The sequence below is a fragment of the Lepisma saccharinum genome, unplaced genomic scaffold (genome assembly GCF_977018435.1).
Source record: "Lepisma saccharinum unplaced genomic scaffold, izLepSacc3.1 HAP1_SCAFFOLD_273, whole genome shotgun sequence".
NCBI lineage: Eukaryota > Metazoa > Arthropoda > Insecta > Zygentoma > Lepismatidae > Lepisma > Lepisma saccharinum.
In genome coordinates, this window is record NW_028143027.1 from 161,080 (window position 1) to 305,258 (window position 144,179).

Sequence of the window (144,179 nt, forward strand, 5' to 3'; positions counted from 1 at the left end):
CTGGATTATTTAGGTTTCAACTACGTTACATAAACCTCTTCCGGGGCAGATATCAATTCTTTTTGCCAGTTGATTCACGTTCGAATTTCACTCTAGCCATCCGTGTTGATTTTTTTCTCTTTTCTTTATCAATTTGCTCAGTCATGGTCGTTTTCGAGATTAGTCCAATGTTGCAGAAATGCAAAGTGAAAAATAATCAGTCAATCTTTTATTATACTGTAAATAAAAAACCTTTGAATAAGGTGTAGATTTATAATTCTTGGAATCCTATGTTACGTGTATGGCTAGCGCAGATGTTATTATCGATTTTCGACAATAATGATCTCCTTGGGGGTTTGGTGGAAAGAAGGGTGTAGTAGGCCAAGTTCCCACTGCACTCACTGCTTGGTGCAGGTAGGGGGCCCAGACTCTGCGTGATGCGAGAGTCGGAGTGGGTGATATACGTAACATTTTAGGTTTCCCTGGATTATGTAGGTTTCAACTACGTTACATAAACCTCTTCCGGAGCAGATATCTATTCTTTTTGCCAGTTGATTCACGTTCGATTATCACCCTAGTCATCAGTGGTTTTTTTTTATCAAATTGTTCAGGGATGTTCGTCTTCGAGATTAGTCCAATGATGCAGAAATGCGAAGTGAAAAATAACCAGTCAATCTTTTATTATTCTGTAAAAAAAAACCTTTGAATAAGGTGTAGATTTAGAATTCTTGGAAGCCTACGTGACGTGTATGGCTAGCGCAGATGTTATTATCGATTTTCGACAATAATGACCTCCTTGGGGGTTTGGTGAAAGGAAGGGTGTAGTAGGCCATGTTCCCACTGCACTCACTGCTTGGTGCAGGTAGTGGGCCCAGACTCTGCGAGATGCGAGAGTCGGAGTGGGTGATATACGTAACATTTTAGGTTTCCCTGGATTATTTAGGTTTCAACTACGTGACATAAACCTCTTCCGGAGCAGGTATCTGTTCTTTTTGCCAGTTGATCGACGTACGAATTTCACTCCAGTCATCCGTGTTGATTTTTTCTCTGTTCTTTATGAATTTACTCATTGATGGTCGTTTTCGATATTAGTCCAATGTTGCAGAAATGCGAAGTGAAAAATAATCAGTCAATCTTTTATTATACTGTAAAAAAAAAACCTTTGAATAAGGTGTACATTTATAATTCTTGGAAGCCTATGTTACGTGTATGGCTAGCGCAGATGTTATTATCGATTTTTGACAATAATGACCACCTTGGGGGTTTGGTGAAAGGAAGGGTGTAGTAGGCCACGTTCCCACTGCACTCACTGCTTGGTGCAGGTAGGGGCCCAGACTCTGCGTGATGCGAGAGTCGGAGTGTTTGATATACGTAACAATTTAGGTTTTCCTGGATTATGTAGGTTTCAACTACGTTACATAAACCTCTTCCGGAGCAGATATCTATTCTTTTTGCCAGTTGATTCACGTTCGAATTTCTCTCTAGTCATCCGTGTTGATTTTTGTCTCTTTTCTTTATCAATTTGCTCAGTGATGGTCGTTTTCGATATTAGTTCAATGTTGCAGAAATGCCAAGTGAAAAATAATCAGTCAATCCTTTATTATACTGTAAAAAAAAACCTTTGAATAAGGTGTAGATTTAGAATTCTTGGAAGCCTATGTTACGTGTATGGCTAGCGCAGATGTTATTATCGATTTTCGACAATAATGACCTCCTTTTGAGTTTGGTGAAAAGAAGGGTGCAGTAGGTCGAGCTCCCACTGCACTCACTGCTTGGTGCAGGTAAGGGGCCCAGACTCTGCGTGATGCGAGAGTCGGAGTGGGTGATATACGTAACATTTTAGGTTTCCCTGGATTATGTAGGTTACAATTTCGTTACATAAACTTCTTCCGGAGCAGATATAAATTTCTTGTGCCAGTAGTTTCACATTCGAATTTCAGTCTAGTCATCAGCGTTTTTTTTTCTTTATCAATTTGTTCAGGGATGTTCGTCTTCGAGATTAGTCCAATGTTGCAGAAATGCGAAGTGAAAAATAACCAGTCAATCTTTTATTATACTGTAAAAAAAACCTTTGAATAAGGTGTAGATTTAGAATTCTTGGAAGCCTATGTTACGTGTATGGCTAGCGCAGATGTTATTATCGATTTTCGACAATAATGACCTCCTTTTGAGTTTGGTGAAAAGAAGGGTGCAGTAGGTCGAGCTCCCACTGCACTCACTGCTTGGTGCAGGTAGGGGGCCCAGACTCTGCGTGATGCGAGAGTCGGAGTGGGTGATATACGTAACATTTTAGGTTTCCCTGGATTATGTAGGTTACAATTGCGTTACATAAACTTCTTCCAGAGCAGATATAAATTTCATGTGCCAGTAGTTTCACATTCGAATTTCAGTCTAGTCATCAGCGTTTTTTTTTCTTTATCAATTTGTTCAGGGATGTTCGTCTTCGAGATTAGTCCAATGTTGCAGAAATGCGAAGTGAAAAATAACCAGTCAATCTTTTATTATACTGTAAAAAAAACCTTTGAATAAGGTGTAGATTTAGAATTCTTGGAAGCCTATGTTACGTGTATGGCTAGCGCAGATGTTATTATCGATTTTCGACAATAATGACCTCCTTGGGGGTTTGGTGAAAGGAGGGTGTAGTAGGCGATGTTCCCACTGCACTCACTGCTTTGTGCAGGTAGGGGGCCCAGACTCTGCGTGATGCGAGAGTCGGAGTGGGTGATATACGTAACATTTTAGGTTTCCCTGGATTATTTAGGTTTCAACTACGTTACATAAACCTCTTCCGGGGCAGATATCAAATCTCTTTGCCAGTTGATTCACGTTCGAATTTCACTCTAGCCATCCGTGTTGATTTTTTTCTCTTTTCTTTATCAATTTGCTCAGTCATGGTCGTTTTCGAGATTAGTCCAATGTTGCAGAAATGCAAAGTGAAAAATAATCAGTCAATCTTTTATTATACTGTAAATAAAAAACCTTTGAATAAGGTGTAGATTTATAATTCTTGGAATCCTATGTTACGTGTATGGCTAGCGCAGATGTTATTATCGATTTTCGACAATAATGATCTCCTTGGGGGTTTGGTGGAAAGAAGGGTGTAGTAGGCCAAGTTCCCACTGCACTCACTGCTTGGTGCAGGTAGGGGGCCCAGACTCTGCGTGATGCGAGAGTCGGAGTGGGTGATATACGTAACATTTTAGGTTTCCCTGGATTATGTATGTTTCAACTACGTTACATAAACCTCTTCCGGAGCAGATATCTATTCTTTTTGCCAGTTGATTCACGTTCGATTATCACCCTAGTCATCAGTGGTTTTTTTTTTTATCAAATTGTTCAGGGATGTTCGTCTTCGAGATTAGTCCAATGATGCAGAAATGCGAAGTGAAAAATAACCAGTCAATCTTTTATTATTCTGTAAAAAAAAAACCTTTGAATAAGGTGTAGATTTAGAATTCTTGGAAGCCTACGTGACGTGTATGGCTAGCGCAGATGTTATTATCGATTTTCGACAATAATGACCTCCTTGGGTGTTTGGTGAAAGGAAGGGTGTAGTAGGCCATGTTCCCACTGCACTCACTGCTTGGTGCAGGTAGTGGGCCCAGACTCTGCGAGATGCGAGAGTCGGAGTGGGTGATATACGTAACATTTTAGGTTTCCCTGGATTATTTAGGTTTCAACTACGTGACATAAACCTCTTCCGGAGCAGGTATCTGTTCTTTTTGCCAGTTGATCGACGTACGAATTTCACTCCAGTCATCCGTGTTGATTTTTTCTCTGTTCTTTATGAATTTACTCATTGATGGTCGTTTTCGATATTAGTCCAATGTTGCAGAAATGCGAAGTGAAAAATAATCAGTCAATCTTTTATTATACTGTAAAAAAAAAACCTTTGAATAAGGTGTACATTTATAATTCTTGGAAGCCTATGTTACGTGTATGGCTAGCGCAGATGTTATTATCGATTTTTGACAATAATGACCACCTTGGGGGTTTGGTGAAAGGAAGGGTGTAGTAGGCCACGTTCCCACTGCACTCACTGCTTGGTGCAGGTAGGGGCCCAGACTCTGCGTGATGCGAGAATCGGAGTGTTTGATATACGTAACAATTTAGGTTTTCCTGGATTATGTAGGTTTCAACTACGTTACATAAACCTCTTCCGGAGCAGATATCTATTCTTTTTGCCAGTTGATTCACGTTCGAATTTCTCTCTAGTCATCCGTGTTGATTTTTGTCTCTTTTCTTTATCAATTTGCTCAGTGATGGTCGTTTTCGATATTAGTTCAATGTTGCAGAAATGCCAAGTGAAAAATAATCAGTCAATCCTTTATTATACTGTAAAAAAAAACCTTTGAATAAGGTGTAGATTTAGAATTCTTGGAAGCCTATGTTACGTGTATGGCTAGCGCAGATGTTATTATCGATTTTCGACAATAATGACCTCCTTTTGAGTTTGGTGAAAAGAAGGGTGCAGTAGGTCGAGCTCCCACTGCACTCACTGCTTGGTGCAGGTAAGGGGCCCAGACTCTGCGTGATGCGAGAGTCGGAGTGGGTGATATACGTAACATTTTAGGTTTCCCTGGATTATGTAGGTTACAATTTCGTTACATAAACTTCTTCCGGAGCAGATATAAATTTCTTGTGCCAGTAGTTTCACATTCGAATTTCAGTCTAGTCATCAGCGGTTTTTTTTTCTTTATCAATTTGTTCAGGGATGTTCGTCTTCGAGATTAGTCCAATGTTGCAGAAATGCGAAGTGAAAAATAACCAGTCAATCTTTTATTATACTGTAAAAAAAACCTTTGAATAAGGTGTAGATTTAGAATTCTTGGAAGCCTATGTTACGTGTATGGCTAGCGCAGATGTTATTATCGATTTTCGACAATAATGACCTCCTTTTGAGTTTGGTGAAAAGAAGGGTGCAGTAGGTCGAGCTCCCACTGCACTCACTGCTTGGTGCAGGTAGGGGGCCCAGACTCTGCGTGATGCGAGAGTCGGAGTGGGTGATATACGTAACATTTTAGGTTTCCCTGGATTATGTAGGTTACAATTGCGTTACATAAACTTCTTCCGGAGCAGATATAAATTTCATGTGCCAGTAGTTTCACATTCGAATTTCAGTCTAGTCATCAGCGTTTTTTTTTCCTTTATCAATTTGTTCAGGGATGTTCGTCTTCGAGATTAGTCCAATGTTGCAGAAATGCGAAGTGAAAAATAACCAGTCAATCTTTTATTATACTGTAAAAAAAACCTTTGAATAAGGTGTAGATTTAGAATTCTTGGAAGCCTATGTTACGTGTATGGCTAGCGCAGATGTTATTATCGATTTTCGACAATAATGACCTCCTTGGGGGTTTGGTGAAAGGAGGGTGTAGTAGGCGATGTTCCCACTGCACTCACTGCTTGGTGCAGGTAGGGGGCCCAGACTCTGCGTGATGCGAGAGTCGGAGTGGGTGATATACGTAACATTTTAGGTTTCCCTGGATTATTTAGGTTTCAACTACGTTACATAAACTTCTTCCGGGGCAGATATCAATTCTTTTTGCCAGTTGATTCACGTTCGAATTTCACTCTAGCCATCCGTGTTGATTTTTTTCTCTTTTCTTTATCAATTTGCTCAGTCATGGTCGTTTTCGAGATTAGTCCAATGTTGCAGAAATGCAAAGTGAAAAATAATCAGTCAATCTTTTATTATACTGTAAATAAAAAACCTTTGAATAAGGTGTAGATTTATAATTCTTGGAATCCTATGTTACGTGTATGGCTAGCGCAGATGTTATTATCGATTTTCGACAATAATGATCTCCTTGGGGGTTTGGTGGAAAGAAGGGTGTAGTAGGCCAAGTTCCCACTGCACTCACTGCTTGGTGCAGGTAGGGGGCCCAGACTCTGCGTGATGCGAGAGTCGGAGTGGGTGATATACGTAACATTTTAGGTTTCCCTGGATTATGTAGGTTTCAACTACGTTACATAAACCTCTTCCGGAGCAGATATCTATTCTTTTTGCCAGTTGATTCACGTTCGATTATCACCCTAGTCATCAGTGGTTTTTTTTTTATCAAATTGTTCAGGGATGTTCGTCTTCGAGATTAGTCCAATGATGCAGAAATGCGAAGTGAAAAATAACCAGTCAATCTTTTATTATTCTGTAAAAAAAAACCTTTGAATAAGGTGTAGATTTAGAATTCTTGGAAGCCTACGTGACGTGTATGGCTAGCGCAGATGTTATTATCGATTTTCGACAATAATGACCTCCTTGGGGGTTTGGTGAAAGGAAGGGTGTAGTAGGCCATGTTCCCACTGCACTCACTGCTTGGTGCAGGTAGTGGGCCCAGACTCTGCGAGATGCGAGAGTCGGAGTGGCTGATATACGTAACATTTTAGGTTTCCCTGGATTATTTAGGTTTCAACTACGTGACATAAACCTCTTCCGGAGCAGGTATCTGTTCTTTTTGCCAGTTGATCGACGTACGAATTTCACTCCAGTCATCCGTGTTGATTTTTTCTCTGTTCTTTATGAATTTACTCATTGATGGTCGTTTTCGATATTAGTCCAATGTTGCAGAAATGCGAAGTGAAAAATAATCAGTCAATCTTTTATTATACTGTAAAAAAAAAACCTTTGAATAAGGTGTACATTTATAATTCTTGGAAGCCTATGTTACGTGTATGGCTAGCGTAGATGTTATTATCGATTTTCGACAATAATGACCACCTTGGGGGTTTGGTGAAAGGAAGGGTGTAGTAGGCCACGTTCCCACTGCACTCACTGCTTGGTGCAGGTAGGGGCCCAGACTCTGCGTGATGCGAGAGTCGGAGTGTTTGATATACGTAACAATTTAGGTTTTCCTGGATTATGTAGGTTTCAACTACGTTACATAAACCTCTTCCGGAGCAGATATCTATTCTTTTTGCCAGTTGATTCACGTTCGAATTTCTCTCTAGTCATCCGTGTTGATTTTTGTCTCTTTTCTTTATCAATTTGCTCAGTGATGGTCGTTTTCGATATTAGTTCAATGTTGCAGAAATGCCAAGTGAAAAATAATCAGTCAATCCTTTATTATACTGTAAAAAAAAACCTTTGAATAAGGTGTAGATTTAGAATTCTTGGAAGCCTATGTTACGTGTATGGCTAGCGCAGATGTTATTATCGATTTTCGACAATAATGACCTCCTTTTGAGTTTGGTGAAAAGAAGGGTGCAGTAGGTCGAGCGCCCACTGCACTCACTGCTTGGTGCAGGTAAGGGGCCCAGACTCTGCGTGATGCGAGAGTTGGAGTGGGTGATATACGTAACATTTTAGGTTTCCCTGGATTATGTAGGTTACAATTTCGTTACATAAACTTCTTCCGGAGCAGATATAAATTTCTTGTGCCAGTAGTTTCACATTCGAATTTCAGTCTAGTCATCAGCGTTTTTTTTTTCTTTATCAATTTGTTCAGGGATGTTCGTCTTCGAGATTAGTCCAATGTTGCAGAAATGCGAAGTGAAAAATAACCAGTCAATCTTTTATTATACTGTAAAAAAAACCTTTGAATAAGGTGTAGATTTAGAATTCTTGGAAGCCTATGTTACGTGTATGGCCAGCGCAGATGTTATTATCGATTTTCGACAATAATGACCTCCTTTTGAGTTTGGTGAAAAGAAGGGTGCAGTAGGTCGAGCTCCCACTGCACTCACTGCTTGGTGCAGGTAGGGGGCCCAGACTCTGCGTGATGCGAGAGTCGGAGTGGGTGATATACGTAACATTTTAGGTTTCCCTGGATTATGTAGGTTACAATTGCGTTACATACACTTCTTCCGGAGCAGATATAAATTTCATGTGCCAGTAGTTTCACATTCGAATTTCAGTCTAGTCATCAGCGTTTTTTTTTTCTTTATCAATTTGTTCAGGGATGTTCGTCTTCGAGATTAGTCCAATGTTGCAGAAATGCGAAGTGAAAAATAACCAGTCAATCTTTTATTATACTGTAAAAAAAACCTTTGAATAAGGTGTAGATTTAGAATTCTTGGAAGCCTATGTTACGTGTATGGCTAGCGCAGATGTTATTATCGATTTTCGACAATAATGACCTCCTTGGGGGTTTGGTGAAAGGAGGGTGTAGTAGGCGATGTTCCCACTGCACTCACTGCTTGGTGCAGGTAGGGGGCCCAGACTCTGCGTGATGCGAGAGTCGGAGTGGGTGATATACGTAACATTTTAGGTTTCCCTGGATTATTTAGGTTTCAACTACGTTACATAAACTTCTTCCGGGGCAGATATCAATTCTTTTTGCCAGTTGATTCACGTTCGAATTTCACTCTAGCCATCCGTGTTGATTTTTTTCTCTTTTCTTTATCAATTTGCTCAGTCATGGTCGTTTTCGAGATTAGTCCAATGTTGCAGAAATGCAAAGTGAAAAATAATCAGTAAATCTTTTATTATACTGTAAATAAAAAACCTTTGAATAAGGTGTAGATTTATAATTCTTGGAATCCTATGTTACGTGTATGGCTAGCGCAGATGTTATTATCGATTTTCGACAATAATGACCTCCTTGGGGGTTTGGTTAAAAGAAGGGTGTAGTAGGCCAAGTTCCCACTGCACTCACTGCTTGGTGCATGTAGGGGGCCCAGACTCTGCGTGATGCGAGAGTCGGAGTGGGTGATATACGTAACATTTTAGGTTTCCCTGGATTATGTAGGTTACAATTGCGTTACATACACTTCTTCCGTAGCAGATATAAATTCCTTGTGCCAGTTGTTTCACATTCGAATTTCAGTCTAGTCATCAGCGTTTTTTTTTCTTTATCAATTTGTTCTGGGATGTTCGTCTTCGAGATTAGTCCAATGATGCAGAAATGCAAAGTGAAAAATAATCAGTCAATCTTTTATTATACTGTAAATAAAAAACCTTTGAATAAGGTGTAGATTTAGAATTCTTGGAAGCTATGTTACGTGTATGGCTAGCGCAGATGTTACTATCGATTTTCGACATTAATTTCCTTCTTGGGGTTTGGTGTAAGGAAGGGTGTAGTAGGTCATGTTCCCCCTGCACTCACAGCTTGGTGCAGGTAGGGGGCCCTGACTCTGCGTCATGCGAGAGTCGGAGTGGGTGATATACGTAACATTTTAGGTTTCCCTGGATTATGTAGGTTTCAACTACGTTACATAAACCTCTTCCGGAGCAGATATCTATTCTTTTTGCCAGTTGATTCACGTTCGATTATCACCCTAGTCATCAGTGGTTTTTTTTTTTATCAAATTGTTCAGGGATGTTCGTCTTCGAGATTAGTCCAATGATGCAGAAATGCGAAGTGAAAATAAACACGTCAATCTTTTATTTTTCTTTAAAAAAAGAGCCCTTGAAAAACGCGTAGATTTAAAATTCTTGGATGCGTATGTTACATGTATGGCTAGCCTAGATGTTATTATCGATTTTCGACATTAATTTCCTTCTTGGGGGTTTGGTGTAAGGAAGGGTGTAGTAGGCCATGTTCCCACTGCACTCACAGCTTGGTGCAGGTTGGGGGCCGAGACTCTGCGTGATGCGAGAGTCGGAGTGGGTGATATACGTAACATTTTAGGTTTCCCTGTATTATGTAGGTTACAATTTCGTTACATAAACTTCTTCCGGAGCAGATATAAATTCCTTGTGCCAGTTGTTTCACATTCGAATTTTAGTCTAGTCATCAGCGTTTTTTTCTTTATCAATTTGTTCAGGGATGTTCGTCTTCGAGATTAGTCCAATGATGCAGAAATGCGAAGTGAAAAATAACCAGTCAATCTTTTATTATTCTGTAAAAAAAAAACCTTTGAATAAGGTGTAGATTTAGAATTCTTGGAAGCCTACGTGACGTGTATGGCTAGCGCAGATGTTATTATCGATTTTCGACAATAATGACCTCCTTGGGGGTTTGGTGAAAGGAAGGGTGTAGTAGGCCATGTTCCCACTGCACTCACTGCTTGGTGCAGGTAGTGGGCCCAGACTCTGCGAGATGCGAGAGTCGGAGTGGGTGATATACGTAACATTTTAGGTTTCCCTGGATTATTTAGGTTTCAACTACGTTACATAAACCTCTTCCGGAGCAGGTATCTGTTCTTTTTGCCAGTTGATCGACGTACGAATTTCACTCCAGTCATCCGTGTTGATTTTTTCTCTGTTCTTTATGAATTTACTCATTGATGGTCGTTTTCGATATTAGTCCAATGTTGCAGAAATGCGAAGTGAAAAATAATCAGTCAATCTTTTATTATACTGTAAAAAAAAAACCTTTGAATAAGGTGTAGATTTATAATTCTTGGAAGCCTATGTTACGTGTATGGCTAGCGCAGATGTTATTATCGATTTTTGACAATAATGACCACCTTGGGGGTTTGGTGAAAGGAAGGGTGTAGTAGGCCACGTTCCCACTGCACTCACTGCTTGGTGCAGGTAGGGGCCCAGACTCTGCGTGATGCGAGAGTCGGAGTGTTTGATATACGTAACAATTTAGGTTTTCCTGGATTATGTAGGTTTCAACTACGTTACATAAACCTCTTCCGGAGCAGATATCTATTATTTTTGCCAGTTGATTCACGTTCGAATTTCTCTCTAGTCATCCGTGTTGATTTTTGTCTCTTTTCTTTATCAATTTGCTCAGTGATGGTCGTTTTCGATATTAGTTCAATGTTGCAGAAATGCCAAGTGAAAAATAATCAGTCAATCTTTTATTATACTGTAAAAAAAAACCTTTGAATAAGGTGTAGATTTAGAATTCTTGGAAGCCTATGTTACGTGTATGGCTAGCGCGGATGTTATTATCGATTTTCGACAATTATGACCTCCTTTTGAGTTTGGTGAAAAGAAGGGTGCAGTAGGTCGAGCTCCCACTGCACTCACTGCTTGGTGCAGGTAGGGGGCCCAGACTCTGCGTGATGCGAGAGTCGGAGTGGGTGATATACGTAACATTTTAGGTTTCCCTGGATTATGTAGGTTACAATTTCGTTACATAAACTTCTTCCGGAGCAGATATAAATTTCTTGTGCCAGTAGTTTCACATTCGAATTTCAGTCTAGTCATCAGCGTTTTTTTTTTCTTTATCAATTTGTTCAGGGATGTTCGTCTTCGAGATTAGTCCAATGTTGCAGAAATGCGAAGTGAAAAATAACCAGTCAATCTTTTATTATACTGTAAAAAAAACCTTTGAATAAGGTGTAGATTTAGAATTCTTGGAAGCCTATGTTACGTGTATGGCTAGCGCAGATGTTATTATCGATTTTCGACAATAATGACCTCCTTGGGGGTTTGGTGAAAGGAGGGTGCAGTAGGCCATGTTCCCACTGCACTCACTGCTTGGTGCAGGTAGGGGGCCCAGACTCTGCGTGATGCGAGAGTTGGAGTTTGTGATATACGTAACATTTTAGGTTTCCCTGGATTATTTAGGTTTCAACTACGTTACATAAGCCTCTTCCGGGGCAGATATCAATTCTTTTTGCCAGTTGATTCACGTTCGAATTTCACTCTAGCCATCCGTGTTGATTTTTTTCTCTTTTCTTTATCAATTTGCTCAGTCATGGTCGTTTTCGAGATTAGTCCAATGTTGCAGAAATGCAAAGTGAAAAATAATCAGTAAATCTTTTATTATACTGTAAATAAAAAACCTTTGAATAAGGTGTAGATTTATAATTCTTGGAATCCTATGTTACGTGTATGGCTAGCGCAGATGTTATTATCGATTTTCGACAATAATGACCTCCTTTGGGTTTGGTGATAGGAAGGGTGTAGTAGGCCAAGTTCCCACTGCACTCACTGCTTGTTGCAGGTAGGGGGCCCAGACTCTGCGTGATGCGAGAGTCGGAGTGGGTGATATACGTAACATTTTAGGTTTCCCTGGGTTATGTAGGTTACAATTGCGTTACATACACTTCTTCCGGAGCAGATATAAATTCCTTGTGCCAGTTGTTTCACGTTCGAATTTCCATCTAATCATCCGCCTTGATTTTTTTCTCTCTTGTTTATCAATTTGTTTAGTGATGTTCATTTTCGAGATTAGTCCAATGTTGCAGAAATGCAAAGTGAAAAATAATCAGTCAATCTTTTAGTATACTGTAAAAAAAACCTTTGAATAAGAAACCAATAAGTTGCTGACCAAGGCAGTTTATTAAGGTAAAAACACTTAACACGTAACGTTTCGACCCTGTATCAGGGTCTTCCTCAGACGAAGAACTAAATTCCTTTGTAGAAATCTTCCTAGATAAGGACTGTCAACTTGATTTGTTGTTGTGTGGCTTGTGACACTGCTATGTGTATGTAATCTTTCTGTGTGTAGTTTATTTCATCATTTTAGTTTAGTTCTTCGTCTGAGGAAGACCCTGATACAGGGTCGAAACGTTACGTGTTAAGTGTTTTTACCTTAATAAACTGCCTTGGTCAGCAACTTATTGGTTTCAATATGGAAACAAGGCTTAATTATATTACTTTGAATAAGGTGTAGATTTAGAATTCTTGGAAGCCTATGTTACGTGTATGGCTAGCGCAGATGTTATTATCGATTTTCGACAATAATGACCTCCTTGGGGGTTTGGTGAAAGGAAGGGTGTAGTAGGCTATGTTCCCACTGCACTCGCTGCTTGGTGCAGGTAGGGGGCCCAGACTCTGCGTGATGCGAGAGTCGGAGTGGGTGATATACGTAACATTTTAGGTTTCCCTGGATTATGTAGGTTACAATTTCGTTACATAAACTTCTTCCGTAGCAGATATAAATTCCTTGTGCAAGTTGTTTCACATTCGAATTTCAGTCTAGTCATCAGCGTTTTCTTTTCTTTATCAATTTGTTCAGGGATGTTCGTCTTCGAGATTAGTCCAATGATGCAGAAATGCGAAGTGAAAAATAACCAGTCAATCTTTTATTATACTGTAAAAAAAACCTTTGAATAAGGCGTAGATTTAGAATTCTTGGAAGCCTATGTTACGTGTATGGCTAGCGCAGATGTTATTATCGATTTTCGACAATAATGACCTCCTTGGGGGTTTGGTGAAAGGAAGGGTGTAGTAGGCGATGTTCCCATTGCACTCACTGCTTGGTGCAGGTAGGGGGCCCATGTACTGCGTGATGCGAGAGTCGGAGTGGGTGATATACGTAACATTTAGGTTTCCCTGGATTATGTACGTTACAATTTCGGTACATAAACTTCTTCCGAAGCAGATATAAATTCCTTGTGCAAGTTGTTTCACGTTCGAATTTCACTCTAGCCATCCGTGTTGATTTATTCTCTTTTCTTTATCAATTTGCTCAGTCATGGTCGTTTTCGATATTAGTCCAATGTTGCAGAAATGCCAAGTGAAAATTAATCAGTCAATCTTTTATTATACTGTAAAAAAAAACCTTTGAATAAGGTGTAGATTTATAATTCTTGGAATCCTATGTTACGTGTATGGCTAGCGCAGATGTTATTATCGATTATCGACAATAATGACCTCCTTGGGGGTTTGGTGAAAGGAAGGATGTAGTAGGCCATGTTCCCCCTGCACTCAATGCTTGGTGCAGGTAGGGGGCCCAGACTCTGCGTGATGCGAGAGTCGGAGTGGGTGATATACGTAACATTTTAGGTTTCGCTGGATTATGTAGGTTACAATTGCGTTACATACACTTCTTCCGGAGCAGATATAAATTCCTTGTGCCAGTTGTTTCACGTTCGAATTTCCATCTAATCATCCGCCTTGATTTTTTTCTCTCTTGTTTATCAATTTGTTTAGTGATGTTCATTTTCGAGATTAGTCCAATGTTGCAGAAATGCAAAGTGAAAAATAATCAGTCAATCTTTTAGTATACTGTAAAAAAAACCTTTGAATAAGGTGTAGATTTAGAATTCTTGGAAGCCTATGTTACGTGTATGGCTAGCGCAGATGTTATTATCGATTTTCGACAATAATGGCCTCCTTGGGGGTTTGGTGAAAGGAAGGGTGTAGTAGGCCATGTTCCCACTGCACTCGCTGCTTGGTGCAGGTAGGGGGCCCAGACTCTGCGTGATGCGAGAGTCGGAGTGGGTGATATACGTAACATTTTAGGTTTCCCTGGATTATGTAGGTTACAATTTCGTTACATAAAGTTCTTCCGTAGCAGATATAAATTCCTTGTGCCAGTTGTTTCACATTCGAATTTCAGTCTAGTCATCAGCGTTTTTTTTTCTTTATCAATTTGTTCAGGGATGTTCGTCTTCGAGATTAGTCCAATGATGCAGAAATGCAAAGTGAAAAATAATCAGTCAATCTTTTATTATACTGTAAATAAAAAACCTTTGAATAAGGTGTAGATTTAGAATTCTTGGAAGCTATGTTACGTGTATGGCTAGCGCAGATGTTACTATCGATTTTCGACATTAATTTCCTTCTTGGGGTTTGGTGTAAGGAAGGGTGTAGTAGGTCATGTTCCCCCTGCACTCACAGCTTGGTGCTAGTAGGGGGCCCTGACTCTGCGTCATGCGAGAGTCGGAGTGGGTGATATACGTAACATTTTAGGTTTCCCTGGATTATGTAGGTTTCAACTACGTTACATAAACCTCTTCCGGAGCAGATATCTATTCTTTTTGCCAGTTGATTCACGTTCGATTATCACCCTAGTCATCAGTGGGTTTTTTTTATCAAATTGTTCAGGGATGTTCGTCTTCGAGATTAGTCCAATGATGAAGAAATGCGAAGTGAAAATAAAGACGTCAATCTTTTATTTTTCTTTAAAAAAAGAGCCCTTGAAAAACGCGTAGATTTAAAATTCTTGGATGCGTATGTTACCTGTATGGCTAGCCTAGATGTTATTATCGATTTTCGACATTAATTTCCTTCTTGGGGGTTTGGTGTAAGGAAGGGTGTAGTAGGCCATGTTCCCACTGCACTCACAGCTTGGTGCAGGTTGGGGGCCGAGACTCTGCGTGATGCGAGAGTCGGAGTGGGTGATATACGTAACATTTTAGGTTTCCCTGGATTATGTAGGTTACAATTTCGTTACATAAACTTCTTCCGGAGCAGATATAAATTTCTTGTGCCAGTAGTTTCACATTCGAATTTCAGTCTAGTCATCAGCGTTTTTTTTCTTTATCAATTTGTTCAGGGATGTTCGTCTTCGAGATTAGTCCAATGTTGCAGAAATGCGAAGTGAAAAATAACCAGTCAATCTTTTATTATACTGTAAAAAAAACCTTTGAATAAGGTGTAGATTTAGAATTCTTGGAAGCCTATGTTACGTGTATGGCTAGCGCAGATGTTATCGATTTTCGACAATAATGACCTCCTTTTGAGTTTGGTGAAAAGAAGGGTGCAGTAGGTCGAGCTCCCACTGCACTCACTGCTTGGTGCAGGTAGGGGGCCCAGACTCTGCGTGATGCGAGAGTCGGAGTGGGTGATATACGTAACATTTTAGGTTTCCCTGGATTATGTAGGTTACAATTGCGTTACATAAACTTCTTCCGGAGCAGATATAAATTTCATGTGCCAGTAGTTTCACATTCGAATTTCAGTCTAGTCATCAGCGTTTTTTTTTTCTTTATCAATTTGTTCAGGGATGTTCGTCTTCGAGATTAGTCCAATGTTGCAGAAATGCGAAGTGAAAAATAACCAGTCAATCTTTTATTATACTGTAAAAAAAACCTTTGAATAAGGTGTAGATTTAGAATTCTTGGAAGCCTATGTTACGTGTATGGCTAGCGCAGATGTTATTATCGATTTTCGACAATAATGACCTCCTTGGGGGTTTGGTGAAAGGAGGGTGTAGTAGGCGATGTTCCCACTGCACTCACTGCTTGGTGCAGGTAGGGGGCCCAGACTCTGCGTGATGCGAGAGTCGGAGTGGGTGATATACGTAACATTTTAGGTTTCCCTGGATTATTTAGGTTTCAACTACGTTACATAAACCTCTTCCGGGGCAGATATCAATTCTTTTTGCCAGTTGATTCACGTTCGAATTTCACTCTAGCCATCCGTGTTGATTTTTTTCTCTTTTCTTTATCAATTTGCTCAGTCATGGTCGTTTTCGAGATTAGTCCAATGTTGCAGAAATGCAAAGTGAAAAATAATCAGTCAATCTTTTATTATACTGTAAATAAAAAACCTTTGAATAAGGTGTAGATTTATAATTCTTGGAATCCTATGTTACGTGTATGGCTAGCGCAGATGTTATTATCGATTTTCGACAATAATGATCTCCTTGGGGGTTTGGTGGAAAGAAGGGTGTAGTAGGCCAAGTTCCCACTGCACTCACTGCTTGGTGCAGGTAGGGGGCCCAGACTCTGCGTGATGCGAGAGTCGGAGTGGGTGATATACGTAACATTTTAGGTTTCCCTGGATTATGTAGGTTTCAACTACGTTACATAAACCTCTTCCGGAGCAGATATCTATTCTTTTTGCCAGTTGATTCACGTTCGATTATCACCCTAGTCATCAGTGGTTTTTTTTTTATCAAATTGTTCAGGGATGTTCGTCTTCGAGATTAGACCAATGATGCAGAAATGCGAAGTGAAAAATAACCAGTCAATCTTTTATTATTCTGTAAAAAAAAACCTTTGAATAAGGTGTAGATTTAGAATTCTTGGAAGCCTACGTGACGTGTATGGCTAGCGCAGATGTTATTATCGATTTTCGACAATAATGACCTCCTTGGGGGTTTGGTGAAAGGAAGGGTGTAGTAGGCCATGTTCCCACTGCACTCACTGCTTGGTGCAGGTAGTGGGCCCAGACTCTGCGAGATGCGAGAGTCGGAGTGGCTGATATACGTAACATTTTAGGTTTCCCTGGATTATTTAGGTTTCAACTACGTGACATAAACCTCTTCCGGAGCAGGTATCTGTTCTTTTTGCCAGTTGATCGACGTACGAATTTCACTCCAGTCATCCGTGTTGATTTTTTCTCTGTTCTTTATGAATTTACTCATTGATGGTCGTTTTCGATATTAGTCCAATGTTGCAGAAATGCGAAGTGAAAAATAATCAGTCAATCTTTTATTATACTGTAAAAAAAAAACCTTTGAATAAGGTGTACATTTATAATTCTTGGAAGCCTATGTTACGTGTATGGCTAGCGTAGATGTTATTATCGATTTTTGACAATAATGACCACCTTGGGGGTTTGGTGAAAGGAAGGGTGTAGTAGGCCACGTTCCCACTGCACTCACTGCTTGGTGCAGGTAGGGGCCCAGACTCTGCGTGATGCGAGAGTCGGAGTGTTTGATATACGTAACAATTTAGGTTTTCCTGGATTATGTAGGTTTCAACTACGTTACATAAACCTCTTCCGGAGCAGATATCTATTCTTTTTGCCAGTTGATTCACGTTCGAATTTCTCTCTAGTCATCCGTGTTGATTTTTGTCTCTTTTCTTTATCAATTTGCTCAGTGATGGTCGTTTTCGATATTAGTTCAATGTTGCAGAAATGCCAAGTGAAAAATAATCAGTCAATCCTTTATTATACTGTAAAAAAAAACCTTTGAATAAGGTGTAGATTTATAATTCTTGGAATCCTATGTTACGTGTATGGCTAGCGCAGATGTTATTATCGATTTTCGACAATAATGACCTCCTTGGGGGTTTGGTGAAAGGAAGGATGTAGTAGGCCATGTTCCCCCTGCACTCAATGCTTGGTGCAGGTAGGGGGCCCAGACTCTGCGTGATGCGAGAGTCGGAGTGGGTGATATACGTAACATTTTAGGTTTCGCTGGATTATGTAGGTTACAATTGCGTTACATACACTTCTTCCGGAGCAGATATAAATTCCTTGTGCCAGTTGTTTCACGTTCGAATTTCCATCTAATCATCCGCCTTGATTTTTTTCTCTCTTGTTTATCAATTTGTTTAGTGATGTTCATTTTCGAGATTAGTCCAATGTTGCAGAAATGCAAAGTGAAAAATAATCAGTCAATCTTTTAGTATACTGTAAAAAAAACCTTTGAATAAGGTGTAGATTTAGAATTCTTGGAAGCCTATGTTACGTGTATGGCTAGCGCAGATGTTATTATCGATTTTCGACAATAATGGCCTCCTTGGGGGTTTGGTGAAAGGAAGGGTGTAGTAGGCCATGTTCCCACTGCACTCGCTGCTTGGTGCAGGTAGGGGGCCCAGACTCTGCGTGATGCGAGAGTCGGAGTGGGTGATATACGTAACATTTTAGGTTTCCCTGGATTATGTAGGTTACAATTTCGTTACATAAAGTTCTTCCGTAGCAGATATAAATTCCTTGTGCCAGTTGTTTCACATTCGAATTTCAGTCTAGTCATCAGCGTTTTTTTTTCTTTATCAATTTGTTCAGGGATGTTCGTCTTCGAGATTAGTCCAATGATGCAGAAATGCAAAGTGAAAAATAATCAGTCAATCTTTTATTATACTGTAAATAAAAAACCTTTGAATAAGGTGTAGATTTAGAATTCTTGGAAGCTATGTTACGTGTATGGCTAGCGCAGATGTTACTATCGATTTTCGACATTAATTTCCTTCTTGGGGTTTGGTGTAAGGAAGGGTGTAGTAGGTCATGTTCCCCCTGCACTCACAGCTTGGTGCTAGTAGGGGGCCCTGACTCTGCGTCATGCGAGAGTCGGAGTGGGTGATATACGTAACATTTTAGGTTTCCCTGGATTATGTAGGTTTCAACTACGTTACATAAACCTCTTCCGGAGCAGATATCTATTCTTTTTGCCAGTTGATTCACGTTCGATTATCACCCTAGTCATCAGTGGGTTTTTTTTATCAAATTGTTCAGGGATGTTCGTCTTCGAGATTAGTCCAATGATGAAGAAATGCGAAGTGAAAATAAAGACGTCAATCTTTTATTTTTCTTTAAAAAAAGAGCCCTTGAAAAACGCGTAGATTTAAAATTCTTGGATGCGTATGTTACCTGTATGGCTAGCCTAGATGTTATTATCGATTTTCGACATTAATTTCCTTCTTGGGGGTTTGGTGTAAGGAAGGGTGTAGTAGGCCATGTTCCCACTGCACTCACAGCTTGGTGCAGGTTGGGGGCCGAGACTCTGCGTGATGCGAGAGTCGGAGTGGGTGATATACGTAACATTTTAGGTTTCCCTGGATTATGTAGGTTACAATTTCGTTACATAAACTTCTTCCGGAGCAGATATAAATTTCTTGTGCCAGTAGTTTCACATTCGAATTTCAGTCTAGTCATCAGCGTTTTTTTTTCTTTATCAATTTGTTCAGGGATGTTCGTCTTCGAGATTAGTCCAATGTTGCAGAAATGCGAAGTGAAAAATAACCAGTCAATCTTTTATTATACTGTAAAAAAAACCTTTGAATAAGGTGTAGATTTAGAATTCTTGGAAGCCTATGTTACGTGTATGGCTAGCGCAGATGTTATCGATTTTCGACAATAATGACCTCCTTTTGAGTTTGGTGAAAAGAAGGGTGCAGTAGGTCGAGCTCCCACTGCACTCACTGCTTGGTGCAGGTAGGGGGCCCAGACTCTGCGTGATGCGAGAGTCGGAGTGGGTGATATACGTAACATTTTAGGTTTCCCTGGATTATGTAGGTTACAATTGCGTTACATAAACTTCTTCCGGAGCAGATATAAATTTCATGTGCCAGTAGTTTCACATTCGAATTTCAGTCTAGTCATCAGCGTTTTTTTTTTCTTTATCAATTTGTTCAGGGATGTTCGTCTTCGAGATTAGTCCAATGTTGCAGAAATGCGAAGTGAAAAATAACCAGTCAATCTTTTATTATACTGTAAAAAAAACCTTTGAATAAGGTGTAGATTTAGAATTCTTGGAAGCCTATGTTACGTGTATGGCTAGCGCAGATGTTATTATCGATTTTCGACAATAATGACCTCCTTGGGGGTTTGGTGAAAGGAGGGTGTAGTAGGCGATGTTCCCACTGCACTCACTGCTTGGTGCAGGTAGGGGGCCCAGACTCTGCGTGATGCGAGAGTCGGAGTGGGTGATATACGTAACATTTTAGGTTTCCCTGGATTATTTAGGTTTCAACTACGTTACATAAACCTCTTCCGGGGCAGATATCAATTCTTTTTGCCAGTTGATTCACGTTCGAATTTCACTCTAGCCATCCGTGTTGATTTTTTTCTCTTTTCTTTATCAATTTGCTCAGTCATGGTCGTTTTCGAGATTAGTCCAATGTTGCAGAAATGCAAAGTGAAAAATAATCAGTCAATCTTTTATTATACTGTAAATAAAAAACCTTTGAATAAGGTGTAGATTTATAATTCTTGGAATCCTATGTTACGTGTATGGCTAGCGCAGATGTTATTATCGATTTTCGACAATAATGATCTCCTTGGGGGTTTGGTGGAAAGAAGGGTGTAGTAGGCCAAGTTCCCACTGCACTCACTGCTTGGTGCAGGTAGGGGGCCCAGACTCTGCGTGATGCGAGAGTCGGAGTGGGTGATATACGTAACATTTTAGGTTTCCCTGGATTATGTAGGTTTCAACTACGTTACATAAACCTCTTCCGGAGCAGATATCTATTCTTTTTGCCAGTTGATTCACGTTCGATTATCACCCTAGTCATCAGTGGTTTTTTTTTTATCAAATTGTTCAGGGATGTTCGTCTTCGAGATTAGACCAATGATGCAGAAATGCGAAGTGAAAAATAACCAGTCAATCTTTTATTATTCTGTAAAAAAAAACCTTTGAATAAGGTGTAGATTTAGAATTCTTGGAAGCCTACGTGACGTGTATGGCTAGCGCAGATGTTATTATCGATTTTCGACAATAATGACCTCCTTGGGGGTTTGGTGAAAGGAAGGGTGTAGTAGGCCATGTTCCCACTGCACTCACTGCTTGGTGCAGGTAGTGGGCCCAGACTCTGCGAGATGCGAGAGTCGGAGTGGCTGATATACGTAACATTTTAGGTTTCCCTGGATTATTTAGGTTTCAACTACGTGACATAAACCTCTTCCGGAGCAGGTATCTGTTATTTTTGCCAGTTGATCGACGTACGAATTTCACTCCAGTCATCCGTGTTGATTTTTTCTCTGTTCTTTATGAATTTACTCATTGATGGTCGTTTTCGATATTAGTCCAATGTTGCAGAAATGCGAAGTGAAAAATAATCAGTCAATCTTTTATTATACTGTAAAAAAAAAACCTTTGAATAAGGTGTACATTTATAATTCTTGGAAGCCTATGTTACGTGTATGGCTAGCGTAGATGTTATTATCGATTTTTGACAATAATGACCACCTTGGGGGTTTGGTGAAAGGAAGGGTGTAGTAGGCCACGTTCCCACTGCACTCACTGCTTGGTGCAGGTAGGGGCCCAGACTCTGCGTGATGCGAGAGTCGGAGTGTTTGATATACGTAACAATTTAGGTTTTCCTGGATTATGTAGGTTTCAACTACGTTACATAAACCTCTTCCGGAGCAGATATCTATTCTTTTTGCCAGTTGATTCACGTTCGAATTTCTCTCTAGTCATCCGTGTTGATTTTTGTCTCTTTTCTTTATCAATTTGCTCAGTGATGGTCGTTTTCGATATTAGTTCAATGTTGCAGAAATGCCAAGTGAAAAATAATCAGTCAATCCTTTATTATACTGTAAAAAAAAACCTTTGAATAAGGTGTAGATTTAGAATTCTTGGAAGCCTATGTTACGTGTATGGCTAGCGCAGATGTTATTATCGATTTTCGACAATAATGACCTCCTTTTGAGTTTGGTGAAAAGAAGGGTGCAGTAGGTCGAGCTCCCACTGCACTCACTGCTTGGTGCAGGTAAGGGGCCCAGACTCTGCGTGATGCGAGAGTTGGAGTGGGTGATATACGTAACATTTTAGGTTTCCCTGGATTATGTAGGTTACAATTTCGTTACATAAACTTCTTCCGGAGCAGATATAAATTTCTTGTGCCAGTAGTTTCACATTCGAATTTCAGTCTAGTCATCAGCGTTTTTTTTTCTTTATCAATTTGTTCAGGGATGTTCGTCTTCGAGATTAGTCCAATGTTGCAGAAATGCGAAGTGAAAAATAACCAGTCAATCTTTTATTATACTGTAAAAAAAACCTTTGAATAAGGTGTAGATTTAGAATTCTTGGAAGCCTATGTTACGTGTATGGCCAGCGCAGATGTTATTATCGATTTTCGACAATAATGACCTCCTTGGGGGTTTGGTGAAAGGAGGGTGTAGTAGGCGATGTTCCCACTGCACTCACTGCTTGGTGCAGGTAGGGGGCCCAGACTCTGCGTGATGCGAGAGTCGGAGTGGGTGATATACGTAACATTTTAGGTTTCCCTGGATTATTTAGGTTTCAACTACGTTACATAAACTTCTTCCGGGGCAGATATCAATTCTTTTTGCCAGTTGATTCACGTTCGAATTTCACTCTAGCCATCCGTGTTGATTTTTTTCTCTTTTCTTTATCAATTTGCTCAGTCATGGTCGTTTTCGAGATTAGTCCAATGTTGCAGAAATGCAAAGTGAAAAATAATCAGTAAATCTTTTATTATACTGTAAATAAAAAACCTTTGAATAAGGTGTAGATTTATAATTCTTGGAATCCTATGTTACGTGTATGGCTAGCGCAGATGTTATTATCGATTTTCGACAATAATGATCTCCTTGGGGGTTTGGTGGAAAGAAGGGTGTAGTAGGCCAAGTTCCCACTGCACTCACTGCTTGGTGCAGGTAGGGGGCCCAGACTCTGCGTGATGCGAGAGTCGGAGTGGGTGATATACGTAACATTTTAGGTTTCCCTGGATTATGTAGGTTTCAACTACGTTACATAAACCTCTTCCGGAGCAGATATCTATTCTTTTTGCCAGTTGATTCACGTTCGATTATCACCCTAGTCATCAGTGGTTTTTTTTTTATCAAATTGTTCAGGGATGTTCGTCTTCGAGATTAGTCCAATGATGCAGAAATGCGAAGTGAAAAATAACCAGTCAATCTTTTATTATTCTGTAAAAAAAAACCTTTGAATAAGGTGTAGATTTAGAATTCTTGGAAGCCTACGTGACGTGTATGGCTAGCGCAGATGTTATTATCGATTTTCGACAATAATGACCTCCTTGGGGGTTTGGTGAAAGGAAGGGTGTAGTAGGCCATGTTCCCACTGCACTCACTGCTTGGTGCAGGTAGTGGGCCCAGACTCTGCGAGATGCGAGAGTCGGAGTGGCTGATATACGTAACATTTTAGGTTTCCCTGGATTATTTAGGTTTCAACTACGTGACATAAACCTCTTCCGGAGCAGGTATCTGTTCTTTTTGCCAGTTGATCGACGTACGAATTTCACTCCAGTCATCCGTGTTGATTTTTTCTCTGTTCTTTATGAATTTACTCATTGATGGTCGTTTTCGATATTAGTCCAATGTTGCAGAAATGCGAAGTGAAAAATAATCAGTCAATCTTTTATTATACTGTAAAAAAAAAACCTTTGAATAAGGTGTACATTTATAATTCTTGGAAGCCTATGTTACGTGTATGGCTAGCGTAGATGTTATTATCGATTTTTGACAATAATGACCACCTTGGGGGTTTGGTGAAAGGAAGGGTGTAGTAGGCCACGTTCCCACTGCACTCACTGCTTGGTGCAGGTAGGGGCCCAGACTCTGCGTGATGCGAGAGTCGGAGTGTTTGATATACGTAACAATTTAGGTTTTCCTGGATTATGTAGGTTTCAACTACGTTACATAAACCTCTTCCGGAGCAGATATCTATTCTTTTTGCCAGTTGATTCACGTTCGAATTTCTCTCTAGTCATCCGTGTTGATTTTTGTCTCTTTTCTTTATCAATTTGCTCAGTGATGGTCGTTTTCGATATTAGTTCAATGTTGCAGAAATGCCAAGTGAAAAATAATCAGTCAATCCTTTATTATACTGTAAAAAAAAACCTTTGAATAAGGTGTAGATTTAGAATTCTTGGAAGCCTATGTTACGTGTATGGCTAGCGCAGATGTTATTATCGATTTTCGACAATAATGACCTCCTTTTGAGTTTGGTGAAAAGAAGGGTGCAGTAGGTCGAGCGCCCACTGCACTCACTGCTTGGTGCAGGTAAGGGGCCCAGACTCTGCGTGATGCGAGAGTTGGAGTGGGTGATATACGTAACATTTTAGGTTTCCCTGGATTATGTAGGTTACAATTTCGTTACATAAACTTCTTCCGGAGCAGATATAAATTTCTTGTGCCAGTAGTTTCACATTCGAATTTCAGTCTAGTCATCAGCGTTTTTTTTTTCTTTATCAATTTGTTCAGGGATGTTCGTCTTCGAGATTAGTCCAATGTTGCAGAAATGCGAAGTGAAAAATAACCAGTCAATCTTTTATTATACTGTAAAAAAAACCTTTGAATAAGGTGTAGATTTAGAATTCTTGGAAGCCTATGTTACGTGTATGGCCAGCGCAGATGTTATTATCGATTTTCGACAATAATGACCTCCTTTTGAGTTTGGTGAAAAGAAGGGTGCAGTAGGTCGAGCTCCCACTGCACTCACTGCTTGGTGCAGGTAGGGGGCCCAGACTCTGCGTGATGCGAGAGTCGGAGTGGGTGATATACGTAACATTTTAGGTTTCCCTGGATTATGTAGGTTACAATTGCGTTACATACACTTCTTCCGGAGCAGATATAAATTTCATGTGCCAGTAGTTTCACATTCGAATTTCAGTCTAGTCATCAGCGTTTTTTTTTTCTTTATCAATTTGTTCAGGGATGTTCGTCTTCGAGATTAGTCCAATGTTGCAGAAATGCGAAGTGAAAAATAACCAGTCAATCTTTTATTATACTGTAAAAAAAACCTTTGAATAAGGTGTAGATTTAGAATTCTTGGAAGCCTATGTTACGTGTATGGCTAGCGCAGATGTTATTATCGATTTTCGACAATAATGACCTCCTTGGGGGTTTGGTGAAAGGAGGGTGTAGTAGGCGATGTTCCCACTGCACTCACTGCTTGGTGCAGGTAGGGGGCCCAGACTCTGCGTGATGCGAGAGTCGGAGTGGGTGATATACGTAACATTTTAGGTTTCCCTGGATTATTTAGGTTTCAACTACGTTACATAAACTTCTTCCGGGGCAGATATCAATTCTTTTTGCCAGTTGATTCACGTTCGAATTTCACTCTAGCCATCCGTGTTGATTTTTTTCTCTTTTCTTTATCAATTTGCTCAGTCATGGTCGTTTTCGAGATTAGTCCAATGTTGCAGAAATGCAAAGTGAAAAATAATCAGTAAATCTTTTATTATACTGTAAATAAAAAACCTTTGAATAAGGTGTAGATTTATAATTCTTGGAATCCTATGTTACGTGTATGGCTAGCGCAGATGTTATTATCGATTTTCGACAATAATGACCTCCTTGGGGGTTTGGTGAAAAGAAGGGTGTAGTAGGCCAAGTTCCCACTGCACTCACTGCTTGGTGCATGTAGGGGGCCCAGACTCTGCGTGATGCGAGAGTCGGAGTGGGTGATATACGTAACATTTTAGGTTTCCCTGGATTATGTAGGTTACAATTGCGTTACATACACTTCTTCCGTAGCAGATATAAATTCCTTGTGCCAGTTGTTTCACATTCGAATTTCAGTCTAGTCATCAGCGTTTTTTTTTCTTTATCAATTTGTTCTGGGATGTTCGTCTTCGAGATTAGTCCAATGATGCAGAAATGCAAAGTGAAAAATAATCAGTCAATCTTTTATTATACTGTAAATAAAAAACCTTTGAATAAGGTGTAGATTTAGAATTCTTGGAAGCTATGTTACGTGTATGGCTAGCGCAGATGTTACTATCGATTTTCGACATTAATTTCCTTCTTGGGGTTTGGTGTAAGGAAGGGTGTAGTAGGTCATGTTCCCCCTGCACTCACAGCTTGGTGCAGGTAGGGGGCCCTGACTCTGCGTCATGCGAGAGTCGGAGTGGGTGATATACGTAACATTTTAGGTTTCCCTGGATTATGTAGGTTTCAACTACGTTACATAAACCTCTTCCGGAGCAGATATCTATTCTTTTTGCCAGTTGATTCACGTTCGATTATCACCCTAGTCATCAGTGGTTTTTTTTTTATCAAATTGTTCAGGGATGTTCGTCTTCGAGATTAGTCCAATGATGCAGAAATGCGAAGTGAAAATAAACACGTCAATCTTTTATTTTTCTTTAAAAAAAGAGCCCTTGAAAAACGCGTAGATTTAAAATTCTTGGATGCGTATGTTACATGTATGGCTAGCCTAGATGTTATTATCGATTTTCGACATTAATTTCCTTCTTGGGGGTTTGGTGTAAGGAAGGGTGTAGTAGGCCATGTTCCCACTGCACTCACAGCTTGGTGCAGGTTGGGGGCCGAGACTCTGCGTGATGCGAGAGTCGGAGTGGGTGATATACGTAACATTTTAGGTTTCCCTGTATTATGTAGGTTACAATTTCGTTACATAAACTTCTTCCGGAGCAGATATAAATTCCTTGTGCCAGTTGTTTCACATTCGAATTTTAGTCTAGTCATCAGCGTTTTTTTCTTTATCAATTTGTTCAGGGATGTTCGTCTTCGAGATTAGTCCAATGATGCAGAAATGCGAAGTGAAAAATAACCAGTCAATCTTTTATTATTCTGTAAAAAAAAAACCTTTGAATAAGGTGTAGATTTAGAATTCTTGGAAGCCTACGTGACGTGTATGGCTAGCGCAGATGTTATTATCGATTTTCGACAATAATGACCTCCTTGGGGGTTTGGTGAAAGGAAGGGTGTAGTAGGCCATGTTCCCACTGCACTCACTGCTTGGTGCAGGTAGTGGGCCCAGACTCTGCGAGATGCGAGAGTCGGAGTGGGTGATATACGTAACATTTTAGGTTTCCCTGGATTATTTAGGTTTCAACTACGTTACATAAACCTCTTCCGGAGCAGGTATCTGTTCTTTTTGCCAGTTGATCGACGTACGAATTTCACTCCAGTCATCCGTGTTGATTTTTTCTCTGTTCTTTATGAATTTACTCATTGATGGTCGTTTTCGATATTAGTCCAATGTTGCAGAAATGCGAAGTGAAAAATAATCAGTCAATCTTTTATTATACTGTAAAAAAAAACCTTTGAATAAGGTGTAGATTTATAATTCTTGGAAGCCTATGTTACGTGTATGGCTAGCGCAGATGTTATTATCGATTTTTGACAATAATGACCACCTTGGGGGTTTGGTGAAAGGAAGGGTGTAGTAGGCCACGTTCCCACTGCACTCACTGCTTGGTGCAGGTAGGGGCCCAGACTCTGCGTGATGCGAGAGTCGGAGTGTTTGATATACGTAACAATTTAGGTTTTCCTGGATTATGTAGGTTTCAACTACGTTACATAAACCTCTTCCGGAGCAGATATCTATTATTTTTGCCAGTTGATTCACGTTCGAATTTCTCTCTAGTCATCCGTGTTGATTTTTGTCTCTTTTCTTTATCAATTTGCTCAGTGATGGTCGTTTTCGATATTAGTTCAATGTTGCAGAAATGCCAAGTGAAAAATAATCAGTCAATCTTTTATTATACTGTAAAAAAAAACCTTTGAATAAGGTGTAGATTTAGAATTCTTGGAAGCCTATGTTACGTGTATGGCTAGCGCGGATGTTATTATCGATTTTCGACAATTATGACCTCCTTTTGAGTTTGGTGAAAAGAAGGGTGCAGTAGGTCGAGCTCCCACTGCACTCACTGCTTGGTGCAGGTAGGGGGCCCAGACTCTGCGTGATGCGAGAGTCGGAGTGGGTGATATACGTAACATTTTAGGTTTCCCTGGATTATGTAGGTTACAATTTCGTTACATAAACTTCTTCCGGAGCAGATATAAATTTCTTGTGCCAGTAGTTTCACATTCGAATTTCAGTCTAGTCATCAGCGTTTTTTTTTTCTTTATCAATTTGTTCAGGGATGTTCGTCTTCGAGATTAGTCCAATGTTGCAGAAATGCGAAGTGAAAAATAACCAGTCAATCTTTTATTATACTGTAAAAAAAACCTTTGAATAAGGTGTAGATTTAGAATTCTTGGAAGCCTATGTTACGTGTATGGCTAGCGCAGATGTTATTATCGATTTTCGACAATAATGACCTCCTTGGGGGTTTGGTGAAAGGAGGGTGCAGTAGGCCATGTTCCCACTGCACTCACTGCTTGGTGCAGGTAGGGGGCCCAGACTCTGCGTGATGCGAGAGTTGGAGTTTGTGATATACGTAACATTTTAGGTTTCCCTGGATTATTTAGGTTTCAACTACGTTACATAAGCCTCTTCCGGGGCAGATATCAATTCTTTTTGCCAGTTGATTCACGTTCGAATTTCACTCTAGCCATCCGTGTTGATTTTTTTCTCTTTTCTTTATCAATTTGCTCAGTCATGGTCGTTTTCGAGATTAGTCCAATGTTGCAGAAATGCAAAGTGAAAAATAATCAGTAAATCTTTTATTATACTGTAAATAAAAAACCTTTGAATAAGGTGTAGATTTATAATTCTTGGAATCCTATGTTACGTGTATGGCTAGCGCAGATGTTATTATCGATTTTCGACAATAATGACCTCCTTTGGGTTTGGTGATAGGAAGGGTGTAGTAGGCCAAGTTCCCACTGCACTCACTGCTTGTTGCAGGTAGGGGGCCCAGACTCTGCGTGATGCGAGAGTCGGAGTGGGTGATATACGTAACATTTTAGGTTTCCCTGGGTTATGTAGGTTACAATTGCGTTACATACACTTCTTCCGGAGCAGATATAAATTCCTTGTGCCAGTTGTTTCACGTTCGAATTTCCATCTAATCATCCGCCTTGATTTTTTTCTCTCTTGTTTATCAATTTGTTTAGTGATGTTCATTTTCGAGATTAGTCCAATGTTGCAGAAATGCAAAGTGAAAAATAATCAGTCAATCTTTTAGTATACTGTAAAAAAAACCTTTGAATAAGAAACCAATAAGTTGCTGACCAAGGCAGTTTATTAAGGTAAAAACACTTAACACGTAACGTTTCGACCCTGTATCAGGGTCTTCCTCAGACGAAGAACTAAATTCCTTTGTAGAAATCTTCCTAGATAAGGACTGTCAACTTGATTTGTTGTTGTGTGGCTTGTGACACTGCTATGTGTATGTAATCTTTCTGTGTGTAGTTTATTTCATCATTTTAGTTTAGTTCTTCGTCTGAGGAAGACCCTGATACAGGGTCGAAACGTTACGTGTTAAGTGTTTTTACCTTAATAAACTGCCTTGGTCAGCAACTTATTGGTTTCAATATGGAAACAAGGCTTAATTATATTACTTTGAATAAGGTGTAGATTTAGAATTCTTGGAAGCCTATGTTACGTGTATGGCTAGCGCAGATGTTATTATCGATTTTCGACAATAATGACCTCCTTGGGGGTTTGGTGAAAGGAAGGGTGTAGTAGGCTATGTTCCCACTGCACTCGCTGCTTGGTGCAGGTAGGGGGCCCAGACTCTGCGTGATGCGAGAGTCGGAGTGGGTGATATACGTAACATTTTAGGTTTCCCTGGATTATGTAGGTTACAATTTCGTTACATAAACTTCTTCCGTAGCAGATATAAATTCCTTGTGCAAGTTGTTTCACATTCGAATTTCAGTCTAGTCATCAGCGTTTTCTTTTCTTTATCAATTTGTTCAGGGATGTTCGTCTTCGAGATTAGTCCAATGATGCAGAAATGCGAAGTGAAAAATAACCAGTCAATCTTTTATTATACTGTAAAAAAAACCTTTGAATAAGGCGTAGATTTAGAATTCTTGGAAGCCTATGTTACGTGTATGGCTAGCGCAGATGTTATTATCGATTTTCGACAATAATGACCTCCTTGGGGGTTTGGTGAAAGGAAGGGTGTAGTAGGCGATGTTCCCATTGCACTCACTGCTTGGTGCAGGTAGGGGGCCCATGTACTGCGTGATGCGAGAGTCGGAGTGGGTGATATACGTAACATTTAGGTTTCCCTGGATTATGTACGTTACAATTTCGGTACATAAACTTCTTCCGAAGCAGATATAAATTCCTTGTGCAAGTTGTTTCACGTTCGAATTTCACTCTAGCCATCCGTGTTGATTTATTCTCTTTTCTTTATCAATTTGCTCAGTCATGGTCGTTTTCGATATTAGTCCAATGTTGCAGAAATGCCAAGTGAAAATTAATCAGTCAATCTTTTATTATACTGTAAAAAAAAACCTTTGAATAAGGTGTAGATTTATAATTCTTGGAATCCTATGTTACGTGTATGGCTAGCGCAGATGTTATTATCGATTTTCGACAATAATGACCTCCTTGGGGGTTTGGTGAAAGGAAGGATGTAGTAGGCCATGTTCCCCCTGCACTCAATGCTTGGTGCAGGTAGGGGGCCCAGACTCTGCGTGATGCGAGAGTCGGAGTGGGTGATATACGTAACATTTTAGGTTTCGCTGGATTATGTAGGTTACAATTGCGTTACATACACTTCTTCCGGAGCAGATATAAATTCCTTGTGCCAGTTGTTTCACGTTCGAATTTCCATCTAATCATCCGCCTTGATTTTTTTCTCTCTTGTTTATCAATTTGTTTAGTGATGTTCATTTTCGAGATTAGTCCAATGTTGCAGAAATGCAAAGTGAAAAATAATCAGTCAATCTTTTAGTATACTGTAAAAAAAACCTTTGAATAAGGTGTAGATTTAGAATTCTTGGAAGCCTATGTTACGTGTATGGCTAGCGCAGATGTTATTATCGATTTTCGACAATAATGGCCTCCTTGGGGGTTTGGTGAAAGGAAGGGTGTAGTAGGCCATGTTCCCACTGCACTCGCTGCTTGGTGCAGGTAGGGGGCCCAGACTCTGCGTGATGCGAGAGTCGGAGTGGGTGATATACGTAACATTTTAGGTTTCCCTGGATTATGTAGGTTACAATTTCGTTACATAAAGTTCTTCCGTAGCAGATATAAATTCCTTGTGCCAGTTGTTTCACATTCGAATTTCAGTCTAGTCATCAGCGTTTTTTTTTCTTTATCAATTTGTTCAGGGATGTTCGTCTTCGAGATTAGTCCAATGATGCAGAAATGCAAAGTGAAAAATAATCAGTCAATCTTTTATTATACTGTAAATAAAAAACCTTTGAATAAGGTGTAGATTTAGAATTCTTGGAAGCTATGTTACGTGTATGGCTAGCGCAGATGTTACTATCGATTTTCGACATTAATTTCCTTCTTGGGGTTTGGTGTAAGGAAGGGTGTAGTAGGTCATGTTCCCCCTGCACTCACAGCTTGGTGCTAGTAGGGGGCCCTGACTCTGCGTCATGCGAGAGTCGGAGTGGGTGATATACGTAACATTTTAGGTTTCCCTGGATTATGTAGGTTTCAACTACGTTACATAAACCTCTTCCGGAGCAGATATCTATTCTTTTTGCCAGTTGATTCACGTTCGATTATCACCCTAGTCATCAGTGGGTTTTTTTTATCAAATTGTTCAGGGATGTTCGTCTTCGAGATTAGTCCAATGATGAAGAAATGCGAAGTGAAAATAAAGACGTCAATCTTTTATTTTTCTTTAAAAAAAGAGCCCTTGAAAAACGCGTAGATTTAAAATTCTTGGATGCGTATGTTACCTGTATGGCTAGCCTAGATGTTATTATCGATTTTCGACATTAATTTCCTTCTTGGGGGTTTGGTGTAAGGAAGGGTGTAGTAGGCCATGTTCCCACTGCACTCACAGCTTGGTGCAGGTTGGGGGCCGAGACTCTGCGTGATGCGAGAGTCGGAGTGGGTGATATACGTAACATTTTAGGTTTCCCTGGATTATGTAGGTTACAATTTCGTTACATAAACTTCTTCCGGAGCAGATATAAATTTCTAGTGCCAGTAGTTTCACATTCGAATTTCAGTCTAGTCATCAGCGTTTTTTTTTCTTTATCAATTTGTTCAGGGATGTTCGTCTTCGAGATTAGTCCAATGTTGCAGAAATGCGAAGTGAAAAATAACCAGTCAATCTTTTATTATACTGTAAAAAAAACCTTTGAATAAGGTGTAGATTTAGAATTCTTGGAAGCCTATGTTACGTGTATGGCTAGCGCAGATGTTATCGATTTTCGACAATAATGACCTCCTTTTGAGTTTGGTGAAAAGAAGGGTGCAGTAGGTCGAGCTCCCACTGCACTCACTGCTTGGTGCAGGTAGGGGGCCCAGACTCTGCGTGATGCGAGAGTCGGAGTGGGTGATATACGTAACATTTTAGGTTTCCCTGGATTATGTAGGTTACAATTGCGTTACATAAACTTCTTCCGGAGCAGATATAAATTTCATGTGCCAGTAGTTTCACATTCGAATTTCAGTCTAGTCATCAGCGTTTTTTTTTTCTTTATCAATTTGTTCAGGGATGTTCGTCTTCGAGATTAGTCCAATGTTGCAGAAATGCGAAGTGAAAAATAACCAGTCAATCTTTTATTATACTGTAAAAAAAACCTTTGAATAAGGTGTAGATTTAGAATTCTTGGAAGCCTATGTTACGTGTATGGCTAGCGCAGATGTTATTATCGATTTTCGACAATAATGACCTCCTTGGGGGTTTGGTGAAAGGAGGGTGTAGTAGGCGATGTTCCCACTGCACTCACTGCTTGGTGCAGGTAGGGGGCCCAGACTCTGCGTGATGCGAGAGTCGGAGTGGGTGATATACGTAACATTTTAGGTTTCCCTGGATTATTTAGGTTTCAACTACGTTACATAAACCTCTTCCGGGGCAGATATCAATTCTTTTTGCCAGTTGATTCACGTTCGAATTTCACTCTAGCCATCCGTGTTGATTTTTTTCTCTTTTCTTTATCAATTTGCTCAGTCATGGTCGTTTTCGAGATTAGTCCAATGTTGCAGAAATGCAAAGTGAAAAATAATCAGTCAATCTTTTATTATACTGTAAATAAAAAACCTTTGAATAAGGTGTAGATTTATAATTCTTGGAATCCTATGTTACGTGTATGGCTAGCGCAGATGTTATTATCGATTTTCGACAATAATGATCTCCTTGGGGGTTTGGTGGAAAGAAGGGTGTAGTAGGCCAAGTTCCCACTGCACTCACTGCTTGGTGCAGGTAGGGGGCCCAGACTCTGCGTGATGCGAGAGTCGGAGTGGGTGATATACGTAACATTTTAGGTTTCCCTGGATTATGTAGGTTTCAACTACGTTACATAAACCTCTTCCGGAGCAGATATCTATTCTTTTTGCCAGTTGATTCACGTTCGATTATCACCCTAGTCATCAGTGGTTTTTTTTTTATCAAATTGTTCAGGGATGTTCGTCTTCGAGATTAGACCAATGATGCAGAAATGCGAAGTGAAAAATAACCAGTCAATCTTTTATTATTCTGTAAAAAAAAACCTTTGAATAAGGTGTAGATTTAGAATTCTTGGAAGCCTACGTGACGTGTATGGCTAGCGCAGATGTTATTATCGATTTTCGACAATAATGACCTCCTTGGGGGTTTGGTGAAAGGAAGGGTGTAGTAGGCCATGTTCCCACTGCACTCACTGCTTGGTGCAGGTAGTGGGCCCAGACTCTGCGAGATGCGAGAGTCGGAGTGGCTGATATACGTAACATTTTAGGTTTCCCTGGATTATTTAGGTTTCAACTACGTGACATAAACCTCTTCCGGAGCAGGTATCTGTTCTTTTTGCCAGTTGATCGACGTACGAATTTCACTCCAGTCATCCGTGTTGATTTTTTCTCTGTTCTTTATGAATTTACTCATTGATGGTCGTTTTCGATATTAGTCCAATGTTGCAGAAATGCGAAGTGAAAAATAATCAGTCAATCTTTTATTATACTGTAAAAAAAAAACCTTTGAATAAGGTGTACATTTATAATTCTTGGAAGCCTATGTTACGTGTATGGCTAGCGTAGATGTTATTATCGATTTTTGACAATAATGACCACCTTGGGGGTTTGGTGAAAGGAAGGGTGTAGTAGGCCACGTTCCCACTGCACTCACTGCTTGGTGCAGGTAGGGGCCCAGACTCTGCGTGATGCGAGAGTCGGAGTGTTTGATATACGTAACAATTTAGGTTTTCCTGGATTATGTAGGTTTCAACTACGTTACATAAACCTCTTCCGGAGCAGATATCTATTCTTTTTGCCAGTTGATTCACGTTCGAATTTCTCTCTAGTCATCCGTGTTGATTTTTGTCTCTTTTCTTTATCAATTTGCTCAGTGATGGTCGTTTTCGATATTAGTTCAATGTTGCAGAAATGCCAAGTGAAAAATAATCAGTCAATCCTTTATTATACTGTAAAAAAAAACCTTTGAATAAGGTGTAGATTTATAATTCTTGGAATCCTATGTTACGTGTATGGCTAGCGCAGATGTTATTATCGATTTTCGACAATAATGACCTCCTTGGGGGTTTGGTGAAAGGAAGGATGTAGTAGGCCATGTTCCCCCTGCACTCAATGCTTGGTGCAGGTAGGGGGCCCAGACTCTGCGTGATGCGAGAGTCGGAGTGGGTGATATACGTAACATTTTAGGTTTCGCTGGATTATGTAGGTTACAATTGCGTTACATACACTTCTTCCGGAGCAGATATAAATTCCTTGTGCCAGTTGTTTCACGTTCGAATTTCCATCTAATCATCCGCCTTGATTTTTTTCTCTCTTGTTTATCAATTTGTTTAGTGATGTTCATTTTCGAGATTAGTCCAATGTTGCAGAAATGCAAAGTGAAAAATAATCAGTCAATCTTTTAGTATACTGTAAAAAAAACCTTTGAATAAGGTGTAGATTTAGAATTCTTGGAAGCCTATGTTACGTGTATGGCTAGCGCAGATGTTATTATCGATTTTCGACAATAATGGCCTCCTTGGGGGTTTGGTGAAAGGAAGGGTGTAGTAGGCCATGTCCCCACTGCACTCGCTGCTTGGTGCAGGTAGGGGGCCCAGACTCTGCGTGATGCGAGAGTCGGAGTGGGTGATATACGTAACATTTTAGGTTTCCCTGGATTATGTAGGTTACAATTTCGTTACATAAAGTTCTTCCGTAGCAGATATAAATTCCTTGTGCCAGTTGTTTCACATTCGAATTTCAGTCTAGTCATCAGCGTTTTTTTTTCTTTATCAATTTGTTCAGGGATGTTCGTCTTCGAGATTAGTCCAATGATGCAGAAATGCAAAGTGAAAAATAATCAGTCAATCTTTTATTATACTGTAAATAAAAAACCTTTGAATAAGGTGTAGATTTAGAATTCTTGGAAGCTATGTTACGTGTATGGCTAGCGCAGATGTTACTATCGATTTTCGACATTAATTTCCTTCTTGGGGTTTGGTGTAAGGAAGGGTGTAGTAGGTCATGTTCCCCCTGCACTCACAGCTTGGTGCTAGTAGGGGGCCCTGACTCTGCGTCATGCGAGAGTCGGAGTGGGTGATATACGTAACATTTTAGGTTTCCCTGGATTATGTAGGTTTCAACTACGTTACATAAACCTCTTCCGGAGCAGATATCTATTCTTTTTGCCAGTTGATTCACGTTCGATTATCACCCTAGTCATCAGTGGGTTTTTTTTATCAAATTGTTCAGGGATGTTCGTCTTCGAGATTAGTCCAATGATGAAGAAATGCGAAGTGAAAATAAAGACGTCAATCTTTTATTTTTCTTTAAAAAAAGAGCCCTTGAAAAACGCGTAGATTTAAAATTCTTGGATGCGTATGTTACCTGTATGGCTAGCCTAGATGTTATTATCGATTTTCGACATTAATTTCCTTCTTGGGGGTTTGGTGTAAGGAAGGGTGTAGTAGGCCATGTTCCCACTGCACTCACAGCTTGGTGCAGGTTGGGGGCCGAGACTCTGCGTGATGCGAGAGTCGGAGTGGGTGATATACGTAACATTTTAGGTTTCCCTGGATTATGTAGGTTACAATTTCGTTACATAAACTTCTTCCGGAGCAGATATAAATTTCTTGTGCCAGTAGTTTCACATTCGAATTTCAGTCTAGTCATCAGCGTTTTTTTTTCTTTATCAATTTGTTCAGGGATGTTCGTCTTCGAGATTAGTCCAATGTTGCAGAAATGCGAAGTGAAAAATAACCAGTCAATCTTTTATTATACTGTAAAAAAAACCTTTGAATAAGGTGTAGATTTAGAATTCTTGGAAGCCTATGTTACGTGTATGGCTAGCGCAGATGTTATCGATTTTCGACAATAATGACCTCCTTTTGAGTTTGGTGAAAAGAAGGGTGCAGTAGGTCGAGCTCCCACTGCACTCACTGCTTGGTGCAGGTAGGGGGCCCAGACTCTGCGTGATGCGAGAGTCGGAGTGGGTGATATACGTAACATTTTAGGTTTCCCTGGATTATGTAGGTTACAATTGCGTTACATAAACTTCTTCCGGAGCAGATATAAATTTCATGTGCCAGTAGTTTCACATTCGAATTTCAGTCTAGTCATCAGCGTTTTTTTTTTCTTTATCAATTTGTTCAGGGATGTTCGTCTTCGAGATTAGTCCAATGTTGCAGAAATGCGAAGTGAAAAATAACCAGTCAATCTTTTATTATACTGTAAAAAAAACCTTTGAATAAGGTGTAGATTTAGAATTCTTGGAAGCCTATGTTACGTGTATGGCTAGCGCAGATGTTATTATCGATTTTCGACAATAATGACCTCCTTGGGGGTTTGGTGAAAGGAGGGTGTAGTAGGCGATGTTCCCACTGCACTCACTGCTTGGTGCAGGTAGGGGGCCCAGACTCTGCGTGATGCGAGAGTCGGAGTGGGTGATATACGTAACATTTTAGGTTTCCCTGGATTATTTAGGTTTCAACTACGTTACATAAACCTCTTCCGGGGCAGATATCAATTCTTTTTGCCAGTTGATTCACGTTCGAATTTCACTCTAGCCATCCGTGTTGATTTTTTTCTCTTTTCTTTATCAATTTGCTCAGTCATGGTCGTTTTCGAGATTAGTCCAATGTTGCAGAAATGCAAAGTGAAAAATAATCAGTCAATCTTTTATTATACTGTAAATAAAAAACCTTTGAATAAGGTGTAGATTTATAATTCTTGGAATCCTATGTTACGTGTATGGCTAGCGCAGATGTTATTATCGATTTTCGACAATAATGATCTCCTTGGGGGTTTGGTGGAAAGAAGGGTGTAGTAGGCCAAGTTCCCACTGCACTCACTGCTTGGTGCAGGTAGGGGGCCCAGACTCTGCGTGATGCGAGAGTCGGAGTGGGTGATATACGTAACATTTTAGGTTTCCCTGGATTATGTAGGTTTCAACTACGTTACATAAACCTCTTCCGGAGCAGATATCTATTCTTTTTGCCAGTTGATTCACGTTCGATTATCACCCTAGTCATCAGTGGTTTTTTTTTTATCAAATTGTTCAGGGATGTTCGTCTTCGAGATTAGACCAATGATGCAGAAATGCGAAGTGAAAAATAACCAGTCAATCTTTTATTATTCTGTAAAAAAAAACCTTTGAATAAGGTGTAGATTTAGAATTCTTGGAAGCCTACGTGACGTGTATGGCTAGCGCAGATGTTATTATCGATTTTCGACAATAATGACCTCCTTGGGGGTTTGGTGAAAGGAAGGGTGTAGTAGGCCATGTTCCCACTGCACTCACTGCTTGGTGCAGGTAGTGGGCCCAGACTCTGCGAGATGCGAGAGTCGGAGTGGCTGATATACGTAACATTTTAGGTTTCCCTGGATTATTTAGGTTTCAACTACGTGACATAAACCTCTTCCGGAGCAGGTATCTGTTCTTTTTGCCAGTTGATCGACGTACGAATTTCACTCCAGTCATCCGTGTTGATTTTTTCTCTGTTCTTTATGAATTTACTCATTGATGGTCGTTTTCGATATTAGTCCAATGTTGCAGAAATGCGAAGTGAAAAATAATCAGTCAATCTTTTATTATACTGTAAAAAAAAAACCTTTGAATAAGGTGTACATTTATAATTCTTGGAAGCCTATGTTACGTGTATGGCTAGCGTAGATGTTATTATCGATTTTTGACAATAATGACCACCTTGGGGGTTTGGTGAAAGGAAGGGTGTAGTAGGCCACGTTCCCACTGCACTCACTGCTTGGTGCAGGTAGGGGCCCAGACTCTGCGTGATGCGAGAGTCGGAGTGTTTGATATACGTAACAATTTAGGTTTTCCTGGATTATGTAGGTTTCAACTACGTTACATAAACCTCTTCCGGAGCAGATATCTATTCTTTTTGCCAGTTGATTCACGTTCGAATTTCTCTCTAGTCATCCGTGTTGATTTTTGTCTCTTTTCTTTATCAATTTGCTCAGTGATGGTCGTTTTCGATATTAGTTCAATGTTGCAGAAATGCCAAGTGAAAAATAATCAGTCAATCCTTTATTATACTGTAAAAAAAAACCTTTGAATAAGGTGTAGATTTAGAATTCTTGGAAGCCTATGTTACGTGTATGGCTAGCGCAGATGTTATTATCGATTTTCGACAATAATGACCTCCTTTTGAGTTTGGTGAAAAGAAGGGTGCAGTAGGTCGAGCTCCCACTGCACTCACTGCTTGGTGCAGGTAAGGGGCCCAGACTCTGCGTGATGCGAGAGTTGGAGTGGGTGATATACGTAACATTTTAGGTTTCCCTGGATTATGTAGGTTACAATTTCGTTACATAAACTTCTTCCGGAGCAGATATAAATTTCTTGTGCCAGTAGTTTCACATTCGAATTTCAGTCTAGTCATCAGCGTTTTTTTTTCTTTATCAATTTGTTCAGGGATGTTCGTCTTCGAGATTAGTCCAATGTTGCAGAAATGCGAAGTGAAAAATAACCAGTCAATCTTTTATTATACTGTAAAAAAAACCTTTGAATAAGGTGTAGATTTAGAATTCTTGGAAGCCTATGTTACGTGTATGGCCAGCGCAGATGTTATTATCGATTTTCGACAATAATGACCTCCTTGGGGGTTTGGTGAAAGGAGGGTGTAGTAGGCGATGTTCCCACTGCACTCACTGCTTGGTGCAGGTAGGGGGCCCAGACTCTGCGTGATGCGAGAGTCGGAGTGGGTGATATACGTAACATTTTAGGTTTCCCTGGATTATTTAGGTTTCAACTACGTTACATAAACTTCTTCCGGGGCAGATATCAATTCTTTTTGCCAGTTGATTCACGTTCGAATTTCACTCTAGCCATCCGTGTTGATTTTTTTCTCTTTTCTTTATCAATTTGCTCAGTCATGGTCGTTTTCGAGATTAGTCCAATGTTGCAGAAATGCAAAGTGAAAAATAATCAGTAAATCTTTTATTATACTGTAAATAAAAAACCTTTGAATAAGGTGTAGATTTATAATTCTTGGAATCCTATGTTACGTGTATGGCTAGCGCAGATGTTATTATCGATTTTCGACAATAATGACCTCCTTGGGGGTTTGGTGAAAAGAAGGGTGTAGTAGGCCAAGTTCCCACTGCACTCACTGCTTGGTGCATGTAGGGGGCCCAGACTCTGCGTGATGCGAGAGTCGGAGTGGGTGATATACGTAACATTTTAGGTTTCCCTGGATTATGTAGGTTACAATTGCGTTACATACACTTCTTCCGTAGCAGATATAAATTCCTTGTGCCAGTTGTTTCACATTCGAATTTCAGTCTAGTCATCAGCGTTTTTTTTTCTTTATCAATTTGTTCTGGGATGTTCGTCTTCGAGATTAGTCCAATGATGCAGAAATGCAAAGTGAAAAATAATCAGTCAATCTTTTATTATACTGTAAATAAAAAACCTTTGAATAAGGTGTAGATTTAGAATTCTTGGAAGCTATGTTACGTGTATGGCTAGCGCAGATGTTACTATCGATTTTCGACATTAATTTCCTTCTTGGGGTTTGGTGTAAGGAAGGGTGTAGTAGGTCATGTTCCCCCTGCACTCACAGCTTGGTGCAGGTAGGGGGCCCTGACTCTGCGTCATGCGAGAGTCGGAGTGGGTGATATACGTAACATTTTAGGTTTCCCTGGATTATGTAGGTTTCAACTACGTTACATAAACCTCTTCCGGAGCAGATATCTATTCTTTTTGCCAGTTGATTCACGTTCGATTATCACCCTAGTCATCAGTGGTTTTTTTTTTATCAAATTGTTCAGGGATGTTCGTCTTCGAGATTAGTCCAATGATGCAGAAATGCGAAGTGAAAATAAACACGTCAATCTTTTATTTTTCTTTAAAAAAAGAGCCCTTGAAAAACGCGTAGATTTAAAATTCTTGGATGCGTATGTTACCTGTATGGCTAGCCTAGATGTTATTATCGATTTTCGACATTAATTTCCTTCTTGGGGGTTTGGTGTAAGGAAGGGTGTAGTAGGCCATGTTCCCACTGCACTCACAGTTTGGTGCAGGTTGGGGGCCGAGACTCTGCGTGATGCGAGAGTCGGAGTGGGTGATATACGTAACATTTTAGGTTTCCCTGTATTATGTAGGTTACAATTTCGTTACATAAACTTCTTCCGGAGCAGATATAAATTCCTTGTGCCAGTTGTTTCACATTCGAATTTTAGTCTAGTCATCAGCGTTTTTTTCTTTATCAATTTGTTCAGGGATGTTCGTCTTCGAGATTAGTCCAATGATGCAGAAATGCGAAGTGAAAAATAACCAGTCAATCTTTTATTATTCTGTAAAAAAAAAACCTTTGAATAAGGTGTAGATTTAGAATTCTTGGAAGCCTACGTGACGTGTATGGCTAGCGCAGATGTTATTATCGATTTTCGACAATAATGACCTCCTTGGGGGTTTGGTGAAAGGAAGGGTGTAGTAGGCCATGTTCCCACTGCACTCACTGCTTGGTGCAGGTAGTGGGCCCAGACTCTGCGAGATGCGAGAGTCGGAGTGGGTGATATACGTAACATTTTAGGTTTCCCTGGATTATTTAGGTTTCAACTACGTTACATAAACCTCTTCCGGAGCAGGTATCTGTTCTTTTTGCCAGTTGATCGACGTACGAATTTCACTCCAGTCATCCGTGTTGATTTTTTCTCTGTTCTTTATGAATTTACTCATTGATGGTCGTTTTCGATATTAGTCCAATGTTGCAGAAATGCGAAGTGAAAAATAATCAGTCAATCTTTTATTATACTGTAAAAAAAAAACCTTTGAATAAGGTGTAGATTTATAATTCTTGGAAGCCTATGTTACGTGTATGGCTAGCGCAGATGTTATTATCGATTTTTGACAATAATGACCACCTTGGGGGTTTGGTGAAAGGAAGGGTGTAGTAGGCCACGTTCCCACTGCACTCACTGCTTGGTGCAGGTAGGGGCCCAGACTCTGCGTGATGCGAGAGTCGGAGTGTTTGATATACGTAACAATTTAGGTTTTCCTGGATTATGTAGGTTTCAACTACGTTACATAAACCTCTTCCGGAGCAGATATCTATTCTTTTTGCCAGTTGATTCACGTTCGAATTTCTCTCTAGTCATCCGTGTTGATTTTTGTCTCTTTTCTTTATCAATTTGCTCAGTGATGGTCGTTTTCGATATTAGTTCAATGTTGCAGAAATGCCAAGTGAAAAATAATCAGTCAATCTTTTATTATACTGTAAAAAAAAACCTTTGAATAAGGTGTAGATTTAGAATTCTTGGAAGCCTATGTTACGTGTATGGCTAGCGCGGATGTTATTATCGATTTTCGACAATTATGACCTCCTTTTGAGTTTGGTGAAAAGAAGGGTGCAGTAGGTCGAGCTCCCACTGCACTCACTGCTTGGTGCAGGTAGGGGGCCCAGACTCTGCGTGATGCGAGAGTCGGAGTGGGTGATATACGTAACATTTTAGGTTTCCCTGGATTATGTAGGTTACAATTTCGTTACATAAACTTCTTCCGGAGCAGATATAAATTTCTTGTGCCAGTAGTTTCACATTCGAATTTCAGTCTAGTCATCAGCGTTTTTTTTTTCTTTATCAATTTGTTCAGGGATGTTCGTCTTCGAGATTAGTCCAATGTTGCAGAAATGCGAAGTGAAAAATAACCAGTCAATCTTTTATTATACTGTAAAAAAAACCTTTGAATAAGGTGTAGATTTAGAATTCTTGGAAGCCTATGTTACGTGTATGGCTAGCGCAGATGTTATTATCGATTTTCGACAATAATGACCTCCTTGGGGGTTTGGTGAAAGGAGGGTGCAGTAGGCCATGTTCCCACTGCACTCACTGCTTGGTGCAGGTAGGGGGCCCAGACTCTGCGTGATGCGAGAGTTGGAGTTTGTGATATACGTAACATTTTAGGTTTCCCTGGATTATTTAGGTTTCAACTACGTTACATAAGCCTCTTCCGGGGCAGATATCAATTCTTTTTGCCAGTTGATTCACGTTCGAATTTCACTCTAGCCATCCGTGTTGATTTTTTTCTCTTTTCTTTATCAATTTGCTCAGTCATGGTCGTTTTCGAGATTAGTCCAATGTTGCAGAAATGCAAAGTGAAAAATAATCAGTAAATCTTTTATTATACTGTAAATAAAAAACCTTTGAATAAGGTGTAGATTTATAATTCTTGGAATCCTATGTTACGTGTATGGCTAGCGCAGATGTTATTATCGATTTTCGACAATAATGACCTCCTTTGGGTTTGGTGATAGGAAGGGTGTAGTAGGCCAAGTTCCCACTGCACTCACTGCTTGTTGCAGGTAGGGGGCCCAGACTCTGCGTGATGCGAGAGTCGGAGTGGGTGATATACGTAACATTTTAGGTTTCCCTGGGTTATGTAGGTTACAATTGCGTTACATACACTTCTTCCGGAGCAGATATAAATTCCTTGTGCCAGTTGTTTCACGTTCGAATTTCCATCTAATCATCCGCCTTGATTTTTTTCTCTCTTGTTTATCAATTTGTTTAGTGATGTTCATTTTCGAGATTAGTCCAATGTTGCAGAAATGCAAAGTGAAAAATAATCAGTCAATCTTTTAGTATACTGTAAAAAAAACCTTTGAATAAGAAACCAATAAGTTGCTGACCAAGGCAGTTTATTAAGGTAAAAACACTTAACACGTAACGTTTCGACCCTGTATCAGGGTCTTCCTCAGACGAAGAACTAAATTCCTTTGTAGAAATCTTCCTAGATAAGGACTGTCAACTTGATTTGTTGTTGTGTGGCTTGTGACACTGCTATGTGTATGTAATCTTTCTGTGTGTAGTTTATTTCATCATTTTAGTTTAGTTCTTCGTCTGAGGAAGACCCTGATACAGGGTCGAAACGTTACGTGTTAAGTGTTTTTACCTTAATAAACTGCCTTGGTCAGCAACTTATTGGTTTCAATATGGAAACAAGGCTTAATTATATTACTTTGAATAAGGTGTAGATTTAGAATTCTTGGAAGCCTATGTTACGTGTATGGCTAGCGCAGATGTTATTATCGATTTTCGACAATAATGACCTCCTTGGGGGTTTGGTGAAAGGAAGGGTGTAGTAGGCTATGTTCCCACTGCACTCGCTGCTTGGTGCAGGTAGGGGGCCCAGACTCTGCGTGATGCGAGAGTCGGAGTGGGTGATATACGTAACATTTTAGGTTTCCCTGGATTATGTAGGTTACAATTTCGTTACATAAACTTCTTCCGTAGCAGATATAAATTCCTTGTGCAAGTTGTTTCACATTCGAATTTCAGTCTAGTCATCAGCGTTTTCTTTTCTTTATCAATTTGTTCAGGGATGTTCGTCTTCGAGATTAGTCCAATGATGCAGAAATGCGAAGTGAAAAATAACCAGTCAATCTTTTATTATACTGTAAAAAAACCTTTGAATAAGGCGTAGATTTAGAATTCTTGGAAGCCTATGTTACGTGTATGGCTAGCGCAGATGTTATTATCGATTTTCGACAATAATGACCTCCTTGGGGGTTTGGTGAAAGGAAGGGTGTAGTAGGCGATGTTCCCATTGCACTCACTGCTTGGTGCAGGTAGGGGGCCCATGTACTGCGTGATGCGAGAGTCGGAGTGGGTGATATACGTAACATTTAGGTTTCCCTGGATTATGTACGTTACAATTTCGGTACATAAACTTCTTCCGAAGCAGATATAAATTCCTTGTGCAAGTTGTTTCACGTTCGAATTTCACTCTAGCCATCCGTGTTGATTTATTCTCTTTTCTTTATCAATTTGCTCAGTCATGGTCGTTTTCGATATTAGTCCAATGTTGCAGAAATGCCAAGTGAAAATTAATCAGTCAATCTTTTATTATACTGTAAAAAAAAACCTTTGAATAAGGTGTAGATTTATAATTCTTGGAATCCTATGTTACGTGTATGGCTAGCGCAGATGTTATTATCGATTTTCGACAATAATGACCTCCTTGGGGGTTTGGTGAAAGGAAGGATGTAGTAGGCCATGTTCCCCCTGCACTCAATGCTTGGTGCAGGTAGGGGGCCCAGACTCTGCGTGATGCGAGAGTCGGAGTGGGTGATATACGTAACATTTTAGGTTTCGCTGGATTATGTAGGTTACAATTGCGTTACATACACTTCTTCCGGAGCAGATATAAATTCCTTGTGCCAGTTGTTTCACGTTCGAATTTCCATCTAATCATCCGCCTTGATTTTTTTCTCTCTTGTTTATCAATTTGTTTAGTGATGTTCATTTTCGAGATTAGTCCAATGTTGCAGAAATGCAAAGTGAAAAATAATCAGTCAATCTTTTAGTATACTGTAAAAAAAACCTTTGAATAAGGTGTAGATTTAGAATTCTTGGAAGCCTATGTTACGTGTATGGCTAGCGCAGATGTTATTATCGATTTTCGACAATAATGGCCTCCTTGGGGGTTTGGTGAAAGGAAGGGTGTAGTAGGCCATGTTCCCACTGCACTCGCTGCTTGGTGCAGGTAGGGGGCCCAGACTCTGCGTGATGCGAGAGTCGGAGTGGGTGATATACGTAACATTTTAGGTTTCCCTGGATTATGTAGGTTACAATTTCGTTACATAAAGTTCTTCCGTAGCAGATATAAATTCCTTGTGCCAGTTGTTTCACATTCGAATTTCAGTCTAGTCATCAGCGTTTTTTTTTCTTTATCAATTTGTTCAGGGATGTTCGTCTTCGAGATTAGTCCAATGATGCAGAAATGCGAAGTGAAAAATAACCAGTCAATCTTTTATTATTCTGTAAAAAAAAAACTTTGAATAAGGTGTAGATTTAGAATTCTTGGAAGCCTACGTGACGTGTATGGCTAGCGCAGATGTTATTATCGATTTTCGAGAATAATGACCTCCTTGGGGGTTTGGTGAAAGGAAGGGTGTAGTAGGCCATGTTCCCACGGCACTCACTGCTTGGTGCAGGTAGTGGGCCCAGACTCTGCGAGATGCGAGAGTCGGAGTGGGTGATATACGTAACATTTTAGGTTTCCCTGGATGATTTAGGTTTCAACTACGTTACATAAACCTCTTCCGGAGCAGATATCTGTTCTTTTTGCCAGTTGATCGACGTACGAATTTCACTCCAGTCATCCGTGTTGATTTTTTCTCTGTTCTTTATGAATTTACTCAGTGATGGTCGTTTTCGATATTAGTCCAATGTTGCAGAAATGCGAAGTGAAAAATAATCAGTCAATCTTTTATTATACTGTAAAAAAAAAACCTTTGAATAAGGTGTAGATTTATAATTCTTGGAAGCCTATGTTACGTGTATGGCTAGCGCAGATGTTATTATCGATTTTTGACAATAATGACCACCTTGGGGGTTTGGTGAAAGGAAGGGTGTAGTAGGCCACGTTCCCACTGCACTCACTGCTTGGTGCAGGTAGGGGCCCAGACTCTGCGTGATGCGAGAGTCGGAGTGTTTGATATACGTAACAATTTAGGTTTTCCTGGATTATGTAGGTTTCAACTACGTTACATAAACCTCTTCCGGAGCAGATATCTATTCTTTTTGCCAGTTGATTCACGTTCGAATTTCTCTCTAGTCATCCGTGTTGATTTTTGTCTCTTTTCTTTATCAATTTGCTCAGTGATGGTCGTTTTCGATATTAGTTCAATGTTGCAGAAATGCCAAGTGAAAAATAATCAGTCAATCTTTTATTATACTGTAAAAAAAAACCTTTGAATAAGGTGTAGATTTAGAATTCTTGGAAGCCTATGTTACGTGTATGGCTAGCGCGGATGTTATTATCGATTTTCGACAATTATGACCTCCTTTTGAGTTTGGTGAAAAGAAGGGTGCAGTAGGTCGAGCTCCCACTGCACTCACTGCTTGGTGCAGGTAGGGGGCCCAGACTCTGCGTGATGCGAGAGTCGGAGTGGGTGATATACGTAACATTTTAGGTTTCCCTGGATTATGTAGGTTACAATTTCGTTACATAAACTTCTTCCGGAGCAGATATAAATTTCTTGTGCCAGTAGTTTCACATTCGAATTTCAGTCTAGTCATCAGCGGTTTTTTTTTCTTTATCAATTTGTTCAGGGATGTTCGTCTTCGAGATTAGTCCAATGTTGCAGAAATGCGAAGTGAAAAATAACCAGTCAATCTTTTATTATACTGTAAAAAAAACCTTTGAATAAGGTGTAGATTTAGAATTCTTGGAAGCCTATGTTACGTGTATGGCTAGCGCAGATGTTATTATCGATTTTCGACAATAATGACCTCCTTGGGGGTTTGGTGAAAGGAGGGTGTAGTAGGCCATGTTCCCACTGCACTCACTGCTTGGTGCAGGTAGGGGGCCCAGACTCTGCGTGATGCGAGAGTTGGAGTTTGTGATATACGTAACATTTTAGGTTTCCCTGGATTATTTAGGTTTCAACTACGTTACATAAGCCTCTTCCGGGGCAGATATCAATTCTTTTTGCCAGTTGATTCACGTTCGAATTTCACTCTAGCCATCCGTGTTGATTTTTTTCTCTTTTCTTTATCAATTTGCTCAGTCATGGTCGTTTTCGAGATTAGTCCAATGTTGCAGAAATGCAAAGTGAAAAATAATCAGTAAATCTTTTATTATACTGTAAATAAAAAACCTTTGAATAAGGTGTAGATTTATAATTCTTGGAATCCTATGTTACGTGTATGGCTAGCGCAGATGTTATTATCGATTTTCGACAATAATGACCTCCTTTGGGTTTGGTGATAGGAAGGGTGTAGTAGGCCAAGTTCCCACTGCACTCACTGCTTGTTGCAGGTAGGGGGCCCAGACTCTGCGTGATGCGAGAGTCGGAGTGGGTGATATACGTAACATTTTAGGTTTCCCTGGGTTATGTAGGTTACAATTGCGTTACATACACTTCTTCCGGAGCAGATATAAATTCCTTGTGCCAGTTGTTTCACGTTCGAATTTCCATCTAATCATCCGCCTTGATTTTTTTCTCTCTTGTTTATCAATTTGTTTAGTGATGTTCATTTTCGAGATTAGTCCAATGTTGCAGAAATGCAAAGTGAAAAATAATCAGTCAATCTTTTAGTATACTGTAAAAAAAACCTTTGAATAAGGTGTAGATTTAGAATTCTTGGAAGCCTATGTTACGTGTATGGCTAGCGCAGATGTTATTATCGATTTTCGACAATAATGACCTCCTTGGGGGTTTGGTGAAAGGAAGGGTGTAGTAGGCTATGTTCCCACTGCACTCGCTGCTTGGTGCAGGTAGGGGGCCCAGACTCTGCGTGATGCGAGAGTCGGAGTGGGTGATATACGTAACATTTTAGGTTTCCCTGGATTATGTAGGTTACAATTTCGTTACATAAACTTCTTCCGTAGCAGATATAAATTCCTTGTGCAAGTTGTTTCACATTCGAATTTCAGTCTAGTCATCAGCGTTTTCTTTTCTTTATCAATTTGTTCAGGGATGTTCGTCTTCGAGATTAGTCCAATGATGCAGAAATGCGAAGTGAAAAATAACCAGTCAATCTTTTATTATACTGTAAAAAAAACCTTTGAATAAGGCGTAGATTTAGAATTCTTGGAAGCCTATGTTACGTGTATGGCTAGCGCAGATGTTATTATCGATTTTCGACAATAATGACCTCCTTGGGGGTTTGGTGAAAGGAAGGGTGTAGTAGGCGATGTTCCCATTGCACTCACTGCTTGGTGCAGGTAGGGGGCCCATGTACTGCGTGATGCGAGAGTCGGAGTGGGTGATATACGTAACATTTAGGTTTCCCTGGATTATGTACGTTACAATTTCGGTACATAAACTTCTTCCGAAGCAGATATAAATTCCTTGTGCAAGTTGTTTCACGTTCGAATTTCACTCTAGCCATCCGTGTTGATTTATTCTCTTTTCTTTATCAATTTGCTCAGTCATGGTCGTTTTCGATATTAGTCCAATGTTGCAGAAATGCCAAGTGAAAATTAATCAGTCAATCTTTTATTATACTGTAAAAAAAAACCTTTGAATAAGGTGTAGATTTATAATTCTTGGAATCCTATGTTACGTGTATGGCTAGCGCAGATGTTATTATCGATTTTCGACAATAATGACCTCCTTGGGGGTTTGGTGAAAGGAAGGATGTAGTAGGCCATGTTCCCCCTGCACTCAATGCTTGGTGCAGGTAGGGGGCCCAGACTCTGCGTGATGCGAGAGTCGGAGTGGGTGATATACGTAACATTTTAGGTTTCCCTGGATTATGTAGGTTACAATTGCGTTACATACACTTCTTCCGGAGCAGATATAAATTCCTTGTGCCAGTTGTTTCACGTTCGAATTTCCATCTAATCATCCGCCTTGATTTTTTTCTCTCTTGTTTATCAATTTGTTTAGTGATGTTCATTTTCGAGATTAGTCCAATGTTGCAGAAATGCAAAGTGAAAAATAATCAGTCAATCTTTTAGTATACTGTAAAAAAAAACCTTTGAATAAGGTGTAGATTTAGAATTCTTGGAAGCCTATGTTACGTGTATGGCTAGCGCAGATGTTATTATCGATTTTCGACAATAATGGCCTCCTTGGGGGTTTGGTGAAAGGAAGGGTGTAGTAGGCCATGTTCCCACTGCACTCGCTGCTTGGTGCAGGTAGGGGGCCCAGACTCTGCGTGATGCGAGAGTCGGAGTGGGTGATATACGTAACATTTTAGGTTTCCCTGGATTATGTAGGTTACAATTTCGTTACATAAAGTTCTTCCGTAGCAGATATAAATTCCTTGTGCCAGTTGTTTCACATTCGAATTTCAGTCTAGTCATCAGCGTTTTTTTTTCTTTATCAATTTGTTCAGGGATGTTCGTCTTCGAGATTAGTCCAATGATGCAGAAATGCAAAGTGAAAAATAATCAGTCAATCTTTTATTATACTGTAAATAAAAAACCTTTGAATAAGGTGTAGATTTAGAATTCTTGGAAGCTATGTTACGTGTATGGCTAGCGCAGATGTTACTATCGATTTTCGACATTAATTTCCTTCTTGGGGTTTGGTGTAAGGAAGGGTGTAGTAGGTCATGTTCCCCCTGCACTCACAGCTTGGTGCTAGTAGGGGGCCCTGACTCTGCGTCATGCGAGAGTCGGAGTGGGTGATATACGTAACATTTTAGGTTTCCCTGGATTATGTAGGTTTCAACTACGTTACATAAACCTCTTCCGGAGCAGATATCTATTCTTTTTGCCAGTTGATTCACGTTCGATTATCACCCTAGTCATCAGTGGTTTTTTTTTATCAAATTGTTCAGGGATGTTCGTCTTCGAGATTAGTCCAATGATGCAGAAATGCGAAGTGAAAATAAAGACGTCAATCTTTTATTTTTCTTTAAAAAAAGAGCCCTTGAAAAACGCGTAGATTTAAAATTCTTGGATGCGTATGTTACCTGTATGGCTAGCCTAGATGTTATTATCGATTTTCGACATTAATTTCCTTCTTGGGGGTTTGGTGTAAGGAAGGGTGTAGTAGGCCATGTTCCCACTGCACTCACAGCTTGGTGCAGGTTGGGGGCCGAGACTCTGCGTGATGCGAGAGCCGGAGTGGGTGATATACGTAACATTTTAGGTTTCCCTGTGTTATGTAGGTTACAATTTCGTTACATAAACTTCTTCCGGAGCAGATATAAATTCCTTGTGCCAGTTGTTTCACATTCGAATTTTAGTCTAGTCATCAGCGTTTTTTTTCTTTATCAATTTGTTCAGGGATGTTCGTCTTCGAGATTAGTCCAATGATGCAGAAATGCGAAGTGAAAAATAACCAGTCAATCTTTTATTATTCTGTAAAAAAAAAACTTTGAATAAGGTGTAGATTTAGAATTCTTGGAAGCCTACGTGACGTGTATGGCTAGCGCAGATGTTATTATCGATTTTCGAGAATAATGACCTCCTTGGGGGTTTGGTGAAAGGAAGGGTGTAGTAGGCCATGTTCCCACTGCACTCACTGCTTGGTGCAGGTAGTGGGCCCAGACTCTGCGAGATGCGAGAGTCGGAGTGGGTGATATACGTAACATTTTAGGTTTCCCTGGATTATTTAGGTTTCAACTACGTTACATAAACCTCTTCCGGAGCAGATATCTGTTCTTTTTGCCAGTTGATCGACGTACGAATTTCACTCCAGTCATCCGTGTTGATTTTTTCTCTGTTCTTTATGAATTTACTCAGTGATGGTCGTTTTCGATATTAGTCCAATGTTGCAGAAATGCGAAGTGAAAAATAATCAGTCAATCTTTTATTATACTGTAAAAAAAAAACCTTTGAATAAGGTGTAGATTTATAATTCTTGGAAGCCTATGTTACGTGTATGGCTAGCGCAGATGTTATTATCGATTTTCGACAATAATGACCTCCTTGGGGGTTTGGTGAAAGGAAGGGTGTAGTAGGCCATGTTCCCACTGCACTCGCTGCTTGGTGCAGGTAGGGGGCCCAGACTCTGCGTGATGCGAGAGTCGGAGTGGGTGATATACGTAACATTTTAGGTTTCCCTGGATTATGTAGGTTACAATTTCGTTACATACATTTCTTCCGTAGCAGATATAAATTCCTTGTGCAAGTTGTTTCACATTCGAATTTCAGTCTAGTCATCAGCGTTTTTTTTTCTTTATCAATTTGTTCAGGGATGTTCGTCTTCGAGATTAGTCCAATGATGCAGAAATGCGAAGTGAAAAATAACCAGTCAATCTTTTATTATACTGTAAAAAAAACCTTTGAATAAGGCGTAGATTTAGAATTCTTGGAAGCCTATGTTACGTGTATGGCTAGCGCAGATGTTATTATCGATTTTCGACAATAATGACCTCCTTGGGGGTTTGGTGAAAGGAAGGGTGTAGTAGGCGATGTTCCCATTGCACTCACTGCTTGGTGCAGGTAGGGGGCCCATATACTGCGTGATGCGAGAGTCGGAGTGGGTGATATACGTAACATTTAGGTTTCCCTGGATTATGTACAGATGGGGACAAAATAATACGAACTCCTGTGAAAAAGTATGCCACATTTCACACCGGCAGTACAGCAGCACCACCTGGCACTGAAGTCTGCCACCTAGTGGCTGTGAAGGGGAAGGTATTAGTTTGCCAACAGCAGTCATTGGTGGTGCATTCGTCTATCATACGCTCTCAAGAGACACTGCAATGTCAGACCTGACAGGGTTCCAAAGAGGCATGATTGTTGGAGCACGTTCAGCTGGAGCCACGGTGACTGAAACCTCAAAGCTTGTTGGGTGTGCAAGGAGCACAGTATCAGCCGTTATGACACCGTACACAACACAAGGTAAGATGGCGTCTTCAAAGCACAACAGTGGACGAAAGACAAAGCTTGCTGCTCGGGATAGGAGGGTGTTGAAGCGCATAGTGGCCCGAAAGCACAAGCAATCGTTATCCGAGATAACATCTGAAATGAACAGGCATCTCCAGGACCCCATTTCAACCAAAACTGTCAAAAGGGAATTCCATGCTGCAAACATTCATGGCCGAGTGGCAATTTGTAAGCCATTGGTGACATCACGTAATGCTGTCAAGCGACGCCAATGGTGCAGAGCTCACAGAAGTTGGTCCCCACAGCAGTGGCAACAAGTCATCTGGTCTGATGAATCAACATTCACGTTATTTCAGACCACGGGGCACGTTTATGTGTGGAGAACGCCTCGAGATGCATTTCATCCTGACTGCCTCTTGCCGACTGTGAAGCATGGAGGTGGGTCCATTATGGTATGGGGCGCGATATCTTGGCATGGTGTGGGACCACTTGTTTTTCTGCATGGGAAGATCAATGACAGTCACTATCGCAGCATTCTGGGGGATCATCTCCATCCTTTTGTCCAGACTTTATTTCCTGGGGACCGACCGCTTTTTCAAGACGACAACGCTCCTATCCACACTGCTGGGTCTGTCCAAACATGGTTTGAAGAACATGACGATGAAGTAGGACATCTTGAATGGCCCCCACAGTCTCCTGACCTGAACATTATAGAACATTTGTGGGGATATTTGGAGTCCAAACTTCGTGCTCGAAGTCCGCCTCCAGCTACACTTTCGGAATTGGAGACTGCTCTGGAGGAAGAATGGCTCCATATTCCCTTAAACATTGTGCATGACCTCTATGCGTCCATCCCACGTCGCATACAAAGTGTACTTCAGTCACAGGGTGGTCCAACCCCCTATTAATAAAGATTTTCTCTACATTCACAGGTGTTCGTATTATTTTGTCCCCCATCTGTACGTTACAATTTCGGTACATAAACTTCTTCCGAAGCAGATATAAATTTATTGTGCAAGTTGTTTCACGTTCGAATTTCACTCTAGCCATCCGTGTTGATTTATTCTCTTTTCTTTATCAATTTGCTCAGTCATGGTCGTTTTCGATATTAGTCCAATGTTGCAGAAATGCCAAGTGAAAATTAATCAGTCAATCTTTTATTATACTGTAAAAAAAAACCTTTGAATAAGGTGTAGATTTATAATTCTTGGAATCCTATGTTACGTGTATGGCTAGCGCAGATGTTATTATCGATTTTCGACAATAATGACCTCCTTGGGGGTTTGGTGAAAGGAAGGATGTAGTAGGCCATGTTCCCCCTGTACTCAATGCTTGGTGCAGGTAGGGGGCCCAGACTCTGCGTGATGCGAGAGTCGGAGTGGGTGATATACGTAACATTTTAGGTTTCCCTGGATTATGTATGTTACAATTGCGTTACATACACTTCTTCCGGAGCAGATATAAATTCCTTGTGCCAGTTGTTTCACGTTCGAATTTCCATCTAATCATCCGCCTTGATTTTTTTCTCTCTTGTTTATCAATTTGTTTAGTGATGTTCATTTTCGAGATTAGTCCAATGTTGCAGAAATGCAAAGTGAAAAATAATCAGTCAATCTTTTAGTATACTGTAAAAAAAAACCTTTGAATAAGGTGTAGATTTAGAATTCTTGGAAGCCTATGTTACGTGTATGGCTAGCGCAGATGTTATTATCGATTTTCGACAATAATGACCTCCTTGGGGGTTTGGTGAAAGGAAGGGTGTAGTAGGCCATGTTCCCACTGCACTCGCTGCTTGGTGCAGGTAGGGGGCCCAGACTCTGCGTGATGCGAGAGTCGGAGTGGGTGATATACGTAACATTTTAGGTTTCCCTGGATTATGTAGGTTACAATTTCGTTACATAAAGTTCTTCCGTAGCAGATATAAATTCCTTGTGCCAGTTGTTTCACATTCGAATTTCAGTCTAGTCATCAGCGTTTTTTTTTCTTTATCAATTTGTTCAGGGATGTTCGTCTTCGAGATTAGTCCAATGATGCAGAAATGCAAAGTGAAAAATAATCAGTCAATCTTTTATTATACTGTAAATAAAAAACCTTTGAATAAGGTGTAGATTTAGAATTCTTGGAAGCTATGTTACGTGTATGGCTAGCGCAGATGTTACTATCGATTTTCGACATTAATTTCCTTCTTGGGGTTTGGTGTAAGGAAGGGTGTAGTAGGTCATGTTCCCCCTGCACTCACAGCTTGGTACAGGTAGGGGGCCCTGACTCTGCGTCATGCGAGAGTCGGAGTGGGTGATATACGTAACATTTTAGGTTTCCCTGGATTATGTAGGTTTCAACTACGTTACATAAACCTCTTCCGGAGCAGATATCTATTCTTTTTGCCAGTTGATTCACGTTCGATTATCACCCTAGTCATCAGTGTTTTTTTTTTATCAAATTGTTCAGGGATGTTCGTCTTCGAGATTAGTCCAATGATGCAGAAATGCGAAGTGAAAATAAAGACGTCAATCTTTTATTTTTCTTTAAAAAAAGAGCCCTTGAAAAACGCGTAGATTTAAAATTCTTCGATGCGTATGTTACCTGTATGGCTAGCCTAGATGTTATTATCGATTTTCGACATTAATTTCCTTCTTGGGGGTTTGGTGTAAGGAAGGGTGTAGTAGGCCATGTTCCCACTGCACTCACAGCTTGGTGCAGGTTGGGGGCCGAGACTCTGCGTGATGCGAGAGCCGGAGTGGGTGATATACGTAACATTTTAGGTTTCCCTGTATTATGTAGGTTACAATTTCGTTACATAAACTTCTTCCGGAGCAGATATAAATTCCTTGTGCCAGTTGTTTCACATTCGAATTTTAGTCTAGTCATCAGCGTTTTTTTTCTTTATCAATTTGTTCAGGGATGTTCGTCTTCGAGATTAGTCCAATGATGCAGAAATGCGAAGTGAAAAATAACCAGTCAATCTTTTATTATTCTGTAAAAAAAAAACTTTGAATAAGGTGTAGATTTAGAATTCTTGGAAGCCTACGTGACGTGTATGGCTAGCGCAGATGTTATTATCGATTTTCGAGAATAATGACCTCCTTGGGGGTTTGGTGAAAGGAAGGGTGTAGTAGGCCATGTTCCCACTGCACTCACTGCTTGGTGCAGGTAGTGGGCCCAGACTCTGCGAGATGCGAGAGTCGGAGTGGGTGATATACGTAACATTTTAGGTTTCCCTGGATTATTTAGGTTTCAACTACGTTACATAAACCTCTTCCGGAGCAGATATCTGTTCTTTTTGCCAGTTGATCGACGTACGAATTTCACTCCAGTCATCCGTGTTGATTTTTTCTCTGTTCTTTATGAATTTACTCAGTGATGGTCGTTTTCGATATTAGTCCAATGTTGCAGAAATGCGAAGTGAAAAATAATGAGTCAATCTTTTATTATACTGTAAAAAAAAAACCTTTGAATAAGGTGTAGATTTATAATTCTTGGAAGCCTATGTTACGTGTATGGCTAGCGCAGATGTTATTATCGATTTTTGACAATAATGACCACCTTGGGGGTTTGGTGAAAGGAAGGGTGTAGTAGGCCACGTTCCCACTGCACTCACTGCTTGGTGCAGGTAGGGGCCCAGACTCTGCGTGATGCGAGAGTCGGAGTGGGTGATATACGTAACAATTTAGGTTTTCCTGGATTATTTAGGTTTCAACTTCGTTACATAAACCTCTTCCGGAGCAGATATCTATTCTTTTTGCCAGTTGATTCACGTTCGAATTTCTCTCTAGTCATCCGTGTTGATTTTTGTCTCTTTTCTTTATCAATTTGCTCAGTGATGGTCGTTTTCGATATTAGTTCAATGTTGCAGAAATGCCAAGTGAAAAATAATCAGTCAATCCTTTATTATACTGTAAAAAAAAACCTTTGAATAAGGTGTAGATTTAGAATTCTTGGAAGCCTATGTTACGTGTATGGCTAGCGCAGATGTTATTATCGATTTTCGACAATAATGACCTGCTTTTGAGTTTGGTGAAAAGAAGGGTGCAGTAGGTCGAGCTCCCACTGCACCCACTGCTTGGTGCAGGTAGGGGGCCCAGACTCTGCGTGATGCGAGAGTCGGAGTGGGTGATATACGTAACATTTTAGGTTTCCCTGGATTATGTAGGTTACAATTTCGTTACATAAACTTCTTCCGTAGCAGATATAAATTCCTTGTGCAAGTTGTTTCACATTCGAATTTCAGTCTAGTCATCAGCGTTTTTTTTTCTTTATCAACTTGTTCAGGGATGTTCGTCTTCGAGATTAGTCTAATGATGCAGAAATGCGAAGTGAAAAATAACCAGTCAATCTTTTATTATACTGTAAAAAAAATCTTTGAATAAGGCGTAGATTTAGAATTCTTGGAAGCATATGTTACGTGTATGGTTAGCGCAGATGTTATTATCGATTTTCGACAATAATGACCTCCTTGGGGGTTTGGTGAAAGGAGGGTGTAGTAGGCGATGTTCCCACTGCACTCACTGCTTGGTGCAGGTAGGGGGCCCAGACTCTGCGTGATGCGAGAGTCGGAGTGGGTGATATACGTAACATTTTAGGTTTCCCTGGATTATTTAGGTTTCAACTACGTTACATAAACCTCTTCCGGGGCAGATATCAATTCTTTTTGCCAGTTGATTCACGTTCGAATTTCACTCTAGCCATCCGTGTTGATTTTTTTCTCTTTTCTTTATCAATTTGCTCAGTCATGGTCCTTTTCGAGATTAGTCCAATGTTGCAGAAATGCAAAGTGAAAAATAATCAGTCAATCTTTTATTATACTGTAAATAAAAAACCTTTGAATAAGGTGTAGATTTATAATTCTTGGAATCCTATGTTACGTGTATGGCTAGCGCAGATGTTATTATCGATTTTCGACAATAATGACCTCCTTGGGGGTTTGGTGAAAAGAAGGGTGTAGTAGGCCAAGTTCCCACTGCACTCACTGCTTGGTGCAGGTAGGGGGCCCAGACTCTGCGTGATGCGAGAGTCGGAGTGGGTGATATACGTAACATTTTAGGTTTCCCTGGATTATGTAGGTTACAATTGCGTTACATACACTTCTTCCGTAGCAGATATAAATTCCTTGTGCCAGTTGTTTCACATTCGAATTTCAGTCTAGTCATCAGCGTTTTTTTTTCTTTATCAATTTGTTCTGGGATGTTCGTCTTCGAGATTAGTCCAATGATGCAGAAATGCAAAGTGAAAAATAATCAGTCAATCTTTTATTATACTGTAAATAAAAAACCTTTGAATAAGGTGTAGATTTAGAATTCTTGGAAGCTATGTTACGTGTATGGCTAGCGCAGATGTTACTATCGATTTTCGACATTAATTTCCTTCTTGGGGTTTGGTGTAAGGAAGGGTGTAGTAGGTCATGTTCCCCCTGCACTCACAGCTTGGTGCAGGTAGGGGGCCCTGACTCTGCGTCATGCGAGAGTCGGAGTGGGTGATATACGTAACATTTTAGGTTTCCCTGGATTATGTAGGTTTCAACTACGTTACATAAACCTCTTCCGGAGCAGATATCTATTCTTTTTGCCAGTTGATTCACGTTCGATTATCACCCTAGTCATCAGTGGTTTTTTTTTTATCAAATTGTTCAGGGATGTTCGTCTTCGAGATTAGTCCAATGATGCAGAAATGCGAAGTGAAAATAAACACGTAAATCTTTTATTTTTCTTTAAAAAAAGAGCCCTTGAAAAACGCGTAGATTTAAAATTCTTGGATGCGTATGTTACCTGTATGGCTAGCCTAGATGTTATTATCGATTTTCGACATTAATTTCCTTCTTGGGGGTTTGGTGTAAGGAAGGGTGTAGTAGGCCATGTTCCCACTGCACTCACAGCTTGGTGCAGGTTGGGGGCCGAGACTCTGCGTGATGCGAGAGCCGGAGTGGGTGATATACGTAACATTTTAGGTTTCCCTGTATTATGTAGGTTACAATTTCGTTACATAAACTTCTTCCGGAGCAGATATAAATTCCTTATGCCAGTTGTTTCACATTCGAATTTTAGTCTAGTCATCAGCGTTTTTTTTCTTTATCAATTTGTTCAGGGATGTTCGTCTTCGAGATTAGTCCAATGATGCAGAAATGCGAAGTGAAAAATAACCAGTCAATCTTTTATTATTCTGTAAAAAAAAACCTTTGAATAAGGTGTAGATTTAGAATTCTTGGAAGCCTACGTGACGTGTATGGCTAGCGCAGATGTTATTATCGATTTTCGACAATAATGACCTCCTTGGGGGTTTGGTGAAAGGAAGGGTGTAGTAGGCCATGTTCCCACTGCACTCACTGCTTGGTGAAGGTAGTGGGCCCAGACTCTGCGAGATGCGAGAGTCGGAGTGGGTGATATACGTAACATTTTAGGTTTCCCTGGATTATTTAGGTTTCAACTACGTTACATAAAACTCTTCCGGAGCAGGTATCTGTTCTTTTTGCCAGTTGATCGACGTACGAATTTCACTCCAGTCATCCGTGTTGATTTTTTCTCTGTTCTTTATGAATTTACTCATTGATGGTCGTTTTTGATATTAGTCCAATGTTGCAGAATTGCGAAGTGAAAAATCATCAGTCAATCTTTTATTATACTGTAAAAAAAAAACCTTTGAATAAGGTGTAGATTTATAATTCTTGGAAGCCTATGTTACGTGTATGGCTAGCGCAGATGTTATTATCGATTTTTGACAATAATGACCACCTTGGGGGTTTGGTGAAAGGAAGGGTGTAGTAGGCCACGTTCCCACTGCACTCACTGCTTGGTGCAGGTAGGGGCCCAGACTCTGCGTGATGCGAGAGTCGGAGTGGGTGATATACGTAACAATTTAGGTTTTCCTGGATTATGTAGGTTTCAACTACGTTACATAAACCTCTTCCGGAGCAGATATCTATTCTTTTTGCCAGTTGATTCACGTTCGAATTTCTCTCTAGTCATCCGTGTTGATTTTTGTCTCTTTTCTTTATCAATTTGCTCAGTGATGGTCGTTTTCGATATTAGTTCAATGTTGCAGAAATGCCAAGTGAAAAATAATCAGTCAATCCTTTATTATACTGTAAAAAAAAAACCTTTGAATAAGGTGTAGATTTAGAATTCTTGGAAGCCTATGTTACGTGTATGGCTAGCGCAGATGTTATTATCGATTTTCGACAATAATGACCTCCTTTTGAGTTTGGTGAAAAGAAGGGTGCAGTAGGTCGAGCTCCCACTGCACTCACTGCTTGGTGCAGGTAGGGGGCCCAGACTCTGCGTGATGCGAGAGTCGGAGTGGGTGATATACGTAACATTTTAGGTTTCCCTGGATTATGTAGGTTACAATTTCGTTACATAAACTTCTTCCGGAGCAGATATAAATTTCTTGTGCCAGTAGTTTCACATTCGAATTTCAGTCTAGTCATCAGCGTTTTTTTTTCTTTATCAATTTGTTCAGGGATGTTCGTCTTCGAGATCAGTCCAATGTTGCAGAAATGCGAAGTGAAAAATAACCAGTCAATCTTTTATTATACTGTAAAAAAAAAACTTTGAATAAGGTGTAGATTTAGAATTCTTGGAAGCCTATGTTACGTGTATGGCTAGCGCAGATGTTATTATCGATTTTCGACAATAATGACCTCCTTGGGGGTTTGGTGAAAGGAGGGTGTAGTAGGCCATGTTCCCACTGCACTCACTGCTTGGTGCAGGTAGGGGGCCCAGACTCTGCGTGATGCGAGAGTTGGAGTTTGTGATATACGTAACATTTTAGGTTTCCCTGGATTATTTAGGTTTCAACTACGTTACATAAGCCTCTTCCGGGGCAGATATCAATTCTTTTTGCCAGTTGATTCACGTTCGAATTTCACTCTAGCCATCCGTGTTGATTTTTTTCTCTTTTCTTTATCAATTTGCTCAGTCATGGTCGTTTTCGAGATTAGTCCAATGTTGCAGAAATGCAAAGTGAAAAATAATCAGTAAATCTTTTATTATACTGTAAATAAAAAACCTTTGAATAAGGTGTAGATTTATAATTCTTGGAATCCTATGTTACGTGTATGGCTAGCGCAGATGTTATTATCGATTTTCGACAATAATGACCTCCTTTGGGTTTGGTGATAGGAAGGGTGTAGTAGGCCAAGTTCCCACTGCACTCACTGCTTGTTGCAGGTAGGGGGCCCAGACTCTGCGTGATGCGAGAGTCGGAGTGGGTGATATACGTAACATTTTAGGTTTCCCTGGGTTATGTAGGTTACAATTGCGTTACATACACTTCTTCCGGAGCAGATATAAATTCCTTGTGCCAGTTGTTTCACGTTCGAATTTCCATCTAATCATCCGCCTTGATTTTTTTCTCTCTTGTTTATCAATTTGTTTAGTGATGTTCATTTTCGAGATTAGTCCAATGTTGCAGAAATGCAAAGTGAAAAATAATCAGTCAATCTTTTAGTATACTGTAAAAAAAACCTTTGAATAAGGTGTAGATTTAGAATTCTTGGAAGGCTATGTTACGTGTATGGCTAGCGCAGATGTTATTATCGATTTTCGACAATAATGACCTCCTTGGGGGTTTGGTGAAAGGAAGGGTGTAGTAGGCCATGTTCCCACTGCACTCGCTGCTTGGTGCAGGTAGGGGGCCCAGACTCTGCGTGATGCGAGAGTCGGAGTGGGTGATATACGTAACATTTTAGGTTTCCCTGGATTATGTAGGTTACAATTTCGTTACATAAACTTCTTCCGTAGCAGATATAAATTCCTTGTGCAAGTCGTTTCACATTCGAATTTCAGTCTAGTCATCAGCGTTTTTTTTTCTTTATCAATTTGTTCAGGGATGTTCGTCTTCGAGATTAGTCCAATGATGCAGAAATGCGAAGTGAAAAATAACCAGTCAATCTTTTATTATACTGTAAAAAAAACCTTTGAATAAGGCGTAGATTTAGAATTCTTGGAAGCCTATGTTACGTGTATGGCTAGCTAGTTATGACTAGGGGGATGTGCTTCTGGTTAATATGTTGGTTATAACTTTATAATAAACTATTATATTTATTGGTTTGGAGATTGCTAGTTTTTGTAATTTTGTTATAATTTATTTGAAATTTTATTAAAAATTTAGTTTGGTTTTACTTTCTTACTTAATTATATGTTTTAATTGATTGATTTTCGACAATAATGACCTCCTTGGGGGTTTGGTGAAAGGAAGGGTGTAGTAGGCGATGTTCCCATTGCACTCACTGCTTGGTGCAGGTAGGGGGCCCATATACTGCGTGATGCGAGAGTCGGAGTGGGTGATATACGTAACATTTAGGTTTCCCTGGATTATGTACGTTACAATTTCGGTACATAAACTTCTTCCGAAGCAGATATAAATTCCTTGTGCAAGTTGTTTCACGTTCGAATTTCACTCTAGCCATCCGTGTTGATTTATTCTCTTTTCTTTATCAATTTGCTCAGTCATGGTCGTTTTCGATATTAGTCCAATGTTGCAGAAATGCCAAGTGAAAATTAATCAGTCAATCTTTTATTATACTGTAAAAAAAAACCTTTGAATAAGGTGTAGATTTATAATTCTTGGAATCCTATGTTACGTGTATGGCTAGCGCAGATGTTATTATCGATTTTCGACAATAATGACCTCCTTGGGGGTTTGGTGAAAGGAAGGATGTAGTAGGCCATGTTCCCCCTGCACTCAATGCTTGGTGCAGGTAGGGGGCCCAGACTCTGCGTGATGCGAGAGTCGGAGTGGGTGATATACGTAACATTTTAGGTTTCCCTGGATTATGTAGGTTACAATTGCGTTACATACACTTCTTCCGGAGCAGATATAAATTCCTTGTGCCAGTTGTTTCACGTTCGAATTTCCATCTAATCATCCGCCTTGATTTTTTTCTCTCTTGTTTATCAATTTGTTTAGTGATGTTCATTTTCGAGATTAGTCCAATGTTGCAGAAATGCAAAGTGAAAAATAATCAGTCAATCTTTTAGTATACTGTAAAAAAAAACCTTTGAATAAGGTGTAGATTTAGAATTCTTGGAAGCCTATGTTACGTGTATGGCTAGCGCAGATGTTATTATCGATTTTCGACAATAATGACCTCCTTTTGAGTTTGGTGAAAGGAAGGGTGTAGTAGGCCATGTTCCCACTGCACTCGCTGCTTGGTGCAGGTAGGGGGCCCAGACTCTGCGTGATGCGAGAGTCGGAGTGGGTGATATACGTAACATTTAGGTTTCCCTGGATTATGTAGGTTACAATTTCGTTACATAAAGTTCTTCCGTAGCAGATATAAATTCCTTGTGCCAGTTGTTTCACATTCGAATTTCAGTCTAGTCATCAGCGTTTTTATTTCTTTATCAATTTGTTCAGGGATGTTCGTCTTCGAGATTAGTCCAATGATGCAGAAATGCAAAGTGAAAATTAATCAGTCAATCTTTTATTATACTGTAAATAAAAAACCTTTGAATAAGGTGTAGATGTAGAATTCTTGGAAGCTATGTTACGTGTATGGCTAGCGCAGATGTTACTATCGATTTTCGACATTAATTTCCTACTTGGGGTTTGGTGTAAGGAAGGGTGTAGTAGGTCATGTTCCCCCTGCACTCACAGCTTGGTGCAGGTAGGGGGCCCTGACTCTGCGTCATGCGAGAGTCGGAGTGGGTGATATACGTAACATTTTAGGTTTCCCTGGATTATGTAGGCTTCAACTACGTTACATAAACCTCTTCCGGAGCAGATATCTATTCTTTTTGCCAGTTGATTCACGTTCGATTATCACCCTAGTCATCAGTGGTTTTTTTTTATCAAATTGTTCAGGGATGTTCGTCTTCGAGATTAGTCCAATGATGCAGAAATGCGAAGTGAAAATAAAGACGTCAATCTTTTATTTTTCTTTAAAAAAAGAGCCCTTGAAAAACGCGTAGATTTAAAATTCTTGGATGCGTATGTTACCTGTATGGCTAGCCTAGATGTTATTATCGATTTTCGACATTAATTTCCTTCTTGGGGGTTTGGTGTAAGGAAGGGTGTAGTAGGCCATGTTCCCACTGCACTCGCTGCTTGGTGCAGGTAGGGGGCCCAGACTCTGCGTGATGCGAGAGTCGGAGTGGGTGATATACGTAACATTTTAGGTTTCCCTGGATTATGTAGGTTACAATTTCGTTACATAAACTTCTTCCGTAGCAGATATAAATTCCTTGTGCAAGTTGTTTCACATTCGAATTTCAGTCTAGTCATCAGCGTTTTTTTTTCTTTATCAATTTGTTCAGGGATGTTCGTCTTCGAGATTAGTCCAATGATGCAGAAATGCGAAGTGAAAAATAACCAGTCAATCTTTTATTATACTGTAAAAAAAACCTTTGAATAAGGCGTAGATTTAGAATTCTTGGAAGCCTATGTTACGTGTATGGCTAGCGCAGATGTTATTATCGATTTTCGACAATAATGACCTCCTTGGGGGTTTGGTGAAAGGAGGGTGTAGTAGGCCATGTTCCCACTGCACTCACTGCTTGGTGCAGGTAGGGGGCCCAGACTCTGCGTGATGCGAGAGTCGGAGTGGGTGATATACGTAACATTTTAGGTTTCCCTGGATTATTTAGGTTTCAACTACGTTACATAAACCTCTTCCGGGTCATATATCAATTCTTTTTGCCAGTTGATTCACGTTCGAATTTCACTCTAGCCATCCGTGTTGATTTTTTTCTCTTTTCTTTATCAATTTGCTCAGTCATGGTCGTTTTCGAGATTAGTCCAATGTTGCAGAAATGCAAAGTGAAAAATAATCAGTAAATCTTTTATTATACTGTAAATAAAAAACCTTTGAATAAGGTGTAGATTTATAATTCTTGGAATCCTATGTTACGTGTATGGCTAGCGCAGATGTTATTATCGATTTTCGACAATAATGACCTCCTTTGGGTTTGGTGATAGGAAGGGTGTAGTAGGCCAAGTTCCCACTGCACTCACTGCTTGGTGCAGGTAGGGGGCCCAGACTCTGCGTGATGCGAGAGTCGGAGTGGGTTATATACGTAACATTTTAGGTTTCCCTGGGTTATGTAGGTTACAATTGCGTTACATACACTTCTTCCGGAGCAGATATAAATTCCTTGTGCCAGTTGTTTCACGTTCGAATTTCCATCTAATCATCCGCCTTGATTTTTTTATCTCTTGTTTATCAATTTGTTTAGTGATGTTCATTTTCGGGATTAGTCCAATGTTGCAGAAATGCAAAGTGAAAAATAATCAGTAAATCTTTTATTATACTGTAAATAAAAAACCTTTGAATAAGGTGTAGATTTATAATTCTTGGAATCCTATGTTACGTGTATGGCTAGCGCAGATGTTATTATCGATTTTCGACAATAATGACCTCCTTGGGGGTTTGGTGAAAAGAAGGGTGTAGTAGGCCAAGTTCCCACTGCACTCACTGCTTGGTGCAGGTAGGGGGCCCTGACTCTGCGTCATGCGAGAGTCGGAGTGGGTGATATACGTAACATTTTAGGTTTCCCTGGATTATGTAGGTTTCAACTACGTTACATAAACCTCTTCCGGAGCAGATATCTATTCTTTTTGCCAGTTGATTCACGTTCGATTATCACCCTAGTCATCAGTGGTTTTTTTTTTATCAAATTGTTCAGGGATGTTCGTCTTCGAGATTAGTCCAATGATGCAGAAATGCGAAGTGAAAAATAACCAGTCAATCTTTTATTATTCTGTAAAAAAAAACCTTTGAATAAGGTGTAGATTTAGAATTCTTGGAAGCCTACGTGACGTGTATGGCTAGCGCAGATGTTATTATCGATTTTCGACAATAATGACCTCCTTGGGGGTTTGGTGAAAGGAAGGGTGTAGTAGGCCATGTTCCCACTGCACTCACTGCTTGGTGCAGGTAGTGGGCCCAGACTCTGCGAGATGCGAGAGTCGGAGTGGGTGATATACGTAACATTTTAGGTTTCCCTGGATTATTTAGGTTTCAACTACGTTACATAAACATCTTCCGGAGCAGGTATCTGTTCTTTTTGCCAGTTGATCGACGTACGAATTTCACTCCAGTCATCCGTGTTGATTTTTTCTCTGTTCTTTATGAATTTACTCATTGATGGTCGTTTTCGATATTAGTCCAATGTTGCAGAAATGCGAAGTGAAAAATCATCAGTCAATCTTTTATTATACTGTAAAAAAAAAACCTTTGAATAAGGTGTAGATTTATAATTCTTGGAAGCCTATGTTACGTGTATGGCTAGCGCAGATGTTATTATCGATTTTTGACAATAATGACCACCTTGGTGGTTTGGTGAAAGGAAGGGTGTAGTAGGCCACGTTCCCACTGCACTCACTGCTTGGTGCAGGTAGGGGCCCAGACTCTGCGTGATGCGAGAGTCGGAGTGGGTGATATACGTAACAATTTAGGTTTTCCTGGATTATGTAGGTTTCAACTACGTTACATAAACCTCTTCCGGAGCAGATATCTATTCTTTTTGCCAGTTGATTCACGTTCGAATTTCTCTCTAGTCATCCGTGTTGATTTTTGTCTCTTTTCTTTATCAATTTGCTCAGTGATGGTCGTTTTCGATATTAGTTCAATGTTTCAGAAATGCCAAGTGAAAAATAATCAGTCAATCCTTTATTATACTGTAAAAAAAAAACTTTGAATAAGGTGTAGATTTAGAATTCTTGGAAGCCTATGTTACGTGTATGGCTAGCGCAGATGTTATTATCGATTTTCGACAATAATGACCTCCTTTTGAGTTTGGTGAAAAGAAGGGTGCAGTAGGTCGAGCTCCCACTGCACTCACTGCTTGGTGCAGGTAGGGGGCCCAGACTCTGTGTGATGCGAGAGTCGGAGTGGGTGATATACGTAACATTTTAGGTTTCCCTGGATTATGTAGGTTACAATTTCGTTACATAAACTTCTTCCGGAGCAGATATAAATTTCTTGTGCCAGTAGTTTCACATTCGAATTTCAGTCTAGTCATCAGCGTTTTTTTTTCTTTATCAATTTGTTCAGGGATGTTCGTCTTCGAGATTAGTCCAATGTTGCAGAAATGCGAAGTGAAAAATAACCAGTCAATCTTTTATTATACTGTAAAAAAAACCTTTGAATAAGGTGTAGATTTAGAATTCTTGGAAGCCTATGTTACGTGTATGGCTAGCGCAGATGTTATTATCGATTTTCGACAATAATGACCTCCTTGGGGGTTTGGTGAAAGGAGGGTGTAGTAGGCCATGTTCCCACTGCACTCACTGCTTGGTGCAGGTAGGGGGCCCAGACTCTGCGTGATGCGAGAGTTGGAGTTTGTGATATACGTAACATTTTAGGTTTCCCTGGATTATTTAGGTTTCAACTACGTTACATAAGCCTCTTCCGGGGCAGATATCAATTCTTTTTGCCAGTTGATTCACGTTCGAATTTCACTCTAGCCATCCGTGTTGATTTTTTTCTCTTTTCTTTATCAATTTGCTCAGTCATGGTCGTTTTCGAGATTAGTCCAATGTTGCAGAAATGCAAAGTGAAAAATAATCAGTAAATCTTTTATTATACTGTAAATAAAAAACCTCTGAATAAGGTGTAGATTTATAATTCTTGGAATCCTATGTTACGTGTATGGCTAGCGCAGATGTTATTATCGATTTTCGACAATAATGACCTCCTTTGGGTTTGGTGATAGGAAGGGTGTAGTAGGCCAAGTTCCCACTGCACTCACTGCTTGTTGCAGGTAGGGGGCCCAGACTCTGCGTGATGCGAGAGTCGGAGTGGGTGATATACGTAACATTTTAGGTTTCCCTGGGTTATGTAGGTTACAATTGCGCTACATACACTTCTTCCGGAGCAGATATAAATTCCTTGTGCCAGTTGTTTCACGTTCGAATTTCCATCTAATCATCCGCCTTGATTTTTTTCTCTCTTGTTTATCAATTTGTTTAGTGATGTTCATTTTCGAGATTAGTCCAATGTTGCAGAAATGCAAGATGAAAAATAATCAGTCAATCTTTTAGTATACTGTAAAAAAACCTTTGAATAAGGTGTAGATTTAGAATTCTTGTAAGCCTATGTTACGTGTATGGCTAGCGCAGATGTTATTATCGATTTTCGACAATAATGACCTCCTTGGGGGTTTGGTGAAAGGAAGGGTGTAGTAGGCCATGTTCCCACTGCACTCGCTGCTTGGTGCAGGTAGGGAGCCCAGACTCTGCGTGATGCGAGAGTCGGAGTGGGTGATATACGTAACATTTTAGGTTTCCCTGGATTATGTAGGTTACAATTTCGTTACATAAACTTCTTCCGTAGCAGATATAAATTCCTTGTGCAAGTTGTTTCACATTCGAATTTCAGTCTAGTCATCAGCGTTTTTTTTTCTTTATCAATTTGTTCAGGGATGTTCGTCCTCGAGATTAGTCCAATGATGCAGAAATGCGAAGTGAAAAATAACCAGTCAATCTTTTATTATACTGTAAAAAAAACCTTTGAATAAGGCGTAGATTTAGAATTCTTGGAAGCCTATGTTACGTGTATGGCTAGCGCAGATGTTATTATCGATTTTCGACAATAATGACCTCCTTGGGGGTTTGGTGAAAGGAAGGGTGTAGTAGGCGATGTTCCCATTGCACTCACTGCTTGGTGCAGGTAGGGGGCCCATATACTGCGTGATGCGAGAGTCGGAGTGGGTGATATACGTAACATTTAGGTTTCCCTGGATTATGTACCTTACAATTTCGGTACATAAACTTCTTCCGAAGCAGATATAAATTCCTTGTGCAAGTTGTTTCACGTTCGAATTTCACTCTAGCCATCCGTGTTGATTTATTCTCTTTTCTTTATCAATTTGCTCAGTCATGGTCGTTTTCGATATTAGTCCAATGTTGCAGAAATGCCAAGTGAAAATTAATCAGTCAATCTTTTATTATACTGTAAAAAAAAACCTTTGAATAAGGTGTAGATTTATAATTCTTGGAATCCTATGTTACGTGTATGGCTAGCGCAGATGTTATTATCGATTTTCGACAATAATGACCTCCTTGGGGGTTTGGTGAAAGGAAGGATGTAGTAGGCCATGTTCCCCCTGCACTCAATGCTTGGTGCAGGTAGGGGGCCCAGACTCTGCGTGATGCGAGAGTCGGAGTGGGTGATATACGTAACATTTTAGGTTTCCCTGGATTATTTAGGTTTCAACTACGTTACATAAGCCTCTTCCGGGGCAGATATCAATTCTTTTTGCCAGTTGATTCACGTTCGAATTTCACTCTAGCCATCCGTGTTGATTTTTTTCTCTTTTCTTTATCAATTTGCTCAGTCATGGTCGTTTTCGAGATTAGTCCAATGTTGCAGAAATGCAAAGTGAAAAATAATCAGTAAATCTTTTATTATACTGTAAATAAAAAACCTTTGAATAAGGTGTAGATTTAGAATTCTTGGAAGCCTATGTTACGTGTATGGCTAGCGCAGATGTTATTATCGATTTTCGACAATAATGACCTCCTTTGGGTTTGGTGATAGGAAGGGTGTAGTAGGCCAAGTTCCCACTGCACTCACTGCTTGTTGCAGGTAGGGGGCCCAGACTCTGCGTGATGCGAGAGTCGGAGTGGGTGATATACGTAACATTTTAGGTTTCCCTGGGTTATGTAGGTTACAATTGCGTTACATACACTTCTTCCGGAGCAGATATAAATTCCTTGTGCCAGTTGTTTCACGTTCGAATTTCCATCTAATCATCCGCCTTGATTTTTTTCTCTCTTGTTTATCAATTTGTTTAGTGATGTTCATTTTCGAGATTAGTCCAATGTTGCAGAAATGCAAAGTGAAAAATAATCAGTCAATCTTTTAGTATACTGTAAAAAAAACCTTTGAATAAGGTGTAGATTTAGAATTCTTGGAAGCCTATGTTACGTGTATGGCTAGCGCAGATGTTATTATCGATTTTCGACAATAATGACCTCCTTTTGAGTTTGGTGAAAAGAAGGGTGCAGTAGGTCGAGCTCCCACTGCACTCACTGCTTGGTGCAGGTAGGGGGCCCAGACTCTGCGTGATGCGAGAGTCGGAGTGGGTGATATACGTAACATTTTAGGTTTCCCTGGATTATGTAGGTTACAATTTCGTTACATAAACTTCTTCCGGAGCAGATATAAATTTCTTGTGCCAGTAGTTTCACATTCGAATTTCAGTCTAGTCATCAGCGTTTTTTTTTCTTTATCAATTTGTTCAGGGATGTTCGTCTTCGAGATTAGTCCAATGTTGCAGAAATGCGAAGTGAAAAATAACCAGTCAATCTTTTATTATACTGTAAAAAAAACCTTTGAATAAGGTGTAGATTTAGAATTCTTGGAAGCCTATGTTACGTGTATGGCTAGCGCAGATGTTATTATCGATTTTCGACAATAATGACCTCCTTGGGGGTTTGGTGAAAGGAGGGTGTAGTAGGCCATGTTCCCACTGCACTCACTGCTTGGTGCAGGTAGGGGGCCCAGACTCTGCGTGATGCGAGAGTTGGAGTTTGTGATATACGTAACATTTTAGGTTTCCCTGGATTATTTAGGTTTCAACTACGTTACATAAGCCTCTTCCGGGGCAGATATCAATTCTTTTTGCCAGTTGATTCACGTTCGAATTTCACTCTAGCCATCCGTGTTGATTTTTTTCTCTTTTCTTTATCAATTTGCTCAGTCATGGTCGTTTTCGAGATTAGTCCAATGTTGCAGAAATGCAAAGTGAAAAATAATCAGTAAATCTTTTATTATACTGTAAATAAAAAACCTTTGAATAAGGTGTAGATTTATAATTCTTGGAATCCTATGTTAAGTGTATGGCTAGCGCAGATGTTATTATCGATTTTCGACAATAATGACCTCCTTTGGGTTTGGTGATAGGAAGGGTGTAGTAGGCCAAGTTCCCACTGCACTCACTGCTTGTTGCAGGTAGGGGGCCCAGACTCTGCGTGATGCGAGAGTCGGAGTGGGTGATATACGTAACATTTTAGGTTTCCCTGGGTTATGTAGGTTACAATTGCGTTACATAAACTTCTTCCGGAGCAGATATAAATTCCTTGTGCCAGTTGTTTCACGTTCGAATTTCCATCTAATCATCCGCCTTGATTTTTTTCTCTCTTGTTTATCAATTTGTTCAGGGATGTTCGTCTTCGAGATTAGTCCAATGATGCAGAAATGCGAAGTGAAAAATAACCAGTCAATCTTTTATTATACTGTAAAAAAAACCTTTGAATAAGGCGTAGATTTAGAATTCTTGGAAGCCTATGTTACGTGTATGGCTAGCGCAGATGTTATTATCGATTTTCGACAATAATGACCTCCTTGGGGGTTTGGTGAAAGGAAGGGTGTAGTAGGCGATGTTCCCATTGCACTCACTGCTTGGTGCAGGTAGGGGGCCCATATACTGCGTGATGCGAGAGTCGGAGTGGGTGATATACGTAACATTTAGGTTTCCCTGGATTATGTACGTTACAATTTCGGTACATAAACTTCTTCCGAAGTAGATATAAATTCCTTGTGCAAGTTGTTTCACGTTCGAATTTCACTCTAGCCATCCGTGTTGATTTATTCTCTTTTCTTTATCAATTTGCTCACTCATGGTCGTTTTCGATATTAGTCCAATGTTGCAGAAATGCCAAGTGAAAATTAATCAGTCAATCTTTTATTATACTGTAAAAAAAAAACTTTGAATAAGGTGTAGATTTATAATTCTTGGAATCCTATGTTACGTGTATGGGTAGCGCAGATGTTATTATCGATTTTCGACAATAATGACCTCCTTGGGGGTTTGGTGAAAGGAAGGATGTAGTAGGCCATGTTCCCCCTGCACTCACAGCTTGGTGCAGGTAGGGGCCCAGACTCTGCGTGATGCGAGAGTCGGAGTGGGTGATATACGTAACATTTTAGGTTTCCCTGGATTATGTAGGTTACAATTGCGTTACATACACTTCTTCCGGAGCAGATATAAATTCCTTGTGCCAGTTGTTTCACGTTCGAATTTCCATCTAATCATCCGCCTTGATTTTTTTCTCTCTTGTTTATCAATTTGTTTAGTGATGTTCATTTTCGAGATTAGTCCAATGTTGCAGAAATGCAAAGTGAAAAATAATCAGTCAATCTTTTAGTATACTGTAAAAAAAACCTTTGAATAAGGTGTAGATTTAGAATTCTTGGAAGCCTATGTTACGTGTATGGCTAGCGCAGATGTTATTATCGATTTTCGACAATAATGACCTCCTTGGGGGTTTGGTGAAAGGAAGGGTGTAGTAGGCCATGTTCCCACTGCACTCGCTGCTTGGTGCAGGTAGGGGGCCCAGACTCTGCGTGATGCGAGAGTCGGAGTGGGTGATATACGTAACACTTTAGGTTTCCCTGGATTATGTAGGTTACAATTTCGTTACATAAACTTCTTCCGTAGCAGATATAAATTCCTTGTGCCAGTTGTTTCACATTTGAATTTCAGTCTAGTCATCAGCGTTTTTTTTTCTTTATCAATTTGTTCAGGGATGTTCGTCTTCGAGATTAGTCCAATGATGCAGAAATGCAAAGTGAAAAATAATCAGTCAATCTTTTATTATACTGTAAATAAAAAACCTTTGAATAAGGTGTAGATTTAGAATTCTTGGAAGCTATGTTACGTGTATGGCTAGCGCAGATGTTACTATCGATTTTCGACATTAATTTCCTTCTTGGGGTTTGGTGTAAGGAAGGGTGTAGTAGGTCATGTTCCCCCTGCACTCACAGCTTGGTGCAGGTAGGGGGCCCTGACTCTGCGTCATGCGAGAGTCGGAGTGGGTGATATACGTAACATTTTAGGTTTCCCTGGATTATGTAGGTTTCAACTACGTTACATAAACCTCTTCCGGAGCAGATATCTATTCTTTTTGCCAGTTGATTCACGTTCGATTATCACCCTAGTCATCAGTGGTTTTTTTTTATCAAATTGTTCAGGGATGTTCGTCTTCGAGATTAGTCCAATGATGCAGAAATTCGAAGTGAAAATAAAGACGTCAATCTTTTATTTTTCTTTAAAAAAAGAGCCCTTGAAAAACGCGTAGATTTAAAATTCTTGGATGCGTATGTTACCTGTATGGCTAGCCTAGATGTTATTATCGATTTTCGACATTAATTTCCTTCTTGGGGGTTTGGTGTAAGGAAGGGTGTAGTAGGCCATGTTCCCACTGCACTCACAGCTTGGTGCAGGTTGGGGGCCGAGACTCTGCGTGATGCGAGAGCCGGAGTGGGTGATATACGTAACATTTTAGGTTTCCCTGTATTATGTAGGTTACAATTTCGTTACATAAACTTCTTCCGGAGCAGATATAAATTCCTTGTGCCAGTTGTTTCACATTCGAATTTTAGTCTAGTCATCAGCGTTTTTTTTCTTTATCAATTTGTTCAGGGATGTTCGTCTTCGAGATTAGTCCAATGATGCAGAAATGCGAAGTGAAAAATAACCAGTCAATCTTTTATTATTCTGTAAAAAAAAAACTTTGAATAAGGTGTAGATTTAGAATTCTTGGAAGCCTACGTGACGTGTATGGCTAGCGCAGATGTTATTATCGATTTTCGACAATAATGACCTCCTTGGGGGTTTGGTGAAAGGAAGGGTGTAGTAGGCCATGTTCCCACTGCACTCACTGCTTGGTGCAGGTAGTGGGCCCAGACTCTGCGAGATGCGAGAGTCGGAGTGGGTGATATACGTAACATTTTAGGTTTCCCTGGATTATTTAGGTTTCAACTACGTTACATAAACCTCTTCCGGAGCAGATATCTGTTCTTTTTGCCAGTTGATCGACGTACGAATTTCACTCCAGTCATCCGTGTTGATTTTTTCTCTGTTCTTTATGAATTTACTCAGTGATGGTCGTTTTCGATATTAGTCCAATGTTGCAAAAATGCGAAGTGAAAAATAATCAGTCAATCTTTTATTATACTGTAAAAAAAAAACCTTTGAATAAGGTGTAGATTTATAATTCTTGGAAGCCTATGTTACGTGTATGGCTAGCGCAGATGTTATTATCGATTTTTGACAATAATGACCACCTTGGGGGTTTGGTGAAAGGAAGGGTGTAGTAGGCCACGTTCCCACTGCACTCACTGCTTGGTGCAGGTAGGGGCCCAGACTCTGCGTGATGCGAGAGTCGGAGTGGGTGATATACGTAACAATTTAGGTTTTCCTGGATTATGTAGGTTTCAACTACGTTACATAAACCTCTTCCGGAGCAGATATCTATTCTTTTTGCCAGTTGATTCACGTTCGAATTTCTCTCTAGTCATCCGTGTTGATTTTTGTCTCTTTTCTTTATCAATTTGCTCAGTGATGGTCGTTTTCGATATTAGTTCAATGTTGCAGAAATGCCAAGTGAAAAATAATCAGTCAATTCTTTATAATACTGTAAAAAAAAACCTTTGAATAAGGTGTAGATTTAGAATTCTTGGAAGCCTATGTTACGTGTATGGCTAGCGCAGATGTTATTATCGATTTTCGACAATAATGACCTCCTTTTGAGTTTGGTGAAAAGAAGGGTGCAGTAGGTCGAGCTCCCACTGCACTCACTGCTTGGTGCAGGTAGGGGGCCCAGACTCTGCGTGATGCGAGAGTCGGAGTGGGTGATATACGTAACATTTTAGGTTTCCCTGGATTATGTAGGTTACAATTTCGTTACATAAACTTCTTCCGGAGCAGATATAAATTTCTTGTGCCAGTAGTTTCACATTCGAATTTCAGTCTAGTCATCAGCGTTTTTTTTTCTTTATCAATTTGTTCAGGGATGTTCGTCTTCGAGATTAGTCCAATGTTGCAGAAATGCGAAGTGAAAAATAACCAGTCAATCTTTTATTATACTGTAAAAAAAAACCTTTGAATAAGGTGTAGATTTAGAATTCTTGGAAGCCTATGTTACGTGTATGGCTAGCGCAGATGTTATTATCGATTTTCGACAATAATGACCTCCTTGGGGGTTTGGTGAAAGGAGGGTGTAGTAGGCCATGTTCCCACTGCACTCACTGCTTGGTGCAGGTAGGGGGCCCAGACTCTGCGTGATGCGAGAGTCGGAGTGGGTGATATACGTAACATTTTAGGTTTCCCTGGATTATTTAGGTTTCAACTACGTTACATAAACCTCTTCCGGGGCAGATATCAATTCTTTTTGCCAGTTGATTCACGTTCGAATTTCACTCTAGCCATCCGTGTTGATTTTTTTCTCTTTTCTTTATCAATTTGCTCAGTCATGGTCGTTTTCGAGATTAGTCCAATGTTGCAGAAATGCAAAGTGAAAAATAATCAGTAAATCTTTTATTATACTGTAAATAAAAAACCTTTGAATAAGGTGTAGATTTATAATTCTTGGAATCCTATGTTACGTGTATGGCTAGCGCAGATGTTATTATCGATTTTCGACAATAATGACCTCCTTTGGGTTTGGTGATAGGAAGGGTGTAGTAGGCCAAGTTCCCACTGCACTCACTGCTTGGTGCAGGTAGGGGGCCCAGACTCTGCGTGATGCGAGAGTCGGAGTGGGTGATATACGTAACATTTTAGGTTTCCCTGGGTTATGTAGGTTACAATTGCGTTACATACACTTCTTCCGGAGCTGATATAAATTCCTTGTGCCAGTTGTTTCACGTTCGAATTTCCATCTAATCATCCGCCTTGATTTTTTTCTCTCTTGTTTATCAATTTGTTTAGTGATGTTCATTTTCGAGATTAGTCCAATGTTGCAGAAATGCAAAGTGAAAAATAATCAGTCAATCTTTTAGTATACTGTAAAAAAAACCTTTGAATAAGGTGTAGATTTAGAATTCTTGGAAGCCTATGTTACGTGTATGGCTAGCGCAGATGTTATTATCGATTTTCGACAATAATGACCTCCTTGGGGGTTTGGTGAAAGGAAGGGTGTAGTAGGCCATGTTCCCACTGCACTCGCTGCTTGGTGCAGGTAGGGGGCCCAGACTCTGCGTGATGCGAGAGTCGGAGTGGGTGATATACGTAACATTTTAGGTTTCCCTGGATTATGTAGGTTACAATTTCGTTACATAAACTTCTTCCGTAGCAGATATAAATTCCTTGTGCCAGTTGTTTCACATTCGAATTTCAGTCTAGTCATCAGGGTTTTTTTTTCTTTATCAATTTGTTCAGGGATGTTCGTCTTCGAGATTAGTCCAATGATGCAGAAATGCAAAGTGAAAAATAATCAGTCAATCTTTTATTATACTGTAAATAAAAAACCTTTGAATAAGGTGTAGATTTAGAATTCTTGGAAGCTATGTTACGTGTATGGCTAGCGCAGATGTTACTATCGATTTTCGACATTAATTTCCTTCTTGGGGTTTGGTGTAAGGAAGGGTGTAGTAGGTCATGTTCCCCCTGCACTCACAGCTTGGTGCAGGTAGGGGGCCCTGACTCTGCGTCATGCGAGAGTCGGAGTGGGTGATATACGTAACATTTTAGGTTTCCCTGGATTATGTAGGTTTCAACTACGTTACATAAACCTCTTCCGGAGCAGATATCTATTCTTTTTGCCAGTTGATTCACGTTCGATTATCACCCTAGTCATCAGTGGTTTTTTTTTATCAAATTGTTCAGGGATGTTCGTCTTCGAGATTAGTCCAATGATGCAGAAATTCGAAGTGAAAATAAAGACGTCAATCTTTTATTTTTCTTTAAAAAAAGAGCCCTTGAAAAACGCGTAGATTTAAAATTCTTGGATGCGTATGTTACCTGTATGGCTAGCCTAGATGTTATTATCGATTTTCGACATTAATTTCCTTCTTGGGGGTTTGGTGTAAGGAAGGGTGTAGTAGGCCATGTTCCCACTGCACTCACAGCTTGGTGCAGGTTGGGGGCCGAGACTCTGCGTGATGCGAGAGCCGGAGTGGGTGATATACGTAACATTTTAGGTTTCCCTGTATTATGTAGGTTACAATTTCGTTACATAAACTTCTTCCGGAGCAGATATAAATTCCTTGTGCCAGTTGTTTCACATTCGAATTTTAGTCTAGTCATCAGCGTTTTTTTTCTTTATCAATTTGTTCAGGGATGTTCGTCTTCGAGATTAGTCCAATGATGCAGAAATGCGAAGTGAAAAATAACCAGTCAATCTTTTATTATTCTGTAAAAAAAAAACTTTGAATAAGGTGTAGATTTAGAATTCTTGGAAGCCTACGTGACGTGTATGGCTAGCGCAGATGTTATTATCGATTTTCGACAATAATGACCTCCTTGGGGGTTTGGTGAAAGGAAGGGTGTAGTAGGCCATGTTCCCACTGCACTCACTGCTTGGTGCAGGTAGTGGGCCCAGACTCTGCGAGATGCGAGAGTCGGAGTGGGTGATATACGTAACATTTTAGGTTTCCCTGGATTATTTAGGTTTCAACTACGTTACATAAACCTCTTCCGGAGCAGATATCTGTTCTTTTTGCCAGTTGATCGACGTACGAATTTCACTCCAGTCATCCGTGTTGATTTTTTCTCTGTTCTTTATGAATTTACTCAGTGATGGTCGTTTTCGATATTAGTCCAATGTTGCAGAAATGCGAAGTGAAAAATAATCAGTCAATCTTTTATTATACTGTAAAAAAAAAACCTTTGAATAAGGTGTAGATTTATAATTCTTGGAAGCCTATGTTACGTGTATGGCTAGCGCAGATGTTATTATCGATTTTTGACAATAATGACCACCTTGGGGGTTTGGTGAAAGGAAGGGTGTAGTAGGCCACGTTCCCACTGCACTCACTGCTTGGTGCAGGTAGGGGCCCAGACTCTGCGTGATGCGAGAGTCGGAGTGGGTGATATACGTAACAATTTAGGTTTTCCTGGATTATGTAGGTTTCAACTACGTTACATAAACCTCTTCCGGAGCAGATATCTATTCTTTTTGCCAGTTGATTCACGTTCGAATTTCTCTCTAGTCATCCGTGTTGATTTTTGTCTCTTTTCTTTATCAATTTGCTCAGTGATGGTCGTTTTCGATATTAGTTCAATGTTGCAGAAATGCCAAGTGAAAAATAATCAGTCAATCCTTTATAATACTGTAAAAAAAAACCTTTGAATAAGGTGTAGATTTAGAATTCTTGGAAGCCTATGTTACGTGTATGGCTAGCGCAGATGTTATTATCGATTTTCGACAATAATGACCTCCTTTTGAGTTTGGTGAAAAGAAGGGTGCAGTAGGTCGAGCTCCCACTGCACTCACTGCTTGATGCAGGTAGGGGGCCCAGACTCTGCGTGATGCGAGAGTCGGAGTGGGTGATATACGTAACATTTTAGGTTTCCCTGGATTATGTAGGTTACAATTTCGTTACATAAACTTCTTCCGGAGCAGATATAAATTTCTTGTGCCAGTAGTTTCACATTCGAATTTCAGTCTAGTCATCAGCGTTTTTTTTTCTTTATCAATTTGTTCAGGGATGTTCGTCTTCGAGATTAGTCCAATGTTGCAGAAATGCGAAGTGAAAAATAACCCGTCAATCTTTTATTATACTGTAAAAAAAAACCTTTGAATAAGGTGTAGATTTAGAATTCTTGGAAGCCTATGTTACGTGTATGGCTAGCGCAGATGTTATTATCGATTTTCGACAATAATGACCTCCTTGGGGGTTTGGTGAAAGGAGGGTGTAGTAGGCCATGTTCCCACTGCACTCACTGCTTGGTGCAGGTAGGGGGCCCAGACTCTGCGTGATGCGAGAGTCGGAGTGGGTGATATACGTAACATTTTAGGTTTCCCTGGATTATTTAGGTTTCAACTACGTTACATAAACCTCTTCCGGGGCAGATATCAATTCTTTTTGCCAGTTGATTCACGTTCGAATTTCACTCTAGCCATCCGTGTTGATTTTTTTCTCTTTTCTTTATCAATTTGCTCAGTCATGGTCGTTTTCGAGATTAGTCCAATGTTGCAGAAATGCGAAGTGAAAAATAATCAGTAAATCTTTTATTATACTGTAAATAAAAAACCTTTGAATAAGGTGTAGATTTATAATTCTTGGAATCCTATGTTACGTGTATGGCTAGCGCAGATGTTATTATCGATTTTCGACAATAATGACCTCCTTTGGGTTTGGTGATAGGAAGGGTGTAGTAGGCCAAGTTCCCACTGCACTCACTGCTTGGTGCAGGTAGGGGGCCCAGACTCTGCGTGATGCGAGAGTCGGAGTGGGTGATATACGTAACATTTTAGGTTTCCCTGGGTTATGTAGGTTACAATTGCGTTACATACACTTCTTCCGGAGCTGATATAAATTCCTTGTGCCAGTTGTTTCACGTTCGAATTTCCATCTAATCATCCGCCTTGATTTTTTTCTCTCTTGTTTATCAATTTGTTTAGTGATGTTCATTTTCGAGATTAGTCCAATGTTGCAGAAATGCAAAGTGAAAAATAATCAGTCAATCTTTTAGTATACTGTAAAAAAAACCTTTGAATAAGGTGTAGATTTAGAATTCTTGGAAGCCTATGTTACGTGTATGGCTAGCGCAGATGTTATTATCGATTTTCGACAATAATGACCTCCTTGGGGGTTTGGTGAAAGGAAGGGTGTAGTAGGCCATGTTCCCACTGCACTCGCTGCTTGGTGCAGGTAGGGGGCCCAGACTCTGCGTGATGCGAGAGTCGGAGTGGGTGATATACGTAACATTTTAGGTTTCCCTGGATTATGTAGGTTACAATTTCGTTACATAAACTTCTTCCGTAGCAAATATAAATTCCTTGTGCAAGTTGTTTCACATTCGAATTTCAGTCTAGTCATCAGCGTTTTTTTTTCTTTATCAATTTGTTCAGGGATGTTCGTCTTCGAGATTAGTCCAATGATGCAGAAATGCGAAGTGAAAAATAACCAGTCAATCTTTTATTATACTGTAAAAAAAACCTTTGAATAAGGCGTAGATTTAGAATTCTTGGAAGCCTATGTTACGTGTATGGCTAGCGCAGATGTTATTATCGATTTTCGACAATAATGACCTCCTTGGGGGTTTGGTGAAAGGAAGGGTGTAGTAGGCGATGTTCCCATTGCACTCACTGCTTGGTGCAGGTAGGGGGCCCATATACTGCGTGATGCGAGAGTCGGAGTGGGTGATATACGTAACATTTAGGTTTCCCTGGATTATGTACAGATGGGGGACAAAATAATACGAACTCCTGTGAAAAAGTATGCCACATTTCACACCGGCAGTACAGCAGCACCACCTGGCACTGAAGTCTGCCACCTTGTGGCTGTGAAGGGGAAGGTATTAGTTTGCCAACAGCAGTCATTGGTGGTGCATTCGTCTATCATACGCTCTCAAGAGACACTGCATTGTCAGACCTGACAGAGTTCCAAAGAGGCATGATTGTTGGAGCACGTTCAGCTGGAGCCACGGTGACTGAAACCTCAAAGCTTGTTGGGTGTGCAAGGAGCACAGTATCAGCCGTTATGACAGCGTACACAACACAAGGTAAGATGGCGTCTTCAAAGCACAACAGTGGACGAAAGACAAAGCTTGCTGCTCGGGATAGGAGGGTGTTGAAGCGCATAGTGGCCCGAAAGCACAAGCAATCGTTATCCGAGATAACATCTGAAATGAACAGGCATCTCCAGGACCCCATTTCAACCAAAACTGTCAAAAGGGAATTCCATGCTGCAAACATTCATGGCCGAGTGGCAATTTGTAAGCCATTGGTGACATCACGTAATGCTGTCAAGCGACGCCAATGGTGCAGAGTTCACAGAAGTTGGTCCCCACAGCAGTGGCAACAAGTCATCTGGTCTGATGAATCAACATTCACGTTATTTCAGACCACGGGGCACGTTTATGTGTGGAGAACGCCTCGAGATGCATTTCATCCTGACTGCCTCTTGCCGACTGTGAAGCATGGAGGTGGGTCCATTATGGTATGGGGCGCGATATCTTGGCATGGTGTGGGACCACTTGTTTTTCTGCATGGGAAGATCAATGACAGTCACTATCGCAGCATTCTGGGGGATCATCTCCATCCTTTTGTCCAGACTTTATTTCCTGGGGACCGACCGCTTTTTCAAGACGACAACGCTCCTATCCACACTGCTGGGTCTGTCCAAACATGGTTTGAAGAACATGACGATGAAGTAGGACATCTTGAATGGCCCCCACAGTCTCCTGACCTGAACATTATAGAACATTTGTGGGGATATTTGGAGTCCAAACTTCGTGCTCGAAGTCCGCCTCCAGCCACACTTTCGGAATTGGAGACTGCTCTGGAGGAAGAATGGCTCCATATTCCCTTAAACATTGTGCATGACCTCTATGCGTCCATCCCACGTCGCATACAAAGTGTACTTCAGTCACAGGGTGGTCCAACCCCCTATTAATAAAGATTTTCTCTACATTCACAGGTGTTCGTATTATTTTGTCCCCCATCTGTACGTTACAATTTCGGTACATAAACTTCTTCCGAAGCAGATATAAATTCCTTGTGCAAGTTGTTTCACGTTCGAATTTCACTCTAGCCATCCGTGTTGATTTATTCTCTTTTCTCTATCAATTTGCTCAGTCATGGTCGTTTTCGATATTAGTCCAATGTTGCAGAAATGCCAAGTGAAAATTAATCAGTCAATCTTTTATTATACTGTAAAAAAAAAACCTTTGAATAAGGTGTAGATTTATAATTCTTGGAATCCTATGTTACGTGTATGGCTAGCGCAGATGTTATTATCGATTTTCGACAATAATGACCTCCTTGGGGGTTTGGTGAAAGGAAGGATGTAGTAGGCCATGTTCCCCCTGCACTCAATGCTTGGTGCAGGTAGGGGGCCCAGACTCTGCGTGATGCGAGAGTCGGAGTGGGTTATATACGTAACATTTTAGGTTTCCCTGGATTATGTAGGTTACAATTGCGTTACATACACTTCTTCCGGAGCAGATATAAATTCCTTGTGCCAGTTGTTTCACGTTCGAATTTCCATCTAATCATCCGCCTTGATTTTTTTCTCTCTTGTTTATCAATTTGTTTAGTGATGTTCATTTTCGAGATTAGTCCAATGTTGCAGAAATGCAAAGTGAAAAATAATCAGTCAATCTTTTAGTATACTGTAAAAAAAAACCTTTGAATAAGGTGTAGATTTAGAATTCTTGGAAGCCTATGTTACGTGTATGGCTAGCGCAGATGTTATTATCGATTTTCGACAATAATGACCTCCTTGGGGGTTTGGTGAAAGGAAGGGTGTAGTAGGTCATGTTCCCACTGCACTCGCTGCTTGGTGCAGGTAGGGGGCCCAGACTCTGCGTGATGCGAGAGTCGGAGTGGGTGATATACGTAACATTTTAGGTTTCCCTGGATTATGTAGGTTACAATTTCGTTACATAAAGTTCTTCCGTAGCAGATATAAATTCCTTGTGCCAGTTGTTTCACATTCGAATTTCAGTCTAGTCATCAGCGTTTTTTTTCTTTATCAATTTGTTCAGGGATGTTCGTCTTCGAGATTAGTCCAATGATGCAGAAATGCAAAGTGAAAAATAATCAGTCAATCTTTTATTATACTGTAAATAAAAAACCTTTGAATAAGGTGTAGATTTAGAATTCTTGGAAGCTATGTTACGTGTATGGCTAGCGCAGATGTTACTATCGATTTTCGACATTAATTTCCTTCTTGGGGTTTGGTGTAAGGAAGGGTGTAGTAGGTCATGTTCCCCCTGCACTCACAGCTTGGTGCAGGTAGGGGGCCCTGACTCTGCGTCATGCGAGAGTCGGAGTGGGTGATATACGTAACATTTTAGGTTTCCCTGGATTATGTAGGTTTCAACTACGTTACATAAACCTCTTCCGGAGCAGATATCTATTCTTTTTGCCAGTTGATTCACGTTCGATTATCACCCTAGTCATCAGTGGTTTTTTTTTATCAAATTGTTCAGGGATGTTCGTCTTCGAGATGAGTCCAATGATGCAGAAATGCGAAGTGAAAATAAAGACGTCAATCTTTTATTTTTCTTTAAAAAAAGAGCCCTTGAAAAACGCGTAGATTTAAAATTCTTGGATGCGTATGTTACCTGTATGGCTAGCCTAGATGTTATTATCGATTTTCGACATTAATTTCCTTCTTGGGGGTTTGGTGTAAGGAAGGGTGTAGTAGGCCATGTTCCCACTGCACTCACAGCTTGGTGCAGGTTGGGGGCCGAGACTCTGCGTGATGCGAGAGTCGGAGTGGGTGATATACGTAACATTTTAGGTTTCCCTGTATTATGTAGGTTACAATTTCGTTACATAAACTTCTTCCGGAGCAGATATAAATTCCTTGTGCCAGTTGTTTCACATTCGAATTTTAGTCTAGTCATCAGCGTTTTTTTTCTTTATCAATTTGTTCAGGGATGTTCGTCTTCGAGATTAGTCCAATGATGCAGAAATGCGAAGTGAAAAATAACCAGTCAATCTTTTATTATTCTGTAAAAAAAAAACTTTGAATAAGGTGTAGATTTAGAATTCTTGGAAGCCTACGTGACGTGTATGGCTAGCGCAGATGTTATTATCGATTTTCGACAATAATGACCTCCTTGGGGGTTTGGTGAAAGGAAGGGTGTAGTAGGCCATGTTCCCACTGCACTCACTGCTTGGTGCAGGTAGTGGGCCCAGACTCTGCGAGATGCGAGAGTCGGAGTGGGTGATATACGTAACATTTTAGGTTTCCCTGGATTATTTAGGTTTCAACTACGTTACATAAACCTCTTCCGGAGCAGATATCTGTTCTGTTTGCCAGTTGATCGACGTACGAATTTCACTCCAGTCATCCGTGTTGATTTTTTCTCTGTTCTTTATGAATTTACTCATTGATGGTCGTTTTCGATATTAGTCCAATGTTGCAGAAATGCGAAGTGAAAAATCATCAGTCAATCTTTTATTATACTGTAAAAAAAAACCTTTGAATAAGGTGTAGATTTATAATTCTTGGAAGCCTATGTTACGTGTATGGCTAGCGCAGATGTTATTATCGATTTTTGACAATAATGACCACCTTGGTGGTTTGGTGAAAGGAAGGGTGTAGTAGGCCACGTTCCCACTGCACTCACTGCTTGGTGCAGGTAGGGGCCCAGACTCTGCGTGATGCGAGAGTCGGAGTGGGTGATATACGTAACAATTTAGGTTTTCCTGGATTATGTAGGTTTCAACTACGTTACATAAACCTCTTCCGGAGCAGATATCTATTCTTTTTGCCAGTTGATTCACGTTCGAATTTCTCTCTAGTCATCCGTGTTGATTTTTGTCTCTTTTCTTTATCAATTTGCTCAGTGATGGTCGTTTTCGATATTAGTTCAATGTTGCAGAAATGCAAAGTGAAAAATAATCAGTCAATCCTTTATTATACTGTAAAAAAAAACCTTTGAATAAGGTGTAGATTTAGAATTCTTGGAAGCCTATGTTACGTGTATGGCTAGCGCAGATGTTATTATCGATTTTCGACAATAATGACCTCCTTTTGAGTTTGGTGAAAAGAAGGGTGCAGTAGGTCGAGCTCCCACTGCACTCACTGCTTGGTGCAGGTAGAGGGCCCAGACTCTGCGTGATGCGAGAGTCGGAGTGGGTGATATACGTAACATTTTAGGTTTCCCTGGATTATGTAGGTTACAATTTCGTTACATAAACTTCTTCCGGAGCAGATATAAATTTCTTGTGCCAGTAGTTTCACATTCGAATTTCAGTCTAGTCATCAGCGTTTTTTTTTCTTTATCAATTTGTTCAGGGATGTTCGTCTTCGAGATTAGTCCAATGTTGCAAAAATGCGAAGTGAAAAATAACCAGTCAATCTTTTATTATACTGTAAAAAAAACCTTTGAATAAGGTGTAGATTTAGAATTCTTGGAAGCCTATGTTACGTGTATGGCTAGCGCAGATGTTATTATCGATTTTCGACAATAATGACCTCCTTGGGGGTTTGGTGAAAGGAGGGTGTAGTAGGCCATGTTCCCACTGCACTCACTGCTTGGTGCAGGTAGGGGGCCCAGACTCTGCGTGATGCGAGAGTTGGAGTTTGTGATATACGTAACATTTTAGGTTTCCCTGGATTATTTAGGTTTCAACTACGTTACATAAGCCTCTTCCGGGGCAGATATCAATTCTTTTTGCCAGTTGATTCACGTTCGAATTTCACTCTAGCCATCCGTGTTGATTTTTTTCTCTTTTCTTTATCAATTTGCTCAGTCATGGTCGTTTTCGAGATTAGTCCAATGTTGCAGAAATGCAAAGTGAAAAATAATCAGTAAATCTTTTATTATACTGTAAATAAAAAACCTTTGAATAAGGTGTAGATTTATAATTCTTGGAATCCTATGTTACGTGTATGGCTAGCGCAGATGTTATTATCGATTTTCGACAATAATGACCTCCTTTGGGTTTGGTGATAGGAAGGGTGTAGTAGGCCAAGTTCCCACTGCACTCACTGCTTGTTGCAGGTAGGGGGCCCAGACTCTGCGTGATGCGAGAGTCGGAGTGGGTGATATACGTAACATTTTAGGTTTCCCTGGGTTATGTAGGTTACAATTGCGTTACATACACTTCTTCCGGAGCAGATATAAATTCCTTGTGCCAGTTGTTTCACGTTCGAATTTCCATCTAATCATCCGCCTTGATTTTTTTCTCTCTTGTTTATCAATTTGTTTAGTGATGTTCATTTTCGAGATTAGTCCAATGTTGCAGAAATGCAAGATGAAAAATAATCAGTCAATCTTTTAGTATACTGTAAAAAAAACCTTTGAATAAGGTGTAGATTTAGAATTCTTGGAAGCCTATGTTACGTGTATGGCTAGCGCAGATGTTATTATCGATTTTCGACAATAATGACCTCCTTGGGGGTTTGGTGAAAGGAAGGGTGTAGTAGGCCATGTTCCCACTGCACTCGCTGCTTGGTGCAGGTAGGGGGCCCAGACTCTGCGTGATGCGAGAGTCGGAGTGGGTGATATACGTAACATTTTAGGTTTCCCTGGATTATGTAGGTTACAATTTCGTTACATAAACTTCTTCCGTAGCAGATATAAATTCCTTGTGCAAGTTGTTTCACATTCGAATTTCAGTCTAGTCATCAGCGTTTTTTTTCTTTATCAATTTGTTCAGGGATGTTCGTCCTCGAGATTAGTCCAATGATGCAGAAATGCGAAGTGAAAAATAACCAGTCAATCTTTTATTATACTGTAAAAAAAACCTTTGAATAAGGCGTAGATTTAGAATTCTTGGAAGCCTATGTTACGTGTATGGCTAGCGCAGATGTTATTATCGATTTTCGACAATAATGACCTCCTTGGGGGTTTGGTGAAAGGAAGGGTGTAGTAGGCGATGTTCCCATTGCACTCACTGCTTGGTGCAGGTAGGGGGCCCATATACTGCGTGATGCGAGAGTCGGAGTGGGTGATATACGTAACATTTAGGTTTCCCTGGATTATGTACGTTACAATTTCGGTACATAAACTTCTTCCGGAGCAGATATAAATTCCTTGTGCAAGTTGTTTCACGTTCGAATTTCACTCTAGCCATCCGTGTTGATTTATTCTCTTTTCTTTATCAATTTGCTCAGTCATGGTCGTTTTCGATATTAGTCCAATGTTGCAGAAATGCCAAGTGAAAATTAATCAGTCAATCTTTTATTATACTGTAAAAAAAAACCTTTGAATAAGGTGTAGATTTATAATTCTTGGAATCCTATGTTACGTGTATGGCTAGCGCAGATGTTATTATCGATTTTCGACAATAATGACCTCCTTGGGGGTTTGGTGAAAGGAAGGATGTAGTAGGCCATGTTCCCCCTGCACTCAATGCTTGGTGCAGGTAGGGGGCCCAGACTCTGCGTGATGCGAGAGTCGGAGTGGGTGATATACGTAACATTTTAGGTTTCCCTGGATTATGTAGGTTACAATTGCGTTACATACACTTCTTCCGGAGCAGATATAATTTCCTTGTGCCAGTTGTTTCACGTTCGAATTTCCATCTAATCATCCGCCTTGATTTTTTTCTCTCTTGTTTATCAATTTGTTTAGTGATGTTCATTTTCGAGATTAGTCCAATGTTGCTGAAATGCAAAGTGAAAAATAATCAGTCAATCTTTTAGTATACTGTAAAAAAAAACCTTTGAATAAGGTGTAGATTTAGAATTCTTGGAAGCCTATGTTACGTGTATGGCTAGCGCAGATGTTATTATCGATTTTCGACAATAATGACCTCCTTGGGGGTTTGGTGAAAGGAAGGGTGTAGTAGGCCATGTTCCCACTGCACTCGCTGCTTGGTGCAGGTAAAGGGGCCCAGACTCTGCGTGATGCGAGAGTCGGAGTGGGTGATATACGTAACATTTTAGGTTTCCCTGGATTATGTAGGTTACAATTTCGTTAGATAAACTTCTTCCGTAGCAGATATAAATTCCTTGTGCCAGTTGTTTCACATTCGAATTTCAGTCTAGTCATCAGCGTTTTTTTTTCTTTATCAATTTGTTCAGGGATGTTCGTCTTCGAGATTAGTCCAATGATGCAGAAATGCAAAGTGAAAAATAATCAGTCAATCTTTTATTTTACTGTAAATAAAAAACCTTTGAATAAGGTGTAGATTTAGAATTCTTGGAAGCTATGTTACGTGTATGGCTAGCGCAGATGTTACTATCGATTTTCGACATTAATTTCCTTCTTGGGGTTTGGTGTAAGGAAGGGTGTAGTAGGTCATGTTCCCCCTGCACTCACAGCTTGGTGCAGGTAGGGGGCCCTGACTCTGCGTCATGCGAGAGTCGGAGTGGGTGATATACGTAACATTTTAGGTTTCCCTGGATTATGTAGGTTTCAACTACGTTACATAAACCTCTTCCGGAGCAGATATCTATTCTTTTTGCCAGTTGATTCACGTTCGATTATCACCCTAGTCATCAGTGGTTTTTTTTTATCAAATTGTTCAGGGATGTTCGTCTTCGAGATTAGTCCAATGATGCAGAAATGCGAAGTGAAAATAAAGACGTCAATATTTTATTTTTCTTTAAAAAAAGAGCCCTTGAAAAACGCGTAGATTTAAAATTCTTGGATGCGTATGTTACCTGTATGGCTAGCCTAGATGTTAATATCGATTTTCGACATTAATTTCCTTCTTGGGGGTTTGGTGAAAGGAAGGGTGTAGTAGGCCACGTTCCCACTGCACTCACTGCTTGGTGCAGGTAGGGGCCCAGACTCTGCGTGATGCGAGAGTCGGAGTGGGTGATATACGTAACAATTTAGGTTTTCCTGGATTATGTAGGTTTCAACTACGTTACATAAACCTCTTCCGGAGCAGATATCTATTCTTTTTGCCAGTTGATTCACGTTCGAATTTCTCTCTAGTCATCCGTGTTGATTTTTGTCTCTTTTCTTTATCAATTTGCTCAGTGATGGTCGTTTTCGATATTAGTTCAATGTTGCAGAAATGCCAAGTGAAAAATAATCAGTCAATCCTTTATAATACTGTAAAAAAAAACCTTTGAATAAGGTGTAGATTTAGAATTCTTGGAAGCCTATGTTACGTGTATGGCTAGCGCAGATGTTATTATCGATTTTCGACAATAATGACCTCCTTTTGAGTTTGGTGAAAAGAAGGGTGCAGTAGGTCGAGCTCCCACTGCACTCACTGCTTGGTGCAGGTAGGGGGCTCAGACTCTGCGTGATGCGAGAGTCGGAGTGGGTGATATACGTAACATTTTAGGTTTCCCTGGATTATGTAGGTTACAATTTCGTTACATAAACTTCTTCCGGAGCAGATATAAATTTCTTGTGCCAGTAGTTTCACATTCGAATTTCAGTCTAGTCATCAGCGTTTTTTTTTCTTTATCAATTTGTTCAGGGATGCTCGTCTTCGAGATTAGTCCAATGTTGCAGAAATGCGAAGTGAAAAATAACCAGTCAATCTTTTATTATACTGTAAAAAAAACCTTTGAATAAGGTGTAGATTTAGAATTCTTGGAAGCCTATGTTACGTGTATGGCTAGCGCAGATGTTATTATCGATTTTCGACAATAAAGACCTCCTTGGGGGTTTGGTGAAAGGAGGGTGTAGTAGGCCATGTTCCCACTGCACTCACTGCTTGGTGCAGGTAGGGGCCCAGACTCTGCGTGATGCGAGAGTCGGAGTGGGTGATATACGTAACATTTTAGGTTTCCCTGGATTATTTAGGTTTCAACTACGTTACATAAACCTCTTCCGGGGTAGATATCAATTCTTTTTGCCAGTTGATTCACGTTCGAATTTCACTCTAGCCATCCGTGTTGATTTTTTCTCTTTTCTTTATCAATTTGCTCAGTCATGGTCGTTTTCGAGATTAGTCCAATGTTGCAGAAAAGCAAAGTGAAAAATAATCAGTCAATCTTTTATTATACTGTAAATAAAAAACCTTTGAATAAGGTGTAGATTTATAATTCTTGGAATCCTATGTTACGTGTATGGCTAGCGCAGATGTTATTATCGATTTTCGACAATAATGACCTCCTTTGGGTTTGGTGATAGGAAGGGTGTAGTAGGCCAAGTTCCCACTGCACTCACTGCTTGGTGCAGGTAGGGGGCCCAGACTCTGCGTGATGCGAGAGTCGGAGTGGGTGATATACGTAACATTTTAGGTTTCCCTGGGTTATGTAGGTTACAATTGCGTTACATACACTTCTTCCGGAGCAGATATAAATTCCTTGTGCCAGTTGTTTCACGTTCGAATTTCCATCTAATCATCCGCCTTGATTTTTTTCTCTCTTGTTTATCAATTTGTTTAGTGATGTTCATTTTCGAGCTTAGTCCAATGTTGCAGAAATGCAAAGTGAAAAATAATCAGTCAATCTTTTAGTATACTGTAAAAAAAACCTTTGAATAAGGTGTAGATTTAGAATTCTTGGAAGCCTATGTTACGTGTATGGCTAGCGCAGATGTTATTATCGATTTTCGACAATAATGACCTCCTTGGGGGTTTGGTGAAAGGAACGGTGTAGTAGGCCATGTTCCCACTGCACTCGCTGCTTGGTGCAGGTAGGGGGCCCAGACTCTGCGTGATGCGAGAGTCGGAGTGGGTGATATACGTAACATTTTAGGTTTCCCTGGATTATGTAGGTTACAATTTCGTTACATAAACTTCTTCCGTAGCAGATATAAATTCCTTGTGCAAGTTGTTTCACATTCGAATTTCAGTCTAGTCATCAGCGTTTTTTTTTCTTTATCAATTTGTTCAGGGATGTTCGTCTTCGAGATTAGTCCAATGATGCAGAAATGCGAAGTGAAAAATAACCAGTCAATCTTTTATTATACTGTAAAAAAAACCTTTGAATAAGGCGTAGATTTAGAATTCTTGGAAGCCTATGTTACGTGTATGGCTAGCGCAGATGTTATTATCGATTTTCGACAATAATGACCTCCTTGGGGGTTTGGTGAAAGGAAGGGTGTAGTAGGCGATGTTCCCATTGCACTCACTGCTTGGTGCAGGTAGGGGCCCATATACTGCGTGATGCGAGAGTCGGAGTGGGTGATATACGTAACATTTAGGTTTCCCTGGATTATGTACGTTACAATTTCGGTACATAAACTTCTTCCGAAGCAGATATAAATTCCTTGTGCAAGTTGTTTCACGTTCGAATTTCACTCTAGCCATCCGTGTTGATTTATTCTCTTTTCTCTATCAATTTGCTCAGTCATGGTCGTTTTCGATATTAGTCCAATGTTGCAGAAATGCCAAGTGAAAATTAATCAGTCAATCTTTTATTATACTGTAAAAAAAAACCTTTGAATAAGGTGTAGATTTATAATTCTTGGAATCCTATGTTACGTGTATGGCTAGCGCAGATGTTATTATCGATTTTCGACAATAATGACCTCCTTGGGGGTTTGGTGAAAGGAAGGATGTAGTAGGCCATGTTCCCCCTGCACTCAATGCTTGGTGCAGGTAGGGGGCCCAGACTCTGCGTGATGCGAGAGTCGGAGTGGGTGATATACGTAACATTTTAGGTTTCCCTGGATTATGTAGGTTACAATTGCGTTACATACACTTCTTCCGGAGCAGATATAAATTCCTTGTGCCAGTTGTTTCACGTTCGAATTTCCATCTAATCATCCGCCTTGATTTTTTTCTCTCTTGTTTATCAATTTGTTTAGTGATGTTCATTTTCGAGATTAGTCCAATGTTGCAGAAATGCAAAGTGAAAAATAATCAGTCAATCTTTTAGTATACTGTAAAAAAAAACCTTTGAATAAGGTGTAGATTTAGAATTCTTGGAAGCCTATGTTACGTGTATGGCTAGCGCAGATGTTATTATCGATTTTCGACAATAATGACCTCCTTGGGGGTTTGGTGAAAGGAAGGGTGTAGTAGGCCATGTTCCCACTGCACTCGCTGCTTGGTGCAGGTAGGGGGCCCAGACTCTGCGTGATGCGAGAGTCGGAGTGGGTGATATACGTAACATTTTAGGTTTCCCTGGATTATGTAGGTTACAATTTCGTTACATAAACTTCTTCCGTAGCAGATATAAATTCCTTGTGCAAGTTGTTTCACATTCGAATTTCAGTCTAGTCATCAGCGTTTTTTTTTCTTTATCAATTTGTTCAGGGATGTTCGTCTTCGAGATTAGTCCAATGATGCAGAAATGCGAAGTGAAAAATAACCAGTCAATCTTTTATTATACTGTAAAAAAAACCTTTGAATAAGGCGTAGATTTAGAATTCTTGGAAGCATATGTTACGTGTATGGCTAGCGCAGATGTTATTATCGATTTTCGACAATAATGACCTCCTTGGGGGTTTGGTGAAAGGAAGGGTGTAGTAGGCGATGTTCCCATTGCACTCACTGCTTGGTGCAGGTAGGGGGCCCATATACTGCGTGATGCGAGAGTCGGAGTGGGTGATATACGTAACATTTAGGTTTCCCTGGATTATGTACGTTACAATTTCGGTACATAAATTTCTTCCGAAGCAGATATAAATTCCTTGTGCAAGTTGTTTCACGTTCGAATTTCACTCTAGCCATCCGCGTTGATTTATTCTCTTTTCTTTATCAATTTGCTCAGTCATGGTCGTTTTCGATATTAGTCCAATGTTGCAGAAATGCCAAGTGAAAAATAACCAGTCAATCTTTTATTATACTGTAAAAAAAAACCTTTGAATAAGGTGTAGATTTATAATTCTTGGAATCCTATGTTACGTGTATGGCTAGCGCAGATGTTATTATCGATTTTCGACAATAATGACCTCCTTGGGGGTTTGGTGAAAGGAAGGATGTAGTAGGCCATGTTCCCCCTGCACTCAATGCTTGGTGCAGGTAGGGGGCCCAGACTCTGCGTGATGCGAGAGTCGGAGTGGGTGATATACGTAACATTTTAGGTTTCCCTGGATTATGTAGGTTACAATTGCGTTACATACACTTCTTCCGGAGCAGATATAAATTCCTTGTGCCAGTTGTTTCACGTTCGAATTTCCATCTAATCATCCGCCATGATTTTTTTCTCTCTTGTTTATCAATTTGTTTAGTGATGTTCATTTTCGAGATTAGTCCAATGTTGCAGAAATGCAAAGTGAAAAATAATCAGTCAATCTTTTAGTATACTGTAAAAAAAAACCTTTGAATAAGGTGTAGATTTAGAATTCTTGGAAGCCTATGTTACGTGTATGGCTAGCGCAGATGTTATTATCGATTTTCGACAATAATGACCTCCTTGGGGGTTTGGTGAAAGGAAGGGTGTAGTAGGCCATTTTCCCACTGCACTCGCTGCTTGGTGCAGGTAGGGGGCCCAGACTCTGCGTGATGCGAGAGTCGGAGTGGGTGATATACGTAACATTTTAGGTTTCCCTGGATTATGTAGGTTACAATTTCGTTACAAAAAACTTCTTCCGGAGCAGATATAAATTCCTTGTGCAAGTTGTTTCACATTCGAATTTTAGTCTAGTCATCAGCGTTTTTTTTCTTTATCAATTTGTTCAGAGATGTTCGTCTTCGAGATTAGTCCAATGATGCAGAAATGATAAGTGAAAAATATCCAGTCAATCTTTTATTATTCTGTAAAAAAAACCTTTGAATAAGGTGTAGATTTAGAATTCTTGGAAGCCTACGTGACGTGTATGGCTAGCGCAGATGTTACTATCGATTTTCGACATTAATTTCCTTCTTGGGGTTTGGTGTAAGGAAGGGTGTAGTAGGTCATGTTCCCCCTGCACTCACAGCTTGGTGCAGGTAGGGGGCCCTGACTCTGCGTCATGCGAGAGTCGGAGTGGGTGATATACGTAACATTTTAGGTTTCCCTGGATTATGTAGGTTTCAACTACGTTACATAAACCTCTTCCGGAGCAGATATCTATTCTTTTTGCCAGTTGATTCACGTTCGATTATCACCCTAGTCATCAGTGGTTTTTTTTTATCAAATTGTTCAGGGATGTTCGTCTTCGAGATTAGTCCAATGATGCAGAAATGCGAAGTGAAAATAAAGACGTCAATCTTTTATTTTTCTTTAAAAAAAGAGCCCTTGAAAAACGCGTAGATTTAAAATTCTTGGATGCGTATGTTACCTGTATGGCTAGCCTAGATGTTAATATCGATTTTCGACATTAATTTCCTTCTTGGGGGTTTGGTGAAAGGAAGGGTGTAGTAGGCCACGTTCCCACTGCACTCACTGCTTGGTGCAGGTAGGGGCCCAGACTCTGCGTGATGCGAGAGTCGGAGTGGGTGATATACGTAACAATTTAGGTTTTCCTGGATTATGTAGGTTTCAACTACGTTACATAAACCTCTTCCGGAGCAGATATCTATTCTTTTTGCCAGTTGATTCACGTTCGAATTTCTCTCTAGTCATCCGTGTTGATTTTTGTCTCTTTTCTTTATCAATTTGCTCAGTGATGGTCGTTTTCGATATTAGTTCAATGTTGCAGAAATGCCAAGTGAAAAATAATCAGTCAATCCTTTATAATACTGTAAAAAAAAACCTTTGAATAAGGTGTAGATTTAGAATTCTTGGAAGCCTATGTTACGTGTATGGCTAGCGCAGATGTTATTATCGATTTTCGACAATAATGACCTCCTTTTGAGTTTGGTGAAAAGAAGGGTGCAGTAGGTCGAGCTCCCACTGCACTCACTGCTTGGTGCAGGTAGGGGGCTCAGACTCTGCGTGATGCGAGAGTCGGAGTGGGTGATATACGTAACATTTTAGGTTTCCCTGGATTATGTAGGTTACAATTTCGTTACATAAACTTCTTCCGGAGCAGATATAAATTTCTTGTGCCAGTAGTTTCACATTCGAATTTCAGTCTAGTCATCAGCGTTTTTTTTTCTTTATCAATTTGTTCAGGGATGTTCGTCTTCGAGATTAGTCCAATGTTGCAGAAATGCGAAGTGAAAAATAACCAGTCAATCTTTTATTATACTGTAAAAAAAACCTTTGAATAAGGTGTAGATTTAGAATTCTTGGAAGCCTATGTTACGTGTATGGCTAGCGCAGATGTTATTATCGATTTTCGACAATAAAGACCTCCTTGGGGGTTTGGTGAAAGGAGGGTGTAGTAGGCCATGTTCCCACTGCACTCACTGCTTGGTGCAGGTAGGGGGCCCAGACTCTGCGTGATGCGAGAGTCGGAGTGGGTGATATACGTAACATTTTAGGTTTCCCTGGATTATTTAGGTTTCAACTACGTTACATAAACCTCTTCCGGGGCAGATATCAATTCTTTTTGCCAGTTGATTCACGTTCGAATTTCACTCTAGCCATCCGTGTTGATTTTTTCTCTTTTCTTTATCAATTTGCTCAGTCATGGTCGTTTTCGAGATTAGTCCAATGTTGCAGAAATGCAAAGTGAAAAATAATCAGTCAATCTTTTATTATACTGTAAATAAAAAACCTTTGAATAAGGTGTAGATTTATAATTCTTGGAATCCTATGTTACGTGTATGGCTAGCGCAGATGTTATTATCGATTTTCGACAATAATGACCTCCTTTGGGTTTGGTGATAGGAAGGGTGTAGTAGGCCAAGTTCCCACTGCACTCACTGCTTGGTGCAGGTAGGGGGCCCAGACTCTGCGTGATGCGAGAGTCGGAGTGGGTGATATACGTAACATTTTAGGTTTCCCTGGGTTATGTAGGTTACAATTGCGTTACATACACTTCTTCCGGAGCAGATATAAATTCCTTGTGCCAGTTGTTTCACGTTCGAATTTCCATCTAATCATCCGCCTTGATTTTTTTCTCTCTTGTTTATCAATTTGTTTAGTGATGTTCATTTTCGAGATTAGTCCAATGTTGCAGAAATGCAAAGTGAAAAATAATCAGTCAATCTTTTAGTATACTGTAAAAAAAACCTTTGAATAAGGTGTAGATTTAGAATTCTTGGAAGCCTATGTTACGTGTATGGCTAGCGCAGATGTTATTATCGATTTTCGACAATAATGACCTCCTTGGGGGTTTGGTGAAAGGAACGGTGTAGTAGGCCATGTTCCCACTGCACTCGCTGCTTGGTGCAGGTAGGGGGCCCAGACTCTGCGTGATGCGAGAGTCGGAGTGGGTGATATACGTAACATTTTAGGTTTCCCTGGATTATGTAGGTTACAATTTCGTTACATAAACTTCTTCCGTAGCAGATATAAATTCCTTGTGCAAGTTGTTTCACATTCGAATTTCAGTCTAGTCATCAGCGTTTTTTTTTCTTTATCAATTTGTTCAGGGATATTCGTCTTCGAGATTAGTCCAATGATGCAGAAATGCGAAGTGAAAAATAACCAGTCAATCTTTTATTATACTGTAAAATAAACCTTTGAATAAGGCGTAGATTTAGAATTCTTGGAAGCCTATGTTACGTGTATGGCTAGCGCAGATGTTATTATCGATTTTCGACAATAATGACCTCCTTGGGGGTTTGGTGAAAGGAAGGGTGTAGTAGGCGATGTTCCCATTGCACTCACTGCTTGGTGCAGGTAGGGGCCCATATACTGCGTGATGCGAGAGTCGGAGTGGGTGATATACGTAACATTTAGGTTTCCCTGGATTATGTACGTTACAATTTCGGTACATAAACTTCTTCCGAAGCAGATATAAATTCCTTGTGCAAGTTGTTTCACGTTCGAATTTCACTCTAGCCATCCGTGTTGATTTATTCTCTTTTCTCTATCAATTTGCTCAGTCATGGTCGTTTTCGATATTAGTCCAATGTTGCAGAAATGCCAAGTGAAAATTAATCAGTCAATCTTTTATTATACTGTAAAAAAAAACCTTTGAATAAGGTGTAGATTTATAATTCTTGGAATCCTATGTTACGTGTATGGCTAGCGCAGATGTTATTATCGATTTTCGACAATAATGACCTCCTTGGGGGTTTGGTGAAAGGAAGGATGTAGTAGGCCATGTTCCCCCTGCACTCAATGCTTGGTGCAGGTAGGGGGGGCAGACTCTGCGTGATGCGAGAGTCGGAGTGGGTTATATACGTAACATTTTAGGTTTCCCTGGATTATGTAGGTTACAATTGCGTTACATACACTTCTTCCGGAGCAGATATAAATTCCTTGTGCCAGTTGTTTCACGTTCGAATTTCCATCTAATCATCCGCCTTGATTTTTTTCTCTCTTGTTTATCAATTTGTTTAGTGATGTTCATTTTCGAGATTAGTCCAATGTTGCAGAAATGCAAAGTGAAAAATAATCAGTCAATCTTTTAGTATACTGTAAAAAAAAACCTTTGAATAAGGTGTAGATTTAGAATTCTTGGAAGCCTATGTTACGTGTATGGCTAGCGCAGATGTTATTATCGATTTTCGACAATAATGACCTCCTTGGGGGTTTGGTGAAAGGAAGGGTGTAGTAGGCCATGTTCCCACTGCACTCGCTGCTTGGTGCAGGTAGGGGGCCCAGACTCTGCGTGATGCGAGAGTCGGAGTGGGTGATATACGTAACATTTTAGGTTTCCCTGGATTATGTAGGTTACAATTTCGTTACATAAAGTTCTTCCGTAGCAGATATAAATTCCTTGTGCCAGTTGTTTCACATTCGAATTTCAGTCTAGTCATCAGCGTTTTTTTTTCTTTATCAATTTGTTCAGGGATGTTCGTCTTCGAGATTAGTCCAATGATGCAGAAATGCAAAGTGAAAAATAATCAGTCAATCTTTTATTATACTGTAAATAAAAAACCTTTGAATAAGGTGTAGATTTAGAATTCTTGGAAGCTATGTTACGTGTATGGCTAGCGCAGATGTTACTATCGATTTTCGACATTAATTTCCTTCTTGGGGTTTGGTGTAAGGAAGGGTGTAGTAGGTCATGTTCCCCCTGCACTCACAGCTTGGTGCAGGTAGGGGGCCCTGACTCTGCGTCATGCGAGAGTCGGAGTGGGTGATATACGTAACATTTTAGGTTTCCCTGGATTATGTAGGTTTCAACTACGTTACATAAACCTCTTCCGGAGCAGATATCTATTCTTTTTGCCAGTTGATTCACGTTCGATTATCACCCTAGTCATCAGTGGTTTTTTTTTATCAAATTGTTCAGGGATGTTCGTCTTCGAGATTAGTCCAATGATGCAGAAATGCGAAGTGAAAATAAAGACGTCAATCTTTTATTTTTCTTTAAAAAAAGAGCCCTTGAAAAACGCGTAGATTTAAAATTCTTGGATGCGTATGTTACCTGTATGGCTAGCCTAGATGTTATTATCGATTTTCGACATTACTTTCCTTCTTGGGGGTTTGGTGTAAGGAAGGGTGTAGTAGGCCATGTTCCCACTGCACTCACAGCTTGGTGCAGGTTGGGGGCCGACTCTGCGTGATGCGAGAGTCGGAGTGGGTGATATACGTAACATTTTAGGTTTCCCTGTATTATGTAGGTTACAATTTCGTTACATAAACTTCTTCCGGAGCAGATATAAATTCCTTGTGCCAGTTGTTTCACATTCGAATTTTAGTCTAGTCATCAGCGTTTTTTTTCTTTATCAATTTGTTCAGGGATGTTCGTCTTCGAGATTAGTCCAATGATGCAGAAATGCGAAGTGAAAAATAACCAGTCAATCTTTTATTATTCTGTAAAAAAAAAACTTTGAATAAGGTGTAGATTTAGAATTCTTGGAAGCCTACGTGACGTGTATGGCTAGGGCAGATGTTATTATCGATTTTCGACAATAATGACCTCCTTGGGGGTTTGGTGAAAGGAAGGGTGTAGTAGGCCATGTTCCCACTGCACTCACTGCTTGGTGCAGGTAGGGGGCCCATATACTGCGTGATGCGAGAGTCGGAGTGGGTGATATACGTAACATTTAGGTTTCCCTGGATTATGTACGTTACAATTTCGGTACATAAATTTCTTCCGAAGCAGATATAAATTCCTTGTGCAAGTTGTTTCACGTTCGAATTTCACTCTAGCCATCCGCGTTGATTTATTCTCTTTTCTTTATCAATTTGCTCAGTCATGGTCGTTTTCGATATTAGTCCAATGTTGCAGAAATGCCAAGTGAAAAATAACCAGTCAATCTTTTATTATACTGTAAAAAAAAACTTTTGAATAAGGTGTAGATTTATAATTCTTGGAATCCTATGTTACGTGTATGGCTAGCGCAGATGTTATTATCGATTTTCGACAATAATGACCTCCTTGGGGGTTTGGTGAAAGGAAGGATGTAGTAGGCCATGTTCCCCCTGCACTCAATGCTTGGTGCAGGTAGGGGGCCCAGACTCTGCGTGATGCGAGAGTCGGAGTGGGTGATATACGTAACATTTTAGGTTTCCCTGGATTATGTAGGTTACAATTGCGTTACATACACTTCTTCCGGAGCAGATATAAATTCCTTGTGCCAGTTGTTTCACGTTCGAATTTCCATCTAATCATCCGCCATGATTTTTTTCTCTCTTGTTTATCAATTTGTTTAGTGATGTTCATTTTCGAGATTAGTCCAATGTTGCAGAAATGCAAAGTGAAAAATAATCAGTCAATCTTTTAGTATACTGTAAAAAAAACCTTTGAATAAGGTGTAGATTTAGAATTCTTGGAAGCCTATGTTACGTGTATGGCTAGCGCAGATGTTATTATCGATTTTCGACAATAATGACCTCCTTGGGGGTTTGGTGAAAGGAACGGTGTAGTAGGCCATGTTCCCACTGCACTCGCTGCTTGGTGCAGGTAGGGGGCCCAGACTCTGCGTGATGCGAGAGTCGGAGTGGGTGATATACGTAACATTTTAGGTTTCCCTGGATTATGTAGGTTACAATTTCGTTACATAAACTTCTTCCGTAGCAGATATAAATTCCTTGTGCAAGTTGTTTCACATTCGAATTTCAGTCTAGTCATCAGCGTTTTTTTTTCTTTATCAATTTGTTCAGGGATATTCGTCTTCGAGATTAGTCCAATGATGCAGAAATGCGAAGTGAAAAATAACCAGTCAATCTTTTATTATACTGTAAAATAAACCTTTGAATAAGGCGTAGATTTAGAATTCTTGGAAGCCTATGTTACGTGTATGGCTAGCGCAGATGTTATTATCGATTTTCGACAATAATGACCTCCTTGGGGGTTTGGTGAAAGGAAGGGTGTAGTAGGCGATGTTCCCATTGCACTCACTGCTTGGTGCAGGTAGGGGCCCATATACTGCGTGATGCGAGAGTCGGAGTGGGTGATATACGTAACATTTAGGTTTCCCTGGATTATGTACGTTACAATTTCGGTACATAAACTTCTTCCGAAGCAGATATAAATTCCTTGTGCAAGTTGTTTCACGTTCGAATTTCACTCTAGCCATCCGTGTTGATTTATTCTCTTTTCTCTATCAATTTGCTCAGTCATGGTCGTTTTCGATATTAGTCCAATGTTGCAGAAATGCCAAGTGAAAATTAATCAGTCAATCTTTTATTATACTGTAAAAAAAAACCTTTGAATAAGGTGTAGATTTATAATTCTTGGAATCCTATGTTACGTGTATGGCTAGCGCAGATGTTATTATCGATTTTCGACAATAATGACCTCCTTGGGGGTTTGGTGAAAGGAAGGATGTAGTAGGCCATGTTCCCCCTGCACTCAATGCTTGGTGCAGGTAGGGGGCCCAGACTCTGCGTGATGCGAGAGTCGGAGTGGGTTATATACGTAACATTTTAGGTTTCCCTGGATTATGTAGGTTACAATTGCGTTACATACACTTCTTCCGGAGCAGATATAAATTCCTTGTGCCAGTTGTTTCACGTTCGAATTTCCATCTAATCATCCGCCTTGATTTTTTTCTCTCTTGTTTATCAATTTGTTTAGTGATGTTCATTTTCGAGATTAGTCCAATGTTGCAGAAATGCAAAGTGAAAAATAATCAGTCAATCTTTTAGTATACTGTAAAAAAAAACCTTTGAATAAGGTGTAGATTTAGAATTCTTGGAAGCCTATGTTACGTGTATGGCTAGCGCAGATGTTATTATCGATTTTCGACAATAATGACCTCCTTGGGGGTTTGGTGAAAGGAAGGGTGTAGTAGGCCATGTTCCCACTGCACTCGCTGTTTGGTGCAGGTAGGGGGCCCAGACTCTGCGTGATGCGAGAGTCGGAGTGGGTGATATACGTAACATTTTAGGTTTCCCTGGATTATGTAGGTTACAATTTCGTTACATGAAGTTCTTCCGTAGCAGATATAAATTCCTTGTGCCAGTTGTTTCACATTCGAATTTCAGTCTAGTCATCAGCGTTTTTTTTTCTTTATCAATTTGTTCAGGGATGTTCGTCTTCGAGATTAGTCCAATGATGCAGAAATGCAAAGTGAAAAATAATCAGTCAATCTTTTATTATACTGTAAATAAAAAACCTTTGAATAAGGTGTAGATTTAGAATTCTTGGAAGCTATGTTACGTGTATGGCTAGCGCAGATGTTACTATCGATTTTCGACATTAATTTCCTTCTTGGGGTTTGGTGTAAGGAAGGGTGTAGTAGGTCATGTTCCCCCTGCACTCACAGCTTGGTGCAGGTAGGGGGCCCTGACTCTGCGTCATGCGAGAGTCGGAGTGGGTGATATACGTAACATTTTAGGTTTCCCTGGATTATGTAGGTTTCAACTACGTTACATAAACCTCTTCCGGAGCAGATATCTATTCTTTTTGCCAGTTGATTCACGTTCGATTATCACCCTAGTCATCAGTGGTTTTTTTTTATCAAATTGTTCAGGGATGTTCGTCTTCGAGATTAGTCCAATGATGCAGAAATGCGAAGTGAAATAAAGACGTCAATCTTTTATTTTTCTTTAAAAAAAAGCCCTTGAAAAACGCGTAGATTTAAAATTCTTGGATGCGTATGTTACCTGTATGGCTAGCCTAGATGTTATTATCGATTTTCGACATTAATTTCCTTCTTGGGGGTTTGGTGTAAGGAAGGGTGTAGTAGGCCATGTTCCCACTGCACTCACAGCTTGGTGCAGGTTGGGGGCCGAGACTCTGCGTGATGCGAGAGTCGGAGTGGGTGATATACGTAACATTTTAGGTTTCCCTGTATTATGTAGGTTACAATTTCGTTACATAAACTTCTTCCGGAGCAGATATAAATTCCTTGTGCCAGTTGTTTCACATTCGAATTTTAGTCTAGTCATCAGCGTTTTTTTTCTTTATCAATTTGTTCAGGGATGTTCGTCTTCGAGATTAGTCCAATGATGCAGAAATGCGAAGTGAAAAATAACCAGTCAATCTTTTATTATTCTGTAAAAAAAAAACTTTGAATAAGGTGTAGATTTAGAATTCTTGGAAGCCTACGTGACGTGTATGGCTAGCGCAGATGTTATTATCGATTTTCGACAATAATGACCTCCTTGGGGGTTTGGTGAAAGGAAGGGTGTAGTAGGCCATGTTCCCACTGCACTCACTGCTTGGTGCAGGTAGGGGGCCCATATACTGCGTGATGCGAGAGTCGGAGTGGGTGATATACGTAACATTTAGGTTTCCCTGGATTATGTAGGTTACAATTTCGGTACATAAATTTCTTCCGAAGCAGATATAAATTCCTTGTGCAAGTTGTTTCACGTTCGAATTTCACTCTAGCCATCCGCGTTGATTTATTCTCTTTTCTTTATCAATTTGCTCAGTCATGGTCGTTTTCGATATTAGTCCAATGTTGCAGAAATGCCAAGTGAAAAATAACCAGTCAATCTTTTATTATACTGTAAAAAAAAACCTTTGAATAAGGTGTAGATTTATAATTCTTGGAATCCTATGTTACGTGTATGGCTAGCGCAGATGTTATTATCGATTTTCGACAATAATGACCTCCTTGGGGGTTTGGTGAAAGGAAGGATGTAGTAGGCCATGTTCCCCCTGCACTCAATGCTTGGTGCAGGTAGGGGGCCCAGACTCTGCGTGATGCGAGAGTCGGAGTGGGTGATATACGTAACATTTTTGGTTTCCCTGGATTATGTAGGTTACAATTGCGTTACATACACTTCTTCCGGAGCAGATATAAATTCCTTGTGCCAGTTGTTTCACGTTCGAATTTCCATCTAATCATCCGCCATGATTTTTTTCTCTCTTGTTTATCAATTTGTCTAGTGATGTTCATTTTCGAGATTAGTCCAATGTTGCAGAAATGCAAAGTGAAAAATAATCAGTCAATCTTTTAGTATACTGTAAAAAAAAACCTTTGAATAAGGTGTAGATTTAGAATTCTTGGAAGCCTATGTTACGTGTATGGCTAGCGCAGATGTTATTATCGATTTTCGACAATAATGACCTCCTTGGGGGTTTGGTGAAAGGAAGGGTGTAGTAGGCCATTTTCCCACTGCACTCGCTGCTTGGTGCAGGTAGGGGGCCCAGACTCTGCGTGATGCGAGAGTCGGAGTGGGTGATATACGTAACATTTTAGGTTTCCCTGGATTATGTAGGTTACAATTTCGTTACAAAAAACTTCTTCCGGAGCAGATATAAATTCCTTGTGCAAGTTGTTTCACATTCGAATTTTAGTCTAGTCATCAGCGTTTTTTTTCTTTATCAATTTGTTCAGAGATGTTCGTCTTCGAGATTAGTCCAATGATGCAGAAATGCGAAGTGAAAAATATCCAGTCAATCTTTTATTATTCTGTAAAAAAAACCTTTGAATAAGGTGTAGATTTAGAATTCTTGGAAGCCTACGTGACGTGTATGGCTAGCGCAGATGTTATTATCGATTTTCGACAATAATGACCTCCTTGGGGGTTTGGTGAAAGGAAGGGTGTAGTAGGCCATGTTCCCACTGCACTCAATGCTTGGTGCAGGTAGTGGGCCCAGACTCTGCGTGATGCGAGAGTCGGAGTGGGTGATATACGTAACATTTTAGGTTTCCCTGGATTATGTAGGTTACAATTTCGTTACATAAACTTCTTTCGGAGCAGATATAAATTTCTTGTGCCAGTAGTTTCACATTCGAATTTCAGTCTAGTCATCAGCGTTTTTTTTTCTTTATCAATTTGTTCAGGGATGTTCGTCTTCGAGATTAGTCCAATGTTGCAGAAATGCGAAGTGAAAAATAACCAGTCAATCTTTTATTATACTGTAAAAAAAAACCTTAGAAAAAGGTGTAGATTTAGAATTCTTGGAAGCCTATGTTACGTGTATGGCAAGCGCAGATGTTATTATCGATTTTCGACAATAATGACCTCCTTGGGGGTTTGGTGAAAGGAGGGTGTAGTAGGCCATGTTCCCACTGCACTCACTGCTTGGTGCAGGTAGGGGGCCCAGACTCTGCGTGATGCGAGAGTCGGAGTGGGTGATATACGTAACATTTTAGGTTTCCCTGGATTGTTTAGGTTTCAACTACATTACATAAACCTCTTCCGGGGCAGATATCAATTCTTTTTGCCAGTTGATTCACGTTCGAATTTCACTCTAGCCATCCGTGTTGAATTTTTTCACTTTTCTTTATCAATTTGCTCAGTCATGGTCGTTTTCGAGATTAGTCCAATGTTGCAGAAATGCAAAGTGAAAAATAATCAGTCAATCTTTTATTATACTGTAAATAAAAACCCTTTGAATAAGGTGTAGATTTATAATTCTTGGAATCCTATGTTACGTGTATGGCTAGCGCAGATGTTATTATCGATTTTCGACAATAATGACCTCCTTGGGGGTTTGGTGAAAGGAAGGGTGTAGTAGGCCATGTTCCCACTGCACTCACTGCTTGGTGCAGGTAGGGGCCCAGACTCTGCGTGATGGGAGAGTCGGAGTGGGTGATATACGTAACATTTTAGGTTTCCCTGGATTATGTAGGTTACAATTGCGTTACATACACTTCTTCCGGAGCAGATATAAATTCCTTGTGCCAGTTGTTTCACGTTCGAATTTCCATCTAATCATCCGCCTTGATTTTTTTCTCTCTTGTTTATCAATTTGTTTAGTGATGTTCATTTTCGAGATTAGTCCAATGTTGCAGAAATGCAAAGTGAAAAATAATCAGTCAATCTTTTAGTATACTGTAAAAAAAAAACTTTGAATAAGGTGTAGATTTAGAATTCTTGGAAGCCTATGTTACGTGTATGGCTAGCGCAGATGTTATTATCGATTTTCGACAATAATGACCTCCTTGGGGGTTTGGTGAAAGGAAGGGTGTAGTAGGCCATTTTCCCACTGCACTCGCTGCTTGGTGCAGGTCGGGGGCCCAGACTCTGCGTGATGCGAGAGTCGGAGTGGGTGATATACGTAACATTTTAGGTTTCCCTGGATTATGTAGGTTACAATTTCGTTACAAAAAACTTCTTCCGGAGCAGATATAAATTCCTTGTGCAAGTTATTTCACATTCGAATTTTAGTCTAGTCATCAGCGTTTTTTTTCTTTATCAATTTGTTCAGAGATGTTCGTCTTCGAGATTAGTCCAATGATGCAGAAATGCGAAGTGAAAAATATCCAGTCAATCTTTTATTATTCTTTAAAAAAAACCTTTGAATAAGGTGTAGATTTAGAATTCCTGGAAGCCTACGTGACGTGTATGGCTAGCGCAGATGTTATTATCGATTTTCGACAATAATGACCTCCTTGGGGGTTTGGTGAAAGGAAGGGTGTACTAGGCCATGTTCCCACTGCACTCACTGCTTGGTGCAGGTAGTGGGCCCAGACTCTGCGTGATGCGAGAGTCGGAGTGGGTGATATACGTAACATTTTAGGTTTCCCTGGATTATGTAGGTTACAATTTCGTTACATAAACTTCTTTCGGAGCAGATATAAATTTCTTGTGCCAGTAGTTTCACATTCGAATTTCAGTCTAGTCATCAGCGTTTTTTTTTCTTTATCAATTTGTTCAGGGATGTTCGTCTTCGAGATTAGTCCAATATTGCAGAAATGCGAAGTGAAAAATAACCAGTCAATCTTTTATTATACTGTAAAAAAAAACCTTAGAAAAAGGTGTAGATTTAGAATTCTTGGAAGCCTATGTTACGTGTATGGCAAGCGCAGATGTTATTATCGATTTTCGACAATAATGACCTCCTTGGGGGTTTGGTGAAAGGAGGGTGTAGTAGGCCATGTTCCCACTGCACTCACTGCTTGGTGCAGGTAGGGGGCCCAGACTCTGCGTGATGCGAGAGTCGGAGTGGGTGATATACGTAACATTTTAGGTTTCCCTGGATTATGTAGGTTTCAACTACGTTACATAAACCTCTTCCGGAGCAGATATCTATTCTTTTTGCCAGTTGATTCACGTTCGATTATCACCCTAGTCATCAGTGGTTTTTTTTTTGTCAAATTGTTCAGGGATGTTCGTCTTCGAGATTAGTCCAATGATGCAGAAATGCGACGTGAAAATAAACACGTCAATCTTTTATTTTTCTTTAAAAAAAAGAGCCCTTGAAAAACGTGTAGATTCAAAATTCTTGGATGCGTATGTTACCTGTATGGCTAGCCTAGATGTTATTATCGATTTTCGACATTAATTTCCTTCTTGGGGGTTTGGTGTAAGGAAGGGTGTAGTAGGCCATGTTCCCACTGCACTCACAGCTTGGTGCAGGTTGGGGGCCGAGACTCTGCGTGATGCGAGAGCCGGAGTGGGTGATATACGTAACATTTTAGGTTTCCCTGTATTATGTAGGTTACAATTTCGTTACATAAACTTCTTCCGGAGCAGATATAAATTCCTTGTGCCAGTTGTTTCGCATTCGAATTTTAGTCTAGTCATCAGCGTTTTTTTTCTTTATCAATTTGTTCAGGGATGTTCGTCTTTGAGATTAGTCCAATGATGCAGAAATGCGAAGTGAAAAATAACCAGTCAATCTTTTATTATTCTGTAAAAAAAAACTTTGAATAAGGTGTAGATTTAGAATTCTTGGAAGCCTACGTGACGTGTATGGCTAGCGCAGATGTTATTATCGATTTTCGACAATAATGACCTCCTTGGGGGTTTGGTGAAAGGAAGGGTGTAGTAGGCCATGTTCCCACTGCACTCACTGCTTGGTGCAGGTAGTGGGCCCAGACTCTGCGTGATGCGAGAGTCGGAGTGGGTGATATACGTAACATTTTAGGTTTCCCTGGATTATTTAGGTTTCAACTACGTTACATAAACCTCTTCCGGAGCAGATATCTGTTCTTTTTGCCAGTTGATCGACGTTCGAATTTCACTCCAGTCATCCGTGTTGATTTTTTCTCTTTTCTTTATGAATTTACTCAGTGATGGTCGTTTTCGATATTAGTCCAACGTTGCAGAAATGCGAAGTGAAAAATAATCAGTCAATCTTTTATTATACTGTAAAAAAAAACCTTTGAATAAGGTGTAGATTTATAGTTCTTGGAAGCCTATGTTACGTGTATGGCTAGCGCAGATGTCATTAACGATTTTTGACAATAATGACCACCTTGGAGGTTTGGTGAAAGGAAGGGTGTAGTAGGCCACGTTCCCACTGCACTCACTGCTTGGTGCAGGTAGTGGCCCAGACTCTGCGTGATGCGAGAGTCGGAGTGGGTGATATACGTAACATTTTAGGTTTCCCTGGATTATTTAGGTTTCAACTACGTTACATAAACCTCTTCCGGAGCAGATATCTATTCTTTTTGCCAGTTGATTCACGTTCGAATTTCTCTCTAGTCATCCGTGTTGATTTTTGTCTCTTTTCTTTATCAATTTGCTCAGTGATGGTCGTTTTCGATATTAGTTCAATTTTGCAGAAATGCCAAGTGAAAAATAATCAGTCAATCCTTTATTATACTGTAAAAAAAAACCTTTGAATAAGGTGTAGATTTAGAATTCTTGGAAGCCTATGTTACGTGTATGGCTAGCGCAGATGTTATTATCGATTTTCGACAATAGTGACCTCCTTTTGAGTTTGGTGAAAAGAAAGGTGCAGTAGGTCGAGCTCCCACTGCACTCACTGCTTGGTGCAGGTAGGGGGCCCAGACTCTGCGTGATGCGAGAGTCGGAGTGGGTGATATACGTAACATTTTAGGTTTCCCTGGGTTATGTAGGTTACAATTGCGTTACATACACTTCTTCCGGAGCAGATATAAATTCCTTGTGCCAGTTGTTTCACGTTCGAATTTCCATCTAATCATCCGCCTTGATTTTTTTATCTCTTGTTTATCAATTTGTTTAGTGATGTTCATTTTCGAGATTAGTCCAATGTTGCAGAAATGCAAAGTGAAAAATAATCAGTCAATCTTTTAGTATACTGTAAAAAAACCTTTGAATAAGGTGTAGATTTAGAATTCTTGGAAGCCTATGTTACGTGTATGGCTAGCGCAGATGTTATTATCGATTTTCGACAATAATGACCTCCTTGGGGGTTTGGTGAAAGGAAGGGTGTAGTAGGCCATGTTCCCACTGCACTCGCTGCTTGGTGCAGGTAGGGGGCCCAGACTCTGCGTGATGCGAGAGTCGGAGTGGGTGATATACGTAACATTTTAGGTTTCCCTGGATTATGTAGGTTACAATTTCGTTACATAAACTTCTTCCGTAGCAGATATAAATTCCTTGTGCAAGTTGTTTCACATTCGAATTTCAGTCTAGTCATCAGCGTTTTTTTTTTCTTTATCAATTTGTTCAGGGATGTTCGTCTTCGAGATTAGTCCAATGATGCAGAAATGCGAAGTGAAAAATAACCAGTCAATCTTTTATTATACTGTAAAAAAAACCTTTGAATAAGGCGTAGATTTAGAATTCTTGGAAGCATATGTTACGTGTATGGCTAGCGCAGATGTTATTATCGATTTTCGACAATAATGACCTCCTTGGGGGTTTGGTGAAAGGAAGGGTGTAGTAGGCGATGTTCCCATTGCACTCACTGCTTGGTGCAGGTAGGGGGCCCATATACTGCGTGATGCGAGAGTCGGAGTGGGTGATATACGTAACATTTAGGTTTCCCTGGATTATGTACGTTACAATTTCGGTACATAAATTTCTTCCGAAGCAGATATAAATTCCTTGTGCCAGTTGTTTCACGTTCGAATTTCACTCTAGCCATCCGCGTTGATTTATTCTCTTTTCTTTATCAATTTGCTCAGTCATGGTGGTTTTCGATATTAGTCCAATGTTGCAGAAATGCCAAGTGAAAAATAATCAGTCAATCTTTTATTATACTGTAAAAAAAAACCTTTGAATAAGGTGTAGATTTATAATTCTTGGAATCCTATGTTACGTGTATGGCTAGCGCAGATGTTATTATCGATTTTCGACAATAATGACCTCCTTGGGGGTTTGGTGAAAGGAAGGATGTAGTAGGCCATGTTCCCCCTGCACTCAATGCTTGGTGCAGGTAGGGGGCCCAGACTCTGCGTGATGCGAGAGTCGGAGTTGGTGATATACGTAACATTTTAGGTTTCCCTGGATTATGTAGGTTACAATTGCGTTACATACACTTCTTCCGGAGCAGATATAAATTCCTTGTGCCAGTTGTTTCACGTTCGAATTTCCATCTAATCATCCGCCTTGATTTTTTTCTCTCTTGTTTATCAATTTGTTTAGTGATGTTCATTTTCGAGATTAGTACAATGTTGCAGAAATGCAAAGTGAAAAATAATCAGTCAATCTTTTAGTATACTGTAAAAAAAAACCTTTGAATAAGGTGTAGATTTAGAATTCTTGGAAGCCTATGTTACGTGTATGGCTAGCGCAGATGTTATTATCGATTTTCGACAATAATGACCTCCTTGGGGGTTTGGTGAAAGGAAGGGTGTAGTAGGCCATTTTCCCACTGCACTCGCTGCTTGGTGCAGGTAGGGGGCCCAGACTCTGCGTGATGCGAGAGTCGGAGTGGGTGATATACGTAACATTTTAGGTTTCCCTGGATTGTTTAGGTTTCAACTACGTTACATAAACCTCTTCCGGGGCAGATATCAATTCTTTTTGCCAGTTGATTCACTTTCGAATTTCACTCTAGCCATCCGTGTTGAATTTTTTCACTTTTCTTTATCAATTTGCTCAGTCATGGTCGTTTTCGAGATTAGTCCAATGTTGCAGAAATGCAAAGAGAAAAATAATCAGTCAATCTTTTATTATACTGTAAATAAAAACCCTTTGAATAAGGTGTAGATTTATAATTCTTGGAATCCTATGTTACATGTATGGCTAGCGCAGATGTTATTATCGATTTTCGACAATAATGACCTCCTTGGGGGTTTGGTGAAAGGAAGGGTGTAGTAGGCCATGTTCCCACTGCACTCACTGCTTGGTGCAGGTAGTGGGCCCAGACTCTGCGTGATGCGAGAGTCGGAGTGGGTGATATACGTAACATTTTAGGTTTCCCTGGATTATGTAGGTTACAATTGCGTTACATACACTTCTTCCGGAGCAGATATAAATTCCTTGTGCCAGTTGTTTCACGTTCGAATTTCCATCTAATCATCCGCCTTGATTTTTTTCTCTCTTGTTTATCAATTTGTTTAGTGATGTTCATTTTCGAGATTAGTCCAATGTTGCAGAAATGCAAAGTGAAAAATAATCATTCAATCTTTTAGTATACTGTAAAAAAAACCTTTGAATAAGGTGTAGATTTAGAATTCTTGGAAGCCTATGTTACGTGTATGGCTAGCGCAGATGTTATTATCGATTTTCGACAATAATGACCTCCTTGGGGGTTTGGTGAAAGGAAGGGTGTAGTAGGCCATTTTCCCACTGCACTCGCTGCTTGGTGCAGGTAGGGGGCCCAGACTCTGCGTGATGCGAGAGTCGGAGTGGGTGATATACGTAACATTTTAGGTTTCCCTGGATTATGTAGGTTACAATTTCGTTACAAAAAACTTCTTCCGGAGCAGATATAAATTCCTTGTGCAAGTTGTTTCACATTCGAATTTTAGTCTAGTCATCAGCGTTTTTTTTCTTTATCAATTTGTTCAGAGATGTTCGTCTTCGAGATTAGTCCAATGATGCAGAAATGCGAAGTGAAAAATATCCAGTCAATCTTTTATTATTCTGTAAAAAAACCTTTGAATAAGGTGTAGATTTAGAATTCTTGGAAGCCTACGTGACGTGTATGGCTAGCGCAGATGTTATTATCGATTTTCGACAATAATGACCTCCTTGGGGGTTTGGTGAAAGGAAGGGTGTAGTAGGCCATGTTCCCACTGCACTCACTGCTTGGTGCAGGTAGTGGGCCCAGACTCTGCGTGATGCGAGAGTCGGAGTGGGTGATATACGTAACATTTTAGGTTTCCCTGGATTATGTAGGTTACAATTTCGTTACATAAACTTCTTTCGGAGCAGATATAAATTTCTTGTGCCAGTAGTTTCACATTCGAATTTCAGTCTAGTCATCAGCGTTTTTTTTTCTTTATCAATTTGTTCAGGGATGTTCGTCTTCGAGATTAGTCCAATGTTGCAGAAATGCGAAGTGAAAAATAACCAGTCAATCTTTTATTATACTGTAAAAAAAAACCTTAGAAAAAGGTGTAGATTTAGAATACTTGGAAGCCTATGTTACGTGTATGGCAAGCGCAGATGTTATTATCGATTTTCGACAATAATGACCTCCTTGGGGGTTTGGTGAAAGGAGGGTGTAGTAGGCCATGTTCCCACTGCACTCACTGCTTGGTGCAGGTAGGGGGCCCAGACTCTGCGTGATGCGAGAGTCGGAGTGGGTGATATACGTAACATTTTAAATTTCCCTGGATTATTTAGGTTTCAACTACGTTACATAAACCTCTTCCGGGGCAGATATCAATTCTTTTTGCCAGTTGATTCACGTTCGAATTTCACTCTAGCCATCCGTGTTGAATTTTTTCACTTTTCTTTATCAATTTGCTCAGTCATGGTCGTTTTCGAGATTAGTCCAATGTTGCAGAAATGCAAAGTGAAAAATAATCAGTCAATCTTTTATTATACTGTAAATAAAAACCCTTTGAATAAGGTGTAGATTTATAATTCTTGGAATCCTATGTTACATGTATGGCTAGCGCAGATGTTATTATCGATTTTCGACAATAATGACCTCCTTGGGGGTTTGGTGAAAGGAAGGGTGTAGTAGGCCATGTTCCCACTGCACTCACTGCTTGGTGCAGGTAGTGGGCCCAGACTCTGCGTGATGCGAGAGTCGGAGTGGGTGATATACGTAACATTTTAGGTTTCCCTGGATTATGTAGGTTTCAACTACGTTACATAAACCTCTTCCGGAGCAGATATCTATTCTTTTTGCCAGTTGATTCACGTTCGATTATCACCCTAGTCATCAGTGGTTTTTTTTATCAAATTGTTCAGGGATGTTCGTCTTCGAGATTAGTCCAATGATGCAGAAATGCGACGTGAAAATAAACACGTCAATCTTTTATTTTTCTTTAAAAAAAGAGCCCTTGAAAAACGTGTAGATTCAAAATTCTTGGATGCGTATGTTACCTGTATGGCTAGCCTAGATGTTATTATCGATTTTCGACATTAATTTCCTTCTTGGGGGTTTGGTGTAAGGAAGGGTGTAGTAGGCCATGTTCCCACTGCACTCACAGCTTGGTGCAGGTTGGGGGCCGAGACTCTGCGTGATGCGAGAGCCGGAGTGGGTGATATACGTAACATTTTAGGTTTCCCTGTATTATGTAGGTTACAATTTCGTTACATAAACCTCTTCCGAGGCAGATATAAATTCTTTTTGCCAGTTGATCCACGTTCGAATTTCACTCTAGCCATCCGTGTTGATTTTTTTCTCTTTTCTTTATCAATTTGCTCAGTCATGGTCGTTTTCGAGATTAGTCCAATGTTGCAGAAATGCAAAGTGAAAAATAATCAGTCAATCTTTTATTATACTCTAAATAAAAAACCTTTGAATAAGGTGTAGATTTATAATTCTTGGAATCCTATGTTACGTGTATGGCTAGCGCAGATGTTTTTATCGATTTTTGACAATAATGACCACCTTGGGGGTTTGGTGAAAGGAAGGGTGTAGTAGGCCACGTTCCCACTGCAGTCACTGCTTGGTGCAGGTAGGGGCCCAGACTCTGCGTGATGCGAGAGTCGGATTGGGTGATATACGTAACAATTTAGGTTTCCCTATATTATTTAGGTTTCAACTACGTTACATAAACCTCTTCCGGAGCAGATATCTGTTCTTTTTGCCAGTTGATTCACGTTCGAATTTCACTCCAGTCATCCGTGTTGATTTTTTCTCTTTTCTTTATGAATTTACTCAGTGATGGTCGTTTTCGATATTAGTCCAATGTTGCAGAAATGCGAAGTGAAAAATAATCAGTCAATCTTTTATTATACTCTAAAAAAAAAAAACCTTTGAATAAGGTGTAGATTTATAATTCTTGGAAGCCTATGTTACGTGTATGGCTAGCGCAGATGTTATTATCGATTTTTGACAATAATGACCACCTTGGGGGTTTGGTGAAAGGAAGGGTGTAGTAGGCCACTTTCCCACTGCACTCACTGCTTGGTGCAGGTAGGTGCCAGACTCTGCGTGATGCGAGAGTCGTAGTGGGTGATATACGTAACAATTTAGGTTTCCCTGGATTATGTAGGTTTCAACTACGTTACATAAACCTCTTCCGGAGCAGATATCTATTCTTTTTGCCAGTTGATTCACGTTCGAATTTCTCTCTAGTCATCCGTTTTGATTTTTGTCTCTTTTCTTTATCAATTTGCTCAGTGATGGTTGCTTTCGATATTAGTTCAATGTTGCAGAAATGCCAAGTGAAAAATAATCAGTCAATCCTTTATTATACTGTAAAAAAAACCTTTGAATAAGGTGTAGATTTAGAATTCTTGGAAGCCTATGTTACGTGTATGGGTAGCGCAGATGTTATTATCGATTTTCGACAATAATGACCTCCTTTTGAGTTTGGTGAAAGAAGGGTGCAGTAGGTCGAGCTCCCACTGCACTCACTGCTTGGTGCAGGTAGGGGGCCCAGACTCTGCGTGATGCGAGAGTCGGAGTGTGTGATATACATAACATTTTAGGTTTCCCTGGATTATGTAGGTTACAATTTCGTTACATAAACTTCTTCCGGAGCAGATATAAATTTCTTGTGCCAGTAGTTTCACATTCGAATTTCAGTCTAGTCATCAGCGTTTTTTTTTCTTTATCAATTTGTTCAGGGATGTTCGTCTTCGAGATTAGTCCAATGTTGCAGAAATGCGAAGTGAAAAATAACCAGTCAATCTTTTATTATACTGTAAAAAAAAACCTTTGATTAAGGTGTAGATTTAGAATTCTTGGAAGCCTATGTTACGTGTATGGCTAGCGCAGATGTTATTATCGATTTTCGACAATAATGACCTCCTTGGGGGTTTGGTGAAAGGAGGGTGTAGTAGGCCATGTTCCCACTGCACTCACTGCTTGGTGCAGGCAGGGGGCCGAGACTCTGCGTGATGCGAGAGTCGGAGTGGGTGATATACGTAACATTTTAGGTTTCCCTGGATTATTTAGGTTTCAACTACGTTACATAAACCTCTTCCGGGGCTGATATCAATTCTTTTTGCCAGTTGATTCACGTTCGAATTACACTCTAGCCATCCGTGTTGATTTTTTTCTCTTTTCTTTATCAATTTGCTCAGTCATGGTCGTTTTCGAGATTAGTCCAATGTTGCAGAAATGCAAAGTGAAAAATAATCAGTCAATCTTTTATTATACTGTAAATAAAAAACCTTTGAATAAGGTGTAGATTTATAATTCTTGGAATCCTATGTTACGTGTATGGCTAGCGCAGATGTTATTATCGATTTTCGACAATAATGACCTCCTTTGGGTTTGGTGATAGGAAGGGTGTAGTAGGCCAAGTTCCCACTGCACTCACTGCTTGGTGCAGGTAGGGGGCCCAGACTCTGCGTGATGCGAGAGTCGGAGTGGGTGATATACGTAACATTTTAGGTTTCCCTGGGTTATGTAGGTTACAATTGCGTTACATACACTTCTTCCGGAGCAGATATAAATTCCTTGTGCCAGTTGTTTCACGTTCGAATTTCCATCTAATCATCCGCCTTGATTTTTTTCTCTCTTGTTTATCAATTTGTTTAGTGATGTTCATTTTCGAGATTAGTCCAATGTTGCAGAAATGCAAAGTGAAAAATAATCAGTCAATCTTTTAGTATACTGTAAAAAAAAACCTTTGAATGAGGTGTAGATTTAGAATTCTTGGAAGACTATGTTACGTGTATGGCTAGCGCAGATGTTATTATCGATTTTCGACAATAATGACCTCCTTGGGGGTTTGGTGAAAGGAAGGGTGTAGTAGCCATGTTCCCACTGCACTCGCTGCTTGGTGCAGGTAGGGGGCCCAGACTCTGCGTGATGCGAGAGTCGGAGTGGGTGATATACGTAACATTTTAGGTTTCCCTGGATTATGTAGGTTACAATTTCGTTACATAAACTTCTTCCGGAGAAGATATAAATTCCTTGTGCCAGTTGTTTCACATTCGAATTTCAGTCTAGTCATCAGCGTTTTTTTTTCTTTATCAATTTGTTCAGGGATGTTCGTCTTCGAGATTAGTCCAATGATGCAGAAATGCGATGTGAAAAATAACCAGTCAATCTTTTATTATACTGTAAAAAAAACCTTTGAATAAGGTGTAGATTTATAATTCTTGGAAGCCTATGTTACGTGTAAGGCTAGCGCATATGTTATTATCGATTTTCGACAATAATGACCTCCTTGGGGGTTTGGTGAAAGGAAGGGTGTAGTAGGCGATGTTCCCACTGCACTCACTGCTTGGTGCAGGTAGGGGGCCCATATTCTGCGTGATGCGAGAGTCGGAGTGGGTGATATACGTAACATTTTAGGTTTCCCTGGATTATTTAGGTTTCAACTACGTTACATAAACCTCTTCCGGAGCAGATATCTGTTCTTTTTGCCAGTTGATTCACGTTCGAATTTCTCTCTAGTCATCCGTGTTGATTTTTTCTCTTTTCTTTATGAATTTACTCAGTGATGGTCGTTTTCGATATTAGTCCAATGTTGCAGAAATGCGAAGTGAAAAATAATCAGTCAATCTTTTATTATACTGTAAAAAAAAAACCTTTGAATAAGGTGTAGATTTATAATTCTTGGAAGCCTATGTTACGTGTATGGCTAGCGCAGATGTTATTAACGATTTTTGACAATAATGACCACCTTGGAGGTTTGGTGAAAGGAAGGGTGTAGTAGGCCACGTTCCCACTGCACTCACTGCTTGGTGCAGGTAGTGGCCCAGACTCTGCGTGATGCGAGAGTCGGAGTGGGTGATATACGTAACATTTTAGGTTTCCCTGGATTATTTAGGTTTCAACTACGTTACATAAACCTCTTCCGGTGCAGATATCTATTCTTTTTGCCAGTTGATTCACGTTCGAATTTCTCTCTAGTCATCCGTGTTGATTTTTGTCTCTTTTCTTTATCAATTTGCTCAGTGATGGTCGTTTTCGATATTAGTTCAATTTTGCAGAAATGCCAAGTGAAAAATAATCAGTCAATCCTTTATTATACTGTAAAAAAAAACCTTTGAATAAGGTGTAGATTTAGAATTCTTGGAAGCCTATGTTACGTGTATGGCTAGCGCAGATGTTATTATCGATTTTCGACAATAGTGACCTCCTTTTGAGTTTGGTGAAAAGAAAGGTGCAGTAGGTCGAGCTCCCACTGCACTCACTGCTTGGTGCAGGTAGGGGGCCCAGACTCTGCGTGATGCGAGAGTCGGAGTGGGTGATATACGTAACAATTTAGGTTTCCCTGGATTATTTAGGTTTCAACTACGTTACATAAACCTCTTCCGGAGCAGATATCTGTTCTTTTTGCCAGTTGATTCACGTTCGAATTTCACTCCAGTCATCCGTGTTGATTTTTTCTCTTTTCTTTATGAATTTACTCAGTGATGGTCGTTTTCGATATTAGTCCAATGTTGCAGAAATGCGAAGTGAAAAATAATCAGTCAATCTTTTATTATACTCTAAAAAAAAAAACCTTTGAATAAGGTGTAGATTTATAATTCTTGGAAGCCTATGTTACGTGTATGGCTAGCGCAGATGTTATTTTCGATTTTTGACAATAATGACCACCTTGGGGGTTTGGTGAAAGGAAGGGTGTAGTAGGCCACTTTCCCACTGCACTCACTGCTTGGTGCAGGTAGGTGCCAGACTCTGCGTGATGCGAGAGTCGGAGTGGGTGATATACGTAACAATTTAGGTTTCCCTGGATTATGTAGGTTTCAACTACGTTACATAAACCTCTTCCGGAGCAGATATCTATTCTTTTTGCCAGTTGATTCACGTTCGAATTTCTCTCTAGTCATCCGTTTTGATTTTTGTCTCTTTTCTTTATCAATTTGCTCAGTGATGGTTGCTTTCGATATTAGTTCAATGTTGCAGAAATGCCAAGTGAAAAATAATCAGTCAATCCTTTATTATACTGTAAAAAAAAACCTTTGAATAAGGTGTAGATTTAGAATTCTTGGAAGCCTATGTTACGTGTATGGCTAGCGCAGATGTTATTATCGATTTTCGACAATAATGACCTCCTTGGGGGTTTGGTGAAAGGAGGGTGTAGTAGGCCATGTTCCCACTGCACTCACTGCTTGGTGCAGGTAGGGGGCCGAGACTCTGCGTGATGCGAGAGTCGGAGTGGGTGATATACATAACATTTTAGGTTTCCCTGGATTATGTAGGTTACAATTTCGTTACATAAACTTCTTCCGGAGCAGATATAAATTTCTTGTGCCAGTAGTTTCACATTCGAATTTCAGTCTAGTCATCAGCGTTTTTTTTTCTTTATCAATTTGTTCAGGGATGTTCGTCTTCGAGATTAGTCCAATGTTGCAGAAATGCGAAGTGAAAAATAACCAGTCAATCTTTTATTATACTGTAAAAAAAAACCTTTGATTAAGGTGTAGATTTAGAATTCTTGGAAGCCTATGTTACGTGTATGGCTAGCGCAGATGTTATTATCGATTTTCGACAATAATGACCTCCTTGGGGGTTTGGTGAAAGGAGGGTGTAGTAGGCCATGTTCCCACTGCACTCACTGCTTGGTGCAGGTAGGGGGCCGAGACTCTGCGTGATGCGAGAGTCGGAGTGGGTGATATACGTAACATTTTAGGTTTCCCTGGATTATTTAGGTTTCAACTACGTTACATAAACCTCTTCCGGGGCTGATATCAATTCTTTTTGCCAGTTGATTCACGTTCGAATTACACTCTAGCCATCCGTGTTGATTTTTTTCTCTTTTCTTTATCAATTTGCTCAGTCATGGTCGTTTTCGAGATTAGTCCAATGTTGCAGAAATGCAAAGTGAAAAATAATCAGTCAATCTTTTATTATACTGTAAATAAAAAGCTTTGAATAAGGTGTAGATTTATAATTCTTGGAATCCTATGTTACGTGTATGGCTAGCGCAGATGTTATTATCGATTTTCGACAATAATGACCTCCTTTGGGTTTGGTGATAGGAAGGGTGTAGTAGGCCAAGTTCCCACTGCACTCACTGCTTGGTGCAGGTAGGGGGCCCAGACTCTGCGTGATGCGAGAGTCGGAGTGGGTGATATACGTAACATTTTAGGTTTCCCTGGGTTATGTAGGTTACAATTGCGTTACATACACTTCTTCCGGAGCAGATATAAATTCCTTGTGCCAGTTGTTTCACGTTCGAATTTCCATCTAATCATCCGCCTTGATTTTTTTCTCTCTTGTTTATCAATTTGTTTAGTGATGTTCATTTTCGAGATTAGTCCAATGTTGCAGAAATGCAAAGTGAAAAATAATCAGTCAATCTTTTAGTATACTGTAAAAAAAAACCTTTGAATGAGGTGTAGATTTAGAATTCTTGGAAGACTATGTTACGTGTATGGCTAGCGCAGATGTTATTATCGATTTTCGACAATAATGACCTCCTTGGGGGTTTGGTGAAAGGAAGGGTGTAGTAGCCATGTTCCCACTGCACTCGCTGCTTGGTGCAGGTAGGGGGCCCAGACTCTGCGTGATGCGAGAGTCGGAGTGGGTGATATACGTAACATTTTAGGTTTCCCTGGATTATGTAGGTTACAATTTCGTTACATAAACTTCTTCCGGAGAAGATATAAATTCCTTGTGCCAGTTGTTTCACATTCGAATTTCAGTCTAGTCATCAGCGTTTTTTTTTCTTTATCAATTTGTTCAGGGATGTTCGTCTTCGAGATTAGTCCAATGATGCAGAAATGCGATGTGAAAAATAACCAGTCAATCTTTTATTATACTGTAAAAAAAACCTTTGAATAAGGTGTAGATTTATAATTCTTGGAAGCCTATGTTACGTGTAAGGCTAGCGCATATGTTATTATCGATTTTCGACAATAATGACCTCCTTGGGGGTTTGGTGAAAGGAAGGGTGTAGTAGGCGATGTTCCCACTGCACTCACTGCTTGGTGCAGGTAGGGGGCCCATATTCTGCGTGATGCGAGAGTCGGAGTGGGTGATATACGTAACATTTTAGGTTTCCCTGGATTATTTAGGTTTCAACTACGTTACATAAACCTCTTCCGGAGCAGATATCTATTCTTTTTGCCAGTTGATTCACGTTCGAATTTCTCTCTAGTCATCCGTGTTGATTTTTGTCTCTTTTCTTTATCAATTTGCTCAGTGATGGTCGTTTTCGATATTAGTTCAATTTTGCAGAAATGCCAAGTGAAAAATAATCAGTCAATCCTTTATTATACTGTAAAAAAAAACCTTTGAATAAGGTGTAGATTTAGAATTCTTGGAAGCCTATGTTACGTGTATGGCTAGCGCAGATGTTATTATCGATTTTCGACAATAGTGACCTCCTTTTGAGTTTGGTGAAAAGAAAGGTGCAGTAGGTCGAGCTCCCACTGCACTCACTGCTTGGTGCAGGTAGGGGGCCCAGACTCTGCGTGATGCGAGAGTCGGAGTGGGTGATATACGTAACAATTTAGGTTTCCCTGGATTATTTAGGTTTCAACTACGTTACATAAACCTCTTCCGGAGCAGATATCTGTTCTTTTTGCCAGTTGATTCACGTTCGAATTTCACTCCAGTCATCCGTGTTGATTTTTTCTCTTTTCTTTATGAATTTACTCAGTGATGGTCGTTTTCGATATTAGTCCAATGTTGCAGAAATGCGAAGTGAAAAATAATCAGTCAATCTTTTATTATACTCTAAAAAAAAAAACCTTTGAATAAGGTGTAGATTTATAATTCTTGGAAGCCTATGTTACGTGTATGGCTAGCGCAGATGTTATTTTCGATTTTTGACAATAATGACCACCTTGGGGGTTTGGTGAAAGGAAGGGTGTAGTAGGCCACTTTCCCACTGCACTCACTGCTTGGTGCAGGTAGGTGCCAGACTCTGCGTGATGCGAGAGTCGGAGTGGGTGATATACGTAACAATTTAGGTTTCCCTGGATTATGTAGGTTTCAACTACGTTACATAAACCTCTTCCGGAGCAGATATCTATTCTTTTTGCCAGTTGATTCACGTTCGAATTTCTCTCTAGTCATCCGTTTTGATTTTTGTCTCTTTTCTTTATCAATTTGCTCAGTGATGGTTGCTTTCGATATTAGTTCAATGTTGCAGAAATGCCAAGTGAAAAATAATCAGTCAATCCTTTATTATACTGTAAAAAAAAACCTTTGAATAAGGTGTAGATTTAGAATTCTTGGAAGCCTATGTTACGTGTATGGCTAGCGCAGATGTTATTATCGATTTTCGACAATAATGACCTCCTTGGGGGTTTGGTGAAAGGAGGGTGTAGTAGGCCATGTTCCCACTGCACTCACTGCTTGGTGCAGGTAGGGGGCCGAGACTCTGCGTGATGCGAGAGTCGGAGTGGGTGATATACGTAACATTTTAGGTTTCCCTGGATTATTTAGGTTTCAACTACGTTACATAAACCTCTTCCGGGGCTGATATCAATTCTTTTTGCCAGTTGATTCACGTTCGAATTTCACTCTAGCCATCCGTGTTGATTTTTTTCTCTTTTCTTTATCAATTTGCTCAGTCATGGTCGTTTTCGAGATTAGTCCAATGTTGCAGAAATGCAAAGTGAAAAATAATCAGTCAATCTTTTATTATACTGTAAATAAAAAACCTTTGAATAAGGTGTAGATTTATAATTCTTGGAATGCTATGTTACGTGTATGGCTAGCGCAGATGTTATTATCGATTTTCGACAATAATGACCTCCTTGGGGGTTTGGTGAAAGGAACGGTGTAGTAGGCCAAGTTCCCACTGCACTCACTGCTTGGTGCAGGTAGGGGGCCCAGACTCTGCGTGATGCGAGAGTCGGAGTGGGTGATATACGTAACATTTTAGGTTTCCCTGGATTATGTAGGTTACAATTGCTTTACATACACTTCTTCCGGAGCAGATATAAATTCCTTGTGCCAGTTGTTTCACGTTCGAATTTCCATCTAATCATCCGCCTTGATTTTTTTCTCTCTTGTTTATCAATTTGTTTAGTGATGTTCATTTTCGAGATTAGTCCAATGTTGCAGAAATGCAAAGTGAAAAATAATCAGTCAATCTTTTAGTATACTGTAAAAAAAAGCCTTTGAATAAGGTGTAGATTTAGAATTCTTGGAAGACTATGTTACGTGTATGGCTAGCGCAGATGTTATTATCGATTTTCGACAATAATGACCTCCTTGGGGGTTTGGTGAAAGGAAGGGTGTAGTAGCCATGTTCCCACTGCACTCGCTGCTTGGTGCAGGTAGGGGGCCCAGACTCTGCGTGATGCGAGAGTCGGAGTGGGTGATATACGTAACATTTTAGGTTTCCCTGGATTATGTAGGTTACAATTTCGTTACATAAACTTCTTCCGGAGAAGATATAAATTCCTTGTGCCAGTTGTTTCACATTCGAATTTCAGTCTAGTCATCAGCGTTTTTTTTCTTTATCAATTTGTTCAGGGATGTTCGTCTTCGAGATTAGTCCAATGATGCAGAAATGCGATGTGAAAAATAACCAGTCAATCTTTTATTATACTGTAAAAAAAACCTTTGAATAAGGTGTAGATTTATAATTCTTGGAAGCCTATGTTACGTGTAAGGCTAGCGCATATGTTATTATCGATTTTCGACAATAATGACCTCCTTGGGGGTTTGGTGAAAGGAAGGGTGTAGTAGGCGATGTTCCCACTGCACTCACTGCTTGGTGCAGGTAGGGGGCCCATATTCTGCGTGATGCGAGAGTCGGAGTGGGTGATATACGTAACATTTAGGTTTCCCTGGATTATGTACGTTACAATTTCGTTACATACACTTCTTCCGGAGCAGATATAAATTCCTTGTGCCAGTTGTTTCACGTTCGAATTTCCATCTAATCATCCGCCTTGATTTTTTTCTCTCTTGTTTATGAATTTGTTTAGTGATGTTCATTTTCGAGATTAGTCCAATGTTGCAGAAATGCAAAGTGAAAAATAATCAGTCAATCTTTTAGTATACTGTAAAAAAAAACCTTTGAATAAGGTGTAGATTTAGAATTCTTGGAAGCCTATGTTCCGTGTATGGCTAGCGCAGATGTTATTATCGATTTTCGACAATAATGACCTCCTTGGGGGTTTGGTGAAAGGAAGGGTGTAGTAGGCCATGTTCCCACTGCACTCGCTGCTTGGTGCAGGTAGGGCGCCCAGACTCTGCGTGATGCGAGAGTCGGAGTGGGTGATATACGAAACATTTTAGGTTTCCCTGGATTATGTAGGTTACAATTTCGTTAAATAAACTTCTTCCGGAGCAAATATAAATTCCTTGTGCCAGTTGTTTCACATTCGAATTTCAGTCTAGTCATCAGCGTTTTATTTCTTTATCAATTTGTTCAGGGATGTTCGTCTTCGAGATTAGTCCAATGATGCAGAAATGCGAAGTGAAAAATAACCAGTCAATCTTTTATTATTTTGTAAAAAAAAACTTTGAATAAGGTGTAGATTTACAATTCTTGGAAGCCTACGTGACGTGTATGGCTAGCGCAGATGTTATTATAGATTTTCGACAATAATGACCTCCTTGGGGGTTTGGTGAAAGGAAGGGTGTAGTAGGCCATGTTCCCACTGCACTCACTGCTTGGTGCAGGTAGTGGGCCCAGACTCTGCGTGATGCGAGAGTCGGAGTGGGTGATATACGTAACATTTTAGGTTTCCCTAGATTATGTAGGTTACAATTTCGTTACATAAACTTCTTCCGGAGCAGATATAAATTTCTTGTGCCAGTAGTTTCACATTCGAATTTCAGTCTAGTCATCAGCGTTTTTTTTTCTTTATCAATTTGTTCAGGGATGTTCGTCTTCGAGATTAGTCCAATGTTGCAGAAATGCGAAGTGAAAATTAACCAGTCAATCTTTTATTATACTGTAAAAAAAAACCTTTGAATAAGGTGTAGATTTAGAATTCTTGGAAGCCTATGTTACGTGTATGGCTAGCGCAGATGTTATTATCGATTTTCGACAATAATGACCTCCTTGGGGGTTTGGTGAAAGGAGGGTGTAGTAGGCCATGTTCCCACTGCACTCACTGCTTGGTGCAGGTAGGGGGCCCAGACTCTGCGTGATGCGAGAGTCGGAGTGGGTGATATACGTAACATTTTAGGTTTCCCTGGATTATTTAGGTTTCAACTACGTTACATAAACCTCTTCCGGGGCAGATATCAATTATTTTTGCCAGTTGATTCACGTTCGAATTTCACTCTAGCCATCCGTGTTGATTTTTTTCTCTTTTCTTTATCAATTTGCTCAGTCATGGTCGTTTTCGAGATTAGTCCAATGTTGCAGAAATGCAAAGTGAAAATAATCAGTAAATCTTTTATTATACTGTAAATAAAGAACCTTTGAATAAGGTGTAGATTTATAATTCTTGGAATCCTATGTTACGTGTATGGCTAGCGCAGATGTTACTATCGATTTTCGACATTAATTTCCTTCTTGGGGGTTTGGTGTAAGGAAGGGTGTAGTAGGTCATGTTCCACCTGCACTCAATGCTTGGTGCAGGTAGGGGGCCCCGACACTGCGTCATGCGAGAGTCGGATTGGGTGATATACGTAACATTTTAGGTTTCCCTGGATTATGTAGGTTTCAACTACGTTACATAAACCTCTTCCGGAGCAGATATCTATTCTTTTTGCCAGTTGATTCACGTTCGATTATCACCCTAGTCATCAGTGGTTTTTTTTTATCAAATTGTTCAGGGATGTTCGTCTTCGAGATTAGTCCAATGATGCAGAAATGCGAAGTGAAAATAAGCACGTCAATCTTTTATTTTTCTTTAAAAAAAGAGCCCTTGAAAAACGTGTAGATTTAAAATTCTTGGATGCGTATGTTACCTGTATGGCTAGCCTAGATGTTATTATCGATTTTCGACATTAATTTCCTTCTTGGGGGTTTGGTGTAAGGAAGGGTGTAGTAGGCCATGTTCCCACTGCAATCACAGCTTGGTGCAGGTTGGGGGCCGAGACTCTGCGTGATGCGAGAGCCGGAGTGGGTGATATACGTAACATTTTAGGTTTCCCTGTATTATGTAGGTTACAATTTCGTTACATAAACTTCTTCCGGAGCAGATATAAATTCCTTGTGCCAGTTGTTTCACATTCGAATTTTAGTCTAGTCATCAGCGTTTTTTTTCTTTATCAATTTGTTCAGGGATGTTCGTCTTCGAGATTAGTCCAATGATGCAGAAATGCGAAGTGAAAAATAACCAGTCAATCTTTTATTATTCTGTAAAAAAAACCTTTGAATAAGGTGTAGATTTAGAATTCTTGGAAGCCTACGTGACGTGTATGGCTAGCGCAGATGTTATTATCGATTTTCGACAATAATGACCTCCTTGGGGGTTTGGTGAAAGGAAGGATGTAGTAGGCGATGTTCCCACTGCACTCACTGCTTGGTGCAGGTAGTGGGCCCAGACTCTGCGTGATGCGAGAGTCGGAGTGGGTGATATACGTAACATTTTAGGTTTCCCTGGATTATTTAGGTTTCAACTACGTTACATAAACCTCTTCCGGAGCAGATATCTCTTCTTTTTGCCAGTTGATCGACGTTCGAATTTCACTCCAGTCGTCCGTGTTGATTTTTTCTCTTTTCTTTATGAATTTACTCAGTGATGGTCGTTTTCGATATTAGTCCAATGTTGCAGAAATGCGAAGTGAAAAATAATCAGTCAATCTTTTATTATACTGTACAAAAAAAACCTTTGAATAAGGTGTAGATTTATAATTCTTGGAAACCAATGTTACGTGTATGGCTAGTGCAGATGTTATTATCGATTTTTGACAATAATGACCACCTTCGGGGTTTGGTGAAAGGAAGGGTGTAGTAGGCCACGTTCCCACTGCACTCACTGCTTGGTGCAGGTAGGGGCCCAGACTCTGCGTGATGCGAGAGTCGGAGTGGGTGATATACGTAACAATTTAGGTTTTCCTGGATTATGTATGTTTCAACTACGTTACATAAACCTGTTCCGGAGCAGATATCTATTCTTTTTGCCAGTTGATTCACGTTCGAATTTCTCTCTAGTCATCCGTTTTGATTTTTGTCTCTTTTCTTTACCAATTTGCTCAGTGATGGTCGTTTTCGATATTAGTTCAATGTTGCAGAAATGCCAAGTGAAAAATAATCAGTCAATCCTTTATTATAATGTAAAAAAAACCTTTGAATAAGGTGTAGATTTAGAATTCTTGGAAACCTATGCTACGTGTATGGCTAGCGCAGATGTTATTATCGATTTTCGACAATAATGACCTCCTTTTGAGTTTGGTGAAAAGAAGGGTGCAGTAGGTCGACCTCCCACTGCACTCACTGCTTGGTGCAGGTAGGGGGCCCAGACTCTGCGTGATGCGAGAGTCGGAGTGGGTGATATACGTAACATTTTAGGTTTCCCTGGATTATGTAGGTTACAATTTCGTTACATAAACTTCTTCCGGAGCAGATATAAATTTCTTGTGCCAGTAGTTTCACATTCGAATTTCAGTCTAGTCATCAGCGTTTTTTTTTCTTTATCAATTTGTTCAGGGATGTTCGTCTTCGAGATTAGTCCAATGTTGCAGAAATGCGAAGTGAAAAATAACCAGTCAATCTTTTATTATACTGTAAAAAAAAAACCTTTGAATAAGGTGTAGATTTAGAATTCTTGGAAGCCTATGTTACGTGTATGGCTAGCGCAGATGTTATTATCGATTTTCGACAATAATGACCTCCTTTTGAGTTTGGTGAAAAGAAGGGTGCAGTAGGTCGACCTCCCACTGCACTCACTGCTTGGTGCAGGTAGGGGGCCCAGACTCTGCGTGATGCGAGAGTCAGAGTGGGTGATATACGTAACATTTTAGGTTTCCCTGGATTATTTAGGTTTCAACTACGTTACATAAACCTCTTCCGGGGCAGATATCAATTCTTTTTGCCAGTTGATTCACGTTCGAATTTCAATCTAGCCATCCGTGTTGATTTTTTTCTCTTTTCTTTATCAATTTGCTCAGTCATGGTCGTTTTCGAGATTAGTCCAATGTTGAAGAAATGCAAAGTGAAAAATAATCAGTCAATCTTTTATTATACTGTAAATAAAAAACCTTTGAATAAGGTGTAGATTTATAATTCTTGGAATGCTATGTTACGTGTATGGCTAGCGCAGATGTTATTATCGATTTTCGACAATAATGACCTCCTTGGGGGTTTGGTGAAAGGAAGGGTGTAGTAGGCCAAGTTCCCACTGCACTCACTGTTTGGTGCAGGTAGGGGGCCCAGACTCTGCGTGATGCGAGAGTCGGAGTGGGTGATATACGTAACATTTTAGGTTTCCCTGGATTATGTAGGTTACAATTGCGTTACATACACTTCTTCCGGAGCAGATATAAATTCCTTGTGCCAGTTGTTTCACATTCGAATTTCCATCTAATCATCCGCCTTGATTTTTTTCTCTCTTGTTTATCAATTTGTTTAGTGATGTTCATTTTCGAGATTAGTCCAATGTTGCAGAAATGCAAAGTGAAAAATAATCAGTCAATCTTTTAGTATACTGTAAAAAAAAACCTTTGAATAAGATGTAGATTTAGAATTCTTGGAAGCCTATGTTACGTGTATGGCTAGCGCAGATGTTATTATCGATTTTCGACAATAATGACCTCCTTGGGGGTTTGGGGAAAGGAAGGGTGTAGTAGGCCATGTTCCCTCTGCACTCGCTGCTTGGTGCAGGTAGGGGGCCCAGACTCTGCGTGATGCGAGAGTCGGAGTGGGTGATATACGTAACATTTTAGGTTTCCCTGGATTATGTAGGTTACAATTTCGTTACAAAAAACTTCTTCCGGAGCAGATATAAATTCCTTGTGCAAGTTGTTTCACATTCGAATTTTAGTCTAGTCATCAGCGTTTTTTTTCTTTATCAATTTGTTCAGAGATGTTCGTCTTCGAGATTAGTCCAATGATGCAGAAATGCGAAGTGAAAAATATCCAGTCAATCTTTTATTATTCTGTAAAAAAACCTTTGAATAAGGTGTAGATTTAGAATTCTTGGAAGCCTACGTGACGTGTATGGCTAGCGCAGATGTTATTATCGATTTTCGACAATAATGACCTCCTTGGGGGTTTGGTGAAAGGAAGGGTGTAGTAGCCATGTTCCCACTGCACTCGCTGCTTGGTGCAGGTAGGGGGCCCAGACTCTGCGTGATGCGAGAGTCGGAGTGGGTGATATACGTAACATTTTAGGTTTCCCTGGATTATGTAGGTTACAATTTCGTTACATAAACTTCTTTCGGAGCAGATATAAATTTCTTGTGCCAGTAGTTTCACATTCGAATTTCAGTCTAGTCATCAGCGTTTTTTTTTCTTTATCAATTTGTTCAGGGATGTTCGTCTTCGAGATTAGTCCAATGTTGCAGAAATGCGAAGTGAAAAATAACCAGTCAATCTTTTATTATACTGTAAAAAAAAACCTTAGAAAAAGGTGTAGATTTAGAATTCTTGGAAGCCTATGTTACGTGTATGGCAAGCGCAGATGTTATTATCGATTTTCGACAATAATGACCTCCTTGGGGGTTTGGTGAAAGGAGGGTGTAGTAGGCCATGTTCCCACTGCACTCACTGCTTGGTGCAGGTAGGGGGCCCAGACTCTGCGTGATGCGAGAGTCGGAGTGGGTGATATACGTAACATTTTAAATTTCCCTGGATTATTTAGGTTTCAACTACGTTACATAAACCTCTTCCGGGGCAGATATCAATTCTTTTTGCCAGTTGATTCACGTTCGAATTTCACTCTAGCCATCCGTGTTGAATTTTTTCACTTTTCTTTATCAATTTGCTCAGTCATGGTCGTTTTCGAGATTAGTCCAATGTTGCAGAAATGCAAAGTGAAAAATAATCAGTCAATCTTTTATTATACTGTAAATAGAAACCCTTTGAATAAGGTGTAGATTTATAATTCTTGGAATCCTATGTTACGTGTATGGCTAGCGCAGATGTTACTATCGATTTTCGACATTAATTTCCTTCTTCGGGGTTTGGTGTAAGGAAGGGTGTAGTAGGTCATGTTCCCCCTGCACTCAATGCTTGGTGCAGGTAGGGGGCCCTGACTCTGCGTCATGCGAGAGTCGGAGTGGGTGATATACGTAACATTTTAGGTTTCCCTGGATTATGTAGGTTTCAACTACGTTACATAAACCTCTTCCGGAGCAGATATCTATTCTTTTTGCCAGTTGATTCACGTTCGATTATCACCCTAGTCATCAGTGGTTTTTTTTATCAAATTGTTCAGGGATGTTCGTCTTCGAGATTAGTCCAATGATGCAGAAATGCGACGTGAAAATAAACACGTCAATCTTTTATTTTTCTTTAAAAAAAGAGCCCTTGAAAAACGTGTAGATTCAAAATTCTTGGATGCGTATGTTACCTGTATGGCTAGCCTAGATGTTATTATCGATTTTCGACATTAATTTCCTTCTTGGGGGTTTGGTGTAAGGAAGGGTGTAGTAGGCCATTTTCCCACTGCACTCACAGCTTGGTGCAGGTTGGGGGCCGAGACTCTGCGTGATGCGAGAGCCGGAGTGGGTGATATACGTAACATTTTAGGTTTCCCTGTATTATGTAGGTTACAATTTCGTTACATAAACTTCTTCCGGAGCAGATATAAATTCCTTGTGCCAGTTGTTTCGCATTCGAATTTTAGTCTAGTCATCAGCGTTTTTTTTCTTTATCAATTTGTTCAGGGATGTTCGTCTTCGAGATTAGTCCAATGATGCAGAAATGCGAAGTGAAAAATAACCAGTCAATCTTTTATTATTCTGTAAAAAAAAACTTTGAATAAGGTGTAGATTTAGAATTCTTGGAAGCCTACGTGACATGTATGGATAGCGCAGATGTTATTATCGATTTTCGACAATAATGACCTCCTTGGGGGTTTGGTGAAAGGAAGGGTGTAGTAGGCCATGTTCCCACTGCACTCACTGCTTGGTGCAGGTAGTGGGCCCAGACTCTGCGTGATGCGAGAGTCGGAGTGGGTGATATACGTAACATTTTAGGTTTCCCTGGATTATTTAGGTTTCAACTACGTTACATAAACCTCTTCAGGAGCAGATATCTGTTCTTTTTGCCAGTTGATTCACGTTCGAATTTCTCTCTAGTCATCCGTGTTGATTTTTTCTCTTTTCTTTATGAATTTACTCAGTGATGGTCGTTTTCGATATTAGTCCAATGTTGCAGAAATGCGAAGTGAAAAATAATCAGTCAATCTTTTATTATACTGTAAAAAAAAAACCTTTGAATAAGGTGTAGATTTATAATTCTTGGAAGCCTATGTTACGTGTATGGCTAGCGCAGATGTTATTAACGATTTTTGACAATAATGACCACCTTGGAGGTTTGGTGAAAGGAAGGGTGTAGTAGGCCACGTTCCCACTGCACTCACTGCTTGGTGCAGGTAGTGGCCCAGACTCTGCGTGATGCGAGAGTCGGAGTGGGTGATATACGTAACATTTTAGGTTTCCCTGGATTATTTAGGTTTCAACTACGTTACATAAACCTCTTCCGGAGCAGATATCTATTCTTTTTGCCAGTTGATTCACGTTCGAATTTCTCTCTAGTCATCCGTGTTGATTTTTGTCTCTTTTCTTTATCAATTTGCTCAGTGATGGTCGTTTTCGATATTAGTTCAATTTTGCAGAAATGCCAAGTGAAAAATAATCAGTCAATCCTTTATTATACTGTAAAAAAAAACCTTTGAATAAGGTGTAGATTTAGAATTCTTGGAAGCCTATGTTACGTGTATGGCTAGCGCAGATGTTATTATCGATTTTCGACAATAGTGACCTCCTTTTGAGTTTGGTGAAAAGAAAGGTGCAGTAGGTCGAGCTCCCACTGCACTCACTGCTTGGTGCAGGTAGGGGGCCCAGACTCTGCGTGATGCGAGAGTCGGAGTGGGTGATATACGTAACATTTTAGGTTTCCCTGGATTATGTAGGTTACAATTTCGTTACATAAACTTCTTCCGGAGCAGATATAAATTTCTTGTGCCAGTAGTTTCACATTCGAATTTCAGTCTAGTCATCAGCGTTTTTTTTTTCTTTATCAATTTGTTCAGGGATGTTCGTCTTCGAGATTAGTCCAATGTTGCAGAAATGCGAAGTGAAAAATAACCAGTCAATCTTTTATTATACTGTAAAAAAAAACCTTTGAATAAGGTGTAGATTTAGAATTCTTGGAAGCCTATGTTACGTGTATGGCTAGAGCAGATGTTATTATCGATTTTCGACAATAATGACCTCCTTGGGGGTTTGGTGAAAGGAGGGTGTAGTAGGCCATGTTCCCACTGCACCCACTGCTTGGTGCAGGTAGGGGGCCCAGACTCTGCATGATGCGAGAGTAGGAGTGGGTGATATACGTAACATTTTAGGTTTCCCTGGATTATTTAGGTTTCAACTACGTTACATAAACCTCTTCCGAGGCAGATATAAATTCTTTTTGCCAGTTGATCCACGTTCGAATTTCACTCTAGCCATCCGTGTTGATTTTTTTCTCTTTTCTTTATCAATTTGCTCAGTCATGGTCGTTTTCGAGATTAGTCCAATGTTGCAGAAATGCAAAGTGAAAAATAATCAGTCAATCTTTTATTATACTCTAAATAAAAAACCTTTGAATAAGGTGTAGATTTATAATTCTTGGAATCCTATGTTACGTGTATGGCTAGCGCAGATGTTTTTATCGATTTTTGACAATAATGACCACCTTGGGGGTTTGGTGAAAGGAAGGGTGTAGTAGGCCACGTTCCCACTGCAGTCACTGCTTGGTGCAGGTAGGGGCCCAGACTCTGCGTGATGCGAGAGTCGGATTGGGTGATATACGTAACAATTTAGGTTTCCCTGGATTATTTAGGTTTCAACTACGTTACATAAACCTCTTCCGCAGCAGATATCTGTTCTTTTTGCCAGTTGATTCACGTTCGAATTTCACTCCAGTCATCCGTGTTGATTTTTTCTCTTTTCTTTATGAATTTACTCAGTGATGGTCTTTTTCGATATTAGTCCAATGTTGCAGAAATGCGAAGTGAAAAATAATCAGTCAATCTTTTATTATACTCTAAAAAAAAAAAACCTTTGAATAAGGTGTAGATTTATAATTCTTGGAAGCCTATGTTACGTGTATGGCTAGCGCAGATGTTATTATCGATTTTTGACAATAATGACCACCTTGGGGGTTTGGTGAAAGGAAGGGTGTAGTAGGCCACTTTCCCACTGCACTCACTGCTTGGTGCAGGTAGGTGCCAGACTCTGCGTGATGCGAGAGTCGGAGTGGGTGATATACGTAACAATTTAGGTTTCCCTGGATTATGTAGGTTTCAACTACGTTACATAAACCTCTTCCGGAGCAGATATCTATTCTTTTTGCCAGTTGATTCACGTTCGAATTTCTCTCTAGTCATCCGTTTTGATTTTTGTCTCTTTTCTTTATCAATTTGCTCAGTGATGGTTGCTTTCGATATTAGTTCAATGTTGCAGAAATGCCAAGTGAAAAATAATCAGTCAATCCTTTATTATACTGTAAAAAAAAACCTTTGAATAAGGTGTAGATTTAGAATTCTTGGAAGCCTATGTTACGTGTATGGGTAGCGCAGATGTTATTATCGATTTTCGACAATAATGACCTCCTTTTGAGTTTGGTGAAAGAAGGGTGCAGTAGGTCGAGCTCCCACTGCACTCACTGCTTGGTGCAGGTAGGGGGCCCAGACTCTGCGTGATGCGAGAGTCGGAGTGGGTGATATACATAACATTTTAGGTTTCCCTGGATTATGTAGGTTACAATTTCGTTACATAAACTTCTTCCGGAGCAGATATAAATTTCTTGTGCCAGTAGTTTCACATTCGAATTTCAGTCTAGTCATCAGCGTTTTTTTTTCTTTATCAATTTGTTCAGTGATGGTCGTTTTCGATATTAGTCCAATGTTGCAGAAATGCGAAGTGAAAAATAATCAGTCAATCTTTTATTATACTCTAAAAAAAAAAAAACCTTTGAATAAGGTGTAGATTTATAATTCTTGGAAGCCTATGTTACGTGTATGGCTAGCGCAGATGTTATTATCGATTTTTGACAATAATGACCACCTTGGGGGTTTGGTGAAAGGAAGGGTGTAGTAGGCCACTTTCCCACTGCACTCACTGCTTGGTGCAGGTAGGTGCCAGACTCTGCGTGATGCGAGAGTCGGAGTGGGTGATATACGTAACAATTTAGGTTTCCCTGGATTATGTAGGTTTCAACTACGTTACATAAACCTCTTCCGGAGCAGATATCTATTCTTTTTGCCAGTTGATTCACGTTCGAATTTCTCTCTAGTCATCCGTTTTGATTTTTGTCTCTTTTCTTTATCAATTTGCTCAGTGATGGTTGCTTTCGATATTAGTTCAATGTTGCAGAAATGCCAAGTGAAAAATAATCAGTCAATCCTTTATTATACTGTAAAAAAAAACCTTTGAATAAGGTGTAGATTTAGAATTCTTGGAAGCCTATGTTACGTGTATGGGTAGCGCAGATGTTATTATCGATTTTCGACAATAATGACCTCCTTTTGAGTTTGGTGAAAGAAGGGTGCAGTAGGTCGAGCTCCCACTGCACTCACTGCTTGGTGCAGGTAGGGGGCCCAGACTCTGCGTGATGCGAGAGTCGGAGTGGGTGATATACATAACATTTTAGGTTTCCCTGGATTATGTAGGTTACAATTTCGTTACATAAACTTCTTCCGGAGCAGATATAAATTTCTTGTGCCAGTAGTTTCACATTCGAATTTCAGTCTAGTCATCAGCGTTTTTTTTTCTTTATCAATTTGTTCAGGGATGTTCGTCTTCGAGATTAGTCCAATGTTGCAGAAATGCGAAGTGAAAAATAACCAGTCAATCTTTTATTATACTGTAAAAAAAAACCTTTGATTAAGGTGTAGATTTAGAATTCTTGGAAGCCTATGTTACGTGTATGGCTAGCGCAGATGTTATTATCGATTTTCGACAATAATGACCTCCTTGGGGGTTTGGTGAAAGGAGGGTGTAGTAGGCCATGTTCCCACTGCACTCACTGCTTGGTGCAGGTAGGGGGCCGAGACTCTGCGTGATGCGAGAGTCGGAGTGGGTGATATACGTAACATTTTAGGTTTCCCTGGATTATTTAGGTTTCAACTACGTTACATAAACCTCTTCCGGGGCTGATATCAATTCTTTTTGCCAGTTGATTCACGTTCGAATTACACTCTAGCCATCCGTGTTGATTTTTTTCTCTTTTCTTTATCAATTTGCTCAGTCATGGTCGTTTTCGAGATTAGTCCAATGTTGCAGAAATGCAAAGTGAAAAATAATCAGTCAATCTTTTATTATACTGTAAATAAAAAACCTTTGAATAAGGTGTAGATTTATAATTCTTGGAATCCTATGTTACGTGTATGGCTAGCGCAGATGTTATTATCGATTTTCGACAATAATGACCTCCCTTGGGTTTGGTGATAGGAAGGGTGTAGTAGGCCAAGTTCCCACTGCACTCACTGCTTGGTGCAGGTAGGGGGCCCAGACTCTGCGTGATGCGAGAGTCGGAGTGGGTGATATACGTAACATTTTAGGTTTCCCTGGGTTATGTAGGTTACAATTGCGTTACATACACTTCTTCCGGAGCAGATATAAATTCCTTGTGCCAGTTGTTTCACGTTCGAATTTCCATCTAATCATCCGCCTTGATTTTTTTCTCTCTTGTTTATCAATTTGTTTAGTGATGTTCGTCTTCGAGATTAGTCCAATGATGCAGAAATGCGATGTGAAAAATAACCAGTCAATCTTTTATTATACTGTAAAAAAAACCTTTGAATAAGGTGTAGATTTATAATTCTTGGAAGCCTATGTTACGTGTAAGGCTAGCGCATATGTTATTATCGATTTTCGACAATAATGACCTCCTTGGGGGTTTGGTGAAAGGAAGGGTGTAGTAGGCGATGTTCCCACTGCACTCACTGCTTGGTGCAGGTAGGGGGCCCATATTCTGCGTGATGCGAGAGTCGGAGTGGGTGATATACGTAACATTTTAGGTTTCCCTGGATTATTTAGGTTTCAACTACGTTACATAAACCTCTTCCGGAGCAGATATCTGTTCTTTTTGCCAGTTGATTCACGTTCGAATTTCTCTCTAGTCATCCGTGTTGATTTTTTCTCTTTTCTTTATGAATTTACTCAGTGATGGTCGTTTTCGATATTAGTCCAATGTTGCAGAAATGCGAAGTGAAAAATAATCAGTCAATCTTTTATTATACTGTAAAAAAAAAACCTTTGAATAAGGTGTAGATTTATAATTCTTGGAAGCCTATGTTACGTGTATGGCTAGCGCAGATGTTATTAACGATTTTTGACAATAATGACCACCTTGGAGGTTTGGTGAAAGGAAGGGTGTAGTAGGCCACGTTCCCACTGCACTCACTGCTTGGTGCAGGTAGTGGCCCAGACTCTGCGTGATGCGAGAGTCGGAGTGGGTGATATACGTAACATTTTAGGTTTCCCTGGATTATTTAGGTTTCAACTACGTTACATAAACCTCTTCCGGTGCAGATATCTATTCTTTTTGCCAGTTGATTCACGTTCGAATTTCTCTCTAGTCATCAGTGTTGATTTTTGTCTCTTTTCTTTATCAATTTGCTCAGTGATGGTCGTTTTCGATATTAGTTCAATTTTGCAGAAATGCCAAGTGAAAAATAATCAGTCAATCCTTTATTATACTGTAAAAAAAAACCTTTGAATAAGGTGTAGATTTAGAATTCTTGGAAGCCTATGTTACGTGTATGGCTAGCGCAGATGTTATTATCGATTTTCGACAATAGTGACCTCCTTTTGAGTTTGGTGAAAAGAAAGGTGCAGTAGGTCGAGCTCCCACTGCACTCACTGCTTGGTGCAGGTAGGGGGCCCAGACTCTGCGTGATGCGAGAGTCGGAGTGGGTGATATACGTAACAATTTAGGTTTCCCTGGATTATTTAGGTTTCAACTACGTTACATAAACCTCTTCCGGAGCAGATATCTGTTCTTTTTGCCAGTTGATTCACGTTCGAATTTCACTCCAGTCATCCGTGTTGATTTTTTCTCTTTTCTTTATGAATTTACTCAGTGATGGTCGTTTTCGATATTAGTCCAATGTTGCAGAAATGCGAAGTGAAAAATAATCAGTCAATCTTTTATTATACTCTAAAAAAAAAAACCTTTGAATAAGGTGTAGATTTAGAATTCTTGGAAGCCTATGTTACGTGTATGGCTAGCGCAGATGTTATTATCGATTTTCGACAATAATGACCTCCTTGGGGGTTTGGTGAAAGGAGGGTGTAGTAGGCCATGTTCCCACTGCACTCACTGCTTGGTGCAGGTAGGGGGCCGAGACTCTGCGTGATGCGAGAGTCGGAGTGGGTGATATACGTGACATTTTAGGTTTCCCTGGATTATTTAGGTTTCAACTACGTTACATAAACCTCTTCCGGGGCTGATATCAATTCTTTTTGCCAGTTGATTCACGTTCGAATTTCACTCTAGCCATCCGTGTTGATTTTTTTCTCTTTTCTTTATCAATTTGCTCAGTCATGGTCGTTTTCGAGATTAGTCCAATGTTGCAGAAATGCAAAGTGAAAAATAATCAGTCAATCTTTTATTATACTGTAAATAAAAAACCTTTGAATAAGGTGTAGATTTATAATTCTTGGAATGCTATGTTACGTGTATGGCTAGCGCGGATGTTATTATCGATTTTCGACAATAATGACCTCCTTGGGGGTTTGGTGAAAGGAACGGTGTAGTAGGCCAAGTTCCCACTGCACTCACTGCTTGGTGCAGGTAGGGGGCCCAGACTCTGCGTGATGCGAGAGTCGGAGTGGGTGATATACGTAACATTTTAGGTTTCCCTGGATTATGTAGGTTACAATTGCTTTACATACACTTCTTCCGGAGCAGATATAAATTCCTTGTGCCAGTTGTTTCACGTTCGAATTTCCATCTAATCATCCGCCTTGATTTTTTTCTCTCTTGTTTATCAATTTGTTTAGTGATGTTCATTTTCGAGATTAGTCCAATGTTGCAGAAATGCAAAGTGAAAAATAATCAGTCAATCTTTTAGTATACTGTAAAAAAAAGCCTTTGAATAAGGTGTAGATTTAGAATTCTTGGAAGACTATGTTACGTGTATGGCTAGCGCAGATGTTATTATCGATTTTCGACAATAATGACCTCCTTGGGGGTTTGGTGAAAGGAAGGGTGTAGTAGCCATGTTCCCACTGCACTCGCTGCTTGGTGCAGGTAGGGGGCCCAGACTCTGCGTGATGCGAGAGTCGGAGTGGGTGATATACGTAACATTTTAGGTTTCCCTGGATTATGTAGGTTACAATTTCGTTACATAAACTTCTTCCGGAGAAGATATAAATTCCTTGTGCCAGTTGTTTCACATTCGAATTTCAGTCTAGTCATCAGCGTTTTTTTTTCTTTATCAATTTGTTCAGGGATGTTCGTCTTCGAGATTAGTCCAATGATGCAGAAATGCGATGTGAAAAATAACCAGTCAATCTTTTATTATACTGTAAAAAAAACCTTTGAATAAGGTGTAGATTTATAATTCTTGGAAGCCTATGTTACGTGTAAGGCTAGCGCATATGTTATTATCGATTTTCGACAATAATGACCTCCTTGGGGGTTTGGTGAAAGGAAGGGTGTAGTAGGCGATGTTCCCACTGCACTCACTGCTTGGTGCAGGTAGGGGGCCCATATTCTGCGTGATGCGAGAGTCGGAGTGGGTGATATACGTAACATTTAGGTTTCCCTGGATTATGTACGTTACAATTTCGTTACATACACTTCTTCCGGAGCAGATATAAATTCCTTGTGCCAGTTGTTTCACGTTCGAATTTCCATCTAATCATCCGCCTTGATTTTTTTCTCTCTTGTTTATGAATTTGTTTAGTGATGTTCATTTTCGAGATTAGTCCAATGTTGCAGAAATGCAAAGTGAAAAATAATCAGTCAATCTTTTAGTATACTGTAAAAAGAAACCTTTGAATAAGGTGTAGATTTAGAATTCTTGGAAGCCTATGTTCCGTGTATGGCTAGCGCAGATGTTATTATCGATTTTCGACAATAATGACCTCCTTGGGGGTTTGGTGAAAGGAAGGGTGTAGTAGGCCATGTTCCCACTGCACTCGCTGCTTGGTGCAGGTAGGGGGCCCAGACTCTGCGTGATGCGAGAGTCGGAGTGGGTGATATACGAAACATTTTAGGTTTCCCTGGATTATGTAGGTTACAATTTCGTTAAATAAACTTCTTCCGGAGCAAATATAAATTCCTTGTGCCAGTTGTTTCACATTCGAATTTCAGTCTAGTCATCAGCGTTTTTTTTCTTTATCAATTTGTTCAGGGATGTTCGTCTTCGAGATTAGTCCAATGATGCAGAAATGCGAAGTGAAAAATAACCAGTCAATCTTTTATTATTCTGTAAAAAAAAACTTTGAATAAGGTGTAGATTTAGAATTCTTGGAAGCCTACGTGACGTGTATGGCTAGCACAGATGTTATTATAGATTTTCGACAATAATGACCTCCTTGGGGGTTTGGTGAAAGGAAGGGTGTAGTAGGCCATGTTCCCACTGCACTCACTGCTTGGTGCAGGTAGTGGGCCCAGACTCTGCGTGATGCGAGAGTCGGAGTGGGTGATATACGTAACATTTTAGGTTTCCCTAGATTATGTAGGTTACAATTTCGTTACATAAACTTCTTCCGGAGCAGATATAAATTTCTTGTGCCAGTAGTTTCACATTCGAATTTCAGTCTAGTCATCAGCGTTTTTTTTTCTTTATCAATTTGTTCAGGGATGTTCGTCTTCGAGATTAGTCCAATGTTGCAGAAATGCGAAGTGAAAAATAACCAGTCAATCTTTTATTATACTGTAAAAAAAAACCTTTGATTAAGGTGTAGATTTAGAATTCTTGGAAGCCTATGTTACGTGTATGGCTAGCGCAGATGTTATTATCGATTTTCGACAATAATGACCTCCTTGGGGGTTTGGTGAAAGGAGGGTGTAGTAGGCCATGTTCCCACTGCACTCACTGCTTGGTGCAGGTAGGGGGCCGAGACTCTGCGTGATGCGAGAGTCGGAGTGGGTGATATACGTAACATTTTAGGTTTCCCTGGATTATTTAGGTTTCAACTACGTTACATAAACCTCTTCCGGGGCTGATATCAATTCTTTTTGCCAGTTGATTCACGTTCGAATTACACTCTAGCCATCCGTGTTGATTTTTTTCTCTTTTCTTTATCAATTTGCTCAGTCATGGTCGTTTTCGAGATTAGTCCAATGTTGCAGAAATGCAAAGTGAAAAATAATCAGTCAATCTTTTATTATACTGTAAATAAAAAACCTTTGAATAAGGTGTAGATTTAGAATTCTTGGAATCCTATGTTACGTGTATGGCTAGCGCAGATGTTATTATCGATTTTCGACAATAATGACCTCCCTTGGGTTTGGTGATAGGAAGGGTGTAGTAGGCCAAGTTCCCACTGCACTCACTGCTTGGTGCAGGTAGGGGGCCCAGACTCTGCGTGATGCGAGAGTCGGAGTGGGTGATATACGTAACATTTTAGGTTTCCCTGGGTTATGTAGGTTACAATTGCGTTACATACACTTCTTCCGGAGCAGATATAAATTCCTTGTGCCAGTTGTTTCACGTTCGAATTTCCATCTAATCATCCGCCTTGATTTTTTTCTCTCTTGTTTATCAATTTGTTTAGTGATGTTCGTCTTCGAGATTAGTCCAATGATGCAGAAATGCGATGTGAAAAATAACCAGTCAATCTTTTATTATACTGTAAAAAAAACCTTTGAATAAGGTGTAGATTTATAATTCTTGGAAGCCTATGTTACGTGTAAGGCTAGCGCATATGTTATTATCGATTTTCGACAATAATGACCTCCTTGGGGGTTTGGTGAAAGGAAGGGTGTAGTAGGCGATGTTCCCACTGCACTCACTGCTTGGTGCAGGTAGGGGGCCCATATTCTGCGTGATGCGAGAGTCGGAGTGGGTGATATACGTAACATTTTAGGTTTCCCTGGATTATTTAGGTTTCAACTACGTTACATAAACCTCTTCCGGAGCAGATATCTGTTCTTTTTGCCAGTTGATTCACGTTCGAATTTCTCTCTAGTCATCCGTGTTGATTTTTTCTCTTTTCTTTATGAATTTACTCAGTGATGGTCGTTTTCGATATTAGTCCAATGTTGCAGAAATGCGAAGTGAAAAATAATCAGTCAATCTTTTATTATACTGTAAAAAAAAAACCTTTGAATAAGGTGTAGATTTATAATTCTTGGAAGCCTATGTTACGTGTATGGCTAGCGCAGATGTTATTAACGATTTTTGACAATAATGACCACCTTGGAGGTTTGGTGAAAGGAAGGGTGTAGTAGGCCACGTTCCCACTGCACTCACTGCTTGGTGCAGGTAGTGGCCCAGACTCTGCGTGATGCGAGAGTCGGAGTGGGTGATATACGTAACATTTTAGGTTTCCCTGGATTATTTAGGTTTCAACTACGTTACATAAACCTCTTCCGGTGCAGATATCTATTCTTTTTGCCAGTTGATTCACGTTCGAATTTCTCTCTAGTCATCCGTGTTGATTTTTGTCTCTTTTCTTTATCAATTTGCTCAGTGATGGTCGTTTTCGATATTAGTTCAATTTTGCAGAAATGCCAAGTGAAAAATAATCAGTCAATCCTTTATTATACTGTAAAAAAAAACCTTTGAATAAGGTGTAGATTTAGAATTCTTGGAAGCCTATGTTACGTGTATGGCTAGCGCAGATGTTATTATCGATTTTCGACAATAGTGACCTCCTTTTGAGTTTGGTGAAAAGAAAGGTGCAGTAGGTCGAGCTCCCACTGCACTCACTGCTTGGTGCAGGTAGGGGGCCCAGACTCTGCGTGATGCGAGAGTCGGAGTGGGTGATATACGTAACAATTTAGGTTTCCCTGGATTATTTAGGTTTCAACTACGTTACATAAACCTCTTCCGGAGCAGATATCTGTTCTTTTTGCCAGTTGATTCACGTTCGAATTTCACTCCAGTCATCCGTGTTGATTTTTTCTCTTTTCTTTATGAATTTACTCAGTGATGGTCGTTTTCGATATTAGTCCAATGTTGCAGAAATGCGAAGTGAAAAATAATCAGTCAATCTTTTATTATACTCTAAAAAAAAAAACCTTTGAATAAGGTGTAGATTTAGAATTCTTGGAAGCCTATGTTACGTGTATGGCTAGCGCAGATGTTATTATCGATTTTCGACAATAATGACCTCCTTGGGGGTTTGGTGAAAGGAGGGTGTAGTAGGCCATGTTCCCACTGCACTCACTGCTTGGTGCAGGTAGGGGGCCGAGACTCTGCGTGATGCGAGAGTCGGAGTGGGTGATATACGTGACATTTTAGGTTTCCCTGGATTATTTATGTTTCAACTACGTTACATAAACCTCTTCCGGGGCTGATATCAATTCTTTTTGCCAGTTGATTCACGTTCGAATTTCACTCTAGCCATCCGTGTTGATTTTTTTCTCTTTTCTTTATCAATTTGCTCAGTCATGGTCGTTTTCGAGATTAGTCCAATGTTGCAGAAATGCAAAGTGAAAAATAATCAGTCAATCTTTTATTATACTGTAAATAAAAAACCTTTGAATAAGGTGTAGATTTATAATTCTTGGAATGCTATGTTACGTGTATGGCTAGCGCGGATGTTATTATCGATTTTCGACAATAATGACCTCCTTGGGGGTTTGGTGAAAGGAACGGTGTAGTAGGCCAAGTTCCCACTGCACTCACTGCTTGGTGCAGGTAGGGGGCCCAGACTCTGCGTGATGCGAGAGTCGGAGTGGGTGATATACGTAACATTTTAGGTTTCCCTGGATTATGTAGGTTACAATTGCTTTACATACACTTCTTCCGGAGCAGATATAAATTCCTTGTGCCAGTTGTTTCACGTTCGAATTTCCATCTAATCATCCGCCTTGATTTTTTTCTCTCTTGTTTATCAATTTGTTTAGTGATGTTCATTTTCGAGATTAGTCCAATGTTGCAGAAATGCAAAGTGAAAAATAATCAGTCAATCTTTTAGTATACTGTAAAAAAAAGCCTTTGAATAAGGTGTAGATTTAGAATTCTTGGAAGACTATGTTACGTGTATGGCTAGCGCAGATGTTATTATCGATTTTCGACAATAATGACCTCCTTGGGGGTTTGGTGAAAGGAAGGGTGTAGTAGCCATGTTCCCACTGCACTCGCTGCTTGGTGCAGGTAGGGGGCCCAGACTCTGCGTGATGCGAGAGTCGGAGTGGGTGATATACGTAACATTTTAGGTTTCCCTGGATTATGTCGGTTACAATTTCGTTACATAAACTTCTTCCGGAGAAGATATAAATTCCTTGTGCCAGTTGTTTCACATTCGAATTACAGTCTAGTCATCAGCGTTTTTTTTTCTTTATCAATTTGTTCAGGGATGTTCGTCTTCGAGATTAGTCCAATGATGCAGAAATGCGATGTGAAAAATAACCAGTCAATCTTTTATTATACTGTAAAAAAAACCTTTGAATAAGGTGTAGATTTATAATTCTTGGAAGCCTATGTTACGTGTAAGGCTAGCGCATATGTTATTATCGATTTTCGACAATAATGACCTCCTTGGGGGTTTGGTGAAAGGAAGGGTGTAGTAGGCGATGTTCCCACTGCACTCACTGCTTGGTGCAGGTAGGGGGCCCATATTCTGCGTGATGCGAGAGTCGGAGTGGGTGATATACGTAACATTTAGGTTTCCCTGGATTATGTACGTTACAATTTCGTTACATACACTTCTTCCGGAGCAGATATAAATTCCTTGTGCCAGTTGTTTCACGTTCGAATTTCCATCTAATCATCCGCCTTGATTTTTTTCTCTCTTGTTTATGAATTTGTTTAGTGATGTTCATTTTCGAGATTAGTCCAATGTTGCAGAAATGCAAAGTGAAAAATAATCAGTCAATCTTTTAGTATACTGTAAAAAAAAACCTTTGAATAAGGTGTAGATTTAGAATTCTTGGAAGCCTATGTTCCGTGTATGGCTAGCGCAGATGTTATTATCGATTTTCGACAATAATGACCTCCTTGGGGGTTTGGTGAAAGGAAGGGTGTAGTAGGCCATGTTCCCACTGCACTCGCTGCTTGGTGCAGGTAGGGGGCCCAGACTCTGCGTGATGCGAGAGTCGGAGTGGGTGATATACGAAACATTTTAGGTTTCCCTGGATTATGTAGGTTACAATTTCGTTAAATAAACTTCTTCCGGAGCAAATATAAATTCCTTGTGCCAGTTGTTTCACATTCGAATTTCAGTCTAGTCATCAGCGTTTTTTTTCTTTATCAATTTGTTCAGGGATGTTCGTCTTCGAGATTAGTCCAATGATGCAGAAATGCGAAGTGAAAAATAACCAGTCAATCTTTTATTATTCTGTAAAAAAAAACTTTGAATAAGGTGTAGATTTAGAATTCTTGGAAGCCTACGTGACGTGTATGGCTAGCGCAGATGTTATTATAGATTTTCGACAATAATGACCTCCTTGGGGGTTTGGTGAAAGGAAGGGTGTAGTAGGCCATGTTCCCACTGCACTCACTGCTTGGTGCAGGTAGTGGGCCCAGACTCTGCGTGATGCGAGAGTCGGAGTGGGTGATATACGTAACATTTTAGGTTTCCCTAGATTATGTAGGTTACAATTTCGTTACATAAACTTCTTCCGGAGCAGATATAAATTTCTTGTGCCAGTAGTTTCACATTCGAATTTCAGTCTAGTCATCAGCGTTTTTTTTTCTTTATCAATTTGTTCAGGGATGTTCGTCTTCGAGATTAGTCCAATGTTGCAGAAATGCGAAGTGAAAATTAACCAGTCAATCTTTTATTATACTGTAAAAAAAAACCTTTGAATAAGGTGTAGATTTAGAATTCTTGGAAGCCTATGTTACGTGTATGGCTAGCGCAGATGTTATTATCGATTTTCGACAATAATGACCTCCTTGGGGGTTTGGTGAAAGGAGGGTGTAGTAGGCCATGTTCCCACTGCACTCACTGCTTGGTGCAGGTAGGGGGCCCAGACTCTGCGTGATGCGAGAGTCGGAGTGGGTGATATACGTAACATTTTAGGTTTCCCTGGATTATTTAGGTTTCAACTACGTTACATAAACCTCTTCCGGGGCAGATATCAATTATTTTTGCCAGTTGATTCACGTTCGAATTTCACTCTAGCCATCCGTGTTGATTTTTTTCTCTTTTCTTTATCAATTTGCTCAGTCATGGTCGTTTTCGAGATTAGTCCAATGTTGCAGAAATGCAAAGTGAAAATAATCAGTAAATCTTTTATTATACTGTAAATAAAGAACCTTTGAATAAGGTGTAGATTTATAATTCTTGGAATCCTATGTTACGTGTATGGCTAGCGCAGATGTTACTATCGATTTTCGACATTAATTTCCTTCTTGGGGGTTTGGTGTAAGGAAGGGTGTAGTAGGTCATGTTCCACCTGCACTCAATGCTTGGTGCAGGTAGGGGGCCCCGACACTGCGTCATGCGAGAGGCGGATTGGGTGATATACGTAACATTTTAGGTTTCCCTGGATTATGAAGGTTTCAACTACGTTACATAAACCTCTTCCGGAGCAGATATCTATTCTTTTTGCCAGTTGATTCACGTTCGATTATCACCCTAGTCATCAGTGGTTTTTTTTTATCAAATTGTTCAGGGATGTTCGTCTTCGAGATTAGTCCAATGATGCAGAAATGCGAAGTGAAAATAAGCACGTCAATCTTTTATTTTTCTTTAAAAAAAGAGCCCTTGAAAAACGTGTAGATTTAAAATTCTTGGATGCGTATGTTACCTGTATGGCTAGCCTAGATGTTATTATCGATTTTCGACATTAATTTCCTTCTTGGGGGTTTGGTGTAAGGAAGGGTGTAGTAGGCCATGTTCCCAGTGCACTCACAGCTTGGTGCAGGTTGGGGGCCGAGACTCTGCGTGATGCGAGAGCCGGAGTGGGTGATATACGTAACATTTTAGGTTTCCCTGTATTATGTAGGTTACAATTTCGTTACATAAACTTCTTCCGGAGCAGATATAAATTCCTTGTGCCAGTTGTTTCACATTCGAATTTTAGTCTAGTCATCAGCGTTTTTTTTCTTTATCAATTTGTTCAGGGATGTTCGTCTTCGAGATTAGTCCAATGATGCAGAAATGCGAAGTGAAAAATAACCAGTCAATCTTTTATTATTCTGTAAAAAAAACCTTTGAATAAGGTGTAGATTTAGAATTCTTGGAAGCCTACGTGACGTGTATGGCTAGCGCAGATGTTATTATCGATTTTCGACAATAATGACCTCCTTGGGGGTTTGGTGAAAGGAAGGATGTAGTAGGCGATGTTCCCACTGCACTCACTGCTTGGTGCAGGTAGTGGGCCCAGACTCTGCGTGATGCGAGAGTCGGAGTGGGTGATATACGTAACATTTTAGGTTTTCCTGGATTATGTATGTTTCAACTACGTTACATAAACCTGTTCCGGAGCAGATATCTATTCATTTTGCCAGTTGATTCACGTTCGAATTTCTCTCTAGTCATCCGTTTTGATTTTTGTCTCTTTTCTTTACCAATTTGCTCAGTGATGGTCGTTTTCGATATTAGTTCAATGTTGCAGAAATGCCAAGTGAAAAATAATCAGTCAATCCTTTATTATAATGTAAAAAAAACCTTTGAATAAGGTGTAGATTTAGAATTCTTGGAAACCTATGCTACGTGTATGGCTAGCGCAGATGTTATTATCGATTTTCGACAATAATGACCTCCTTTTGAGTTTGGTGAAAAGAAGGGTGCAGTAGGTCGACCTCCCACTGCACTCACTGCTTGGTGCAGGTAGGGGGCCCAGACTCTGCGTGATGCGAGAGTCGGAGTGGGTGATATACGTAACATTTTAGGTTTCCCTGGATTATGTAGGTTACAATTTCGTTACATAAACTTCTTCCGGAGCAGATATAAATTTCTTGTGCCAGTAGTTTCACATTCGAATTTCAGTCTAGTCATCAGCGTTTTTTTTCTTTATCAATTTGTTCAGGGATGTTCGTCTTCGAGATTAGTCCAATGTTGCAGAAATGCGAAGTGAAAAATAACCAGTCAATCTTTTATTATACTGTAAAAAAAAAACCTTTGAATAAGGTGTAGATTTAGAATTCTTGGAAGCCTATGTTACGTGTATGGCTAGCGCAGATGTTATTATCGATTTTCGACAATAATGATCTCCTTGGGGGTTTGGTGAAAGGAGGGTGTAGTAGGCCATGTTCCCACTGCACTCACTGCTTGGAGCAGGTAGGGGGCCCAGACTCTGCGTGATGCGAGAGTCAGAGTGGGTGATATACGTAACATTTTAGGTTTCCCTGGATTATTTAGGTTTCAACTACGTTACATAAACCTCTTCCGGGGCAGATATCAATTCTTTTTGCCAGTTGATTCACGTTCGAATTTCAATCTAGCCATCCGTGTTGATTTTTTTCTCTTTTCTTTATCAATTTGCTCAGTCATGGTCGTTTTCGAGATTAGTCCAATGTTGAAGAAATGCAAAGTGAAAAATAATCAGTCAATCTTTTATTATACTGTAAATAAAAAACCTTTGAATAAGGTGTAGATTTATAATTCTTGGAATGCTATGTTACGTGTATGGCTAGCGCAGATGTTATTATCGATTTTCGACAATAATGACCTCCTTGGGGGTTTGGTGAAAGGAAGGGTGTAGTAGGCCAAGTTCCCACTGCACTCACTGTTTGGTGCAGGTAGGGGGCCCAGACTCTGCGTGATGCGAGAGTCGGAGTGGGTGATATACGTAACATTTTAGGTTTCCCTGGATTATGTAGGTTACAATTGCGTTACATACACTTCTTCCGGAGCAGATATAAATTCCTTGTGCCAGTTGTTTCACGTTCGAATTTCCATCTAATCATCCGCCTTGATTTTTTTCTCTCTTGTTTATCAATTTGTTTAGTGATGTTCATTTTCGAGATTAGTCCAATGTTGCAGAAATGCAAAGTGAAAAATAATCAGTCAATCTTTTAGTATACTGTAAAAAAAAACCTTTGAATAAGATGTAGA